Source organism: Megascapheus bottae, chromosome 8 (assembly GCF_031878675.1).
Source record: "Megascapheus bottae isolate mThoBot1 chromosome 8, mThoBot2.hap1, whole genome shotgun sequence".
Classification (NCBI taxonomy): Eukaryota; Metazoa; Chordata; class Mammalia; order Rodentia; family Geomyidae; genus Megascapheus; species Megascapheus bottae.
The window spans coordinates 48,803,252-48,947,430 of record NC_143516.1 but is presented as its reverse complement, the minus strand read 5'-3'; the positions used below and the strand labels follow the sequence as shown (position 1 = coordinate 48,947,430).

The 144,179-nt window shown below is 35.7% G+C and overlaps 1 pseudogene; it reads left to right on the top strand.

Moving 5' to 3' along the window:
* Positions 1–41,517: 41,517 nt before the first annotated feature.
* On the top strand, positions 41,518–135,778 carry LOC150059916 (importin subunit alpha-1-like; annotated as a pseudogene).
* Positions 135,779–144,179: the final 8,401 nt, after the last annotated feature.

Below are 144,179 nucleotides of genomic sequence, written 5' to 3'. Positions count from 1 at the left end.
CATCTTCCAAATTTTGTTGCTGATGTGTCCCTTCCCATGTTCTATCTTTGTGATTGTTTACCTGATTAGTATGGTTTTCTATATTATTTAATTGGATTTTCAGAAAGAGCAATATATAGGCACCATAACATACTTTTTGGTTTTAATTCATTGTTTTGCTGTGGCTAAAAAGAATATAATAAACAATAGCCTCTCAAGGTTTTACCTAGAAAAACTAATGAAGGTTGGATACTTTGTATCTCAATTTACAAATGAGAAATATAAAAACAAGCAAGTTTATTAGCTAACTGATAGTTAACTTTAATAGGTTTGGGATTTAGAAAAAAAGCATCTAATCAGTGATTTTTCAAATCTCAGAATCTCAAAAATTTTTAGGAAGAGTGTAGCAATGATATAAACTACCATATTTTGAACTGAATAATTATATTGTTAAAATTCAAGTTGAGTTAGGACTCTTAAGAGCTAATGCATACCACAACTGCTTCTTGTTTCCTTTCAGGGTTAAAAAACAGAGTAGATTTATATTATAGAGTAGAATTAGAAGATATAGGTACAGTTTACATTTGCAAAAGTGAATAGCATTTGTTTATTGAAATTCTTCTTAAATCCATAAAATTCCTATTCCTGATGCTTAATCTTCATGCTGGTCTTCAGTAAAGTTTCAGTAAATTATATTTTTACTGCAAAATTATCTCTCATAAATAGTTTGATTATACAAAACTCATATAAATAAGATGGTACATGTAATTTCATATGTCAGGATTTTAGACCTGAAATACTATTTTTAATATAGCCAACTCCAGCTAATTTTAGCAAAGAAAATACAATTACTAATGAAAAAAGTATTTAATTTGAATGAACTTCAAAAGTGAAAAAAGTACAAAATTTCTATGTTCTTGACATTATCAGGGTTGTAGAAAGACAGCACACACATACTCACATATGAGAAACAAATGTATATTTCACTATTAAAATGTAAATAATTTAGTAAATTAATATTAGCTTCCTGGAATGCTTGCTATCTTATTGAAGTGCTAAAGTGAAATACTAAATCGAATTTATAACAAAAAGGTATAGTATAATAATTAACAGGAAAAATACATGCAAATATACTGTTATTATGCAAAAATAAAGCTGAAGCTTAGTATTAAAATTTTACAAAGTTGGTGAATACAAATGAAAAATATAATAGTCATTATAGTCTCAGGGTATGCCAGACATTTGTATAATGAAATAATAGGTGTGGCTTGAGACACATTTTCATAAAATCAGTAAGTCTGCTTTGGTAATATGGACTTGTATGCCTTAAGAAACAGAAAAGGACTCTGAAATTTTGTTAAATCCTTAAAGGGATATTAGCATTTAAAAAGCATTATTTTCATTTTAATAGAGGTAGATAATAGCATTAAAGAGTTTTTACAACTTTTAATTGTTTTCTTTACCCACAGGTACCTTTAAAATTACTTATATTGAAATGAGGCATACTCAAAGCCCCCACCATTTCTTGTAGAAATCTGAGGTGTCATCATCGAAATTACTGGAAGCACTGGGGAACTAACTGGAAACTCTGGAGAAATCAACAGCAAAAGTCAAGATTAATGGAAGAAACATTTGAGATGTCTCTCTTGCTGTTCATTAAACAGCTTTCTATTAATAATGTCTAAAACATATTAGTTCCAGAGAAGAATGTATTCATCTTTCCTGGATATTAGACCAAGGTTCTGCTGTCCCATGTAAAATATAACCTACTCCAAGAATGTATTCATAAAATCTTTCGGTTTTCTAGTGGCTAATTGGAGATAAAAGTCTCACAGACTAATAGCCTTGACCGGCTTTGAACCTCAGTCCTCAGATCTCAGGCTCCTAAGTAGCTAGGATTACAGGCATGAGCCACCATGCCCGGCATTTTTATTCTCTTTAATGCTGGTTGGTTGCTACTTCAATGTGTGTGTGTGTGTGTGTGTGTGTGTGTGTGTGTGTGTGTGTGTGTATGTCCTGAAGATTATATCTGTAATCTTTATTTCTGAATTAGGGAAATTTTCCAAGTTGTCACAATCACACATCATAGTAATTGTATTTGGTAGATGCATGATTTTTTTTATTTTGCTATGTGCCAATCATTAGACTTTAGAAGATATATAATATAGATATATGTACAATGGAATGGTACATGAAATATAATTTCATATGATTATTTTAACAAACCTCCTAGTTGTCCTCTCTTACATTTTTAATCCAAGTGAAATTTTCTACATTCCATATAATAGTGAAAAAAAAAGAGACAATAAAACCCCCCCACAAGATTTATTTGCACTGACAGCCTTTACCTTGGATAATAGACAAAAAAAACCCTGCAGAAATGCTATAAACACTGTGGGATCCAAAGCCTTTCATAAGAGGCTAGGTGATGGGCAATCTTCCAAAAGGACCATGGTGTGGGTTCTGATCCCGTTTCAATCTATGATTGAGATTTTCAAAAGCACTCACTCAACCTTTTGCAAGCTCCTGAATTGAAAGTAGAGAATTTGGATTCCTTCTTTCATCACAGGATTAAAAGAAGAAATTTGCACCCAGAAAAGCAGGACTAAATTATACAAGTAAATGTTCCTGTGCACTAAGGCAGCATTAAGCCCACTATGATGACAAATGAATTAGGAAAAGCAGGATGAGAGAGATTAAGTAACTAATTCAAGATCAATGATCCGGTTACTTTTGGAGCCCATATAACATAATGTCAGAGTTTTCATTCATTATAATGTCTTACTGCTTTCTATATGTGTTGCACAGTAGGATAAGAATGAATCAACAAGGTGGTAAACTTTTACTCTAAAGGTTATCTATCATTTTAGAGAGCATTTTTTTCTTGCCTCCAAATGCACTTATTTTCCTTACAGGGATCTCTGGACCAAGAGGAATGCCTGATGGTAAAAAATATCTCAAGAGTTGCCAGGGAGTTACCTTGGACATTAGAATGGCACTATCGCTTACAGGAGTTAACATATTTGATTTGTGGGAAACCTAAAGCAATTTAGATAAATGGTTTTTTAATTAACTAAAACTGAATTCCAACAGAAAGGAGAGTACTTCAACCTTAAAATTGGCTCTTTGATAGATCTAGTTTTTAAAATGTCAGCCCTGCCCACTCACCTGCATCTCTGATAAATGTGGTAAGGTTTCTAGGGAGTTATCTAATAATATAGCCTCCTGGTAGCAACAGCAGAGTTTGCCTAAGAACCAAATAATCTACATTTATGTAAAAAATGAAATTACTTAATGGAAGTAACTGAAATCTTATGTAAACTCCATATTATACTCTTCAGTTGCGAGTTTTATGTCAGCTACACATTTGACAATAGGCCATGTACAGCCAAGACATTGTGTGTTTCCTCCCCCATGGTACATTCTCAAAAATCAGCCTTGAGTTACAGCAGACCTTACACTGCCTAGAGGTAGATGTTCCCTTAGATATGGCAATGGGAACTGGGAAGAAATCTAGGAACCTACAACACCAAGCAATGGGTTAGTCCTTGCAATTACCAGATTTATTGCAAAGATGTAAATGTCAAATATTTTAAAGTTGTGTTCTAGATGAATATATGCGTAATCAGACACATTCCTGGCCCACTGGAAATACACAGAAATATTATTTCAAAGTGAGATTAAAGAGGCAGGATTTCTTTTTCCTTTCTCTTTCTTCCTTCCTCTCTGCTTCTTTCTTTCTTCCTTTCTTTTTTTTTCTCCTTTTGTTAGTACCAGGGTTTGAACTCCAGGCTTTATAATTTCTCAGCCTGCTTCAATCAGCTGGTACTTGGCCATTTCTGCAAAACACCAGTCTAACTTTTTGCTGGTTATTTTGGAAATAGAGTCTTAGAACCACAATCTTCTAGATTTCACCTTCCTAGTAACTAAAATTACAGGTGCTTCCCCCCCTAAGCACATGGCAGAAAGGGTAGGATTTTAAGGGAACACTTTAACTTAGTAAAAACAGAAGTTAAAGTGACTAAAAACAGAAAGTGAGTAAATTAAGCATGAGGTGACAATATTTTGAAAGCAACAAAATTTAAGCACAAAATAAATGTTTTAAGCATAAAATAAATGTTATTAGCGCTGGGCAACAATAGCTTACAGCTATCATTGTAGCTACTTGGGAGACTGAGAGCTAAAAATTACAGTTCAATGCCGGCTTGGACAGAAAAATCCTCAAACTATCAGAACAACTATGTTTAAGCATTATTTACCACAGCTAAGACATTGAACTAACCCAGAGGCCCCGTAGTAGATGAGTGGATCAAACAAATGTGGTATTTATACATAATAGGATTCTATGCTGCCATCAAAAAGAATGGCATCGAGCAAGGAAATGGAAACACTTGGAAAAAATTATATTAGGTGAAGTAAGCCAGACTCAAAGGAACATAGGCTCCATAGTTTACCTCATTTGTAATAATTACTCTATGTCTAGGTTTTTTCTACAAGAGGATCACAGTAGAGGATCACAATAGCTCAATACCTATGTGCATGAGACCATATAGAATCATGCTAATCAAAATGAACACCTGGAATAGAAACAAGAGGTTTATCTCTGTGGTTGTTGGTTTATTGCCTGTTGTTACTGTATCTGATCTTGGTACCTGTGCATTGTGCTTATGTTTACTTGTTTATTTAGATTAGGGAAGGGAAGGGGAACAACAAGATGAGGAAACAAAGAACAAAGGGTGAATCAATGTAACAGTGATATTCACAAGGCAGTATATTGGAAATTAATTTTATAATTTAGGGGTGGGGAAGGGTAAGTGGGAGAAAACCATAAGAGGGGGTAGCAATGTTTTGAGAAGAAATTTCTCACTAACTTATGTATGTTACTGCAAACCCCTCTGTTCATCACCCTTGCCATAAAATTAAAACTTACAAAAAAATGTATCAAGGATTTATCTGTCCAAGAAGTAATTTTTTTGTCAGTTGTAGGATTTGAATTCTGAGCCTGAGTGCTGTCCTTGAGATCTTCAACTCAAGACTAGTGCTCTACAACTTGAACCACAGTGACACTTCTAGTTTTCTGGTTGTTAATTGGAGAAAAGAGTCTCACATAGTTTTGTGCCCAGGCTGGCTTCTAACTTTTATCCTTCCATATCAACCCCCTGAGTAGCTAGGATTACAGGAGTAAGCCACTAATGCCTGGCTCCAAGATGTCAAAATTTTTGAGAAGGAAGTTTGTTTACCTTTTTGCCAGGTTAATCCCTGAGAAAGAAACTGAAAAAAAAACCCTAAATATATTAAAATATTACTGATAGACAGCTATCTCTTAAATACAAATTTAAAGGAAATAGAATTTTAGGGATAAATTATGAGAAGAAAAAGAGTATATGATCTTGAGTTCAGTGATCAATTTTAGATGTAACACCAAACTTTTACAAATAAAATGTGTAAAAGTGTATTTATTAAATTTTCAATGTCTCCAAGAGACATTGGTAAAAGAAAGTAATACAATCCACAGACTGGAAAAATGATTATAAAACACAGATATATTATGTGTATAATATACAACTACATGCTCAAGAAACTCATAAAAATTAAAATAAACTAAATATTAAATTATGAGCAAAAGATATGGACGGAAATATACAAAGAAGAGACAGAAAATAAATGCATGGTTCCATTTTGACCATATACCCACAGCATTTGTTATTATTAGCTTCCTGATTGATGAAAAATGAGATACTAGTACACATATCATAGAATGGCTGGAATCATAATGAATGAGAACTCCAAAAGGTGATAAGGTACAACACAACAAGATTCTCATCCATATCTAGTGGGCATATAAAATCCTATATACACTCTGGAAGACGGCTATGAAATTTGCTATAAATCTGAATATATTAACCACGATAGAGTCAATCATCTTTGTGCTTACCTATGTGGTTATTAAATATATATATGTATATATACACTTATATATCTATATTTATGTATTTTTCTCTATAAAGATACATAGACACCTATACACAAATATCTGTAGCAAATTAACTCATGTTCACAAAAACTGGATAAAAATCTGGTTTCCTTGCACTGTGGTATAACACTATTATGGAAATGAGTAAAGATATGTAACTCTAATTACTGAAGGCCTGGAAGTAGAATAGAAGATACATGGTGGTATCTAAGTATTACTTTTTTTGTTTTATGATGGATGAAAAACCTGGGAAAATCAAAATGCACACAAGGCATATGAAGATACTCCTTATATCAGTATACAACTATTAAAAGAATGAGCTGTCAAATCATATATAGATACATATGAAATTTAAAATCCTATTACTAAGTGATTTTTAAAAATCTGATCATGTTTTGCATGTATACTGCAAATTTTCAATTAAGGATGGTCTATGATAAGAGTTACACTTCTCAATGTTAAAATGGGGAAATGTAAATGGACAAAATATTTCTAGATCTATAATGTAGAAATATTTCTAGGTATTCCTAACCCTATTCGCTGGCACATGCACATATTATTCCTTAGAGAAAACTAAAAAAAACCTAAATGTAGAACAGTGTAGCAAATACTTAAACCAGTATCTCTGAAACTATGGAAGTTATCAAATTCAAGAAAACAAAATGGAGAAACTCTCACAAGGCAAGAGCAGCATAGAAAGACATGATAGTTCAATATTAGTGATGTCCTAAATTCAATCCTAGGGGGAAAAAGGACAACAGAAGAAAACTAGTGATAGTCAAGTAAATTTTCATAAACCTAAAATGTTAACAATGAAAAACAAATTCTCTGGAATGCCTTTCAAATATTTCTTCAGGCCTCTTCCTTTGTGTCATGGAATAACTGGTGAATTTTCATTATACTAGTTCCTTAAATACTCAAAATTGTCTTTAAGGATTTCACATGTGGATATGTTCATGAGGGTTTATTTTATGTGTCAACTAGTAAGAAAAGAAAAAAAAAATCAATGTCAAATAAATAATTTGTATCTAGACTATAAGAGCAACCCTGGGCCCTGGAATGTAATAACATTCTAAACAGTTTATGGACTAAGGTGGATTCTTTTTCACTGATACTGGTTGGTCATCATCACCACATAGGCCAACTGTATCAAAAAGGAGAAAGGATAATTTCTCTGTTAACTGACACATCTTCTCCTGTTTTTGAATATTATTGTTCATCATTGAACATCATTTCTAGCCTTCTGACAGTGGGACTCATTCCAAGACTAACTTTCCACTTATCTTCCTCAAATCTTGGGGCTTCTAACTCAGACTGGGAGCATAACAGTATCCTTGATTCTCAGACCTTGTTGCTTAGAATGAATTACGTAATGCATTTTCCTTGTTCTCTCCCATACAGATGGTGGAGACTGAGACATCTTGGGTTGCTGAATGTTTGCTGTGCACATTTCATAAATCATAGAGATAGTACTTATTGAATTTTGCAGAGAGCCTGCATATATATTGGCTATTTCCTTTAAAGAATTTAAACTTAATGTCTTCTTTCAAGAAATCATTGATGCTTACAATGCACAAAACACTGTATAGGCATCATGTCTAGAGATGAACAGCACACAATCTCCACTTTATAGAATTTTAAAGCTAAGTAGGAGTCATTATAAGAGCAACATAAAATACCTACAGAGTAGATAAGAAAGCAGTAATTGCTTTATGTTGAGATCATTGGAGAAAATGTCATAATCCACATATACACTTAGAAACAGAGGCACAGACAATCACCAGGAGACATATGTTTTATTTCCAGGAATAATCTCAGGAACTGGAGTTAGTAAAACATGGAAGTAAGAGATGTCAACTTGACAGTACAGGCTAGTTGTTCACCATTGGTGGCAGCAGCTTGAGTGTGCCTGGACCTTGTGTGAAGATATAAACCTTGTGGCCCATTACTCCCTCTTTGAAGGACAGAAGAGGTCAGAACTGCATAATAGCCAGATTCCACTGGTCAATAGTTTCCCACCAGGGCCTTGACTTCTTCAGACTTCCAGGTCACGCACGAGTAAGTGGATGAATTGGACCTCACAGGTGTCCTGTGTCCCAGCAGCTTAGGACAAAAGATAAAAAGGTAACTGGTACAGCTAAGGAAGGGACTGTCAGCTAGTATCTCTGTGAAGCTAGTTACCATGGCAATGGCTAAAGAAAAAGGGGACTGAGGACGTGGGAAGAATGGAAGAAATTGTAAAATATTGTTATTATAGGCAACTTTTTCCAAATGGGACCATTTGAACTAAACCTCATATCTATTAAGACTTTTTTAAGTAGAGTGGTAAGACTGGAAAATTATCTAGAAATGGATTTCAGTCAGGGGAAAACCTAATGAACACAGAGGTGGAACTGAGGAAACATAATAAGTCTGACAATCTTTGTATTCAGAAAAGGATTTTGATAGAGGAGTAGCTTCTTCTGGGAAGGGGCTGTCATTTTTAAATACATCCACTCATTCTTGACTGCTTCTCTAAGAGCTTTAGTATATTTTCACATCTGTTTAAATGGGAACTGAATTTAGTGACTTGTTCTGACACATAGAAAATAGAGACGCTAGAGAAGTGATAGCCCTAGCAAATTGAAGTTCTGAGGCTGTAGGTGATATGACACATGCAATTCTCTGCTCTGTGCTCTCTCCTAGTGCTGTGCAATTTCTCCATCATTCTTAGAATTCATATGGAAAATCCAATATCGTGTGAGACTGAAACTTCTGACTAACAGTACACAGACAACTGGGGTTTCTCATCAATACCAGTGTGGAAGATCTTAGAAGCAGATCTTCCACTTTTAGCAAAGCCTTCCAGGTCACATGCAGAATTCATAACTGAGCGGTAACCTCAGTTACCCATAATCCAGAACCATTCAATGAATGCTCCCCAGTTCTGTATAATATACATTGATTTTGTCTGTTTGTTGAAACAGATTTGCCATTAGTAGAAGCTAGCTGTAAACCTGAAATCTTTCCCACCTCAATCTCTTAAATGCTGAGATAACATACACACAACTAATGTGGCTTTAAGTAATATATACTGGAATTGTTTATGCCTAGCTTTTGATCAGGGTTAAAGAAGACATGCGAAACAGCTGAAACAATTGTATGGGACCTGTAGGTTATAAAGGTCAAATAAGGGCAATAAATGATGGGAATAAAGGGAAATTAAGATGTATAAGAGACTAAATGACAAAGAATGACCGAAGAAAGGGAAAACAAGTTGGGAAAATAGACATTAACAGATTCCAACAAAACCATAAGTCCACTAAAATTATGTGTTTATTTCATATGATCAGTACAGATAATTATTATTTATTATATTATTGCTATCATTACTATCAAGGTAACTTAAAAGAAAAGTTATGTAACATAAAGTAGGCTATACTTGGCCTGGGAAATATATGTATAATAGATCAATGATGAAAATATGAATCATGCTTATTTAAGTGTCTTACTTCAAAAGCAGTTAGTGGAAGTCTAGAACAATGAGTAGACATGGGATTCCAAAGTCTTTTACTATGCAAAGAAATAATCCAAATATACTCCATCTGCAGGTTTTCTTGCACATATCAGAGAAGATTGTCCATCTGCACATGATAATTGTATTATACATGTTACTCTCCAAGGTCTTACCGGGCCAAAACACTATTTTCTTTTCTACTTGCTATCCAAAGATTAAGACAATTGTTTTGAGAAACATTCAGACTCAGAATTCACAAATGGGTGAATTCTGTTATAAAGGCAGTGTAAAGCTCTGCTTCCAATGTGGAGGCAGCTTAACTATGCACTCACATTTGAGCTGGTGGTCAGAGGTAGACTGATAGACTTGAAGAAATATTCTTGTCCCTCTACAACGTTACTTGTAGTTACCCTGGATGCTTAATGCAGGGATACAGAATTGGTAAGTTATGATTTCAAGGTGACAATGCCATGACAAAACTACTTCAGATAGGAAAGCTGAGCCCTACAACTAGGACCTGTAGCCACAGTTCCTGGAAACAGTTGACATCAGTTAGGTTTCATTAGTAACATTTAATTAAGGCAGAGTTGACAAATCTAAGTCCTTTGGATAAAATGCTGCCAGACTTAAGGCCATAATTTTTATGCCCAAAACATGACTCTTCTCTGAGAACTGGAGATTGCATAAGCTATTTCCCTCTATCAAAAATGGAGGGATAGGAATCTGAAAAGAAGAGGTAGGGGAAGAAAAAAAAAACCTCTTTTTTAATCCAGAGATGGAATTACTTACAGAGAGGTTTAATAACATTGATCCAACTAAGATGACAAGATTAGAAAAATTTAATTTGCTTTCTTTTAGCTACCCAGTGGAGTGAAAACTTCTATGGGAAAATGGCTTAGATAGCAGGAATAAAAGGTTTATACATCCTTTATTCCTCTGAACAAGCAGGAGGGAATAAGGGACCTTGGTTAGGGTATTTATCTCATTGTGCATGTGAGTTCTCAATCTCTATGTATCCTTAGATAAAACTCACTTGTGTATATGTACTTTGTTGCACGATAGAGAGTATGTAATGGAAGCAGGCAGCTTTTGATCAATCATTATGTAATCATGACCAAAGCATATTCCTTGACTTTCTGCTTGTGTGATTTTATAGAAGTTAGTGGGCCTATGTTATGAAAATATAAATGGCTATTCTTCTGAATGAGTGGTGTCTATGATATTTTCAGACAGTTAAAAGTGTGTCCTTATGCAAGAATAGCATTATTTACCATCTTCTCAGTGCCTATGCGTGGAGGTAATTTATTTTTATGACAACAGCTTCCATGCATTCAGGCTTTTTGTAATTTCAGTTAACTTTGCATTTTCTAGTGCAGAGGATATATCAGCTTTAATCCTTTTTCTAAATCTTTTTTTTAGCTTCTGTAATAGCTATTAAAGTATTCCTTAGAAACAAATTAACTTTCCTTAGGCTGTATATATTCACCCTATTAAATTTTGTGAAAAAAGTTTATGATTAAAGCTATTCAGATAATTCAAATATGAAGCATCATTACAGAATTAAAGTAACCTGTTAGGTCTTGAAAAATTTTATCATGTGATCAGAGAGACTAAGAAAGGCAGATACAAAGTTAAGTAAACAGATTGGTTTTGTAAATGTCACTTGCATAGTATTAGCTCCCTTCCTTCTCATTCTACAACACAAGTTAACAATGTGTCTTCCTTTATCAGAGCCTTAATATCCATGGATTCAGTTATTTTTGTTTTTCTTTCTAATTGTGCTGGTCCCTGGATTTTAACTCAATGATTGGATGTTGGCCCTGAGCATTTTTTTTTGCCCCAAGTTAGAACTCTACTATGAGCTGTAGCTCCACTTCAGGTTTTCTGATGGTTAATTGGAGATAAGAGTCCTACCAACTTTCCAGCCCTTGCTGGCTTTGAACTGTGACCCTCAGATCTCAGAACCTTGGGTACCTTTTTGATGGTTGGTTGGAGATAACCTGAGGACTTTCCTTCCTGGACTAGTGTCAAGCTCAATTCCCAGACTCCTAAGTAGCTAGGATTACAGGTTGTGAGCCACAGGCAATGATTTAATCATATTTTTCTGTTATCTGTTTAGAACTACATCAAACACATTTGCATATGTTTTTTTCAGCTCCCCACTTCATTCCTTTATTGCTATAAGGCCTACTGTACATGTTGCTACTTTTATATAATTTCCTAGCTTCCCAACTACTATTATTACTCTCATTCACTTGTTCTAGCACTGAGCAAGAAAGAGATTAATGCCTTTCATTTTTTGAAATGGTCCTGTAAGCCATTTTACCATGAAATTCATTCCCAATTACCAAATGTTTGCTTAGCTCCTCCTTTCCTACATTTAAAAAAAGTCCTGCTAACAGGGAGATCTCCCAGTCCTTTTCCCTTCCCAAGCCAAGTCCTTCATATCTCCTTTACAAACTTCTATCAGCAATATCTCTTTTATCTTGTGCTACTATGTATCCATATCAAAAGAAAATGCTTGAGTCTTTATACTTCTAAAAAAGTGCTGAAGAAGCCTCTTATTCTCATGTTATGATAGAATATTGAATGTATATTATTTCATTATAGTATGTTTGAAGTACCTCAAAATAATACCCTATGGATGTTCATTTAAAAAATATTCTTTTGGCCAGTCCTGGTGCTTGAACTCAGGGCCTGAGCACTGTCCTTGGACTTTTTCAAGGCTAGAGCTCTACCACTTGAGTCTCAGCACCACATCCAGCTTTTTTCTATGTATGTGGTACCGAGGAATGGAATCCAGGTCTTTGTGCATGCTAAGCAAGCACTCTACGGCTAGGTCAAACTCCTGGCCCCAGTTCATTTTTTTAAGACATCATTCTGAAAGAGTTTTTGAATAGGCTTTATCCTGGTGTAGTCTTGCTATACTCATAAAGAATGATAATTGGAGTTTCAAGGTCTTTCCTCTCCTGGCCAGCCTCAAATCATGATCCTCAGATTTCAGTCTTCTGAGTATCTAGGATTACAGCCATGAGCCATTGGTACTCCAGCCCTCAGATCTATAATTTTATAGCTATTTATCTAGATGCATATTCCGATTGTAGACTCAACAAGTAGAGATTAGGAATGATTAGCTCAAACTAACTGGAACAAATTGAAGAATAAGGCAATAAGGAGAAAGAGCACTGGAGTAGAGGGGAGGGGAGCACCGAGCTAGCCTCAAAGTTGTCCTATGTGATAGGATGATGTAAAGAGTCATCACCAAGACAAGAAGACATTCTGGAGCTGTTCAAAGAATGCTCTCAGGGCTTAAACATAGAAGGAAGATATTTGACTTGAAATCTCTCTTCCAGCTAATATAAAGTCCTGTTTGTGATACAAATCTCATTTTCATACCATGCTGATCAATTCAGGCTTTGAGTTTGCTACATAGTCACAAACAAAACATCAACTTTGTGTTTATCTTCCCTTTCTTTTTTTAAAATTTAACTTTCCAGACAAGGTGATATACAGAAAGGTTACAGTTATATAAATCAGGTAATGGGTACATTTCTTTTCAGATAGTATTAACCATATCTCCCACTCTCCCACCATCAAGTTGTATAGTTCATTTCTTACATTGTGTCTAGTGTGCATCACTGCTGAATTGGTTCATACTTTGTCCCACTCTTTCTGTGATTCCCTTCTCCCTCCCCAATGAAACTTTATTTTTTCAAATTCTTCCATCTACAGAAATGAAGAGAAATAAATAAATCCTCTAGTGTGTGGCCCTAATGAAAGTCACATTTTGAATTAAATATTAATCTTGTAGTCTGAGGGACTATAAACATCTTGTTTATGTCATACATTTATTATCACAAAACACAGGATTGTACAATAAAGGAGCCTATGCCTTAAAATTTTTAAAAAAGGAGGGCCGGGAGTTTGGCCTATTGGTAGAGTGCTTGCCTAGCATGCACGAAGATCCAGGTTCAATTCCTCGGTACCACATACATAGAAAAAAAAAAGCTGGAAGTGGTGCTGAAGCTCAAGTGGTAGAGCTCTGGCCTTGAGAAAGTCCAAGGACAGTGCTCAGGCCCTGAGCTCAAGCCCAAGACTGGCAAAAAAAAATTAAAAAAGGCAAATACTGGATTCTATTGGGAAGACATGAAATAATGCGAAGTTTAGGATTACCCACATAATTTATGTGTGTGACCCTAAATCCTAAATCCTGGCTGATTTACATATCAATGTTATGATCTGTCCTTGGTTTGACTTCCTTGAAAACTACATGAAACCTAGAGTATGAAGTTGAAGGAGAATAAATGTAGCTGCATAGTACAAGGCTACGTTTTGTTGCAGCTATGTATTTTTAGACCACAAGTTAGCATGCCAATTTAGTTGAGCACAACATGGGAAAATGCCAAAGTCACAAGAAAAGAAGCATGTTCAGTAAGGAGAAAGTGATTAAGGATGGCCAATCTTGGTATTTGGTTTGTCTTGTTGTCCAATAGAGAGTTCTCTGTATGATAATAAAAATGTCAAGGTTATAAACCAAAGATATCACCAGGGATACGTTGTGGGAGTTGAAGGGAAATTCATTCAGTATGGTAGGAAAACCTAAGTGGTTACATGTTCAGTAATAATGAAAAGAAAGCAAGAACATAATCCTGAATTTGTAATGGATCTGTTTTATTTTTTTCTTTTTCTTGCCAGTTCTGGGGCTTGAACTCAGCATCTGAGCACTGTTCTTCAGCTTTTTCAAGGCTGGTGTTCTATCACTTGAGTCACAGCCCCACTTCTGACTTTTTCTGTATATGTGGTAACAAGGAATCAAACCCAGGTTTTTGTGCATGTTAGGAAGGCACTCTTTCACTAGGCCAAACTCCCTGCAAGTCTTTTTCTTTTTTTTAAGACCTAAAGGAGTCACACACTATGTAGACATTCTTACTAATTACAGTATTCTATAAACTTACTCCTTTTATCCTTTTCTTCTCCAGAGTCACACTGTTTCCCATGGGTATGTCCCATCACCCTTTAAAAACATTATTACCTGAACTGAGTCTTAGTGCATGGGCTACACATCCCGTCCTGAACCAAAAGAATAGAGACATAAACCTCTCACTACCTCATGGGACAACAAAATAAAAATAAATGCAAGGTGCTGGTCCTATAAATAGTTGAGTAATCCCGGTTTCCAGTCAAGGGAATACTACATCTTTTTCATATACTATTAAAGCCAAATATAGGAAAGAAACAAAACAAAACAATTGGGAATGGAAGGCACTCTCTGTTTCCATGAACTTTAAGAGCATCACAGACTCTGGTGCATGGAGATTTCGATTGCATGCTGCTAACTTTTGTCTCCTGCATTAATTTTAGGTCAATTTGCCTGAACTAATCTGTAGAAAGTAAAAACAATACCAGCTCATAATTTTTTTTTCTGGAACATAAAAGTTATTGTGCACATAATTGTCTAGTAGAGAATGTATGATAAAAAATGACATTCTGATTCAAGTTAAACATATGTTTTGTTGTTTTGTTTTGTTGTGGGTCATGGGGTTTGAACTTGGCCTGGGAGCTGTCCTTGAGCTCCTCAGCTCGATGCTACCACCCTACCCGTGGGCCTGGGTGCTGTCCCAGAGCTCTTCAGCTGAAGGCTGCCACCCTACCCTAGAGGCAAGCCCCACTTCCCGTTTTTCTAGATAATAGTCTCAGCTCCTTTTGTGCCGAGGCTGGCTTTGATTTATGATAGCTCGCTCCTTCCTTCCTTCCTTCCTTCCTTCCTTCCTTCCTTCCTTCCTTCCTTCCTTCCTTCCTTCCTTCCTTCCTTCCTTCCTTCCTTCTTTCCTTCCTTCCTTCCTTCCTTCCGCCAGTCCTGGGCTTGAGCTCAGGGCCTGAGCACTCTCGTTGGACTTTCTCAAGGCTAGAGCTCTACCACTTGAGCCTCAGCACCACTTCCGGCTTTTTTTTTTTCTATGTATGTGGTACCGAGGAATTGAACCAGGGTATTTGTGCATGCTAGGCAAGCATTCTACCACTAGGCCAAACTCCTGGCCCTATGATAGCTTACTTTTAAAAACATAATCCTGGGCCGGGAGTTTGGCCTAGTGGTTAAAGTGCTTGCCTAGCATGCACGAAGACCCGGGTTCGATTCCTTGGTACCACATACATAGACAAAAGCTGGAAATGGTGCTGAGGCTCAAGTGGTAGAGTGCTAGCCTTGAGAAAGTCCAAGGACAGCGCTCAGGCCCTGAGCTCAAGCCCAGGACTGGCAAAAAAAAAAAAAAACATAATCCTGTATCTAATGTAATCGGGGTTAAATATATGTAGTGAAATAAGTGAGCAACATAATATAAAATTTGAAAACAAGGAATCTATTAATTTACTTAATATTTATGAGAAACTATTGTATTCGGTGTGTTGAACACAGTAGTTTACTGAGATATATTTTCAACAGTGTACCTATAAAGGTTAGTGCATAGTGAAATACAAATTACTCAGATTTAAGATTTAACTACAGTCAAAATGATCCAGAAAGCATAGAAGATTTTTGAGGTAAGATAAAAAAGTGAGACATGGCTGTCAAATCCACCCAAAAAACAAGAATTCCCATAGAGATTTTTTAAAAAGATAAACAAGTAAATTTGATAATTTCAAATGCAATTATTTTAGACAAGGAATGATAGAGCACTGTAAAGATTGTTATTGGAGGGTGTGACAAGAGACATCTTTAGAAGTGCAGTCTTTGAGCTGAGACTTGCTTAATGTTGGGAAAAAAAATGAGATTTGTAGAAAAAATTTGCCAGACAAAAGTAGGTAGCAGGTTGAGAAGATGAATAGAAGAAAGACCTTGTAATGTTTTTCAGAAAAAAAACATAGAAAGCTGTGCCCAGAGTAAAATTACTTCGGGAGCTCTTGTATTATTTAAGGTTGCAAGTATAGATAGAGGCTCAAATATTGATTTGGCCTTCAAATCAATGTACGATTCTTACCCCTAATATATACAGGAGATTTTCAAGCTGAAGAATGAATCTCATTTGAATTATTCATTTCAATACTTTTGTATCTACTATTGACCAATCACTGAATAGGCCTTCAGTTAATATTTCCTGAGTAAATAATTGATAATTATGGCAATGTTAGAAACTCATGGTTGAATTATTATGAAAGAATCACTTGTTAGTCCTCCATAAGTCATATCATTATTACATGGAGAAAAAAATGAGTTTTTTAGAATGAAGAACCATCAGTCATGCTGTTTAAAAATAACTCAGTTTTTTCTTTACCACCATAGTTCATATTCTTTTGTAAAATTTACAGTATAAATACTAATATTGGCTATAGTATTGTTCTAAAAGAATGTGTTCTTAACAACACCACACACACACACACACACACACACACACACACACACACACACACACACATCCCTTTAGATTATTAGAGTGGATGAGACCCGGTAAATATCATAGATCATTATTAAATTTTCATTTATCAGGAAATTGAAAGAGCAGAAAGAAAAGTCTGGTTCATCTTCACATAATATGCTCAGCTAATCTTAGAAGAGCACCTCAGACAACAAATGCACTCATAATACTTCAGATCTTATGAAACTATCTAATCCCTGCGTGCAGTGCTGCTCCAAATTGGATTTCTTCAGAATTTTTCCATTGTATTTATGTCAAAACAAGCAATATTTTTGGGTCCACTAAACAAAACCTTACTTTACTTTGATGGATATGAAATAGCTTGCTTTTATCTAGAAAGGGCAGAGCACATAGGCTTGTGATTTGGCTTCAAGTAAATGCATTTTGTTGAATACTGTGGAACCAATATTTAAAGTTTGTGAGATTTTAGCTTGAATATATTGTGTAACTTCTCTCTTGCCTTATACCAACTGAGATTTTTGATTAAATATTAATTACCATAATTACATGCATGAGCAACCCTGAACAATGAGAAATGAAAGAAAGCAAATATAGAAAGAGAAAATGAAAATACTCAGGAGGTCGCAAAAAGAATCTTTGTAATCTTTTTTTCTAAGGATGCGTATGTGTAGGCACCAGTGGCTCATGCTTGTAATTGTAGCTGTTTAACGGGCTGAGATCGGAGGATCATGGATCGAAGCCAGCCTGGAGATAGTAATGCTCACAAGATTATTATTTGGTATCTCATAAAGGATGAGTTTGCTCCTTGGCTGCTGAAAGAGAAGTTAGCTCTAAATACAGCATATGAACTGTTAAACCAAGAAGGGAAATTTCTTGTGTGTCTCTTAGGCTCCTTAGCTAATGATAAACATGCCAAAGGTACTAGTGTTTAGTCTTCCATGCTTATGGTAATTCCCTGGATAATTGTTTGCCTATCTGCCAGCCTGCTCTTCCTTCCTTTCCTTCCTTCCTTCCTTCCTTCCTTCCTTCCTTCCTTCCTTCCTTCCTTCCATCTTTTCTTTTTGTCAAGTCTGAAAAGAGATTATTTTAACAAAGAAGAAGTAAAGGCTGCTCAGGAGAGTGAGCAATGGAACCTGTTATCTGTCCAGTGGACAAGGACTGGCTGTTCTGTATTCTACTGGATAATTTCTGATAATTTGTCAGATTTCTACTTTGGTCTGAAATGATCTTTTCTTTCTTTCCCTCTCTCTCTCTCTGTGTCTCTCTTTTGGTATTATTAGAGATTGCACTTAAGGCTTGCCTTGTAAGGCAGGCACACTTCCATTTGAGCTATGCCTCCATCCTCTCTTTTGTATAGCCTTTTGAATTATGGAGTTTAGGCTCTTCTAGCTGACCCACTAGCAATTTCTTGAACATAATTCTAGGTCAATATCTGCTTTCCTTCATTTAAGTTATTCACAGGCATCTTGTGATCCTACTACTCGCAACGGGAGTAAAACTTGAATTTAAGACTTGGTAATAATTTTGTGTACATTATTTCCCAGACAGGTTGGGCACTGGTGGCTCATGCCTATAATACTATCTACTGAGGTGTGTGAGATCTGAGGAGAGTGGCACAAAGCCAGACTGTGAGATTCTTATTTCCAATAAACCATCAAAACAATACAAAACAAAACAGAAGGGGAGCTGTGGCTCAAAGCAGTAGATTATTAGCTTTGAGCTGAAAAGCTCAGAAACAGCTCTCAAGCCATGGGTTTAAGCACCACAATCAACAAAGACAATCATAATATGTTTCAAACATACTATAACTTCTTACCCTTACATTGCCTATGTTTTTAGTCCCTTTAACAATAAATAGTATGATTTTTTTCAGAGTTACAGACCAAAAAAAGGCAACTTCTAGAATTTAATAGGCTTATACTAACTAATGAAAGAAACAAAATTAGGATTCATCTCATCTTGAGCCCATTAAAGCACTCTCTTTCTCTAGAAAAGTAAGAATTTTCCAGTATTACTTGAGAAAAGCCAAGCATAAAAGAACATATGTGTTTCTTCCTTACAATGGTATCATTATAATTGGTAGAACAAGCAACACGATCCTTGCACTACATCATTTTAGCTTTCTAACAAATTAAATAAATTAAAAATTGTAGAACATAAAGACAACACAGCTTGGGCTATTATGTGAATGATAGGAAGAAATCCATGGTCACTTTAACTTGATCAACAGTTCCATAGTCTTAATAGTTATATTCCAAGAATTAAAGAGATTTTAAAAATGTGGTTTCAGAGACATTGCCAGAAATATTCTAATAGGAAAAGAAAAGTAGAAGTTGCTTAGATGAATAAAAAGAAATTTATGGCTAATGTGGTATTGATCTCTCCTGGAAAATTGTCATGTGGATATGAAGTAGATTTAACTTGTGCTTTAAAAAATTTGAATAAAGATTAAGGGAAAATAGTAAAGAAGCAAATGAGAGGCTAAAAGAAGTCCAAGACCATGAAATGCTAATACTTCTGTATACATACGTATGTATGTATGTATGTATGTATGTATGTATGTATGTATATTCATTTATCTGTCTTTCTTTCTGTTGTCTATGTTTCCACCTAGATATAGTAAAGAAAAAGGGCTTTCTCCACAAATAATTTTATAAAGTCCCAACACTCAAAGTGAATAGAATTGTTTATAATAATTTACAGCTGGCTGTCATCAAGGACTCAGCCAAGCAGGTCTCTTGCTATGATTTTCTGCTATTCCCTCTTATCCCTGTTGATAAGCAGAAAGTGACAAGGCACTGAGGAAATTACAATAGCAATTCTATCATGGAAACCTCAAAATCGATACACTGAATGGAACTCCAATCATATGCAGACAAAAAAAGACAACAGTAGGTGCTTGTTAATTTGAATTTCTTTATTAAATTAGGTGACTCATGTTTAATTTTTCATACATGAATATATAATAAATACATATGTAACACATACATTATATAGACATGTAGGTCTGCACAAATGTAGAAATATCTAAACAAACAGGATAGAAACTTTTTGCATGCGTATATCAGGTTTACAAATGAGTATATTACTATTAGAGTGAGTAGAGACAGCTATGGGCAAAAGCTTATAAAAATCATGTCAAAATAAATAAGCCAGACATGAAGAATATTTATACGTAGGAATCTATTTGTGTAGATGATAAAAACAGAAAACTTGGGATTCTTCCAATACATAATGCATTTCTGTGCAAATAGCCAAAACATACCCTGTCTTGCAACCTAAAGAAGGCTAGACTTGATTTTGAAACAATATGAGTTTAATTCTTTGCCAGTGCTTGTTTCTGGCCATTACTGTGCAAGAAACAACCATCATGAAGGTTCTGGCTCTTCTTACAATTATCTAAATACAAGAAACTATTCTTTTTTTTTTTTTTTGCTTGAGCTCAGGGCTTGAGCTCTGCCCTTGGGCTTTCCTCAAGGCTAGCACTCAACCACTTGAATCACAGCACCACTTCCACTTCTTCTATGTACAAGGTACCCGGGTCTTTGTGCATGCTAGGCAAGCACTCTACCACTAGGCCAAACTCCCAGCTCTTATTTTCTTTTTTCTATAAATATTATTAATATCTAAGATTTTTCTCCTATCATTCTATATATTTTTTCAGATATTGGGATGTGAACTCAGGGACTCATATATCACACTTGATAGGCTCTTTACCTCTTGGACTACACCTCAGGTATGGTCTTTGCTGATTATTTGGAGATGGCATTTTGCATAGTTTTCTGCAGAAAATGTCTTTAAATTGTCATCACTTGATATCAGCTACTTGAGTAGTTAAGGCTACAGATGGGAGCCACTGGCATTTAGACCTATGTAGTCTTTAATGCCAAAGAGATACTTCATATCTACAGGTAAAATGATCATCAACAACCACAATGGCATATTATACCCTGACAACAATCATTCTTAAAATCCAGGTGCCTTGGGGACCCAGGATCTCAAGTCAAAAAGGAATAGAGGACCAGAAAGAGAGGATAGGAAGCAAAAATAATTACAAAAGAAATTAATGCAACACAAAAAAATGTATGACTAAGCTTTTTCTAAAATCAATTACTAATGTACAGAGACAACTCCATAATCATGCTACAAATCACAGCATACAAATGAAATCCCACTCTGTGCAGTGTAAGTTACAGACTATGGATAAATCACATTCTGCATGGCAATAAGGATAGACTGTCTATATGTTTATGAACTTGGGAAGGGAAGGGGGAGCAACAAAATGGTGAGACAAAGGACAAAGTGTGAACCAGTGCAATGGTGATACTTACAAGAGGAGTCAAACAAGTGGGATCTAGAAATAGAAAACACTTTACAATGAATTTAAAGTTACATGATCCACCTTAGGGAGAGCAGGACTTTGAACATAAACATAAAGGATATTGTCGACTAACCGTGAATGCAGAAGAAAGAGCAAAGAAAGGATTGTGACCAAGAAGGTAATAACAGTTGAGGACAGACAATAAACAGAATAGGGACATAGATTTTTCTAGTTCTTCAAGATCACATAGCACTGGTTATTGCTGTCAAACTCGCAGTGTCTACCACAGGCCCTTTCTCTATTTTGGAGTGTAATAATAATACGACTTAGAGGAATATTATGCAAGTAATAGTATTTGACTTCAAATATAATTCTTAAAAGCTATCTCCTATTTTTAAGTTTCTCCCTTGCTTTGTTCTGTGTCTCATATGTGACATACAATTTAAGTAAGTATGTAAATAAATAATAAAGCTGCTTCATGAGCCTGAAATGCAGAACCAGAGAAAATACAATGTTTTTGTTAGTTTGGAACTCACTCTTAACCACAGTAAGGAAAATAAGGAAGTTGGGTGATGACCTTATTCATAGCTAAGTGTTTGTTTGTAAGTCAGGCTACAGAGCATATTCTTTTGTGTATGTATCCAGAAAATTGCAAGTAATCAGACTTTCCAAACATTATCTCTATTCCAAGTGTCATAACAGAGAAACTGTAATGATGGAACAAGGAGGATCTAGTGTGACTCACAGGTAATCTGTGACCAGGAACAGGAGAAGGGGGAGGGGAAGCAGGAGAGAGGAGAGAGATTTTAACTTGTTTTAAATCTTGTTAATCTTGCTGTTCAACAGCATTGAGAGCCTCATTTGCAAAAAGGTTCTTTGTCTATTAGTAGGCAATGCAATCTATAAAATATATACTCCATATTTAGTGTTAAATTTTCAGATTGTGTATGCACATGTATTTATGTAACTTTAGCAGAGCATGGTTGTTCCCAAAAGGATTGGCTTTAAAATTCTGTATGGAAAAATGGACCCTGGACGATAAACTTTGACGTGAATTCAGCTGTTAGAAAATTGTGCATAAGAGTTGAATCAAAAACCCTCTGTTGTTGGGTTCAGTGGCTCATGCCTGTAATCCAAGCTACTCAGGTGGCTGAGTTCTGAGGATCAAGGTTCAAAGCCAGCCTGGGCACAAAAGAACCTGAGACTCTTATCTCCAATTAACCTCCAGAAAATGGTAAGTGGGGCTTGACTCAAGGGTCGGGTGGTAGCCTTGCAGGGAAGAGCTCAGGGACAATGCCCAGGCCAGGGATAAAGTGGTAGCCTTGAGCTGAAGAGCTCAGGGACAGCACCCAGGCCAAATTCAAGCCCCATCACACACACACACACACACACACACACACACAAATCTTCTGTCATCTTAATGAATTAAAGTCCTTGCTCTTGTCCTTTGAAACAATTTTATTACCATCTCAGAACAAATTACTGGAAGTATGACAGATGAGACAAATTAGAAGAGGGAGAACTTAAGAGAGCAAAGATAGGATGGCATAAAAGTGAATAGAGTGACCTTTCTGAGCACTTTTTTAATTACGTTTTTGTTCTTTTATACAAACCAAGCAAAATACCAGTGCAATATTAGGCTATAGACAGAGGGGTTCTGATTACAGTAAGTGAATAAGTAACTTTAAATCTGCATGTCTAATGCAGTGATGAACAGAGACTGGAAGCCAACAATGTGTCTCCAGAGTGAGTACTCACAGTCACCCTCTTATCTTTCTCTAAGCCTTGTGCACAGCACTGTTGATGTAGAAGTCAATGAAACGCAGCATTTTACCTCAAAACCAACAGGAGAACCAGGTGTGTGATAACGGGCAATTCTGCATTTGGGAATGAACTGAAGGGGTGGCATGGAGATTCATTTGTAGTAATGGAACTCAGTTCTCCAGGAAATGATTCATTTTTGAGCCCTTAAGCTCCTCCTGTCTGATATGGTATTCCTTGGAACTTACTTAGAAATACGCAGATACACTCCAGTGTGCAGGAGCTCCAGAAATAAACGTAGTTTGGATGCTTAGGGAATTAGGGAAAGCGTAGTAAATACCTACCACTAGTTATGACTCTGTGTGTGTGTGTGTGTGTGTGTGTGTGTGTGTGTGTGTGTGTGTGTGTGTGTGTGCAAGTTCTGGGTCTTGAACTCAGGGCCTGGCTACTGTCACTGTGATTCCTTCCTTAAAGTTCACTCTATCATAAGAGCCACAGTTCCTCTTGTGTTTAATTGGAAATGAGACTCTCACATATTTCTCTGGCAGCTGGCTTCAAACCATGATCCTCAGTGTTTGCCTCCTGAGTAGGTGTGACTTGCCAGTGCCCAACAAACTGTGTGTGTGTGTGTGTGTGTGTGTGTGTGTGTGTGTGTGTGTGTGTTTGCTCAAGATCAGTACTCTCAAGATTGGCACTCTCTCAAGATTGAGCCACAGTTCCACTTTTGGATTTTGGCTGAAAACAGAAGACAAGTTTCCTAGTCATTCCAATCAAGACTGGCTTCAAACTCACTTTTCAGATCCAGTCTTCTGAATACATAGGATAAAAGGCATAAACCACCAACAGCCAGTAGATATGGATCTTTATATCACCTTTTTTCTCTTTAGATGGCCTTTAAATACTTGATTCCATTTTCTTTTGTGTGGTTGTCCTTGGAAAATGTGGTATGTCGTCCTTTGGGGCTGAGCTAGAATACCTGCTTGATTTGGGACAAGTTAAGATAGTATACAGTATAACCTATTAAATATGTAATCTATTGAGTAGCTGCTTGTCCACATATTAGATGATGATAGTATAAAAAAGATAGGTCAGTAAGCCATCTATATTGCTTTCATTAATGACAACACATGCATATGTATATATATATATATGTATGTGTGTATATTATATGTATCTATGTAATAGTGAAAACATATGCTTAAAATTCTGCAAGTATTATTTACATTCCATGGAATTTAGGCACAAAGTATATAAAACATGCTATTAGCTGAGTTAAATTGCATCTTTTTTTTCACTATTTTTCATATATTTTTATTGTAATTAATAGAAGGGTTACATTATATTCACCAGATAGAAGGTGCATTACTTCACATACATTGATAACCTTTCTCATGTCTTGGTCCCCATTTCCTTCCCCCCCATCCCTGCCCTTCATCTTGTTTCCCCCTCCCTTCCTTATCCTATTTCAAATAACCAAATAACATATATACAATATATCACATAAGGTAAAATACTGTAAAAATATGAGATAACCAAGGGACAACAAAAGAAATGAGAGATAACATAGTACATTAAGGACAACAATCACTGAATAATCACTAATTAAAATTTTCTTTATGGGGCCAGGAGTTTGGCCTACTGGTAGAGTACTTGCCTAGCAAGGACAAAGACCCAGGTTTGATGCCTCGTACTACGTACATAGAAAAAAGCTGGAAGTGGTGTTGAGGCTCAAGTGGTAGAGCTCTAGCCTTGAGAAGTCCAAGGACAGTGCTCAGGCCCTGAGCTCAAGCTCAGGACTGGCAAAAAAAATTCTTTATGACCATCAATGAGGAAGCCTCATTCAGTATTATCACAGGCAGAATCAGGCATGCAGGTTTATGGATTTTGCACTTTTCAGAGCATTTCTTTTTTTTTAATAAATTTTATTGTCGGGATAATGTACAGATGGCTTACAGTTATATTTGTCAGGTAATGGGTGCATTACTTTTTCATATATTTTTTATTTTAATTAATAGAAAGGTTACATTATATTTGCCAGATGGTGCATTAATTCCCATACATTGATACCCTTTCACATGTCTTGGTCCCCATTTCCCTCCCCCCTACCCCCACCCCTCATCTTGTTTTCCCCCATTCCCTATCCAATTTCAAATAACCAAATACAAATATATCCAATATATCAGGTAACAAAGTGAGATACTGTAACAATATGAGATAACTAAGGGACAGCAAAAGAGATGAGAGATAACATAGTACCTCAAGAACAACAATCATTCATTATATGGCTTATGTTTCTATATCCTAGAGATCCTTTCATTTAGCCTTTCATATGGCCTTTTGTATCAAGGTTTTGCTCTATTGCAAATCTCTGCTAGGAGAGCCCACAGTTTCTACTGATTTGGACAAATGAGGGAAACCATTGAGCCTAAGTTCCTTTGAGTCTGGCTTACTTCACTTAATACAATCTTTGCTAAGTCTTTCCATTTCCTAACAAATGGGGCAATGTCATTCTTTCTGACAGCAGCATAGAATTCCATTGTGTATAAATACCACATCTTGTTCATCCACTCATCAACTGAGGGACATCTAGGTTGGTTCCATATCTTTGTTACAGTAAATAGTGCTGCAATGAACATTGTTGTGCTGGTGGATTTAGTATGTCCTTGTTTCTGGATAATTGGGTAAATGGCAAGTATTGGAATTGCTGGGTCATAGGGGAACTCTATGTTTAGTCGTTTGAGGAACTGCCATACAGCTTTCCATAGTGGTTGAACGAGTTTGCACTCCCACCAACAGTGTAGTAGTGATCCCTCCTGGCCACATCCCCTCCAGCATCTGTTGTTATTAGTTTTCTTGATCCTGGCCATTCTAACTGAAGTGAGGTGGGATCTTAGAGTTGTTTTGATTTGCATTTCTTTTATGACCAGAGATGTTGAGCATTTCTTCATGTGTCTATAGGCCATTTTTGTTTCTTCTTCAGAGAAGACTCTCTTATATTACAGTAAGTGGTGTTTCTCAGAGACAGGTTAAATGAACAGTGATTGTTATTTTGCTTTTCTTGTCTTGTAGTTTCAAGACTGTTAGTCCCATTAACAGATCACTGACCATTCAGAATAATATAATATATGCACAACTAAAAGGAGTCAGAATAAATTTTTATTTTTATTTATTTATTTATTTTCCAGTTCTGGGCTTCAGCTCAGGGCCTGAGCACACTCCTTGAACACTTTTTGCTCAGAGTTAGAGCTCTGCCACTTGAGCAATAGCACCACTTCCAGCTTTTTCTATGTATGTGGTACTGAGGAATCAAACTCAGGTATTCATGCATGCTAGGCAAGTACTCTACCACTAGGCCAAACTCTTGGCCCAGAATAAATTTTCAAAAACTAATTCTCATGTAAGCATAATGAATATACATTAGGAATGATATAAAGGAAATAAATTCTTTCTTTGTCCAGAAACAAGGGAATAATAAAGCCTCTAGCACAACGATGTTCATTGCAGCATTATTTACCATAGCAAAGATATGGAAGCAACCCAGATGCCCCTCAGTAGATGATTGGATGAACAAGATGTGGTATTTATACACAATGTAATTCTATGTTGCCATCAGAAAGAATGGCATTTGTAAGGAAATGGAAAGGATTAGAAAAAATCATTTTAAATGAAGTAAGCCAGACTTAAAAGGAACACAGGCTCAGTGGATTCCCTCATTTATAATAGGACAAATCTAGGACTCTCTCAGGAGAATATTGCATTATCTCAAAATCTAGGTATATAAGGTCATGTAAGATGAGACTAAATGATAGGATCTCTGGGATATGGACACAAGTGCTTTATCTTTTGTGACTGTTGTTCTTAATGTACTATGTTATTTCTCTTCTCTTTTGTTGTTCTTTGGTCAATCTCATATTGTTACTGTATCTGATTTTGTTTCCTTATATATAGTTTATATGTTTATTTGAAATAGGAAAGGGAAGGGGAAAACAAGATCATTGTGAGGGGATGAGGGAATGGAAATGGGGACAAAAACAACGAAAAGAGATATTGTGTGAGAAGTGATACACCTACTACCCCATACATTACCCCGTCAATAAAAATTTTTAAAAATGACACCCAATATTTAAAAAATTATTTCACACACACACACACACACACACACACATACATATATATATATAAAAGTGATATCTCATTTTTCTCATCTTTTTTTCTGCCAGTCCTGGGCTTGAGCTCAGGGCCTGAGCATTGTCCTTGGACTTTCTCCAGGCTAGAGCTCTACTACTCGAGCCTCAGCACCACTTCTACATTTTTTCTGTGTATGTGGTACTGAGGAATCGAACCCAGGTCTTTGTGCAAGCTAGGCAACCACTCTACCACTATGCTAAACTCTAGGCCCATAATATTTTACATATTAAAAAAACTTTTGGATTTAGTATGTCCTTGTTTCTGGAAAATTGGGTAAATGCCTAGTAGTGGAATTGCTGGGTCATAGGGGAGCTCTATGTTTAGTCTTTTGAGGAACTGCCATACTGCTTTCCATAGTGGCTGAACAAGTTTGCACTCCCACCAACAGTGTAGTTGTGATCCCTCCTGACCACAGCCCCTCCAGCATTCGGTGTTATTAGTTTTCTTGATCCTGGCCATTCTAACTGGAGTGAGGTGGAATCTTAGAGTTGTTTTGATTTGCATTTCTTTTATGACCAGAGATGTTGAGCATTTCTTCATGTGTCTATAGGCCATTTTTGTTTCTTCTTCAGAGAAGACTCTCTTTAAGTCTTTGGCCCATCTTTTAATGGGATGGTTGTTACTTTGGAGATTAGTTTTGGAGTGATTCAATTTTTTGAGTTGTTGATATATTTTAGATATGAGGCCTTTGTTCGTTGTATGGTTGGTGAAGTTCTTCTCCTATTCTGTACGCTTCCTAATTACTTTACTAGCTATGTCCTTTGCCATACAAAAGCTCCGCAGTTTAATGCAGTCCCACTTATCCAGCCTTTCTCTGATTTGTTGTGATTCTTGGTCCTTATTAAGAAAATTTCGACCTGTGCCAAGGAGGCCTAGTGTATCTCCTATTCCTTCTTGTAAAGTTTTCAGTGTGTCAGCTTTTACCTCCAGGTCTTTGATCCATTTGGAGTTAATTCTAGTGCAGTGTGACAAAGAAGGATCCAACTTTAGTTTTCTGCAGGAGCTTAACCAGTTCTGCCAGCACCACTTGTTGAAGAGGCTGTCTTTCTTCCATTCTATTTTTTTGGCTCCCTTGTCAAAGATTAGGTGGCCATAGGTCTGTGGTTTAATATCTGGGTCCTCAGTTCTATTCCATTGGTCTTCAGGCCTGTTCTTTTGCCAGTACCAAGCTGTTTTGATAATTATAGCTCTGTAATAGAGTCTAAAGTTTGGTATTGAAATTTCTCCTGCACTGTTCTTTCTGCTAAGAAGTGTTTTTGCTATACGGGAGTCTTTTATTATGCCATATGAAATTTTGGATTGCCTCTTCTATTTCTTTAAAAAATGGCATTGGGATATTGATGGGTATTGCATTGAATTTGGCAAGATTTTCATTTTTACAATGTTGATTCTTCCAATCCAGGAGCATGGGAGGTTTTTCCATTTCCTCAGTTCTGCTTTAATTTCCTTTTTCAGGGTTTTAAAGTTTTCATCAAAAAGGTCCTTTACATTCTTAGTTAAGATAATTCCCAGGTACTTTATTTTCTTTGAGGCTATTGCAAAAGGAGTTGCTCTTCCTCTCACTGTTGGCCTAGAGGAAGGCAGTTGATTTTTGAGAATTAATTTTATGCCATGCTACCCTTGCAAAGTTTTGAATCAGCTCAAGAAGCTTGGGAGGGGAGTCAATAGGATTCTTTAAAAACAGAATCATGTCATCTGCAAAGAGGGCAAGTTTTATTTCCTCTTTCCCTATTTGGATCTCCTTTATGCTTGCTTCTTGCCTTATTGCACTGGCTAGGAACTCTAATACTATGTTAAAGAGGAGTGGAGAGAGTGGGCATCCTTGTCTCATTCCTGATTGTAGAGGAAATGGCTTTAGCTTTTCACCATTAAGTATAATACTAGCTGTGGGTTTGTCATACACAGCCTTTATTATACTGAGGAATGTTCCATGGATTCCTAGCTTCTCCAGAACTTTTAACATAAAGGGGTGCTGGATCTTGTCAAATGCCCTTTCTGCATCTATTGAGACAATCATGTGATTTTTGTCCTTGCTCCTGTTGATGTGTTGAATTATATTAATGATTTGCATATGTTGAACCAGTTTTGCCTCCCTGTGATGAATCCTGTTTGATCATAGTGTATAATTTTTTTGATGAGTTGTTGTAGACAGTTGGCCAGTACTTTGTTGAGAAGTTTTGCATTGATGTTCATCAAAGAAATAGGTCCATAGTTCTCTTTCTTTGATGAATCTCTGTCTGGTTTAGGATGATGGTTATACTGGCTTCATAGAATGAATTTGGTAATGATCCTTCATTTTCAATTTTGTTGAAGAGCTTGAGGAGTCTTGGTGTGAGCTCTGCTTTGAAGACCTTATAGAATTCAGCTGTGAATCCATCTGGCCCTGGGCTTTTCTTAGGTGGAAGTTCTCTTATTGCCATTTCTACTTCAGTGCTTGAAATAGGCCTGTTTAGTTATTGCAGCACTATTTACCATAGCAAAGATATGGAACTAACCCAGATGTCCCTTGGTTGATGAGTGGATCAACAAGATGTGGTATTTGTACACAATGGAATTCTATGTGGCTGTCAGAAAGAATGACATCACCCCATTTGTTAGGAAATGGAAAGACTTAGAAAAAATCATATTAAGTGAAATAAGCCAGACTCAAAGGAACATAGGCTCAATGTTTTCCCTCACTTGTCATAATCAGTAGAAACCTTGGGCCTCTCTCTCAGAGATTTGCAATAGAGCAAAACCTAGATACATAAGGCCTTATAGTATGACACTAAATGAAAAGACCTCCACTATATAGAAACAAAAGCCATATAATGAGTGATTGTTGTCCTTAAGGTACTATGTTATCTCTCATCTCTTTTGCTGTCCCTTGGTTATCTCATATTGTTACAGTATCTCACTTTTTATCTGATATATTGGATATATTTGTTTTTGGTTATTTGAAATTGCATAGGGAAGGGGGGAAAACAAGATGAGGGATGGGGTGGGGGGGAGGGAAATGGGGAACAAGATATGAGAAAGGGTATCAATGTATGTGAATTAATGCACCTTCTATTTTTCAAATATAATGTAACCTTTCTATTAATTACAATAAAAATATATGAAAAAACTTTTATTTTTCCATGTGTTGCTGTCCTATAGTGAAGAATTCATTGTATTTCTCAGATGCTTAAAATGCACCACAACCTCTCTACCTCATTTAAAATTCATCAGAGCTTGATGAAGCAGTAACTGCTTTAATCTCTAGTGAGGAACTAAGCCTAAGTAAGTTTTACCAATTTTGCAGTGTAGCACAGTTATAACTAAGACTTCAAATGATTGTGTATAGAATTCCAATAACATTGGTGACTTGCTTATGAGTAAATAGAACTGTGATAAGATTTAATATTATATAGAAGAAGATGGACAATAAACAACTAAATTAGCCAGACAAGTATTTGTGACTATATAAATTCTGTATATATATTCTGGTAGCAGAGCATCATGAAGTAGTTTTCTTAGGTTTGGTTTGTATGCCACTATTTTAGTAAAAGGTGAAAGATTTATAAGATCTGAAGAGAAACCAACATACAATAACACTATTCTATTTGGGCATCAATTGTTTGTGCCTATAATCTTTATTATTCAGAAGACTAAGATCTCAAAGATTGCAGTTTGAAGCCATGAACAAAAGTCTGCAGAACGCCTTCTCCAAAATAATCAGCAAAATGAGAGTCGTATGCACAGTTTGAGTTGTAAAAAATCCATCAAACAAGTGCAAAATGCTGAGTTCAAACCTTGGTACCATTAAAAAAGAGAGAATCATTTTAAGCTAGAACTGGGTCACAAGAAACACCTAGCTAAGTAAATATGAAAGAAATGATGTACAAAGAAGAAAGAAGAATGACACCTGGGCCCTAATATGAAAGTAGACATGCTACATATGAAAGGTCCAGAATAGTTAGAAAGCAAGTACTGGCAGGAGGATTTAGGTTAGATGAGGCAGTGACAGGAACAAAAATGTTAGAAATGATTACAAACAAAGCCATTCTAAAGCTATCCAGCCACATGCTCACTGAAGCATTATTTGCCATAGCTAATATATGGAACCAACCCAAATGCCCCTCAGTAAATGAATGGATCAAGAAAATGTGATATATACATACAATGGGAGTCTATGCTTCCATCAGAAAGAATGATATCACCTCATTCTTAAAGAAATGGAAAAACTTGGAAAAAAATCATCTTAAGTGAAGTAAGCCAAAACCAAAGAAACATAGACTGCATGGTTTCCCTAGTTTGTAATTATTAGTATATGTCTAGGACCGTTCTAGGAGAGGATCACAATAGCTCAGCAGCTGTGTACATATGACCATATAAGATGATCTAAGGGAAATGAAATTCAAGATATAGTAACAGGAGGTTTATCTCTGGTTGTTGCTTTTAGTGTACTATCTGAAGTTATTCTTTTTTCTTTTTCTTTTTTTCCTGTGTTTTATCCCCCATTGTCACTGTATTTGATCTTGTTACATGGTGTATTTTATATATGTTTATCTGAATTAGGGAAGGCAGGGAACAACAAAATGTTGAGACAAAGGACAAAGGGTATACCAATGTAAGAGCAATACTCTCAATGTTAGAAATCAATGTTCCAACTTAGTGTAGGGCTTGGGGGAGTGAAAGTATGAGAAAAACAAGGAACCTACAAGAAATGTACTCACTCCCTTGCATGTGTAAGTATAAACCCTCTATATATCACCTTGACATTAAATTAAATTTAAAAAAAAGAAATGAGCATGTAAGGCTTTTCACATCTCTCAGGTGTAGAATGAAGACCTTTATAGAATTATAAATACATAAACAGCATGTTTATTAGAGAATTTGCTTAAGAGATGATCAAGAACAGAGACAACAATAAATCAAGGATAGCTTGGTTTATTAAGGGAAAGCTATTATATCAACTATGGAAGATTAGAGATTATGATAAAAACAAGAAAAGATGGAATGGATTTTTTTGCTGTCTTTTCCCCATAAATGTTGCAGGGGTTAAAGTGACAAAGTACAGAGTTTAACACGGGAAATGCAGTGATAGTCATGACACAGCTGGAACTTGTATTTACACTATTAAATAATTTCTGCAATTTCTTCTGAAAATTTGTAAGTGTATTTAAAATAAAAGAGGATATAATAGGAATGAAATCTAACATTTCATTAACTTAATCAATAGACTTTTGTATTAATTTTAAGACATTACTGAGGTAGAATGAATATCACCAGTTTATATTATTTACCAATTCATATAACATATGTTCCATATTGCAGAACTATCTAAAATTCTGCTCTGCTTATATCCTTCACAACAGCACTGTGGAAAGAGCTGTACAGAAAAGCATGTAGAACATGTAATGTTACAGAAGAGCATGCCAGTTTATGCAGAGAAAATGCTGTCCCCAGTCCCTATATAAATTGAAAAGTCACACTTTGCTATGGCCTTATTTTTTCTCTTTTGCTCAGTCATGGGGCCTTGAAATCAGAGCCTGGATGCTGACCTTGAGTTCTTTTGCCCTGAGTAGACCTCTGATAATTTGAGCCACAATGCCACTTCAGTTTTCTGGAGATAAGAGTCTCGTGGCCTTTCCTGTGGGCTGGCCTCAAACCATTATCCTTTTATCTCAGGCTCTTGAATAGCTTGGATTACAGGTGTTAGCCACTGGCTCTGTATTTGTTTCTTATATCAAAGTGTGAGAGGATACTTCATGATCCTTAAGTCATACTGAATAAAATATATTTGAAACAATTTAAATTGGAAATATTTTATAGGTAATTGTTTAAACAAAACGTTCTGAAAAATTTACAGTATTTTTCCACATGGCATAAAGATGACTGAAATCATATTATTTTATAATTCTAAAATGTATATCTTTGAAATATATGTTTATTTTTTTAAATCTACTATGGAATATTTTCTTTCACAGTTTGGGCTGATAGGCATGACATGGTTGTATACTCAGGCCCTCTCCATCACCATTCACAGACGAAATATATCTTGACTCCTGAAATATTTGGGTTCCTTTGGGGTGGTGAAGAGATGAAAGGAAAGATAGTGACAAGGATACATTATAATAGAGCATTTAAGTCAGAGATGTCCATTGATGAGCTCGATAGAATAAGCTTCCAGTTTTATAGCTCTCACTCTCCTGGATAATTCAAATGCACTGTAAGTCTGTTTTCATTTGGCCATCTGCTGACTAAGCAGCCTTAGATAACTTCAAGAGCAAAGTCTTGTTTTTCCCTGAGTGGATAGCATAATTCACCCAGTTTTTCTTTAGAGGTTTTCTTAACAATTTTATTACCCTCACATTCAGTCTTCCACTGAAACCGATTTAGTTTGCCTTTCAACTACCTCTTTAATTTATTCTCCTTTACTATAACTATGGTCTTAATTGTTCCATTCCTACTTTTTTTTTCTAATTATTATAGTAGTTTCCTAACTAGTCTCTTCTGGACTATCCTGCCCAAACCTAAGGCCCATATTCTAACCATTATGTTTTAAAACAGTTTTTCCAACTTGCTTGATGCTACAAGGTTCACATTCCTTACGAGGATGAGGATATAGTCCATCTGCTTGTGTGTTGTTTTGTTTTGTTTTGGTGCCAATCCTAGGTCTCGAACTCAGGGCTTCGAAATTCAGGGCCAGAGATCTGTACCTGAGATTTTTTAAAGTAAGATAATAATTTTATTACAATATAGTAACCTCAAAAAATAATAAACTACAATATTAATTGGCAATGCTAAAGGATATAAATTTCTAATTATTCAAGAACCAGTTAACACACAATTTAAAGAATTTCATGCATTCACGTAGATTCAAGGTAAAATTGAAAATTTTAAGTGCAGCAATATCATTAAAAAAACTTGTGAGTAATTGTTAATTAGACTACTACAGAGGGATTAGTGCAGTGACTCTGTAGAGATATTTATTATTTTCAGATAACTTGATCATCGCTAACTATGTACCCAGGTGATATTGTGGTTAATCAATACCTCACTTATCTTTCTCATTAAATTAACCTGTTAGTTTCATCCTGTGAAATACTACAATTATTATGTAAACTGAAATACCATTTAGTTAACCCAAGCAGAAGAATAGAATAAACAAAAATTAAATGTCCCTGAGCTTTTTTACTCAAGGCTAACACTTTACCACTTGAGCCCCAATTCCACTTCTGGCTTTTTTTTTTATGTTGTTGTTCTTTGAGAAGTATTTATTTTTTATTATATTTTTATTGTGATTAATAGAAGGGTTACATGATATTTGCCAGATAGATGGTGCATTAATTCCCATACATTGATACCCTTTCATATGTCTTGGTCCCCATTTCCCTCCCCCCACCTTCACCTCTCATCTTGTTTTCCCCCATTCCCTATCCAATTTCAAATAACCAAATACAAATATATCCACTATATCAGGTAACAAAGTGAGATACTATAACAATATGAGATAACCAAGGGACAGCAAAAGAGATGAGAGATAACATAGTACCTTAAGAAGAACAATCATTCATTATATGGCTTATGTTTCTATATCCTAGAGGTCCTTTCATTTAGCGTCCTACTATATGGCCTTTTGTATCAAGGTTTTGCTCTATTGCAAATCTCTGCTAGGAGAGCCCAAGGTTTCTACTGATTATGACAAATGAGGGAAACCATTGAGCCTAAGTTCCTTTGAGTCTGGCTTACTTCACTTAATATGATTTTTTCTAAGTCTTTCCATTTCCTAACAAATGGGGCAAAAGTAGTTGATTAGAGCAAAGAATGTCATGAGCTTTCTTGCCCTGGCTGGCTTTACACCTTGAATCACTATCCTCGGATCTCAGCCTCCTGAGTAGCTAGGATTACAATTTTTATTCATTAGTGCTCTGCATGGCTTTTATACCTAATGGCCTTATTCTCTCATTTTACTTTTCCATTTTTCTATCAGTCATTTCGCCATTTTACCTCCAGTACATAAGACATTATGTTCCTCTTTTACATACTTGAGCCTTATTTATATTTTGACTCAACGTGCTTACATAAACATTTTCTCCTCTTGCCTAAAATAATTACTACAAAGCTTAACTTTTACTTATTTTCTAAGAGAGATATCCCTCAGTAGATGAATGGATCAAGAAGATGTGGTACATATACACAATGGAATTCTACGCTGCCATCAGAAAGAATGACGTTACCCCATTTGTAGAGAAATGGAAAGACTTGGAAAAAATCTTATTGTGTGAAGTAAGCCAGACTCAAAGGAACATAAGCTCCATAGTTTCCTTCATTTGTAATAATTAGTATACATCTAGGATTTTCCTAGCAGAGGATCACAGTACCTCAAAAGCAATGTACATATGTCCATATAGGATGAGACCAAGTGAAATGAACTCCAGGATATAGAAACGAGAGGTTTATCTTTGTGGTTACTGTTTTTAATGTACTATGTGAAGTCATTTCTTTATTTTCTTTTTTTTGTTTCACAAAACAGAAAACACTCTTTTGTGTTTGTGTCATTGTTTGTCCCCTGTTGTTGCTGTATCTGACTTTACATATACCTTTATTTGTTGATTTGAATTAGGGAAGGGAAAGGAAAAAACAAGATGATGAGACAAAAAACAAAGGGTGAACCAGTGTAACAGTGATATTCACAAGACAATATATTAAAAATGGAACTTTACAATTTGGGAGGGGTTGAGTAGGAGGGAAAATGGGAGAAAAGCGTGGTAAGGGGTATTAATGTTCAAGACTTAATGTACTTACTACCTGACCAATGTAACTAGAACCCCTCTATTTATCACCCTGACAATAAAATAAAATCAAAATTAAAGAAGAAATTCTTAAGGAAGGGATTAGAAGACAAATCCTAGATAGAATCAGCAATGATCAGAACTTTATGAATGTCCCTGTTGCGGGAATTAATCTACTTTCCCATTATGTCTCTGTTCATTAAGAAAGATAAAAAAAAAAAGAGTAAGCTACTACCAGCAACACAAATACTGGTTTCTCTGAGATCTTTTACTCCATGGTTTATTAGGTTCATTCTTTAAAGAATTTCAATAGGCATTAAACCTAAATATTCAGCAAGTCTGGAATATAAACTGAGATCTTTCCTTTTTTCATAATTTCATCATCACCTGGATGAGCCTATGTGTCTCAAATTTTGAATAAGAGGTGTCATTCCCCAAACACTTCTCTTTTATCTCCATTCCCTTTCTTTCTGAAAATTTTTTAGGATCCTAAATATGTCACTGGCTTCTTGCCCCTAGGAACAATTTAAACCAGGAAGTCCTAGGGAAAATGGGTGTTCACACTCCTCAGTATTAGCATACCAGTCAGACTTTATCTTCTGCCTGCTGATGGACTGAGATTACCTATTAATTTTCTTTTGTGCATTTAGGTTCCTAACATGTATAATAAATTTAAAGGATATTGCTACATCTAAATGATAGGACAGATGCAGATAAGATTGTATTCAGTTTCTTGGCCAAAAATACGCTAGATACAAGCTTTTAATTTTTACTGTAATTAACTGTTGTCATTTTATAATTGCTTGTCATCTCAGCATTTTGATGTAATAGGGCTTATTTTTCTTCTTTGTGAACTTGCACTTGTGGTAGAGTAGAGTCCAATCAAATTACCATAAACAAGAATATAAACACATAAATGTATATAGAATGCATTTTGAAAGTATGAAATATTAGATTTTAGTTTCTCTTTTTGTGTATGTGTGAGCATGCATGTGCACTTGCGTGCTCTGGTGCTAGGTTTTAACTCAGGTCCTGGGTGCTAGATGCTGTGCCCTAGCTATTTTTCTATTGTCAGGGTAATGTACAGAGGTTACAGGAGATACAATTACACACATAAGGTAGTGAGTATATGTCTTGTCAAACATTGAACCTCCTCCATGTTTCTCCCACTTTCCCTTCCCCACAACATCCCCCCCAAGTTGTAAAATTCATTTCCAACATATTGTCTTGTGACTATTGCTGATACATTTGTTTAGCCTTTGTCCTTTGTCTCACCATTTTGTTGTTCCCCTTTCCTTTCCTAATTCAAATATGTGTATATAATATGTATGAGGGGATTACAGTTACATACTTAAATAAGCAGATTTCTTGTTGAACATTGTTACCTCTCCCTCATTTTTCTTCCACTGTTTGCACATATAAATTTTGATGGTTAATTGGAGATAAGAGTCTCACAGACCTTCTTGCTCAGGCTGGCTTTGAACCACATATTTAGATCTCAGCTTATTGAACAACCAGAATCAGAGGAGTGAGAAACTAATATACCACTCTATCTTTTATTTTACTTACAGAGAATACAAAATTTGTGAATTAAAATGTCTTACTGAAAGTTACATAGAAGAAAATAGCATCTGAACACTGAGTTTTATGAATGAATCCAGTGATTTTTTTCTGTCATATCAACAGCTTCAACACTTTCCTAAGTCTTAATTAGCTCCCCTCCACACACATATTTCCATAGGAATTTTTCTGATTGTCTCTGAAACTCTTTGGGCATGGATTTTCCTAGTACTATCTATAATTTGGCTCTTACGTGTTTTCCCCAAAACCCAAGTGTTAAAGGATTGATCTCTACCTACTGCTTTTGTGAAGTTTATGGAATCTTTACAAGGTACAGCCTTGTGAAAGATTAAGTCCCTCAGGGAATGATCCTAATCCCTTTATATCTGTCTCCCTGCTTTCTGATCAATGGCTTTGTTCAACATGGATATCCACCATGATACACTGCTTTACTACAGGCCCTGAAGAACGAGTTGAAGGAATTGTTCATGAACCTTCGGACAATGGGCCAGGTAAACTGTTCCTCTGTTGTCTCAGGTTTTCAGTTTTTCACAGCATGAGAATGTTGAACAAATGTGATGTGCAGAGCAGTACATGTGAGCTGACATGAGAGTCATCTAGTACAGTTCTCACCCTATGCATCTCATTTGACTTTGTGATTATTAGTACTTCATGTTTGATATTATTGACATCAGTGTTAAACAAAGAAAGGGATGAGGATGAAGATGCTATTAATGAAATGTGTTGAGATTAAATTCTTTTTAAATTTCTTGTTAAGAATGTCATGCACTCAGATCATGGGACAGGGACTAATAATTTTACTCTAAGATGCTTCAAATTGGATGTTTCTTCTGTACCAACCTGTAGGTTGTACTAGTCTCCTGGATCATGCTATTCATAGTGCTAAGATGGAGTTCTGCTGCAAAACATCCCTTCCAGGTGAGAATTTAGAAAACAAAAACTACGTCTCATATTTTTGCTGTTTTTTTAAAATATGGATTATGTTAATATGGAATCATTAATAAAATATGACTAATATGATATGCTAATATAAAATTACATCATCACATTCTGTCTTACTTTGTAAAAATTTATTTTTAGTGAAAAGTATATCAAGGGCCTTCCTTCCCTGGAAACCAGTGGCTGTTTAGATGACTTAGTTAGGGCCACCTCCCACAGTCTCTGCCCTTTGTGGCCTGAGGTTGAAGTCCAGTCATTACCCCTCAGGTCCAGACCTTAGAGATTGCCATGGTGGCTGACAAGTCTTTAGAGAGCCATTATCACCAGCACATCATTTTCCTCAGCCTGGAGAAGAAAGTAGCAGATCTGGATTGCTAGTTGCCCAAGCCAGAAAGCTCTTCAGGCGGCTGGGTATCAGGCATCTGCATCAGAGTGGGCTCTGTGGTGGAGGCCTTTGGGGGACAAGGCCCCCCTGCCTCTACCTGGGCAGGCTGCACACTGTCTCTGAGTTGGGCATCTGCAAAGATTTTCTGCTCCTCGATCTTTTCAATGGTGGAAGGGCCTGTCAGGTGTGAAGTGGTCTCAGCAGCAGGGGTCTCAGGGTCTGCAGGCCTCTGGCCCTGGCACTCTGTGCTTTCCCCCACAAGCAGCACCAGAAGTTCCTGCAGCTTCTTCTTCTCCTGCACCTTCTCCTGAGTCAGCTGCTTGACACACTCATTTTTTTCCTTATAGAGCTAGTCCAGGACTTCCATTCGTTCTTTGCACAGCACTACGGAGTCGTCGAGGGCGCTGATGTGTTTGGACAGCTAGCGCACCAGTGCCAGAGGTCCCCCACTGGACTCTGGTGCTCTATCTTGTCAGGCAGGGCCTGCAGGAAGCAGATTTCCATCTTCTTCTCAGACACCTGCTTGTTCTGCTTGCTGTCCCCTGATGGACCATGGTTCCTTGAGGAACAAGGCCTGCTGCTCCAGCTTGGTCTGGCATTGGGCTGCCAGGTTGGCCAGGCACTGGCAGCGGGTCTGCTGCTCCTACAGCTGCTGGCTGAGTTTTTTTGACACCTTAGCAATTGATTGTGCTTTCAGGTAAAAGGCCTTCATGACTTGTGGGTTGTCCACAGCCTCTGGGATGGTCATGGTAGCTGGAGTTGCCTCCTCAGCCCTTGCTTCTTCCTTGTCCCCTTCTTTATCTTCTCGGGAAAGCCAGGAAGCTCAGCTGGGCCTGGAGTTGCTCCTTCTCTTGTGTAGTGGCTTCCAGACACTGGAGAGTGTCCTGTAACGTTTGGGTCACTGTCAGGTCCTGCTGCTGCTGCTCCAGCAGCTGGGTGTGCCTAAGCAGGTGCTGCTGCAGCTCCTCCTTCTCTGCAATCAGCTGCTGAGTGGAGGCCATGCTGTCTTCACAGGTGGCTCTGAGCTCCTGCAGCTGGGCCAGGTACTGGGCATTGAGCTCCTGGAGACTCTGGGCTGCTTGCCAACTTCCTTCAGCCACCTCTTTCCACTCTCCTAACTCCATCTGTCGATGCTCCAGCTTCTCCTGGAGATGTTTCTTCTCCTGCTGCTCTGAGGTCAGGAGGCTGGTGAGCTGGTCCTTCTCAGTGCTCAGCCTGTGGAAAACATCCTGTAGCTGCTCCAGCTGCTCTTTCAGCTCTATGGTTTGCAGGTCTGTGCATCTCTGGGTGTCAACGATGTTGGGCTGAGCCTTGTCATGTTGATCCCATTCCTCCACCTCCTTCTCCAGTATCCGCAGCCCTTCCTGTTGCTCCTGGTTCTGAAGACTGAGGCTCTGGTTTTCCTGAACCTGGATTTGAAGTTCTTGAAGTCCTCCTGCATCTGGCAGGCCGGGGCCTGGTGCTGCTGCTCAGCCTGAGATGGTCCTGCTGGGGCTGCACCTCTGTCAGCTTCTTCTCCATTTCTGCCAGCTTGTTCTCTAGATCCACCATTTCCCACAGCTCTTCCTCCACTCCTCTGAGAGTTGGTTTATCTCCCGTGAGAGCTGCCGGACCTTCTCCGTCCACTTGGACCTCTCCATCCTCAGGTCCTCAGCAAATTTGTCCCTGTCCAAATTCAATGTGCTCACCACACTTTTCATATTCTCTACTCTTCTTTTCAGCACTGCCAGCTCCCCTAGTGTTTATTGGAACTTTTCAATTCTCAACTTCATGTTGGACTTCTGGGTCCAGAGAACATCCAGCTTGCCCTGCAATGCCACATTCAGTTCCTCCAGGTTGTCACAGCTTCTGCGGTTTTCCTCTAGCTGCAGCTTCACATCACCCAGGCTTTGGATGAGCGGTCTGTTATTCGGCTCAGTGTCCTTCTGCGTGGTGGTGAGTGCAGACAAGGCCACCTCTAGGCCTAAGCTGCGCTGCTGAGAAGCCTGCAGGCGGCTGGTCAGATCTTCATGCTCCACTTGACTTTGGTTGGCTTCCTTTTCCGTGTGGGCCAGGGCAGAGTGTAAGTGGCCTTTCTCTGAAAGCAACATCTGGATGGCTACCTTGTGGTCTTCTAACTCTACTTTCAGTGTTTCTTGCACCTAGGCCATCTTCTCATGTACTTCCTGCTGTTGTTTCTGCAGGTCCTTCTTTACCTGCTTCAGTTGGTGGATTTCAGTGAAGAGATGTTGTCTTAATTTGCTCCAGTCCAGAGCCAGCAGCAAGCAATGGTAGCGCCTCTCCAGATCCTCCTTGTTCTTGGGTCCTATGACATTCTTGACCCTGGCTGCTCCAACTGTGCCCAAAGGCAGGCGAGGCTCAGGGTCAGTGTGGTCTCTGGCTGCACTCTCAAGTTAATTATAGACTCCAGGGGTGTTGGCCTTGGACTTGCCTGCCCTTTTCTTTTTCTTGTTTTGTTTTGTTTTGTTTTGTTTTTAATTTTTCAGGTCCATGAGGACAGTTCGGGTGGTGTTCCTGCACTTTTTTCTTTCTTGCTCTTGTTATTTCTGACATGCCAACTCTAGGATGGGAAAGATGATTTGGCCACATTCCAAGACTCTATGAAATCTCCTGTACTTTCCCACTCACTAACAGATATGCCTGTATCCTTGTATATCACCAAATCACCTGGATTCTTTGGCTCACCATTCAGCCACCTCTACCTACCTTCATCAGTTGCTGGTAGTGGTGTAAGACTACAGAAACAATACCAGTATTGCTAGGCATGGCATGTGGGCGTGGCCCCCAGTCTCCTATCCCATTGGTCAGGGAGAAAGAGGAACTAACAGTGGCTGTGGCCAGAATCTGGGGATCCAGGCAGAGTAGGTGGAGTCTGCTCTTGCAGTACCTGCCCCATCTAACTCTGTCTGGTCTAGTTTGGGTCAGTGTGGGACTTGCTGTAGGTAGCCAGATGCAGTTTCTTTTTCCTTTATTTTTTCCCATTTATTTTTTATTGTAATTATTAGAGGGGTTAAATTATATTCACCAGATTGAAGGTGTATTACTTCACAAACATTGATACCCTTTCTCATGTCTTGGTCCCCATTTCCCTCCTCCCACCACCGTCCCTCATCTTGATTTCCCTCCTTCCATATGCTATTTCAAATAACCAAACATGCATATCTACAATATATCAGATAACAAGGTGAAATATTGTAAAAATATGAGATAAGGGACAACAATCACTCATTATATGGCTTTTGTTTTTATATCCTGGAGGTCCTTTCATTTGGCATCATTCTATATGGCCTTATATATCTAGGTTTTGCTCTATTGTAAATCTCTGCTAGGAGAATCCCAGGTTTCTAATGATTATGACAAATGAGGGAAACCATTGAGCCTATGTTCCTTTGAGTCTGGCTTACTTCACTTAATATGATTTTTTTTTCAAGTCTTCCTATTTTCTTACAAATGGAGCAATGTCTTTCTTTCTGACAGCAGCATAGAATTCCATTGTGTATAAATACCATATCTTGTTGATTGACTCATCAATTGAGGGGCATCTGGGTTGGATCCATATCTTTGCTATGGTAAATAGTGCTGCAATGAACATCATTGTGCTAGTGGATTTACTACATCTTTGTTTCTGTACAATTGGATAAATTCCAAGTAAATACCAAAATGCTGGGTCATAGGGGAGCACTATGTTTAGTCTTTTGAGGAACCACCATAGTGCTTTCCATAGTGGTTGAACGAGTTTGCACTCTGATCAACAATGTAGTAGTGAACCCTCCTGGCCACATCCCCTCTAGCATCTGTTGTTATTAGATTTCTTGGTCATGGCCATTCTAACTGGAGTGAGGTGGAATCTTAGAATTTTTTTTCTTTTTTCATATATTTTTATTGTAATTATTAGAAGGGTTACATGATATTTGCCAGATAGAAGGTGCATTAATTCACATACATTGATACCCTTTCACATGTCTTGGTTCCCATATACCTCCCCCCACCCCCACCCCTCATCTTGTTTTGCCCCCTTCCCTATCCAATTTCATATTGTTACAGTATCTCACTTTGAGTTGTTTTGATTTGAATTTCTTTTATGGCCAAAGATGTAGAGTATTTCTTTATATTTCTATAGGCCATTCTTATTTCTTCTTCAGAGAGGATACAGCCCATCTTTTAATGGGATGGTTGTTACTTTGGAGATTAGTTTTGGAGTAATTCAATTTTTTGAGCTGTTGATATATTTTAGATATGAGCCTTTGTCTATTGTAGGGTTAGAGAAGCTCTCCTCCCACTCTGTAGGCTTTCTAGTTAATTTGCTAGCTATGTCCTTTGCCATAGAAAAGCTCTGCAGTTTAATGTAGTTCCACTTATCCAGACTTTCTCTGATTTGTTTTTCTTGGTCCTTATTAAGAAAGTTTCGACCTGTGCCAAGGACAACCTATTGTATCTCCTATTCCTTCTTGTTAAGTTTTCAGTGTGTCTACTTTTACCTCGAGGTCTTTGATACATTTGCAGTTAATCCTGGTGCAGGGAGACAAAGAAGGGTCCAACTTTAGTTTTCTGCAGGTGCTTAACCAGTTCTGCCAGCACCACTTGTTGAAGAGGCTGTCTTTCTTTCATTCTATTTTTTTTTGCTCCCTTATCAAAGATTAGGTGGCCTTAGGTCTGTGGGTTAATATCTGGGTCTTCAGGCCTGTTCTTGGGCCAGTATCAAGCTGTTTTGGTCACTATAGCTCTGTAGTAGATTCTAAAGTTTGGTATTGAAATTCCTTCTGCTAAGAATTGTTTTTGCTATAAGGGGTCTTTTATTATTCCATATGAAATACTGGATTGCCTTTTCTATTTCTTTAAAGAATGACATTGGGATATTGATGGGTATTGCCTTGAATTTGTATATAGCCCTTGGCAAGATGGCCATTTTCATGATGTTAGTTCTTAAAATCCAGGAGCACAGGTGATTTATCCATTTCCTCAGTTCTGTTTTAATTTCCTTTTTCAGGGTTTTAAAGTTTTCCTCAAAAAGGTCATTTACCTTCTTAGTTAAGGTAATTCCTAGGTACTTTATTTTCTTTGAAGCTATTGTATAAGAAGTGGCTTTCCTGATTGTTGCCTCGTTCCTCTCATTGTTGGCATATAGGAAGACAGTTGATTTTTGAGGGTTAATTTTATACCTTGCTACCTTGCCAAAGTTTCGATTCAGCTCAAGAGCTTGGGAGTGGAGTCTATAGGGTTCTTTAAATACAGAATCATGTCATCTGCAAAGAGGGAATGTTTCACTTCATTTTTCCCTGTTTGGATCCCCTTTATGCTTGCTTCTTGCCTTGTTGTTCTAGGTTGGAATTCTAATATTATGTTAAAGAAGAGTGGAGAGAGTGGGCATCCTTGTCTTGTTCCTGATTTTAGAGGAAATGGCTTTAGCTTTTTACCATTAAGTATAATGCTAGCTGTGGGTTTGTCATACACAGCATTTATTATACTGAGGAATGTTCCATGGATTCCTAGTTTCTCCAGAGCTTTTAACGTAAAGGGGTGCTGGATCTTGTCAAATGCATTTTCTGCAACTATTGAGACAATCGTGATTCTTATCCTTGCTTCAGTTGATGTGTTCAATTATATTAATTGACGTGGATATGTTAAGCCAGTTTTGCATCCCTGTGATGATTCCTATCTGATCATTGTGTATAATTTTTTAATGAGTTGTTGAAGACTGTTGGCCAGTATTTTGTTGAGAAGTTTTGCATCAATATTCATCAAAGAAATGGGTCTATAGTTCTCTTTCTTTGATGAATCTCTGTCTGGCTTTGGGATGAGGATTGTAGTGGTTTTGTAGAATGAGTTTGGCAAAGAGCCTTCATTTTTAGTTTCGTTGAAGATTTTGAAGAGTATTGGTGTGAGCTCTACTTTGAAGTCCTTATAGAATTCAGGTGTGAATCCATATGGCCCTGGGCTTTTGTTGGATGTGAAAATAAAAATAAACAAACAAAAAAAGAAAATGAAAACCAAGAAAAAATTTGGGGGGGATCCCACATATTTGTATCCCGTCTGTATCCAGTGCTGTCACTACGTTTCTAGGAATGAACAAGGACAGAAGGAAAGTGGGGGGGGGTGGCAAGAATTATAACATTAAAAAAAATCGGAGGTAAAATTGCAAAATAAAAAAAATAAGAACAAATAAAAATGCAACTGGAAAAGGGTAGAAAAAAAAGGAAAAAAGAAACAAGAAGAAAAAAAGGAAAAAAGAAGAAGATAAAAGGAAAAAAGGGTATTCTTCAGTTTGTTTTTTTGGGTTGAGGCGGGACAGGATAGGAAATTTGTGTCTCCACTAAATTTGGGATCCAAACCCTTCAAAAAGTCTTTTTCTGTTGCATTTTGGCTTTACGGTTTTTCGGATCAGTTGCTTGACTGGGAAGAAAAACATAAAAATAAATGGTGGAGTCACAAGAGGCTTTGTTTACCAGGAATGAGGCTCTGCTCAGGAGGAGGAACTTCTGCCTGCACCGGGGGTGGACATCAGGCTAAGCTGCCTCTGGGAAATCCTTTGCCCTTCTGAATGATGGCACTGCCAGCACCACTTCTCTGGCTCACGTTGGTTTGGCCGGGTTTTTGCCAGCAGTCAAGATAGCGCTGCTCTCAACTAGTGTGGGAGGGAATTCTGTCCCAATGCCATTCCACAAGCAGAAGTGGAAACGTCTCCACAGAGGTACTCACAAATTGCTGGGTTTTCTGGTTCCATGAAGCTGGCAGGTCCACGCCATGGCTGGGTGAGGGCTCTGGGCTCGCGCATGCTGTGTGGCTCTGTCTGCATCTGGCAGCTCTGCCCTGATGAGAAGCGCTGTCTGCTCAGGTGCAGGAGGGAAGCTTTGTCTCCTAGGCTCCAAGTGGCTGCTCCATACTATCTTCTTGCTCTGGTTTCCTGCCTTTTTCCTCTCTGAGATCTCTATGGTGCTAAAGCTTACTTAGAATCGATGTTTGAGTATGAAGTTTCCCCTAAGATGCTAGAATTGGTATCTTGGTGAGAGCTTAGAATGACTCACACTGTACACTGCCATCTCCCACCAATCTCTCCTCTGGTTGATTTTTTGTCTATTTGTTGTTTTCCAGTGCTTTTCATAGGCCTTGAAGATGCCAGACTCAAAGGAATATAGGCCCAATAGTCTCCCTCATTTGTCATAATCAGTAGGAACCTTGGGTTCTCCTAGCAGAGATTCACAATTGAACAAAATCTAGATGCATAAGGCCATATAGTATGACACAAAATGTAAGAACCTCCACTATATAGAAACAAAAGCCATATAATGAGTGATTGTTGTCCTTTATGTACTATGTTATCTCTCATCTCTTTTACTGTCCCTTGGTTATCTCATATTGTTACAATATTTCACCTTGTTATCTGATATATTTTATATATGCTTAACTGGTTGTTTGAATTAGGAGAGGGAAGGGGGGAAATCAAGTTGTTAGGGGGCTGGGGAGGGAAATGGGAAACAAGACATGAGCAAGGGTATCAGTATTTGTGAAGTAATGTACCTTCTATCTGATGAATATAATGTAACCCTTCTATTAATTACAATAAAAATATATGAAAAAATAATCTTGCATCTGTCTTGCCCCTAAAGTAAAAATATGACCAGGAAAATAAATTTGAATTTATTTTATCTATTTACTTTACCAAAAGTAAGATTACTTACATAATTTTAGAGATTAAATACATCTTTAATTATCTGTAGATACTTTTTCTACAAACTTAAAGTAATGCTGTGTGATAGAGTGCATGATTTGGTCAAAATAATAAAATTAGCCATATAAAATTATACTCTGAGAATAGAGAAAACCAGGAGACATTGAAACTCAGTGTTTAGCTAGAGTCCTGATATGAAAAATGAAAATTGAACACATCTATCATGATGTGAATTTAAGTGTGGCACAAATTACTGTATATTTAGAAGGTATCTATGTCCACATCTCAACTGTGTAAAACTTTATCTTTGCTTAACTTATATTCAGGAATGTATATTCATAGGCGATAGATTGCTATACCTAATTACTCTCAACAGCTTTCACTATTTAACCACATTTTATTTACAGGAGTAGGTGCCCTATGTTACAATTAGAGGCATTCTCTTTGATGTGCAAGTGATCAGATTCACAAACTGCCAATTGCATGCCATCTATTCCCCCTAGAGAGTGGTAGGATTTGTTACTGACTTCCAGACCAGCTGATATTGCTTTCCATTAGGGCAGTAGGGTGTCTGTAAATGCTCCCTGAATTGTATAGATATGTATCTACTGGAGACATGAATCTCTATCTCATTTATTTTCAATATTTTTCACCTTACTCAGGATGGATGTTTGCCTTAAAACATTAAGATGTAGTTATGAGGTGTAGACAGATATTAGAATCTACTGCTAGGGGCTCAATATCTCTACTAAGTATATTTTCTACAAACAACTTTGGAAGTTACTCCATATAAGCATTTCTTTTTCTATTGTCTCATGTTTTAGGCCTGGCTAGTTCTCTCTAGCATATGAGCACGTTGTTGTAAGTCTTTGGTGTTGTAACACATTGATCTAACATTCTCCTGAAGTCTAAGCTTTCATTCCTAACATTCTCCTGAAACCTAAGCTTTCACCCCAGTTTCTAAGATTTTCTCATTAGATTTAAGCTGTTCATTATCATCCTACCCTTTACTTTTGCAAGGAACAATTAAATTTTATGTTTAACTATTATTTTCTTCTTTTGCTTCTATGTAGCCACATTATTTTTTTCCACTGGGTCTTTAGATAATCCTTAAATATTTATGATCTTAAGCCCCTCTACCAATTTATCCTCTCTAAACTTTCCACTTTGCCTTAAGTGATTTTGTTCACACTTAGTCCTGCAGTTATCTCTAATGAACTACTGCCGTGTTCCTAAAGTCTTTTGGATAAATGCATCATTTCTGCTTGAGTATTTTGCTGGCCTTTCAAGTCCAATATCCACAAATTTGAATTTACTGCATCATTTCTCATCAAGCACATGCGTGTGCATGAACACATATGTGCGAGCGCACACACACACATACACACACACACATACACACACTTTCCATGCCATTTCATTGTTTCAGAGACAGAGACTAGTGTCCACACAATTATCAAACATACATCCCATGTTCTTGCTCAATAACTCCAATTCCCTTTAATTTGGATTCCCAATAATTCTGATTCTGCTTTAAACTAATTATTTCTTGTCCATATCAACTTCTTTATAACTATTGCTTTTGTTTCCACTGCCCATTTTTAGCATCAGGAACTCGGAACAAGCTCTTACCTCAGTAGATGCAAACATCTTCGTTTTAAACATGCACAGCACTTCCTTCACCTATACTATTCTCTGCAAAGAAGTAATCTTAATACTTAAAACACATTGTTATATTTCAGTGGCGTTTACCATTACTATAAAACAAACTATAAATCTTCTGGCCTCTTTGTAGATCTTCTTGATCATTTTTTCATTGCTTTTGGGTTCTCTCAATTACATTAATTTTCACACTTCATTGTATGGATTATATCCTTCCTCTACTTTCTTTTTTTAAATAATTTTATTGTAATTAATAAAAGGGTTACATGATATTTGCCAGATAGAAGTTGTATTAATTCACATACATTGATACCCTTTCACATGTCTTGGTCCCCATTACCCTACCCTCCACCCGCCGTCTTGGTTTTCCCCCCCTTCCCTATCCAATTTCAAATAACAAAATACAAATATATCCAATATATCAGATAACAAAGTGAGATACTGTAACAATATGAGATAACCGAGGGACAGCAAAAGACATGAGAGATAACATAGTACATTAAGGACAGTATTCATTATATGGCTTTTGTTTCAATATCCTAGAGGTCCTTTCAATTAGCTTCATATTATATGGTCTTATGTATCAAGGTTTGCTCTATTGCAAATCTCTGCTACTAGAGCCCAATGTTTCTACTGATTATGACAAATGAGGGAAACCATTGAGCCTAAGTTCCTTTGAGTCTGGCTTACTTCACTTAATATGATCTTTTCTAAGTCTTTCCATTTCCTAACAAATGGGGCAATGTCGTTTTTTCTGATAGCAGCATAGAATTCCATTGTGTACAAATACCACATCTTGTTGATCCATTCATCAATGGAGGGACATCTAGGTTGGTTCCATATCTTTCTATGGTGAATAATAGGTAGGTTCCATATCTTTCTATGGTGAATAATGCTGCAATGAACATTGTTGTGCTAGTGGATTTAGTATGCCCTAGTTTCTGGATAGTTGGGTAAATGCCTAGTAGTGGAATTGTTGGGTCATAGGAGAGCTCTGTTTAGTCTTTTGAGGCACTGCCATACTGCTTTCCATAGTGGTTGAACGAGTTTGCACTCCCACCAACAGTGTAGTAGTGATCCCACCTGGTCGCATCCCCTCCAGCATCTGTTGTTATTAGTTTTCTTGATCCTGGCCATTCTAATTGGAGTGAGGTGGAATCTTAGAGTTGTGTTGATTTGCATTTCTTTTATGACAAGAGATGTTGAGCATTTCTTTACGTGTCTATAGGCTACTTTTCTTTCTTCTTCAGAGAAAAACTCTCCTTAAGTCTTTGGCCCATTTTTTAATGGGACGGTTGTTACTTTGGAGATTAGTTTTGGATTGATTCATTTTTTTGAGCTGTTGATATATTTTAGATATGAGGTCTTTGTCTGTTGTATGGTTGGTGAAGATCTTCTCCCACTCTGTAGGCTTCCTAATTAATTTACTAGTTATGTCCTTTGCCATACAAAAGCTCTGCAGTTTAATGCAGTCCCACTTATCCAGCCTTTCTCTGATTTGTTGTGATTCTTGGTCCTTTTTAAGAAAGTTTTGACCTGTGCCAAGGAGGCCTAGTGTATCTCCTATTCCTTCTTGTTAACTTTTCAGTGTGTCAGCTTTTACCTTGAGGTCTTTGATCCATTTGGAGTTAATTCTAGTGCAGGGTGACAAAGAAGGATCCAACTTTAGTTTTCTGCAGGAGGTGGTTCTTTGAAAGAATTAACAAAATTGACAAACCCTTAGCAAATCTTACCAAAAAAAGAAGAGAGCATACTGAAATAAACAAAATTGCAGACGAAAATGGTAAAATCACAACAGAAATGACCAAGATCCAGAGTATCATGAGGGAATATTCTCAAACCTTACGCCAACAAATTTGAGAATCTAGAAAAAATGGATGAATTCCTAGCCAATATTAACATACCTACACCGAACCAAGAAAAACTAACCCAACTAAACAGGCCTATTTCAAGCACTGAAATAGAAATGGCAATAAGAGACCTTCCACATAAGAAAAGCCCAGGGCCAGATGGATTCACAACTGAATTCTATAAGGTCTTCAAAGCAGAGCTCACACCAAGACTCCTCAAGCTCTTCAACAAAATTGAAAATGAAGGCTCGTTACCAAACTCATTCTATGAAGCCAATATAACCCTCATCCCCAAACCAGACAGAGATTCATCAAAGAAAGAGAACTCTAGACCTATTTCTTTGATGAACATCGATGCAAAACTTCTCAACAAAATACTGGCCAACTGTCTACAACAACTTATCAAAAAAATTATACACTATGATCAAACTGGATTCATCACAGGGAGGCAAAGCTGGTTCAACATACGCAAATCAATTAATATAAATCAACACATCAACAGGAGCAAGGACAAAAATCACATGATTGTCTCAATAGATGCGGAAAAGGCATTTGACAAGATCCAGCACCCCTTTATGTTAAAAGCTCTGGAGAAACTAGGAATCCATGGAACATTCCTCAGTATAATAAAGGCTCTGTATGACAAACCCACAGCTAATATTATACTTAATGACGAAAAGCTAAAGCCATTCCCTCTAAAATCAGGAACGAGACAAGGATGCCCACTCTCTCCACTCCTTCCTCTACTTTCTTGTTATAACTTTTACCTAGAAATTGTTTTTTTTTCTGCCCTGTATATAAATTGTTTATCTTCAGCTCAAAATGTCAAAAAAAAAACACTTTAGAAAACTGTTATTGTCATTCCTTAGCACAGTTTCAGATGCTCTTTTCTCTTTGCAGGACATAGTGTATGCCCACCTAGAACACATGATTGTGACCTTTTCTTTATTTATCCTATTTTTTTTTACTTAGTAAGTTTCTATGATCAGATGAGTACACACTGTCCATTGAGAGAACAGAACAATGCAAATTCAAAGGATGTTTATTGAATAAACATTTATTCACTTTCTGACTATGGTAAGCATTCCTGTGTGCACCCAGTAGATCTGTCAAGGAGTTCAAAGATTCAAAGATGATTGAAGTAGGAAATGCAGAGTGATTTCAGGCCTGAAGCAGCTCACCAATGCTTCAAGTCAACTAAAATAGATAAAAGTTAAGAAAAATATATTTTATAATATTGTATTATAATAAAGCTACTTATTTTTCTTTAACTTCTACCTGTTATCCACATTTTCGAATACTTACTTAACTAGAGTGAGAAATTTAAAAAAGATTAGATGTTTTCAAATTCCAAATGACTTTTTGTGCCTGAAAAAAAGCTTAGAAAAGGGCTGGGAGTTTGGCCTAGTGGTAGAGTGCTTGCCTAGCATGCACGAAAACCCATGTTCGATTTCTTGGTACCACATATTTAGAAAAAGCCGGAAGTGGTGCTGAGGCTCAAGTGGTAGAACTCTAGCCTTGAGAAAAATCAAAGGACAGTGCTCAGGCCCTGAGCTCAAGCCCAGGACTGGCAAAAAAAAATCTTAGAAAACTTCCATTTTTTAATTTTTAGTCAGTCTCAGTAGAACATAGATACACTGGCAAGGTCACTTAGAGTCCTGTAAATATGAAATTATATCTATATTTGGAATGAATAATATAACCTTTATTATAGATCAGAGAATTTCTATTGCTAATTAGGATTAGCTTAGGTGAACAGTAATGAAGGCTGGCATTATGTCTGCACACATGTCTTGAAAGCTTGGGAAATAAAAGTAGGATTAGAAATGTTAACAATTCATCTGTATACAGAATGAGTAGTTTGTGAATTGCCTAGAATTGTTGCTATGTGAATTGAAATGTGTATTCATAGTGTAAGTCCTTTGAGATTTTGAAGTAAAATATATGCATGCCTTACATAATACACACATATACACACACACACACACACACACACACACACACACACACACACACACATAAAACCTACCTTTGTAGCAGTTCTATTCCTTTATCCTTGGTTTTCACAAGGTTTTATTACTAACACTATTTTGTAAAAAAGCATATTCAGGCTGGGAGTTTAGCCTAGTGGTAGAGTGCTTGCCTAGCATGCACAAAGACCCAGGTTCGATTCCTCAGTACCACACAGATAGAAAAGGCTGGAAGTTGTGAAGTGCCAGACTGCTAACCTTGAGAAAGCTCAAGGACAGTGCTCAGGCCCTGAGTTTCAAGCCCGGCGACTAGCAAAAAAAATATTAATTACAGGAATCTCTGAATATGTATCTTTCTAAAAGACATATTTCAAATGAATGCCAATCGTTTATGACTATAATGGCAGCCTCCTAGGAAGTTGAGATCATGAGGACTGAGGTTCAAAGCAATCCTGGACAAGAAAGTCTCTGAGATGCTTATTTCTAACTAACCCCAAAGCCAAAAGTGTCCTAGTGGCTTGAGTAGTCGAATGTGATCCCTGAGCACAAAAACTCAGAGAAAATGCCTATTCCCTAAGTTCAAGCCGTAGGACCAACAACCCCCAAATATGTAGCTCATGATACACTCTAATTTTCCTCTGTTATTTATTTCTAAAGTCTTATATAATGCTCATATAAATACCCAGTTAATTGTTCTTTATTAAATGTGAGAAGTGGATTGGGAGATGATCAAGGAGTCATAGGCTTGTCTACAGGAATGGAGAGATGGCGCTGTACAAGAAATGAGATGATCAGCTGTCTCCTCAGAATCTTTTTTTCATAAGACCCATTGGTTTTGTTTATATTTTCATGTCAAGACTGAAGTGAAGGTACAGGAACTTCTCGTGTACCCTCTACCACCATGGAGCCATCTCTCATGTCACTGTCAGCCACAGACTGGTGCATCTATTTCAACTGATGATGCCACAGTAGCACGTCACCATCACACTAAGTTCACAGTTTACATTCCGAAATTCACATGGTGTTATGCATCATGTGTCCCTAGATGGGCATGAACTGATACAGCATCATACACAGAAGTTTCACCTTTTGTATTACCTACTCATCTTTTTTTCCTTACTAAATCGTGGCAACCACTGAACATTTGGCAGTTTCCATAGTTTTGCTATTTCTGGAAACTTTTATAATTGAAAACAAATAAAATGTAGCTTTTCCCACTCTGGCTTCTTTCCATTAGTATGCATTTAGATTTACTTCAGGTCTTTTCAGGATTTAGTAGTCCATTTATGTTTAGTATGGGATAGTGTGTCATTGTTCTTTGTATCTGGTTACAAATTATCACCCAACTTTTGTCAATGAAATAAATAAAACATAAATAAACTTGTGGATGTAGTTTTCCTGTTATCTTTTGTCAGTGAAATAAATAAAACATAAATAAACTTGTGGATGTAGTTTCTCTTTTATCTTCTAGATTGTTTTCTTTAAATTTATACAACTCCTGGAGTTTGAAATCAGGACCTAAGCACAGTCCCTGAACTTCTTTTGCTCAAGGGTAGGGTGCTACCACTTAAGCCACTTCCAGCTTTCTATTTTTAAGTAGTTTATTGGAGATAAGAATCTCATAGACATTTCTTCCTAGGGTCCTTTTGATATCTCAGTCTCCAGAGTAACTGGATTACAACAGGCATGAGCAAGCAGCTTGGACCTCTTCTAGAAATTTTACATTTTATAGTTTTAAATTTCTTGTTACCTAAAGATGAAGTTGAGAATGTATGCAATCTCTTCTGGCTTCATTTTTGTGACTATAAATGGTCACAAAAGCACATCTTATTGAAATATTTATTAAAAAGTTTTTCAACATTACCACTATCTTTTGCCCATTGTATATCCCTTTATTAAAATTAATTGGCTGTATTTATTTCTGTGAGTTTACTTCTAGGATCTTACACTGGTTACTTTTCTCTACAATATGGCAAAATACACATCAGAAACAATGTAAAGGAAAAAAAAGTTTCTTTTTTCTCAAGGCTTCAGAGGGTTCAGACCACTATGGAAGTAAAGGCCTGCAAAGCCCAACAACTCCGAAGTAGAAAATAAGAACTTACAAGAAGGACAAAGTCAATATAAAATCTATAATAACATGCTCCTGTGATTCACCCTCTACAGCTATGTCTCACCCCATATCCTTTACCATCTCCTAATAATACCATTAAATGAATCTATCAAGAAATTAATCTATTAGATACATTTAAGACTAAAGTTATCTCTGGAAATTCTATCACAAACAGCCCAGTTTACTGATCTAGGTTTTTCTCCATCTTATCAAATTGGTAATTAAGTTAGCCCCTCCCATTATTTTGTTTTATTGACTCATCATTCTTTTTTCATAGATTCTTATTTTAATGAATAGAAAGGTTATATTACATTCACCAGATAGAAGGTGCATTATTTCCTAAAGATTGATACCCTTTCTCATGTTTTGGTCCCCATTTCCCTCCCCCTCCCCCACCCCTCATCTTGTTCCCCCTTTCTTTCATTAACATTAGAATTTTAATTACTGTTCACTCATAGAAAGTTTCAATGTCAGGTCGCTTGAATCCTTCTGCATGTTTTATCAGTTTATATCTGATAGCTTAGAATTAGCACCAGGGGCTCATAATGTTAATTTTAGAAAGTTGAGACCTAGGGGATTATATTTCAAAGCCAATTTAAGTGTAAAATATGAGACATTTGATCTTGAATTAAGTAGTAAAATGCTTGACTGGAAAGGTGGCTCAAGTGGTAGAACATCAGCTGTGAGCAAAATGCTAAGCTACAATGACAGGCCCTTAAATCAAGTCCTAATACTGGCATGAGAAAAAAAAAAGCTTATATTTTTTCTGGTACTTCGAAAATAGACTTAATAAAGATGAACTATTAAAATAATTTGCTCAATTCATTCTGGGCTATATATCAGCTTGGAAATTCTTTGCCTAATAAGATCAAGATGAGCAAAAGTTTTAGTCCATCTTGTCCGGAAAGGCATGGCTGAACAGAGAATCTTACATGAAGGAAGTCAGGAAACAGGGAAAATACTTCTTGAAGGGACTAGGAAAAGGTACAGCTCTGAAGAATAGGCTCCCTAGTAACCTTCTGCTTAAACTATTAGTTGTGTAATTTGGAAATATAATGCATTCTCCCTGATTTCTGTCCTTCTACTTTTTCTATTTCCTCCCTCCCTCCGTTTCTTGTCTGTGTCTGTATCTATGTGTACATGTTTGTTTAAGTGGGTGAGTGCAAGCTTATGTAGAGTTAATGCATATTGACTCACATATGATGTGGACATCTCTCTCAGAACTAAGTTTAAATAGTTTGAATAAGATTTAATAATATGATTTATCTTATGTTGTCACTGCATTTGTACTAAGGCTATCTAGAATTTTGCTCTTATGCTAGTTCCATAAATTAAGCTACAGAAATACAAGCAATTTTCAGATTGAAATCTTACATTATGTTTTGGAAGACTGGGGAAATTTGTTTCCTTACTTTCTGTTTTGTTTTTCCTTTTTACCTTTGCTCAAATCCCTATTTTCCTCTTGAAAGAATAGTTTTTTTTTCTATTTCAGCATTGTAATAACCCACGTTACTTGTCTTTTGGGACCTTAAGACTGTTCTCTCACTAAGGTATGCTCTCAGCTGAAAACAAAACAGAACAAAGCAAAAATCCCTTGTCAAAATCTAAAAGACTTTACCAGACTCCACAATAACACTGCATCTCTTTCAAAAACTAATGATAATTCTAATAGGTTGGAACTTCTTCTCCTTATTAAAAAAATGCATGGTTACACTGAATTAGCACAATGAGATGGAAGAAATAGAGTGGCAATGGTAATTCAATTAGTAAGATAAACACTGAAATATCAGTTTAAAACCAACTGATAGTTTTCCATTTTACAGTAAGGTGAGCTGTACTTTGACATGCAGTAGTATGGGTCTTTAAAAAGAATATAAATTACACAATTAATGAGCTTTTGGATGGATGGTCAAATTTGTGTGTGACGCATATATATCACACTGAAGTTACAATTACTTAAGAAAAATTACATTAAATAATATTTCATTGATGACTTAAGTATCTACTTATGACTAAATATTTAATAACATTTCATTTTTATAATAGTAAAATGAATATTACTTTACCTACTTAGAATAGTAATTCAGAACTAATATTATTTTATTGAGTAAATTCAATAAGCTTCATATAAAACAATTTACTGAATTTATGCCTCAGAACAACTGGAGAAGAAAATGCATTAGATAATAAAAAGAAATTAAGAGCAGAAAACATAACAGAACTAAGCATGTATTAAATATGAATTTATTCAATACTTTGATTTTTGAAATATATTATTTGTATTCAACAGTGACCTTTTCTTTTGAGAATTTCTATTTTTTAAAGTACCATTTCTTCAAGAGCAAAAGAAGAAATTAGGAAGAAAAAACTGGACAAAATCAAACTGTGGAGTCATTTAAGCTGCAATTTGGCAGCATAAAATGTAAGCTATTGACCTTTGAAATAGCACTTCTGTACTGGTCATTGTAAGAACCTTTTACAGGAGACAGCTGATGAATCATCCTTTCAATCAATGACTCTCCTTAGAGATTGTGCTCTTGCCCAGAGAGTTGATAAACCCCACTCCTCTCCCTGCTACAAAAAACCATCCAGTCTCACATGACAATGCTGTATGTTAGGATTTCCAGGAATAAATCAAAGGATGTAAAATGACTGCCATTAAGTTGAACATAAAGGTCAAACTTTTGACTTTACATTGTAGAAAGTAATTTTGGAACACTTAGATTTGATTAAAGTGCCCATAATTGTCCCTATGTATTTTGAGTTCCTAGATGAGTTTAGGATGACAGAGACGAGAGCACCTCACTTGAGAGTCACTTAGAATCGTCAAGGAGTAAGGTAGATGTAGCCAGAACTGTCACACCGGAATTCCTAAATGAGTAAATTAGACTATGCATCACCTCTTAAGCATAATGTCTAGAACTTGGTGACTAGTGTTTAACTGTAAACAATTGTGATGTCACAGTTTTTTCCTTAGGGATTATAAGACTCAAAATATCCAAAGCCATACATCTCCACCACAGAATTTTCTTCTGTTTCCAGAAAAAAAAGCCAAGCGATGAAAGGCTAAATATTGACTTGGTTTTAAAATATAAGAACAAACGAAAACAGAACATTGAAAAATGTATGATCAAAATCACTTTCAGCAGAGATTCTACATAAATGCAAAACCCCTTGCATATATTTTACATTTTGTACATTAAAAATACATCAACGATTGCATTCTTTAGCCATACATTGATTCTTTTACTCATTATTGGTGAATCCAAATTATAAAAATGTATTAGCTTGTTTTATATGTGTATTTTTTAGAACACAAATATACAGATTATTCTGTTATTTTGCTTTTTTATAATAGCAATCAAGAGTAGTCTGTGCCTGAATATGCCTTACAAGGAGAGTCATACTGTAATGAATTAATTATTCACTTCTTCCTATGATACTAAGCTGAAGTGAAACATGCAAATCTTCTATTTCAGTGAAACAGATTGACATTACCAACTCCTCTCCAAGAAGAGGAGAAATTAGAGGTTCCTTCCATTGTGGAGGAGAATGTAACATACCATGGTCTATTTGAAAAACAATTTGGCAGATTACTAAAGGTTTCCATAAAATGAATACCCTAAGGTACCTAACAAAGAGAAATTAAAATCTGTCCATACAAAGATGATTCCTGCTATCATTGTTTATTAGAGCCAGAAACTGGAAAATATCTAAACTGTTGCCAACTACTGGCCAAAAGATTAACAAAATATAGATTAAAATTCATTAGTCAGAAGAAAAAACTTCTTATCTGACAAGAGGGATCAACCTTTAAAACTTTTCACTAACTGAAAGAATTCAGAGAGAAAAGACTGTGCTGTATTTCATTCCATTTAAGACAAAGGTCCAATAAAGTCAAACTACAGCAACAGAAAGAAGATTGATGATTACCCTGATTCAGAAGTAGGTTAATTGAACTTTTCAGCAGATAAAAAGTATTGGAAATCACCTCTAAAGTGTTTTTGAAACTGGACTGTGGTAACTAATGGTTGATGAATTATAATAAATAGGCTCTACTTATGGAGCTATACAGTTAAAATGGTATGCTTTATGCTATGAAAATGGTTCCTTGATAAATTCTTCTGGAAAATAAAACTTCTATTTAAACTTAATTTTTAGAAATGCACAAACATTCCTTTTCTTTTTCTTTTTTTTTTTGGTAGTACTAAGCTTTGAACTTTGATAGAGCTAGAGTTCAACCTTGCTTAGTTTGCTTGCTCGGCTGACTGACATCTGTACAAACTAAGCAGCATTTCTTTCTGTCAGTTATCTTAGAGATGTAGTCTCATGGTCTTTATGGTTTATGTTGGTTTCAAACAGCATTCCTCCAGATCTTGGTCTCCTGAGTACCTGGGAACAGAGGCCTTCATATGCAAAGCTGCATACAGATACTTTTTGAACTATTTGTTGTAGAAACTGTGTGTCAATATTTTGTGTTTACAAAAGATACTGAGTTGAAAACATTACATTAATTCCATGTAACTTCGATTTAAAAAAAAAGAGAGAAAGCTGCCTATCTCTTGTATTTTCCATTGGCTGCTCCATTTTTCTTTCCTAAAGAAATTACCTACTCTCCTTTTAACTTTTATTTAGAAAAATGTCAATTAACTTTCTCATCTAGTTAAAGTCTTTCAATGGGGATAATATTTACATCTTTAACATAATTGCCCATTGACTCCCACCATAAGACCAACATCTAGTAGGAGGGATGGGAGAACAGACTCTGGTCTCAGGCCAGCCTTGGGCACCTAAAACCTGTCATATAAGCCCTGTATCTGTTCTGTGTTTAGGTGTCCCTGGTTTTGATGCTTAAGCATGCATTCTATTAACTTTATTCCATCTCCAGTCCAGACGTAGTTGTACTCCTGCTAGTCCAGTGGAAGCTCATGAACTAAAGTCTACCTAAGGATTTCTTCATAATAGATTTACTGTGGTCTGCGTGTGATCTTCCTCTGTAGTTTCCTTGTTTTATCATCTGATTCTAGAAAGTGCTATAATAAGCAAAACAGAAGTCTCTCCAGAGCAATAAAACTCATCTACTTCCCTCTCCTGGCCAGTCAGTAACACTAAGGTGACTTTGATGTGACCATTAGTAGGTCATGGGTACCTGGCCTTCCAAGTTCCAGAGAAATGCTGACCTAAACTATTGTGTTCCATTTTATGATAAATTCTTCTCAGGAAAAAAAAAAACATTAAGAGAGGCTGAAGCTTGAATGTTCGTTAGCTCACTTCTCGGCATGGAACACTCATCTTATTCCTTCTGTAATTTCCATGGGGTTAGAAAGACCTGCTTCTTTGTTGGACTCTTGGTTCTATTTGCAATTTCTGTGGTTCAGCGCACATAATCTGTCTCTTCGTACGTTAAATAGATAAAAGAATCTGACATTCTTTCCTCAGGACAATAACTTACCTCTCAAGGTCATTGACTGCTTTTAAATCATAGTTTTTAAATGTCAAAAGCTAAATCTTTACCTTTGATTCTTAATGTAACAACCCCTCATCTTCTTTAGACAGAAGGGCAGAGTAGGCAAAGGGCATGTGTTTAAAAAAAGACAGTTTCAAAGCATAAAAATAAAACATGTTAATAACATCAGACTATCAAATTTGTTAGTGACCTTATAAACTGTATGTTTCTAAAAGTAAACCATGAATATAAATATGTAAAATGCAAAAACAAAATACCCTTCCACGATTTGTCCTAGAATAGGACAATATTTATAAAAAAACTGACAGTGTCAATCTTGCAAAACTGCGTATGTTTTTAAGATAGAAAGAATGGTCAAAATGATTAACAAATGTTTTAGAGAAAATTACTCTTCCATATCATTGTAAGAACACATATTAAATAAAAGGAGAGTCATTAGATATGGTAGCAACATGAATTACCCACTCAAACAGTTCTTATGTTGAAACCTCACTTCCAAGCTGGTGGAATAAATTGTTTACAGGTGATGATATCATGAAAGAATTGATCCAGTGATGGAATCAAAATCAGATGGCTATTGGAAAATAGGAGATGATGTCTGGCTAGAGGAAAGAGGCCACTGGGGTTTGGATTTGATCATAGCTAATTTATAAAGTAAGAAAATTGGAATAAATACTCAAGAAATAGAAAGTGCACTTGCTACTAGGATTCAACCATTGGTAAGTATATTTTGTTTCTTGTTTGATTTGCCCTTTTGGTCTACTACACATTTGAAAGCATCTTCTATTTAATCAGCTATTAATTAAACTTTTTCTGGTACTCATAGTTGCTGTATTGAACAAAGAAATCTATGCATGTGTTTTGACTTTGGTATATTTACATTCAAAGCAGCAATTTTCTCAAAAATTATATATTAAAATTCTTTTTTGTCTACATGCATAGTATCATAGAAAAGAATGTATGGAAACATTGTGGCTCCTTTGATTGTTATGGAGTATATGTATTCACTTTTTGGTTTTGAAAGATGTTTATTCTCTGAGGATATATTTAATTTATGGATATAAATGTTTATTTGATAAGTTAATATTTAGTGTGTGTGTGTGTGTGTGTGTGTGTGTGCATGTGTATAGTTTGGGTAATGAATTAAAGGCCTTGTGTTTTAAAGGTGAGCATACTACCACTGAGTTATATCTCCAGTCTCATAGAATTTGGAAGTGGCACTGTGGCTCAGAGTGGCAGAGCACTAGCTTTAAACAAAACAGTTCAGAGTCAGTGCCTAGTGCCTGAGCTCACACCCCAGTATAAAAAAAGTTCAAGTGAACAATACTGAGAATTTTAGTATGATCCCTATTAGTATATTACCTGTACATATAAACCTTCTTTAACATTTTCAACTATTCCATGGTATTATATATGCTGTTTTGTTGTTTGTATTTTTAAAATACTGTGTTATTCAATAGGCACACAATCAGTCATCCTGGCATTCAATATCCTATTCAGAGACTGAGCCTCACTTTTTATGACTTTTGGCATGTGCTCTACTTCGTGTCATATTTATCCTTGAATCTTTTTAAAGCCTGCATGTTATAACTACTTAAATGCCTGTTATAACTACTCTATATACATATTTTAATAAGCCAATCTATATCTCAATATAGTGAAACATACTCATTATTAAACACATGCTTAAATGTTACTCTGTTCACTGAATCATATGCTTTCTTTAATCTTCACAGGATAAAATAGCATCTTACATTTGAATTACTACATATTTTTGATTCATGACTATTAAACCAGGAGTTGCATTAAAGCATATACTAAAGTTCCTTATGAACACCTACTTTTTTATTTGGCTAAATTCCCCAACACATAGGATTACTTTATATTTAATTCTGTATCTAGCATATCCATCACAGTTCTTGTCAAATAATAGACATTCAACAATGTGTGTTTATTTACGAACTAAATAAGTATTTCAACATTGGAGACTCTTAAAGTCCAGCAAAAATTAGACTAGCAGTGAAATCTGAAAATATAAATTAGAAAATTGAAGCCCTAAATAATCTCTTACAATGATAATTAAAATGAACAATTCTTAGAGTAGGTAACCCATTTCACTGTTACATAGATTGACTAGCATTTAACACATTTAACAAATTATTTTTCAATACAGAGAGAGGTTTGAACTCAGGTTTTGTTCTACTTACACTTCACTTCTAGTCATCCTACATTTTACTTGTTAATCTGGAAATAGAGTCTTATGAATTTCTCTACCTGAACTATCTTTTTGAACTGTGATTTCTTAGATGTTTGCCACCAGAAAAGCTAGAATTGTAAGCAGAATAATAAACTAGAATGTTAAGCCGCCAGTGCTCTGCAAATTTAATGAAACCTCGAATTATGTTCATGATGGTTTTGATGCAATAATCTCACTAATTTGCCTCAGTTGACTTCTAACTTCCTGTTCTTCCACAGCCTCTCAAAAAGCTAGAATTCCAGGTGGGCACCAAAGTACTTGGATCAAATTTAATTATTTTCCATTTAAGAAAATATGTATCTGACAAGGGAGTCAAAAAAAATAGAATGGAAGAAAGCCTCTTCAACAAGTTGTGCTGGCAGAACTGGTTAAGCACCTGCAGAAAACTAAAGTTGGATCCTTCTTTGTCACTCTGCACTAGAATTAACTCCAAATGGATCAAAGACCTCGAAGTAAAAGCTGACACACTGAAAACTTTACAAGAAGGAATAGGAGATACACTAGGCCTCCTTGGCACAGGTCGAAACTTTCTTAATAAGGACCAAGAATCACAACAAATCAGAGAAAGGCTGGATAAGTGGGACTGCATTAAACTGCAGAGCTTTTGTATGGCAAAGGACATAGCTAGTAAATTAATTAGGAAGCCTACAGAATGGGAAAAGATCTTCACCAACCATATAACGGACAAAGGCCTCATATCTAAAATATATCAACAGCTCAAAAAATTGAATCAATCCAAAACTAATCTCCAGAGTAACAACCATCCCATTAAAAGATGGGCCAAAGACTTAAAGAGAGTCTTCTCTGAAGAAGAAACAAAAATGGCCTATAAACACATGAAGAAATGCTCAACATCTCTGGTCATAAAAGAAATGCAAATCAAAACAACTCTAAGATTCCACCTCACTCCAGTTAGAATGGCCAGGATCAAGAAAACTACTAACAACAGATGCTGGAGGGGATGTGGCCAGGAGGGATCACTACTACACTGTGGTGGGAGTGCAAACTCATTCACCCACGATGGAAAGCAGTATGGCAGTTCCTCAAAAGGCTAAACATAGAGCTCCCCTATAACCCAGCAATTCCACTACTAGGCATTTACCCAATTGTCCAGAAACAAAGACATACTAAATCCACTAGCACAACAATGTTCATTGCAGCACTATTTACCATAGCAAAGATATGGAATCAACCTAGATGTCCCTCAGTTGATGAGTGGATCAACAAGATGTGGTATTTATACCCAATGGAATTCTATGCTGCTGTCAGAAAGAATGACATTGCCCCATTTGTTAGGAAATGGAAAGACTTAGAAAAGATCATATTAAGTGAAGTAAGCCAGACTCAAAGGAACTTAGGCTCAATGGTTTCCCTCATTTGTCATAATCAGTAGAAACCTTGGGCTCTCCTAGCAGAGATTTGCAATAGAGCAAAACCTTGATACAAAAGGCCATATACTAGGAGGCTAAATGAAAGGATCTCTAGGATATAGAAACATAAGCCATATAATGAATGATTGTTGTTCTTAAGGTACTATGTTGTCTCTCATCTCTTTTGCTGTCCCTTAGTTATCTCATATTGTTACAGTATCTCACTTTGTTACCTGATATATCAGATATATTTGTATTTGGTTATTTGAAATTGGATAGGGAAGGGGGGAAAACCAAGACGGGGGGTAGGGGGTGGGTGGGGGGGAGGGTAATGGGTACCAAGACATGTGAAAGGGTATCAATGTATGTGAATTAATGCACCTTCTATCTGGCAAATATCATGTAACCCTTTTATTAATTACAATAAAAAATATTAGAAAAAGAAAATATGTATCTGAATCAACAAAGTGACTGAGACACTTCGGTCCTACACAGTTCCAGAGATCATGTAGAGTTTGCAGGATAACTTAAAACTTCCATACTCAGCTATTCCATCTGAGGAATTTTTAAAAATGTATTTATTGTTATTGTAAAGATGATATTCAGATATAGAGCGGTGACAGTTACATTCGTCAGATAGAGATAGATTTCATTTGGGGGGGGCAGTTATGGGGCTTGAACTCAGGGCCTGAGCACTATCCTTGGACTTTTCAAGGCTAAAGCCCACCCTACCACTTGAACCACAGAACCACTTCCAGCTTTTTCTATGTATGTAGTATAGAGGAATTGAACCAGTGTCTTTGTCCATGCTTGGCAAACACTCTGTCACTAGGCCAAACTCCCAGCCAATACATTGCTTTCTGAACTATGTCACCCCTTTCCTTGCTCTCTCCCAGTTTTTCCCTCCTATCTTCAATGACAAGTTTTACAGAGCTCATTTTCACCTTGTATCTAGCCAGTATCATGACTGCTTTTGGTGACTATTTATTAAATTTTTATTTTTATTGTAAAGGTGATATACTGAGGGGTTACAGTCATGTAAGTCATGTATTGAATACATTTCTTTTTGAGCAACGTCATTTCCTTCTAATTCTCTACCAAGCTTTTTCCTTCTGAACCCCCCCTCTCCCAAGTTGTATAGTTCATTTTCTATACTGTCTGATGAATATCACTGCTGAATCAGTTAACTCTTTGTCCCACCGTTTCTGGGCTTCCTTCACTGGCTCCATGTTGAATAGTTCATTTCCAATATAATGTCTATGGAGCATTACTGCTGAATTTGTTCATCCTTTGTCCTATTGTTTCTGTGTTTCCCCTTCCTTCCCCAAATCAGATAAACCTATATACAAAAAAGAAAGCAGAAACAGATATAAAAGGACAAAAAATAGAAAAAGAACTGTAAAAAGTAAAATAGAAAACATCATGTTTGTACTTCTTGGAGTTCATGTTAATAAACATCATTCTTTTTGGTCACATGCTCATAGCTTTTGAGCCCTTGTGATCTTCTCCTAATAATATACTCCTTTGATATAACTGTGCATATAACTGTGTAAATGTTTAGAGTCCTGTTTATTTTTTTTTATGTCCAAGTACAACATTTTGTCTTTTAGTTATCCATTGGGTTTACTTTTAGAGATCTATGTCCAACTAACATTGGTAAGGGATCCAAAAATGCAGGCTGGAAGAAAGCCTCTCAAAAAAAAAGAGAGAGAGAGAGAGAGAGAGAGAGAGAGAGAGAGAGAGAGAGAGAGAGAGAGAGAGAGAGAGAGAGAGAGAGAGAAAATGTTGCTGGCAGAATTGGCTATACATGTGCAGAAAACTGAAGCAAAATTCGTATATATTACCCTGTAACAGAACAAATTCAAAATGGATCAAAAACCTCAAGGTAAGGCCACATGCCATGAAAATATTATGGGAAGGGGTAGCAAAAACACTAGGCCTCCTAGGAACTGGTCAAACCCTCCTAAATAAAGATCCAGAATCACAAGAGATCAAAGACAGACTGGATAAAAGGGATCGCATCAAAGTGAAGAGTTTCTGTATGGCAAAAGACATAGGAGATAAATACAAAGTCCACAGAACGGGAGTTTTTTTTATTTATTTTTTTACTAGCTATGCATCAGACAGAGGCCTCATATCTAAAATACACTTAGAGATCAAAAAATTGACACTCTAAAAATTCCTCAAAGAAACATCAACCAAATTAATAAGTGGGCTAAAATTTAGAGAACGGCTTCTCAGAAGTAAGAATGGTCAATAGACACATGAAAAGATGTTCAAAAATCTCTGGTCATAAAAGAAATGCAAAACAAAACAACACTGATATTTTACCTCACGCCAGTTAGAATGACCATTATCAAGAAAACTAGTATTAGTAAACATTGGTGAGGATGTGACCAAAAGGGAATGGTACTACAATGTTGATGGGAATGTAAACTCGTTCAAGTACTTTGGAAAGTAATTTGGAGGTTTCTCAAAAGACTAAAGAGCTTTCCTATGACCCAGAAATTTTACTACTGGGCATTTATCTGATAGACACAAACAAGGCCATACTAAAGGTACTGGCATAATCAGGCTCTTTGCAGCATTGTTTACCACCTAAGGAAATTTACCTTCAAAGATTATTAATTTATTAAGGCAAAGACTTTAATCGAAAATTTAATAATAATCTTTTAGTCTATCTTTGTGTGAGTTATGATCAGTGGTCTTATATCACTGCCATGTAAATTCATTTAAATTTAAATTTTGCTTCACAAATTAGAAAACAATATTTTTCAAGAGACACGTGCTCTTGTTCACAGTTGTAGATGTGGTTTCTAAAATATAAACAACATATATATGAATTTATTTTCATATGTATTATATTTAACAATTGAATGAAAGAGAATTTTAAACCATGATATAAATGTTAGCATCATTGAGGGTTTGAGACAGAAAAGAAAAGAAAACCTCTAGGGATATGATAAAACTAGATCTATTTTGTGCAAACTGTTGATCTGTATTTGAGATCTGAACAGTGTTTGAACTGCACTATTTATGAGATACTATTCTTTCTCTCAGAAATACTTTAAAACCTTGCACCAGAGGCTTGATAACATTATTTAATTGGGCTATTGTAGAGAACTTTTAAAAGGTGAGAGAAAAGCAGTGGTAACTCACTGGAAATCTAAATAGCTTCAACTCTTGTCTGCAATACGATTTCCAATATAGCCACTATTCTCATAACCCTGTTACATAAAAATAATTTCTATGTTTTGCATAGTGACTGCAATGTCATCTAGGGTATTGCAATATGCTATGTTACCAAGAGTAAGTTTTGGAGACAAGACAGTGTCTGAGTAATGCAACATAACCTACCTCTTCATGGACACAATTTAGTGAACAACTGCTCAGTAAGTCAGTGCAGTTGATACAGCAGATTCTGATTCCCTCAACAGCCCAGGAGCTCACCACAGCACAGACAAGATCACTGACTGAAGTAGCAGGGAGACAGCTCTTTTGAAAAGCCACATGTCCACACAAAGACCACACTAGCTACATTTCAGAAACCCATGCAGGACAAAAGATGGAGGTCTGAGGACTACCTGGGCATACTACCATCCACACCTCCATTGAGGAAAATTTGGTGATGTAGACTTTAGTACCATCACAGAGGAGAGTTCTAGCAAAGAGAAAACATACTAATCTCAGACCCCAGACTTGAAGGGCATTGGTATCGAGAAAAACAGTATGTGAGCTTATGAGACCTTGATGAAGAAAGATACCAGAAGATTAACGGAAAGAGTGGGTATTCTCATGTCTTTAGCAAGATCTTTTTGACCTATATCATTTTCTTATTGCCCTCTTCTACCAAGTTCAGCTATTCCCTTTTCTAGTTTGAAAACATCTTGTACCTTGAATTTTTTATTTCTTTTCTTTACCTTACCCATTAAGATCTTCCAAGGTATCATCACCATCTTTGCTTGGTTATTTTTCTAAGATAATCGTGCTAGTGACAGATTATTTTTTTCCCATTCTGGGGCTTGAACTCAGGGCCTGAGCACTGTCCTTGGGCTTTCTCAAGGCTAGAGCCCTACCACTTGAGCCTCAGCACCACTTCTGGCTTTTTTCTATGTATGTGGTACTGAGGAATCAAACTCGGGTCTTTGTGCATGCTAGGCAAGCACTCTACCACTAGGCCAAACTCCCGGCCCATTAAGGACTGCTTTAACCTCCTGTTAGGTACTTTTCAGTTATGATTGCTGCCATAGCTAAGCTCCTGACCCCTGAATACAGTACAACTTCACGGTCTTTGTGTTTGGCAGACTCCAACAGCCTTCAAAAGCACTCTATGTTGTGACTCTATAATTGGCAAGCATCCAAGCCTAGGAGTGCCACCCAGAGAGTGTGGAGAGCAAACACTGAACTAGGTTCTGAGCTGGAGGAGGAGAAACAAGGGGAACAGAAACTCCACGTACTGACTTCAGACTCATCCACTGTTCACTATTCTGAAGAAAGAAGGCTGGGCCAAGGTAGTGATCCTTAGGATATAAGCTCAGAGCTTTGTTTCATCAAGTAGCAAAAGCCACACAGCCAAGAAGCACATTCTCCTGGCCAAGAAAACTGTAAGGCTGGGAGACCTCTGCAAAGTTCCTCAGGCAAAAGAACAGAGCTGTCAACCACTGGGCCCTTCATAGCCCAACCTCTCCCATGATTCATCTCCCTCTCTGTGGACACTTCTCTTGGCTGTGTTCATTGAGACACCATGGCAGGATGTTCCCAGACTCCTTCAGGTACAGCTCTCCCTAGTGTACAGATCTTCGGGGTACTCTCAAACGATAGAGCATTCTAAAGATGAGCAGTGAATGATAAAATGCTATTCTTCTGCAATGCTAGCCTGCCACCTAGAAGGAATTAGGGCCACACCAAATCTTCACACTGAATTTAAGATGTCTGCTAAGTGATGACTTATCTAGTGGCTGGGTCTGTCAGGCTGTGGTCACCAGATAACAGTGAAATTGTGGTTACAACTACTGCTATCCTCTTTGCAAGAGAGAATTGGAGCTGCAGACAGTGTTCTACTTTTCTCTATTGTGTTTTCTGTTTATCCAAGCTTTCCAGCTGGACTGTTATTTAATGCTTTCTTGAGTCATGAGGATCTTCCTCTTTTGTCTCTTTGGACTATGGTATCTGAATCTTTGAATTTGCAAAGGTGTGTGGAAAAATGCTCTAATTTGTTATATTTCCCCACAGATTAGGCATGAGTTTTGTCATTTTACACTAACCCTTTAGATGTGCCTATTCTGATTGGCTTGTGCTTATCCCATGCTCATTGTTAAATACTTTAATAGTTCTTACACCTGAGTGTGAGAGCATGGGATTAAATATGAAGACAAAGGATCTTCATGGTCCATACCTTATGACATCTCTGATTTTTGATGTACACTTGTATTCTATTGTACAAAGAAATCTTCAAGGAAAAGCATTACCCTCAAAATTTAAGGGAAAATTTCTAAAATTTCTAAGTATTGTTTATGTTAAATATACTAAATAGGTAGGGAATGTATATTTTAAAAGTTAAAGTGCAATTTCAACCCTAAGTAGAAAAAATAAGTATACCAAAACACAAAGACAATAAAAACCATAGCAAAGATGTATGTCGCACATTGATCTTTACCAGATAAAGTGCTAGATGTGAAATTATGGCTCATGCCTGGAATCCTAACACTTCACGGGCTGAAATTTGAGGATCATGGTTTAAAGCCAGTCTGTGCATGAAAGCCCATAAAATTTGTATCTACATTATCCATCAAAAAAACGCAGGAGGTAAAGCAATAGCGAAAATAAATAAATAAATAAATAAAGCTCAGGGACAGTACCCAGGCTCTGAGCTCAAAATGGTACAAAAAATAAAGAAAATAAAAACAAATGTAGATTACATTTCATATTTAAAATTTAAAGTTTATTTAATTCAGCTTTTAGACCAATGGTTTATTTCAAGAAGAAGTACTTGTGTGGCTGATTTGTAGAGAAGCAATAAAAATCACAATTTTTTTCTGCCAATATCACCTCAGTTGTAGTTCACAACTCTTTGAGGAAACATGAAATAATAATACATTATTCATAAAGGCTATTAATCACGTGTGTATTACACATCAACAAGAAAGTTTTTTTTTTGTTGTTTTTTTTTTGCCAATCCTGGGCTCGAGCTCAGGGCCTGAGCACTGTCCTTGGACTTTCTCAAGGCTAGAGCTCTTCCACTTGAGCCTCAGCATCAGTTCCGACTTTTTTCTATGCATGTGGTACTGAGGAATTGAACCTGAGTCCTCATGCATGCTAGGCAAGCACTTTAACCACTAGGCCAAACTCATGGCCCAACAAGAAAGTTTTAACATCATTTTTGTGAAAGTTACTGTTGAATAATCAAGTTTCTTAATATTTTACAGAAAGTAAATGCTTGAATTCAATCAGAAACAATTTATTCACTGTAAATTAAAAGAGGATGGCACATAGAAAAATACATGGGATCATATGAAAGATGTTCTCACAGATTACAATGGGTTAATTAATTTTCTGTGCAATCAAAATTATTTTTCAATTAACCCACTTATTAGGGTAGAATAAACTCATTCTTGGCTCTATGTTTGCAGAAATTAAAAGGTATTACATAAGAAATTATGTAGAATATTCTCACTGGGCAAAAAAACATGAAAAATCCACAAATTGTAGACCCTATAAAAAGATAGCTATTAGAAGTTCTAATGATTTAGACCTCATATGAGGCATTAAAGCATCAACTTATAGATTATAAAATGCTAAGATATAAGTAATTTCACCAGAAAATTAGTATCCAGATGCCTACTGTGCACACACACACACACATACACACACACACACACACACACACACACACAGAGAGACAGATGGATGGATAGACAGATAGATAGATAGATAGATAGATAGATAGATAGATAGATAGATAGATAGATAGACTGCCACGTGTGGAGTTTGAACTCAGGGCTTGAACAATGTCCTTTGACTTTTCTCAAGGCTAGAGATGTACCACTTGAGCCACAGCACCACTTCCAGCTTTTTCTTTCTATGTATGTGGTACCGAGGAATCGAACCTGGGACTTTGTGCATGCTAGGTAAGCACTCTACCACTAGGCCAAACTCCCGGCCCCACATAAAAATATATTTTTATTAATGAGGAAAATTATTCAATGTTTCTAAAAAATAGTGATAATATTTGCTAAGGGAGCTCAGATTAACATTTTATATGTATGATTGGCACACACATATGCATCTTTGTGAAAATCATTAACTTAAGTATATTTTTTTCATATATTTTTATTGTAATTAATAGAAGGATTACATGATATTTGCCATACATTGATACCCTTTCACATGTCTTGGTCCCCATTAACCTCCCCCCCACCCTCACCCCTCATATTGTTTTCCCCCCTTCCCTATCCAATTTCAAATAACCAAATACAAATATATCCAATATATCAGGTAACAAAGTGAGATACTGTAACAATATGAGATAACCAAGGGACAGCAAAAGAGACGAGAGATAACATAGTACCTTAAGAAGAACAATCATTCATTATATGGCTTATGTTTCTATATCCTAGAGATCCTTTCATTTAGCCTCCTAGTATATGGCCTTTTGTATCAAGGTTTTGCTCTATTGCAAATCTCTGCTAGGAGAGCCCAAGGTTTCTAATGATTAGGACAAATGAGGGAAACCATTGAGCCTTAGTTCCTTTGAGTCTGGCTTACTTCACTTAATATGATCTTTTCTAAGTCTTTCCATTTCCTAACAAATGGGGCAATGTCATTCTTTCTGACAGCAGCATAGAATTCCATTGGGTATAAATACCACATCTTGTTGATCCACTCATCAACTGAGGGACATCTAGGTTGATTCCATATCTTTGCTATGGTAAATAGTGCTGCAATGAACATTGTTGTGCTAGTGGATTTAGTATGTCTTTGTTTCTGGACAATTGGGTAAATGCCTAGTAGTGGAATTGCTGGGTCATAGGGGAGCTCTATGTTTAGCCTTTTGAGGAACTGCCATACTGCTTTCCATCGTGGGTGAATGAGTTTGCACTCCCACCAACAGTGATCCCTCCTGGCCACATCCCTTCCAGTATCCGTTGTTATTAGTTTTCTTGATCCTGGCCATTCTAACTGGAGTGAGGTTTTGATTTGCATTTCTTTTATGACCAGAGATGTTGAGCATTTCTTCATGTGTTTATAGGCCCTTTTTGTTTCTTCTTCAGAGAAGACTCTCTAAGTCTTTGGCCCATCTTTTAATGGGATGGTTGTTACTTTGGAGATTAGGTTTGGATTGATTCAATTTTTTGAGCTGTTGATATATTTTAGATATGAGGCCTTTGTCCATTGTATGGTTGATGAAGATCTTCTCCCACTATGTCCTTTGCCATACAAAAGCTCTGCAGTTTAATGCAGTCCCACTTATCCAGCCTTTCTCTGATTTGTTGTGATTCTTGGTCCTTATTAAGAAAGTTTCGACCTGTGCCAAGGAGGCCTAGTGTATCTCCTATTCCTTCTTGTAAAGTTTTCAGTGTGTCAGTTTTTCCCTCCAGGTCTTTGATCCATTTGGAGTTAATTCTAGTGCAGAGTGACAAAGAAGGATCCAACTTTAGTTTTCTGCCGGTGCTTAACCAGTTCTGCCAGCACCAGTTTTGAAGAAGCTATCTTTCTTCCATTCTATTTTTTTGGCTCCCTTGTAAAAGATTAGGTGGCCATAGGTCTGTGGTTTAGTATCTAGGTCTTCAGTTCTATTCCATTGGTCTTCAGGCCTGTTCTTGTGCCAGTACCAAGCTGTTTTGATTTAAATGTTTTTATTATCTTTGAGTATTTGTAAAAAGGAGTAGTTATTTTACAAAGCATTATATGATACAATATTTCATTACATATTATATATTTTCATGAATATTATATAAATATAAAAGTATATGTATACATTTTCATCAACATTACCCCATTCAACGTTCACAACCATTCCTTGAAAACTTTCTCCTTTTCTTACTTTTGTACAATACATATGGAATCCAAGGCTACATTTTCTCCCAATTTTCCTCTTTAGCTCCCCCTCCTTCCTTTTTTGGACTGTATGGATGGAAGTTAGCTTGGTTAATTTTAGGGCTGTGAACATAAGACAATGGAAAATCTGGCCACTTCTCTAGAATTAACTATCTTAAGTTTCAGTTTTATGTAGGTTTTTGTGATATGTAGGTATCTTAGAAGGAACTTTGGTGTGGTACACAGAATTGCTTTGATACACGCAATTTGAAAGTACAGAAATATTTTTATAGTAAAATCTAAAGATTTTTAAACTTCATTTAAACAAGAATGTGACAAAATATTACATTTCACAATTGGCACTGAAAAATAAGGATAAACATATCTTGTATTTTTCAATTTATTTGTATAAATATACCAAATATAAGCATGCTATCCAGAGCACTTGGATTCAAATTTAAAATGAAAGATGTCATCTTCACTTCACTTTTTGCAACTTGCTTCTGTAAATAATTTAATTTTAGATTGCATACTGAACATGAAATACGCTTTGAGAGTGGTAATAAAAATCAAATCTGTAACTTTGTACTAATATTCTTAAATAATTAAATAATATGTCATTGAGTTCCTTTAATTGCCAAAAATTAAATGAATAAACAGAAAAATTAAGGCATGATATTGTTGTACATTTTTCTCTAGATAAAAATCATGTGTCTAAAATAGAAATAAACAAGTATTGTTTATATGCATTTCTTGTCATCAAGGCAGCTGGTCACATGGGGCCTGAATACAGTTACTCTCTTTAAAGACTTACCTCATCTAGTTTTGTGATTATATTTGGCTTTAATAAAGGAACTATAATATTGCTCGCTGAAAGCTATTTCTGTACTATCTGATGTCTCAAACTATATCAGCAAGCGTCTGGTCGGAGAAGGGGAGCATATAGTTAGATGTGCTCTGCTATATTCTGTAATCAGCTCCTCAGAAATGAGCAATATTTTGAAAAGCACATGCCGTTTTGAAAGAGAACAATTAAGATGTATTTCGGGTAGTTGGTTTTCTTATTATGTGGCTCCTGATTATGCTGTTGTTCAAATGATTGATTTTATAATTACTGGGTTTTCCTTGGTAATTGAATATTCTTGCAAGCAATGTCCATTATGCAATGAAATTTAATGTGCTAACAATATGTTAAATCCATTTATTTATATTTTCTCTTTCATATTTAATGGGTAATACACACATGCACATTTTGTATGCATGTACACATATATATAAAAGGAAGTAAAATGCTGATAACCAATTTTGTACTGTTTCTCTAATCAAACATTATTTTTAGCTTTTGATTAGCATAAATTAATTATACAAGGATTTCAAATGTGATATTTCTTCCATGCATAAAAGGTACATTAATTAAATTCAAATAGTTTTCTTTACCTTCTTAATGTACTTCCACCCTTCTCCCTTTCTGATGATTTCAGTGGGCCTCACAATTATCGTAACATTTTCATGTGTACATTTTCTAATGTATCCTGACAAAAATAAAAGTTTTCTCTAGATCACACTGAATTCTAAAAGAAATTTCATATATATCATTTTATTTCCAGATGAATTGTTCTTCACATTAACTGCAAAAAGGAAACAGAAGTGTTTCCTAGATTGGAAGCTAATTGAGGCTGAGGTCTTAGGATTGGAGGTGCAAAGAATGAATGAAATTATAATAATAGCAGTGCCAGACTTGCTCTGCAAGGGTAATCTTCTATTTTTTTTACCTCCTACTAGTTTCTGTGAGTTGCTGGCTGCCTTTGGAAGATCTGTGCTTTCTGACCTTCTCCTCTTGTCTGTCTTTTTGCATATGACTGTTACAAAGACCTCTGTTATGGGAGCACATGAGGGAACCCTCCTACTTACCTGATTTCATCTGCAATGACTATTTTCATACAATGTCACAATCCAAAGTAACAGGTAATAGGAGTTAATAACATTTTTTTAAGTTACTATCATTTATTTTATTTTTTGGTAGGGAAGAACTTGAGCCCATAGCTGGGCATAATTCTATCTAGAAGTATGGAAGTACGTCTTGAAATTATATAAGCATGAGATACTGAACATAAGATTAAATTTTAGGTTTCTCTTGATGTCATCTGTTTTTCTTCATGGAACCTTTCCTTCCACAGGATAGTTTTTTCCAACCTCAGATATAATGTATCCACTTCCATTTTAATTATTTAAATCTTACCCAGTTCTTCAAAACTAAAATCAGTGAAATGTTCTCAGACATGTCAATTCTGACTGTGAAAATACTGAACAAGTTATTTGTGAAAGCTCTGAATTAGTCTAGTGTATGAACCGTTGTGCTTACACATTCATCCATGTAATGAGAATTGCACTGATGTGCTGCTTCTGAAATAAGTTAAGTCACACCAAATGGAGAATCCTGAAATGTTTCTTCCGTTATGTTATCCAAAATGCACAGCAAGTCATTGACCCAAAATACAAATGTTCTATAGCAACTTGACTAGTAAATAAATGAGTATCTTGCTATCATGCATAAACAGCCACAGGAATATTTGATGAAAATCTTGAAAAGATTGAGAAGTTACTATGGAGGATGCTATTATTGAAAATGAACTATAATAAAGATAAAATTAAAAGAAAATCAATGAAACTCTAGTAATGTTGTGGATATCTACATTACCAGCAATAGGGAAACTAAAGTAAGTGAATGGTGAGTTCCAGGTAAACCTGGCTATTGATTAAGTTCATTGCTAGCCTAAACCGAGTAATATCTCAGAAAAATAACTAAACCAAGACCAATGAATACTTAAAAGCCAGGCATGGTGGCTCAGGCCTGTAATCCTAGCTACTCAGGAGGCTGAGATCTGAAGATCACAGTACAAAGCCAGCCCGGGCACTAAAGAACTTGCGACTCCAATTAACCTCTAGAAAATGGGAACTGAGGATGTAGCTCAGGGGGTAGGGCTGTAGCCTTGATCTGAAGAGCTCAGGGACAATGCCCAAGGCCCAGGGGTACGGTTGTAGCCTTGAGCTCAAGAGCTCAAGCCTAGCTTGGTTGCTGAGACAGCACCCAGGCCCAGAGTTCAAGCCCCATGATCCACAAAAAAAAGGAAAGAAAGAAAAAAGATTCTAGGACATTATTCTATAAAGTCATATAAAACAATAATTTAAGAAATACATTTGGAAATACTTTCCTATGACTTAAAAACTTCAAACGAAATTTCTAAGACATCAAATATTATTCCAACATGAAAACTTCACTACTAGAGAATTATATAGACTTGCTTAGATCTCAGTATCATCTTGACCATAGTCATTTTACAAACTCCATTTCTTTATTCACAAAGTAGGGCTATTATCACAATCTATTTCCTCAACATAATTTAAGTTAAAGTATATGGTATATATATTTATATATATGCATACTCCATGTATATTGTATATACATATATAGTTTCAGTCAATATTATATAAGTGACTTTATGAAAACCAATATTATATATATGTATATATAATATTATACATAGGGTATATGCAATTATATAGGATCTTGAGCTCCTTTGACTTGCTTGCTAGGCTGGCACTATACCACTTGAGCCATACCTTTCTGTCATGCTTCTTGATGATTATTTGTTTTTAACAGTCTAACAGGCTTTTTTGCAGATGGTCTCAAAATCACAATTCTTTGGAACTCAGACCTCAAAATAGCAAGCATTATAGGCAAGGATTACCATAATCGGGGATTGACAGTGTAAACAAGGCCATATAGTTTTTAATAGAGGAAAAACATTCACATGGAAAATATTTCTCAATTCCAATATAAATTTTAGGAAAAAAACTTCCAAAAGCTTCCAGAATGAGTTATTAGTGAAAAGGATATAAGAACTAGAACAGTACAGATCTAAAGAAGAAGCTTTTGCTCAATCATTGTCAAGCAGATAAAGTATTCAGCCTAAATCCAGTATGTTCTTCTAAAACAAACAACAAAAGAACTTTATTTTTCAGAGCTATGAGAAATACAATTCAAAGTGATATGCTTAGAATGTGTATTTCAGTCTTCGTTGTGCCAGTGGATTTCCTAAGGGACACCTAGAAATTTTGTTCCAGTGGTTTTAAGGTGAAGATTCAGATTCCATATTCTCATGCCTGCTAATTCCTGAGAAAACATCAGAGCTTTCAAATGTACACTCAGTGAGAGATCACCTTAACAGAGATATTTTGTGTCAACCAGAGAAAAATAAAGTTGTGAAAGGAAATGGAGATGTAGATAAGTAAATTGTGGAGAGGGCGATGGAAAAGAAGAAAGCTTAATGAAGATGATGATTCAGTCACATTATATATACAATGAAACTCCCTACTTTTTATAATTTCTATAAACTAATAAGAAGAAAAATATTGTAACACAAAGTGATTGTGAAACCACAACTCATAATGTAACTTCTGAACCTCATTAAGTAGGTTCACTCACTGGCAATAGTTTCAATAGTTTACCCAAATAAAAATCACACAAATATTTTTTTCAACAATCCCATAAACAAAATAAAAATTTCATTAAAGAGATAACAAAATACTATGCATTATTGTGCAATTGGGATGTGATATGATTTAAGGATATTGATAATAATTTAATGGGCAAATCATTTTATTGTTTCCACATAAATTTCTATCTAGAAGACAAACATGAAAAAACATTTAATTTGATTCATTGTTTTGTTTGCCTCAAAACCATATTTTCCCATTAACAATATTGTTTCCTAGGAATAATGTTTAGAATCACTTCCAAAGTCATTGAAAGGCAAACTGCATGTTCTTTAGATTTATAGAGACATCAGAATTTCATTTCATGAATTCTAAATGTTCAATTATAGCTTGGGGAATGTTTATGGGCCTTCTAATTTGCTTCTCTAGATATGAGAAAATTAATACCATATTGTCTCTAAGTAAGATTTTAAGAGTCACTGTCAAAATATGTTTAAAACAATCAATACTACTGGGAAATGAAGACACATTTACCAAATAGATTTTCCATAACCTGTGTGGTTTAAAGCATATTTACCAAAATAAATCTGAGCATATAACATTTCATGTTCCTGAATGCTGTTAGATTCTAAATTAATACCCCAAAAGATTACTAAATTTGTTTACCTGTTTATCAGTTTTCTCAATACCCATTTGATGTAATTTATAAGAAATAAAACATGGCTAAGTTAAAGAACAATATATTACATACATCTTCTTTTGACATACATTGATGCAATATACATGCAAAACAATGAATAATATTAAAAATAGCCAAGGAAATATTTCAATATTTAATAATAACACAGAAGTCAATTTTAGTAACTCTTTTCCTACATATTTATTGACAAAACATATGCAGATATTTATGCCTTATGAAAGTTGACATTTGTGTTTTCTTTATTTAAAATTAGACTTCAGTTGAGAAAAATCTGAACTTTACAAGTTCCCAAGTTCACTCAATATTTGACCTTCTATCAATGGCAAGAATTTTGTTCACATGTGCAAAAGACAGTCTAGCTTTCTTTGTGTCCAAGATTAAGGCTTGAACTCCATATCTGATGCTTTTGTTCATTGGCTAGCACTCTACCACTTGAGCCCCTCCTCCAATTCCAAACACATAATCTTAACCTATAATTTTATCTCTAAAATTACATCGAAAAGCTGATTGTGCTCTCGTGTGCGTGCGTGCGTGTGTGTGTGTGTGTGTGTGTGTGTGTGTGTGTATGTGTGTGTGTGTGTGTGTGGTATGTAACCTTGAATTCAGGGACAATTTTTTTATCACTAAAAATTTCTCTCTCTCTCTCTCTCTCTCTCTCTCTCTCTCTCTCTCTCTCTCTCTCTCTCTCTCTTTTTTCTGTCTTTATTTTTTAGTACTGAGTTTTCTTGCTCAAGGCTAGCAATATATACTTGAATCACAGCTCCCCTTCCTGCTTTTTGTGTCATTAATTGAAGATAAGAATCTCAGGGACTTTCCTGCCAGGACTGGCTTCAAGCTGGAATCCTCAGAACTCAGCCTTCTGAGGTGCTAGATTTTACAGGCCTGAGTTGCCAACATCTGGCTTGATCTATTGACTTTCTAATCTTAGACCTAGGAGGGTTTTATTTATATTTGTGGCATCTTTAGGCTCAATTAAATACAGAATATTATCTTAGAATAAGAATAAATTGACTTAATACTTCCTTTTTCAAATTCTTATTTCTTTCCCTTGACTCGGAGACCTTGTTAGAAGTCTAGCATTACATTGTATAATAATGAGTTGAATAGATATCTTGGTCTTATTCATGACTTTAGAAAAATAAAATTGTATAGCTTTTCCCATTTAACATGATGTTGGTTATTTTTCGATCATAAATAACTTTTATTATGTTATGTTATTATGATTGTCCCTTTAAAGGGTTTCTGTATGCAATGGTTTATAATTATAAAATACTATAATTATAAAATATTCATGATTATTTCAAAGTGGCTGCCTTGGTCACAGTAATTATGAAGAAGCAGTTGTCTCTAGGGAAATCTGCACAACATCGGTCCCAATGTCTGCTAGGATGAATGTTTAATTAAATTTTAACAAAATCAATACAGTTGTAGGTTATTTTTTCTTTATGCTCTTTACAATAGAAGAAATTTTGGAATTAAAGTTATTATAATTACTTTCCTGAACATTATTTCAATTCTTATTCCAAAAAAGTTGTTAGCATTTATATTTCTATTATGTGCAGGAATTCTACTTTTCTAATATCCTTACCATCTTTTAGTTATAACATAAAAAAAAAAATTAGCCCAGACTCATAGCTCATGCACAAAAGGACCTGAGACTCTTATCTCCAATTAACCAGTAGAAAATGGGAATTGGGGCTTGGATCAAAGACAGGGTGGTAACTTTAAGCTGAAGAGCTCAGGGACAGTGCCCAGGCCAAGCTTAAACCCCATGACCTAAAAAAAAAAGAAAAAAAATTGCTTAAATAAGAAAAATCTAGTGAACTTTGATATGTATTTTTTTTCATTAAAATGATTTAAAAACTTCCGCAATCCTAATTTTTTCACCTTTTCTCCACTGAAAGTTAGCAAAGTTGAAAATAAATAAGTTTTGGACAAAATGAACAATATAACATAGTATTAGTGTTTTATCTTTTGCAGAAGTTTATATGGATTCAAAGAAACTTTCAGAGTTTTTCTGGGCACTGGTGGCTCACATCTATTCAATTCTAACTATTCTGGAAGCTGAGACCCTAGTATCATGGGTGGATGCCAGATTGGGCAGGAAAGTTTGTGAGACTCTCCAATTAACTAATCCCCAATTAACCATTAAAAAAAAAAGATGCAGAGCTTTGGCTCAACTCAGGGACAGCATGTAGACCCTGAGTTCAAGTCCCCTGATCCACACACTGGAAAAAAGGTATTATGATACGTTGTTACACAGTGTAGAGATGTAATGATGTTAAGTTTAATAAAGAGATGCTCAGTCATGCTACTGCTTGAGAGCACCGAAAGTCTTGGATTTAACAATGAGCAGAGCCTCACACAGAAAAAAAGAGCTGTATACAAACATATTCCTATTCAAATTATATCTGAAGCTACATTGCATCAGATCCCTCTGTTTATGAAGGCAAGAATAAGATAGGTACAAATAATATCCTGGAAGAGTTTACCATTAACCAAACTAGTCAGTTTTACAAAATTAAATGGCAATTCAATTATTTAAGTTATCTTTGAATTCTGAGACAGATGTAATGTTGTCCTAGTTCCACTTTACATTTATTTGGACGTATGACACCTAGTTTATAACAGTCTGCTACCCATTCAGTTTCATGAGCAGTTTGCCTTTAACCAAACTGCTCATGAATCGATTCTGACTCTGACAACCAAAGTGCACCAAAATAATTTATTCCCCAAATGTAAAATCAATATGAATTTACAAATTACTTTTGTGGTGATGGCAGCATACTTGTGGCATTGTGACTATAGTATCCTTTTGGAAAAAAAATCATAAAATAATAATATTTGTCTTTATACTAGATAATCTTCAGGTAGCAATAGTTCAAGTGTCTAATATTGTCCAATAATATACTATCAATAACTCTCAGAAACTGTATACCCACCAGTATAGTCACTTATTGAGAATGGCACTGAACCATTAACTTTTGCCAGATTCTAGATGCAAATAAAGCAAAATAGTTTTCACAGAGATTTCTGGACAATAGCAACATCCACATTGTCTTCTGTTTAATGAATTGCAAAAGTCTGTGACAATGGTAAAGAAGAAATGCAGTGTCATAAATAATATGGACAAATGTTAAGATGTCTGTTTTAGCCTAGAATCCCAGAAGGACTCTCTGAAATTATAGAAATGTCAATAAATGTGTAAAGATTAGCTACAAGAGAGAAGAAATCTTGGGAGACATTCAGGTCCATTTATTTATCTTAGTACGAAAAGTTCACACTGTATCATTGAACATTTATCTGATTTTTAAGAAGAGCAAGCAACAGAGTAAAAATTAGTAAACCATCCAGTAGAGTTAAGGCTTTTACTTTCATTAATATTTAATATAAATTGTTCAATTACAAAAATAAAGATTTCAGATTTAGGGAGATTTTTGAATGAGGAGCAGAAACTTCAAATAAATGAACTCTAAGTTCAGTTAAGAATTAATTAATGGATTAACCTAGAAAATGAAATTAATGAAGTCTGAATTTAATCTTGACTGCCTGTCCTAACTTTCCTGTTATGCACAATGAATGAAATATTGAAGGTGAAACTTTACCAACAATTAATGTATGCTACATAGCAACATAAAATATCAAATCAATTTTTTATCTTATAGAATGTAATGGATAACATGTTAAAATTGATGTTATTATTCCTGAGCCTTTCATCAAGGAAGCACTGATTTCAGACTTACGATATAAAAAGTAATAGAAAATAAGCAATTTTTTCCCCACGGACTTTTGGAAAGAAATTTCTGCTCATTGGAACTCTCATTTCTGAGGATAAAAGGGGAGAGTTTCATTGTGCCTCAATTTGCATAAAGATGCTTACAGAAGTTTTCGACCATATTCTTTGCAGCTTATAAATACTGGTTTTGCTAATCTCCAAAGTAACAACCATCCCATTAAAAGATGGGCCAAAGACTTAAAGAGAGTCTTCTCTGAAGAAGAAACAAAAATGGCCTATAGACACATGAAGAAATGCTCAACATCTCTGGTCATAAAAGAAATGCAAATCAAAACAACCCTAAAATTCCACCTCACTCCAGTTAGAATGGCCAGGATCAGAAAAATGAATAATAGCAGATGCTGGAGGGGATGTGGCCAGGAGGGATCACTACTACACTGTTGATGGAAGTGCAAACTCATTCAACCACTATGGAAAGCAGTATGGCAGTGCCTCAAAAGGCTAAACATAGAACTCTCCTATGATCCAACAATCCCACTACTTGGCATTTACCCAACCATCCAGAATCTAGGGCATACTAAATCCACTAGCACAACAATGTTCATTGCAGCACTATTCACCATAGCAAAGATATGGAACCAACCTAGATGTCCCTCAGTTGATGAGTGGATCAACAAGTTGTGGTATTTGTACACAATGGAATTCTATGCTGCTATCAGAAAAAACGACATCGACCCATTTGTTAGGAAATGGAAAGACTTAGAAAAGATCATATTAAGTGAAGTAAGCCAGACTCAAAGGAACTTAGGCTCAATGGTTTCCCTCATTTGTCATAATCAGTAGAAACCTTGGGCTCTACTAGCAGAGATCTGCAATAGAGCAAAATCTTGATACATAAGGCCATATAGTATGAAGCTAATTGAAAAGACCTCCAGGATATTGAAACAAAAGCCATATAATGAATGATTGTTGTCCTTAATGTACTATGTTATCTCTCATCTCCTTTGCTGTCCCTTGGGTATCTCATATTGTTACAGTATCTCACTTTGTTATCTGATACATTGAATTTATTTGTATTTGGTTATTTGAAATTTGATAGGGAAGGGGGGAAAACCAAGATGGGGGTGGAGGGGGATGGGGGGTGGGGGGAAAGTAATGGGTACCAAGACATATGAAAGGGTATCAATGTAAGTGAATTAATGCACCTTCTATCTGGCAAATATCATGTAACCCTTTTATTAATTACAATAAAAATATATTAAAAAAATATTGGTTTTGGAGCTGCAGAGGTCAAATGAGGAACTGCTTAGTCAGTGGAATAACGCGTATCTTCAACTGCTTCTAGAAGAAAATGCGAAACTTCCTTTTATGAATTGATCAAAATATTCATGAACATTTATCATGGGAAAAGTACTGGAAGGCGTGATTGCCTGGTGTAATGAGACAATGAAGGAATAGGCTACCAGAGAAAAGCAGGCATTAAAGAACAACCCTTCAGCTGTGACAGTAGTACGATCCCTAGGATGATTCTGAGAAGAATATGGAGGGGGAGCTGTCTAGAGTTTCTCTCCCAATCTTGGATACATCTATACTGTCAGAATCTCTCTTACTCAACTATTTTAAAACTCTAGGGTCTACTCAAGCTTTGTGACTTCCAAAAGAAAGAATGAAGTGTAAACTGGTTAATCTGATTAACTTTTAGCATTTAGCAGTGCAACAACCCATTTTTAAGAGGTGGCATTTAAATTTCTGAAATAGCATGCATGTGATTTGCAATGGTTAATGTAGGCCAAAAAGGGGGGTGGGAGGATTAGTTTCACCAACTGGGACCTGTTCTGTGCTCAGTGGTTGCTATTTCAGATGAGCGCAGACATGATGAAGAAGCAGAGCCAATGTTGTTGTACTTTCTTTGCATTTAGGTAAGAGTGCATTCTGAGAGATTTAGAGGGTGGCATGTGCTTAACTTTTCTCATTAGCTCTCCATTCCCAATTTGAGGAGTGGATTTTAAAGACTAAGATATTAAAAATTGCATAGATGTTTGTACATGTCTAAAGGAAGTTTCAGGCTTAAAAAATGGATAGCATATCCCTATGATCACACATAAGATTTATTCTGGGTAGAGAGACAGCCTACAGACAAATAGAAAGAACAAACTCAGCAGAAGACTCCATGAGAGGAGACGACTATGATTTCCAGAGTTACTAATTTAGTAAAATCAAATATCTATGTTTTTAACAAATCAATTCCTCAAGCCATAAAAGAAATATGAACACTATTAATTGAAATAAAATTACTTATTAAAGTTAAATTCATATCTCTGAAATAGATAAAACAGGCAATTAAAAAATAAACAATTTTTAGGGGGCTAAGAGTTTAGCCTAGTGGTAGAATGCTTGCCTAGACCTGAGTTCGATTCCTTGGTACCACATACATAGGAAAAAAGCAATTTTTAATGATATTCAAACAACCAAAGACTGATGTCAAAAAGTATAGGAAAGTGATACATGAATAAAACTTAAAAAAATTAATAGAAGCTTTAAAAAACTTAACATGAATTAGTAGCTAGAGGTACTATAGCTGTAATAAAATCAATGTAAATAGATATAAAATGATGAACTGAGCACTATGGCAATACTGTAATCCCAAAACTCAGGAGGTAAAGGCAGGATCACAATTTTGAGGCCACCCTAGATTTGTAAGATCATGTCCCACAGAATAAAAAAGAAACTGAATACAGAGAACAGATGAAGAAATAACTGACAATATTTAGCAGAGGTTTACAATAGGGCAATAGATACACAAGGCCATATAGGATGAGGTTAAATGAAAGGACCTCCAGCATATAGAAACAAGAGCCACATTATGTGAGATGTTCTTAATATACTATGTTATTTCTGATCTCTTTTGTTGTCCCTTGGTTAACTCATATTGTTACAGTATTTTACCTTGTTATCTTGTATATGTTTATTTGTTTATTTGAAATAGGATAGGGAAGGGGGAAACAAAATGAGGGGCGAGAGTTGGGGGAGGGAAATGGGGACAAAAACATGAGAAGGGGTAGCATTACTTAACATGTTTGTTACGTAATGCACGTTCTATCTGGCAACCCTTCTTTTAATTACAATAAAAATATATAAAAAAGAAAGATATGAACGAAACATCCAAGAACATCTTTGAACTAAAAGAGACCAACACTAAACTCTATTTGAGTCAAACTTCCAAACATTTAAAGCAAAGAAAGATCATTAGAAGCAAGAAAAGAGAAATAGAAAAATGATTAATAACAATGTACCTTACATTCAAGGAGTCATCAGTAAGATTATCTACAGATTTCTTACTTGAAATTTCCAGTTCCATAAAGGAGTGAATCAATATACTAAAAGTGCTATAACATAAACCTGCCAAACATGAATCTTTTATTTGGAAAAGGTATCCTTAAAAATAAAAGAAGAAATTAGACATTTCAACATGAGCAAAAGAAAGAATATATCACAAGAACTGCCCTTTAAGAAATGCCCAGGGGAGTGCAGAAGGGTGAAAGGAAAGGACAATGAGATGCAGAAATCTAAAACAATGAAGAAAAAAAAAAGAACAGGTGTTTTTTTGTGTTTTTTTTTTTTGACAAGATCTCCTTATGTATCCCACACCTTAGCATTTACCCAAACGTCCAGAAACAAGGACATACTAAGGCTACTAGCACAGCGATGTTCATTGCAGCATTATTTACCATAGTAAAAACATGGAACCAACCCAGATGCCCCCCCAGTAGATAAATGGATCAAGAAGATGTAATACTTATACACAATGGAATTCTATGCTGCCATCACAAAGAATGCTATCGCTTCATGCATAAGAAAATGGAAAGACTTGGAAAAAATCATAGCAAGAGAGGTAAACCAGACCCAAAGGAGCATAAGTTTCATGGTTTCCCTTGTTTGTAATAATTAGTACATACCTAGGATTCTCCTAGCGGGGGATCACAATATCTCAGAAGCTATGTACATGAGGTTATATGGTATGAGACTAAATGAAATAAACTCTAGGATATGGAAACAAGAGGTTTACCTTGTGTAATTTTCATTCTTAATGTACTTTGTTATTTCTCTTCTCTTTTTTTGCCCTTATGGTTAATCTCATGTTGCTACTGTATCTGACTTTGTTACCTGGTGTGTGTGTGTGTGTGTGTGTGTGTGTGTGTGTGTGTGTGTGTGTGTGTGTGTATATATATACATATATATACATATATACATATATATAATTTATTTGAAATAGGGAAGAGAAGGGGGGAAACAATGATTGGGAGGGGCTGGGGGGAGGGAAATAGGGAGAAAACATGAGAAGGGGTATCATTGTATGAGAAGTAATGCCCCTACTATCTGGTGAATGTAACTGTAACCCCTCCATACATTATCCTGACAGAATAAAAAAAATTTTAAAGCTATGTACATATGGTCATAGAGGATGAGACTAAACAAAATAAACTCTAGGATACGGAAACAAGAGATTTATCTTTGTGATTGTTGTTTTTAATGTACTATGTGAATTTATTTCTTTTCTTTTTTCCTGTATGGTTACTGTACCTGACTGTTACCTGGTATATTGTATATATGTTTATTTGAAATATGGAAGGGAAGAGGGAAACAAGCTGACTGGGAGTGGGTGGGAGGAGGGAAAGGGGGACGAAAAAATGAGAATGGGTATCAAGATTCAAGAAGTAATGTACCCATTACTCGTTGAATGTGACTGTAAACCCTCTATACATTATCCTAATGCTAAAATCCAAGTAAAACATAAATCCAGGGCTGGGAGTTTGGCCTAGTGGTAGAGTGCTTGCCTAGCATGCACAAAGACCAAGGTTCAATTTCTCAGTACCATATACATAGAAAAAGTCTAGAAGTAGTGCAGTGGTTCAAGTGGTAGTGTTCCAACCTTGAGAAAACCCAAGGAGAGTGCTCAGGCCCAGGACTGGCAAAAAAAATTAATGATACAATTCAGGATATAATCAAGGGTGCCTCAAATTTACAGTTTTCCTGTGTCACCTTCCTTAGTGCTGAGATTACATGCATTTGCTACTATGTCTGGGTTAAAGTTAGTATTTAGGGGATTTTTCAGATTAATGCTCATAGTGTCATTATTCACAAGAACTAAAACCAAGAAGAATCCTAATTGTTCCATGATAAATTAGCAAAACATGGAACACTCATATGTTGTAATAAACTTTCAAAAGGAAGGAAATGACACATATTAGAATATTGATGAAACTTGAATGCACTGTGCCAAATAAAACACATCAGAGATCAAAGCAAAAATATATATGATTGCATTTATACATACCTGTCTAAACAACAGAGGCAGAAGGTTGATTAAATTGTTGCTTCCAGCATTGTGAAAGGGAAAATAAAGAATTCTTCTTTAGTAAGTATATTTAGTTTTTAAGACAAAAAGCATGAGGATAGTTTTAATACTTGTAAGCCATTGTAGCTAATTGATTATAATTTAATATAATTGGTGCCATCTAACTAGGTGATAAAAGTGATAAATATGGTAAATATTATATGTGGATTTCACTACAATGAAGGAAATGAATAAATAAGAATAACATCCTATCCAATTCATACAGTGAGACTAACGAAGGATATTCTTAGAGAGGAACACAAAAGCTCAATAGATATATGCATATGATCATTTAAATTGATTTTTATTGAAATAAATTTCAAGAAATGGAAACAATAGGTATTTTTTGGTGTTGTTTTACTTTTTGATTCCATTTTTGTTTTGTTTCCTTTCCCTTTGTTGCTGTTTTTAAAAAATATTTTATTTTATTGAGGTAATGTATAGAAGGGTTGCAGTTACATTTGTCAAGTAATGAGTAGATTACTTCTCACACATTGATTCCCCTTCTTATGTATTTGTCCCCATTTCCCTCCCCCACCCCACAATCATCTTGTTTTCCCCTCTTCCCTATTTCAAATGGACAATAAACCATAAAGGCAAAAAAAGAGAAAAGTAATAACTTCATATAGTACATTAAGAACAACAATCACAAAGATAAACCTCTTGTTTCCATATCCTAGAGTTCATTTTGTTTAGTCTCATCCTATATGACCATATTTACATAGCTTTTGAGCTATTGTGTTCCTCTGCTAGGACAGTCCTAAATGTATACATATTATTACAAATGAGGGATATTATTGTTGCTGTTTTTAATTTCTGCACTTTTTTCTTGTTTTATGTTTATCTGATTTGGGGAGGGTAAGAGGGAATACACAAGTGGTGGGACAAAAGGTGAACAAATTCAGTACTGATAGTCTCTAGACACTACATTGAAAACAAAATACATAACTTGTAGGGGAGGGGGAAAATGGGAGATAATGAGGAAAGATGTGACACTTTTAAACAGAAATGTGTGATTTATGCAACTGGATCCCTTTTGTATATCACCTTTACAATAAAATACATAAATAAAATGAATCACACATTTGAAAGTTTCAAATAGAAAAACTAATCAGGAGACTCTTCAGCACCAAGGACAGAGCCCACCATGCGTGTGTGTGTGTGTGTGTGTGTGTGTGTGTGTGTGTGTGTGTGTGTGTGTGTGTGTGTGTGCAGAGAGAGGGGGGAAGAGAGGAGAGAGAAAGAGAGAGATAAAACAATATTCAAGAAGTAATATACCCACTATCTGATGGATGTAACTATAACCCCTCTGTACATCACCCCAACAATAAAAATTAAACGAATAAAAATAAAAAACAACAAAATATCATTAAATACAATTCTAACAAGTGTTTGAAAGGATAGTTAGCAACTGTCTAAATATATTGTAATATTTGAACAATAATGTGCTACTTAAGAGAAGTTTGGTCTCTATCATGTTGTAATGATTATTAAAATATGTCTAGGGAAACTTTTATTTCTGTGTTTTCTCAGAGGAAATGGTGGGAAAATATGGTCAGAAAGGAAAGAGAAGACAACTGGAGTATAGTTAAGTATGCTCATCAAAACAATATGGCTCTGTGTTTTAAGGTATGGGAAGTTTTATGGGGGAAAATCTGATTTAAATAGGAAAACAAAAGAAGAGAGGCTGGAGGCTGGTAGTTCATGCTTGTAATCCTATCTACTCAAGAAGGTGAGATCCAAGGACTGTGATTCAAAGACAACTCATACAGGATACTTCAAGAAATTCTTATCTCCAGTAAACTAATCAGAACAAGCCTGTAGTGGTGCTGTGGCTAAAGTGGTAGAGTGCCAACCTTGAGCACAAAGAGGCTCAGAGATAGAGCCTAGACCCTGTGTTCTAGCTCCAGGACTGGATAAATAAATAAAAAGGTGTGAGGACAAAAGAACAAATGCAAAGTGTGTGTGTGTGTGTGTGTGTGTGTGTGTGTGTGTGAGAGAGAGAGAGAGAGAGAGAGAGAGAGAGTGACAGAGACAGAGACAGAGATAGAGACAGAGACACAGAGAGAGACAGAGATATATAGAGAGAAATCTGGCCTTGAACTCAGGTCTTTGTACTTACTGTCGCTTGGATTTTTCAATCAAAAAATCTCTCAACCACTTAAGCCTAAGTTGTTTCACAAAGTTGGTCATTCTTTTCTTTTTTTCTTGTTTTTAAATGCCAGCATTTCTTTGAGGATTAGCCTGAATAACTTTGTTTAGGATAATTGTATAATCATGTGTAAGTTTTTTCTGCTTCAATGATTAAAGAATGGGCTGAACTACACTGTATACTAGTAGATGCATACTTTTTAAGTTTCATTGATGAACAAAAATGAAACTTACGCTGACTAATGGGTTAACAACAATAAAGTTTATTGCTCATGATAGTTCTAGTAATCCTCTCTTTCAAATCAACAGTACAAAATTTGAAAGCATATATGTGTTTGAAATAGACCATGTGAATAATTATATGAACAGTTCCTCCTTGGGAATGACTTTCTTCTATGTGCCAAGGCTATAATACCATTTATTTAGAAACTTAGCTATTGTCAGCAAGTTTATCAGTGGAAAACCATTTTAAAATCACAAATTTTTCACTTTATGTAAGGGATTGTCATAGAGATAAGAAAGCTTGAATTCCTAACAATTTCTCACAAGCTATCTTTGAGTTAAGATTGCTACATTTCTGGGGGGTATTTAGGATTGTAGCTAATTTTCAGAAAATAGTTACTATGCAAATTACCAATCTGCAAGAAAGGTATATTATAGATAAGGTAAAAGCGATTGGAGGTCAGAATGAGGTCTACCTTTAAGCCATATATGTTTTGTGTACTCTTAAATTTTCACATTTGTATCATCCTATGAATTGTGCTCAGAATAAGTGGCCCTACCTAACCACATTTTTCTTAAAATTATGTTTATCCAATGTGGTAGGAAAAAAATATCTTATTTCTGGACATTAACAGATGGCAGAAATGTGAAGAAGCCACTTAATCAGAAAAAAATTTATACGGGATAGAGTGTACCTCAAGTTTAGAATATGTGCTTAGCATCAATGAGGTCCTGATTCCATTAGTAGAATCATGAATGCAAACAAAACCTGAGTTGGTATAGCATCAGTGGTTCACACTGTAATCCTAAATTATTTTGGAAGTGGAGATCTGAAAGATTCTACTCTGAGGCACACCACTGAAGAGAAAACTCACAAGACCCTAGCTAAGAAAAGGAAATCAAAACAAAAAGATCTGGTCACACATTGTCAGACCTACCTAGCAAGGAACCTGCCTTGCAACTTCATACATGTTACCCATAAAAAAAAAACCCTGAAATGATAGGGGTTCTCAATTTTCTTTCTTTCTTTCTCTCTCTCTGTCTTTCTTTCTCTTTCTTTTTTTAGATTTATATGGGAAATGGATTTGGGAAGATCTTGGTTTGAGATCCTCGTGGGTAAAACTTAGCAAGGTCTTATCTCAAAAGTAAGCTGGGTATGGTGTTTTATGGTTTTACTCCAAGCTACTCAGGAGTTAGAAACAAGAGGTTTATTGTTTTTTTTTTTAAAGTCCTTATCTGAAAAACAAGCAAAAGTAAGCCTTATGTAGTCGCAGTGAAATATGACTACCATTCTAGCTTCTTAGGAGACAAAGATAGGTGAATCACAATTCTCAGACATCCTAGGTAAGAAAAAAAACTAGCAAGACACTTTTCAAAATCCAACAAATCATGGTGACACACTCTTGGTAATCCTAATTACTGACTGGGAAGCTGGAGGTAAGAAGATCTTAGTTCAAGGCCATCATAGACAAGCAGTTAATTCTAACCTGAAGTTCAAACTAAGGAGAAAAGGTGAGCTTCTGGTGTAAGCTCTCCAGCAGTTCTAACTCTGGGATAGTCATTTACTTGGCAGCTGGTCATTAGATCAGATCCAGAGGGTGAAAAGTTTCCCAGGGAGACACAGGTACTTTAGAACAATTTCACTTCTAATTATATTTCCTGTATGATTTTATTTGTGTCTTAATTGAAATAGGATGTGATCCCTTAGAGGGAGAAAGATTAACATCACCTGATTATCTTGTAAGCTATGGTCCAGACTGGGCTCAGATGGATTTGATGAAAATTATTATTTAAAAGGAAACTTCTACTGGATAGGTAATGTGAACAGGTGAATCAATTGGTGTATGTTGGTGGAATATTAATATAGTGCTAGTAAGTAATAGATATAAATATAATATTTATTTCTTAGAGTGTTATTTGTCTAAAGAACATGCTGATAATTGTTCATTCTTGGCTCACGACCTTCATAAATTCTTCATGACAAATAAATACAAATATTGAAACATAGACTAGACTGTTACATTATGATTCTTAAATATGGTTATATTATTCATTTCATTCTCAGTATTAAAATATTGGTAAGTTGAAAATTTAAAAAATATTTGTAACATACAAGAAAAACTTTCATTTATTTACGCTTTTAATTTAGGATTTCATTTATTTATGATTATTGTTCTTGATAGCTAGCCTTAGTCATTATGAACTGAAAAATACATACATATATTTTTTCTGACCACTTTTTTATCCAATAATTACTGGTTTATATGGTAAGGCTTTTGGACAAACAATTAGCTATATACCTTTATGGTATTTAGTTATATGCAGCTTTTCCTTGTGTTGTTTTAACATGTACTCATTGAAAAAACTTTACTTCTAACCTTAATGAAAACTTCAGTCTTTCTCTCAACTCACAGCACTTAAGACTCATTTTAGAAAATAAAGTGTCTTCTAGACATTTTGAAATTTTAGCAGAATCTCAGTTAAGAAATTAACTTATTCATCTTTCACACTTATAAAATATTTGCATCAGAGTTATTTATTAGTAAACCAAAGTGTTCTTTAAATTGCTTGATCTCAAGTCTGTGTTGTAGCTCTAGTTCTCTTGAATTTTCTTGATCTCAGTTGCTCTAAAAAGACCCCAGGCATCAATCCAGTTAAGATCTTTTTCACCTGTCTTCTTTATTCTTTAGCCAGACATTAATCAGGGTGCTTTCCTGTGAATGGAAATAACATAAACTGCAATACGTTAAAGCAGATCCTGGAAGTTCAACTTAAAGCACTCATACTCAACATTCCTTGACCAAGAAGATGTGGTGGCCAAGCTTAATATTTAAGCAAATAGGTAATTTTAGTCCTTCACAGTGGTAAGGGATAAGGTACGACTATAATGGGAAATGAAAACAAAAATTGAAAAGAGTGCCTTCTCCAGCCTAGGTCTATAGAAAACTGGTAGTTTGCCATAGAGATTCAATGTATGCTTTTTTTCTTCTTATCTCCTTTCACATCAATGAGAGAGTAACTTACTAGCAGGGCAATTCAAAAAAGATGCAAGATCTCTCTCTCCCTCTCCCTCTCCCTCTCCCTCTCCCTCTCCCTCTCCCTCTCTCTCCCTCCCTCCCTCACTCTCTCTCTCTTTGTGGGCATGAGGCTTGAACTCAGCCCGGGCACTCTCCCTGAGCTCTTCAGCTCAAGGCTACCACCCTACCCTTGAGCCAAGCCCCACTTCCTGTTTTCTAGAGGTTAATTGGAGATAAGAGTCTCAGGTCCTTTTGTGCCCGGGGCTGGCTTTGAACCTTGATGTTCAGATCTCAGCCTCCTGAGCAGCTAGGATTACAGGCATGAGCAAGGGCACTGGGCAAACATTGTTATTTTTTCCTATATTTTTCTCCCTCCCCCATCCTTCATCTTGTTTTCCCTTAACTTCCCATTTTCAAATAAACAAATAAACATATATACAATATACCAAGTACCAACGTCAGATACAGTAACGACATTAAATAAACCTTAAGGAGAAAAGAAGAAAATTAAATAGCTTCACACAGTACCTTAAGAATAACAGTAACACAAGATAAACTCTTGTTTCCATATCCTGGAGTTCATTTCGCTTAGCCTTATCCTATATGGCCATATATACATAATTTTTGAGCTATTGTGATCCTCTGTTAGGAGAATCCTAAACATATACTAATAGTTACAAATGAGGAAAACCATTGAGCCTATGATCCTTTGGGTCTGGCTTATTTCACTTAATATGAATTTTTTCCAAGTCTTTCCATTTCCTTACAAATGGGTGATATCATTCTTTCTGATGGCAGCATAGAATTCCATTGTGTATAAGTACCACATCTTCTTGATCCAGTCATCTATTGAGGGGCATCTGGGTTGGTTCCATATGCAAGCTATGGAGTGATGAATATTTCATTGTTTACAGAATGGAACTGTTGGATGTATAGGAACAGGTGTCAAAGTAGAAAATAGCTACAATAAAAGGAAAAGAAATGCTCCCTAACCTTTATAAATTATGGTTACAGTAGAAAATGCCACAATTTCTAAGTAAATGTATCTCAAATTTATGAGAGCAACTTACAGTCCCCTACTCTACCATGTCCTTCACTTATTTCTTACCCCACTAATTTTTTCTAATTCCTGTAAACTAGTAAAAAAAAAGACCTGTAAATATGCAGGACTATTTAAACTCATTTAGAATGATGCTATATTAAATAATATATAAGAATTTCGATATTACTGTATATTTCATATAAGTTGGTTTTTGTAAAATTTATGTGTTTCTGTCCATCTTCATTTTTGTGAACTTTCCCTAAGCCGGATCTCATCAGAATGTAATTAAATATCTACTTTCTAGCATTCATTATTTACAAAACAGATTGAAAGCTCTGAATTTTCAGTGAATTAGCTTCCAAATGAATGAGTAAAGTTCAGAGAGACATCTCAATTTTCAAAGCCATAGACTGTTTTTATTGAAAATAATGAATCTATCAATCTAATATATTATTGTGTCAATCTAGGCACATTTCCCAAGAATCTTAATCATGGTAGATCCAAAAAATGAAGTAACTAGTTATGACACTTTCTCAAGGTCAGACACAATTTAAGTTCTTCATCCTTGGGGGAACAAACGTATAATAATACTATATACATCTTCACTCATCAACTTGCCAGAATTCCTGAGTATAACACTTTTTTTCCCTTATTACTTCACTGTCTTCTATTTATTCTAACCTGCTAAAGATCGCAGTCAGCAAACCCTGCAGTAGGAGAGATTCATAAGTTCCATGGTTTACTGTTTAGAAGTAGACTTGTAATTATATGGGGCAAGGTGGTTCCTTATTATTACTGACACTATTTATTATTATTATCTGACAATATTTAGTCATTGCATTCTCTTTGTTTGATTCATCAACAATTTTTAAAATAAGAGATTAAGCCAGTGCTATACTTTAAAAAATATTTTTATTGTAAAAATGGTATAAAGATGGGTTACAGCTATATAAGTCAGGTAATGAGTACATTAATTTTTGGAAAATATTACCCCTTCCCTCCATCTCTCAGTACTATATTTTTAAAATTAAAGTTTCCAGATTTTACCCAGGCAAAGGGTCAAAAATTGACATTTTTCCTTATATTTCACCATAATGTCATTTAACTTTAAGAAAGATACATCCTGCACATAGGAAAGTGTTATGTGATACAGGTTTTTCTTTTAAAAACATAAAAGATTTGACATTCTTTGAGAAACTTTTAGAAATAATGAAAAAGAAATGTAATATTAGGTCCACTTGTATTTCTAGCATTGACCTGAGGATCACTGATTGGAAAAGTTCATATCTGGCCAGAAAGATAAAGAGAAACTAGAAATAGACTTCAAGAAAAGCAGTCTCTTGAGCCATCAAGCTCAAGACTGCTATTTCCTTTAATGATATATTCTCCTTCCTTCTGTTAAACTCTTTACTTTGACACCTAACAAAAAAGAAAAAAAGCAATGTTAAAAAATATTTCCTGTATTTATCTCAAAACTGTATGCAGAATAGATGAACTTTATATGTGTGTAAACAAGATTGTGTTTAGAGACATTTCTTTCTAGATAAATCTATATGTGAGAGCAAGCAGATGGCAGGGAGTTGCAGCAACTAGCTTAAACAGAATTCCATTCTTGTAAGAATTGTATTCAAGATGGACTAATCAGGGCTAGTGGTATAGCTCACTCCGTATTGGTCCAGTGTTTGTCTTGTATATACAAAGCCTTGAGTTTCATTCCAGAATCACAAAAGTTAAAAGTCAGCATTCAGATTATTCTCATTCTATCTTAAATTGCATGTAATAGGAAAATAAACCTCGATCTAGTGATATTACTATGGCACACTTTACCTAGACCATCCCTGAAAATGATTGGAGCTTTTAGACTGGCTTCAAGGGACAGGTCGTGCATTCTTAAGAGTTTATTGAAAGTAACAAATTTGTTTTCAGATAATATTAGAAACTGCCATGGTCAGTCATGAAACTGAAAAAGTCTTCCACCTATTAACAGGAAAAGTCTTCCACCTATTAATAGGAAAAATAGGAATTTTAATGTGCCACTAATAAAACATAGCTCACAGAAAATGGTGTTTTTGAAATGAATATTGACTGCTCAATCTTTGTCTAAAATTAAGATGATGGAATCAATCAATCCTTAAAATGATGCAATAATGAATAATATTAAATGTAGAGAATGGATTTAAAATGTGTGACCACTCTATGACCACCTATTCTTCTACGGGCATTATAGACCATGAGCAAACAGAGCAAATTTCTTGCTGATTTCAAATCTTTCCTCATCCAATTCAGTTGCAGTTAGATAAAATGTACTGAGTCTATACTATCTTAATATATCTTACTTCATTTGCAATTTTACAAGTTTGAAGTAAGCTATCAAGTGGTTTAATCTAAAGAGAGAGAATCTAGTAAGATCATATTTTATATATTTATCCATCCCATCCGTCAGCTACTGGTTCATTTGAGTTTGGAATGTATGCAAAAGAAAGACTGCTTTATGTTTTCAGACAATTTGGGTCTCATCCCTGTTTGGACCTCAACATTGGCTTGTATAACTTTAGAGATATTTTGATACCTAATTGATAACTATTAACTAATTTTAAATGATATGTCAATACAGATGTTATCCAGATCTTAAACCATATGTCCTTATTTCAAATCTCTTTCTAACCTGATGCATGGTTTGTGTTTGTCTCAATGGTAACAAAAATTAAGACTTGGACAAGAAAGAAAGTGGTCTTCTAAGATCTTTAGGTGAAAGAGCTCCAAGATGAGGCAAAGCAGTTGCTTTTCATGTTAGATTTGTCAATGGATGAGATTTATCTTTAAAATGCTATAATCCAAGTCACAAGCAGAAGAACTTTACTTTAAAAGATCTTGGTCTATGGGAAGTGAAGGGCAGAGAAGGTAAGAGAATACCCTGCAGGATTCTATTTGCAAGCTGTGCATGTGCCTGAGGGATGACAGATACTGAATGGTTTCCTTCAACCCCTATTAGACGCTCTAGTGACCCAAAGACTTTCCATTTGGAAATCGGAGCAATTTCAAAGATAAGGAGTGTCTCCCACTCTGTCTAAATGTATTGCTATATTTCATGATGGAATTTCAGCTTCTAAAGGAGAAATAACAATACACATCTTCACAACCATTCTAGACCCTATTCCTTTAGTTCGTTGTAAATTTATGTGCTATTTCTATAAGGTCTTTTGCAATTAACCATTCCATATAAATGCCATTTTATTTTGCTTTAATAGCCTAAGTATTATGCAGTTTAATCTCTTATCAAGCATTTGTCTTTTGTTTGATATTATTGTGTAATATTACGAATAATGATATTTATCCCACTTTCACCAAGATTCAAAATAAATGAAATTTTATTTGTAATGTTAATATAGGAGATATACATATGCACACATAACACACATATATATTAATTTTACTTCCCCTTTTAAACATTTATCTAATCACATCTTATTTCTAATACTTTTAGAAAAAATACTTTCAAATACAGGTTAAGAAAGTAGGAGAATAAGTATTGATATGTTCACCTCTGCCTTGCAAGAAATAAACTTTAGGACTATCATATAAGTAATAAATATTCATATTCTATAAAGTCTTGACACTGCAAAGGTAATTTGCCATATTCAACCACTGTCACAGATTTTGCAAACACAAAATGGGCCCTGATGCTTCTGCAGTGAATCTAATCTTTGTGTGAGTCAGAAGGGATTAATATACTTTGAATCACTTTAATCCTTTAGGCTCAAAGTAGTTGTTACACCAACTATATAGAAAACTCCACAGGGAATAGAATTTCTTAGCTATTATGCATTTGTATAAGACTCATGTAGTGTTCAAAGAGTAATGTAAAACCAAATTGAAATCACTAATACTGATTACTTTTCAAGTTCAATGATTTCACCAATCCCTGCAATACATTCACCTCCATGGCATAGCTTCCTACCTTCTACTAGTTGCATTGGTAACTACTTTGCATTCTGAAAATGCTAAAAGAAGCAGAAGCCAATGGCAAAGAGATGATCTTTCTCTGTTACATATACTTTGGGGCCCTTATTTTGCATATGTGAGTTAGTTCTAATTCAATGCTAATAGATAATATAATGAAAAGATACCTACCTATTCCTTCTTATTGGATCAGGATTTTATAAAAAAAAATATTAATCTGTATTACTCTTTTTGTTTTCTGCAAATTCCATCCCATTCTTCTAGGAAAATAATAATCAGTGTATACATTCTACTTTTCCTTTAAGGATTATCTGCATTATATACATGTGAACATATACATTATATATCATACATTTATATACATACATGTGTGCATGCATGTATTTAATGTAGATAATATATACACTCATATGTACATGTGTGCATATATATTTACACACATATATATGCTACTTATTTGATGGACAAGAAAAATTATATCAATCTAATTTTTCTTGGTATTATTAGACTATTGTCATGTATCTATTACCAATCATATCCATTTTCTAAGGCCATAGTCTCCTTTTTCTTCTTTCTTTTGTAGTTATTAGTTGTTATTTAATGCAAGATTGTTTAGCAGTTTTTTTCTACTTATACTACTGCAACATCACATTCTTTCTTTTTCTTTTTCTTTTTTTTTTTGCCAGTTCTGGGGCTTGAGCTCAGGGCCTGGCACTGTTCTTGGACACTTTTTGTTTAAGGCTAGTACTCAGCACCACTTCTGGCATATTCTGTTTGTGTGATGCCGAGGAATCGAACCCAGGGCTTCATGCATGCTAGGTGAGCACTCCACCACTAGGCTGTGTTCCTGGCCCCTTTGTTATTTTTGTATTTCTATTCATATGTGTCATAGAGTAAATAAATCACTTTGCTATGGCCAAATTAACATAAAACTCATAGGAATAAATCTGATATACTTGAAATATCAAAGAAACCTATGCATATCATTCAGCAAACAGCAAAACATATACTCAAATAATTGCACATATTGTATTCTTTTTTGTGTATACAAGAGGAATAGAGACACATTTTATGTATATCAGAGACACACAAACATTTAAGCACAGGCAAATATTTGTGTGAAAATTTTCCATAGATTTCTTTAGAATCTCATAGTAATTTGTGTGTGTTCGCACACTGGCCAGCTGAGGCTAGCACTCTACCACGTGACCCAAAACTCTGTTTTGAGATTGGGGATAGTCAATTGGAGATAAGAGTCATATGGACTTTCTTGCCCAAGCTGGTTCTAAGGCCAATTCTCAGATCTCAGCATCCTAAGTAGGATGTGCCATCAGCATCCAGAGAGACTTTATGTTCTTTGTACCAAATCAACATAAAGCTACAGATGATTTAAGCATTTATAGAAGCAAATCATGGGGTCAGGAGTTTGGCCTCTTGGTAGAGTGCTTGCCTAGCATGCACAAAGCCCTAGGTTCCATTCTTTGATACCACATATACAGAAAAAAGCTGGAAGTGGTGCTGTGGCTCAAGTGGTAGAATGCCAGCCTTGAGAAAGCCCAAGAATAGTGCTCAGGCCCTGAGTTCAAGCCACAGAACTGGCAAAAAAATAAAGAAAGCAAAATCACTTTCATTAACAAGTGTTCAAAACTATAGATGATTTGGCTTATGAACACAGACACACATGCACACACACACACACACACACACACACACACACACACACACACACACACACGTACACGTAGTGAAACCCCACTTGCCCCCACCTCAGGTTCATACCTGAATTGCTAAATATGAGTACTTGTTGTTTGAGCTGGAATAACTGGAAGAACAGGTATGGACCATCACATCCAACTTCCTTCTTCAAAAGAATCTTGTAATCTTCTTAATTTCAACTTCTCAAGTAGCTAGCTATACTGGCAGCCATGAGCCATTAAAGCCTGGATTGAACTCTGACTCTTTAAACTCAGAGATTCTACTTAATACTTATAAGCACTTTTCTGTTGGCAAAACCTTTTATTAGTAAATAGAACAGGAAAAAATATTGGGCTGGGTGTGGTGGCTCATGCCTGTAATCCTATATCCTTAGGAGGCTGAGATCTTAAGATGGAGGTTCAAAGCCAGCTGGGTCACTAACGAAGGTGAGACTCATCTCCAATTAACCACTAGAAAATGAGAAATGGGGCTGTGGCCCAAGGGGTAGGGCAGTAGCCTTGAGCTGAAGAGCTCAGGGACAGTGCCCAGGCCCAGAGTTCAAGCCCCTTGACCCAGAAAAAAGGGGGGGATTTCTGTAATTACTTGGAGAATTAAAATTAACAGGATATTTAAGGAAAATAATTCAGGATTGAATAATTCAGGATTTCCAATACCATTAATGATTCATTAGATCATTAAGCCTTTACCTTAAGACAAGCAGTAAATCTGAAGGAAGTCAAGTTAATGTGGTAGTAATTTCTCCCATACAATTAGGGAGAGGAGAGAAGTCATGTACGTTTCCTGCACAAGATTATGGAAAGGGTTGCTGAGGTCCAGGGAATAGATTGTAGGAGCAGGGCTGGACTTCAGGTGGACTTTCCTGTGGCTACTTCTCAGGTTACTATCCCAAACAAGAGAATGTCACAATCTAGTGAGGAATTCCAGTGCTAGCCCATAGAAGGTGAAGGAAATTTATTTCACAAGAAGAAGCAGCTCATTTTCATGTCTTAAGACTCGATTAGAGTGAGATAAGTAGAGCAATAATCTCTGGTATAAAGTTGAAGGAGTGGAAAAAGAGTATAAATCCTATAACCAGCAATAAAATGTTACATTATGGACAGTGCCTCTCACCCCACTAATTTATACGCAAAAGTCCTCATTCAAATGGATTGATGGAAGCCAGACACCTAGAAAGTTGTTGTTTAAGGTGGATCATTTGCTCTTTGTGCAGGGACAGGAGGAAGAGATGGCTGTCTGTAAGCCAGAAAGGGAATTTTCATAGGACCCTGAATTTTCCAAGGCCTAACACTTCCTTGCTTTAACACCTGTGAGAAATAGACATTTGATATTGATATCACTTTGATTATGGTATTTTTTTCCAGTCTTGGGCTTGAGCTCAGTGTCTGAGCACTGTCCTTGGGCTTTCTCAAGGCTAGAGTTCTACCACAGCACCACTTCTGGCTTTTTTCTATGTATGTGGTACGGAGGAATCCCACAAGGGTACTCGTGCATGCTAGGCAACCACTCTACCACTAGGCCAAACTCCCGGCCCTGATTATGTATTTTTGTAGTAGTAGTTCAAGCAAAACAACATAGTTCATATGGAATCAAGATACTTTAATGCAACACTTTTTAAATTTCAGAATTAATTTTACAATGTGCAAAATAGCAGCCTTACACTGTACAAAATAGCCTTATAAAAGGCAAGTTTTGATGCAGATGAGATGGAGAGAGAAGTGAGGTGGTATATGTATGTATAAAATCTCATTTGTCTTTATTCAGAAGGCTAACATCTTATCTATATACCATTTATATACTGGGAAGAAATGAGGGATTTCTATTATTGTGATTGAGCCATAAGGATACTGGAAGATTATGGGACTATTATATACCAGTCTCTCTTATATTAACAAACTCATATGGAGGCCTTAAATGTGATGGGTGCTTGACTAGTTTAATGAAAATGAGCAAGAAAAATAAAAAAAGAAGAATATTTTATGAGATAAATATGGACCACATGGCACAGTCCAGGCAGTGTTTTAGACAGTGCAGGTACACAAGTAAACAAAAACAAGTAAAAACTCAAACCCAGGGAAAGAAATAAGAACAACTCATTATTGAAGGTAGAGAATACAATGGATAAGGTTTATTTGAAATAGGGATGAAAAGTGGGGGAAAATAAGATGCTTGGAAATGGGTGGAGGGATTGAAACAGGGACAAAAACATAAGATGTAAAGACAGAAGAAAAGTACATATCGTTGTAATTGTCAAATGACATTGAAGAAATAAGACAATAATACAGAGGCCGGGAGTTTGGCCTAGTGGTAGAGTGCTTGCTTAGCATGCACGAAGACCCGGGTTCGATTCCTTGGTACCACATACTTAGAAAAAACCAGAAATGGTGCTGAGGCTCAAGTGGTAGAGCTCTAGCCTTGAGAAAAATCCAAGGACAGTGCTCAGGCCCTGAGCTTAAGCCCAGGACTGGCAAAAAAAAAAAGACAATAATACAGCATGACTTTCAGTCCATACTATATTCACCTTACTAAATTCCCCAATTATATTCATGTTTCTGTCACAGACGTTCATTATTTTTTAAACTTTGATTACTAAACTGTTGTCCATAAAGTCCACATGTCAAATTATGAGCACAATGCATCGTGAGCAATGTCACTTCTTCTGTCATTCCTCCTAATTCCCCACTTCCATCCCTACCCTCAAGTTACATAGTCCAATCTTTGCAAACAGTACATTGAATATAATGGCTGTTTTCTGCACTAAGAACAGTCTCTGAAATCACACTATTTGCTTCACATTTATGTTCTATCACTTAGCAGCTGGGTGATTTTGTGCCTTAATAGTTCATGGACATATGAGCAAAGGTATGTAACTTGTTCAGTATATTTTTAGCAAATGCTAAAATCTCACTAAATATTGGCTTTTATTATAAATTATATTATATGCAATTCTATATGTAATATAATTTATTTATAATAATGATTTCAGAAATATGATCTGGCTAGAATTGTTCCATATTTTCGTGAAACTTCTCTGCAAATAAATAATATGGAGGGATTCTGAATTGTACTGATTACGGGTAGTATGGAGTGATACTTACAAGAGTCACAACGGATGAGAAAAAGCATTGGGCATACCTCCTTGGTTTAAGTGCATCAGCAACTGTAGGCAAAAAATGGGAAGCATGGCTCAGGTGGTACAACTCCAGTCTAGCAAGTACAGACGGATTTTGAACCCCAGTGTGGCCAGATAAGCTATGGCAACTCCAGGTTTCCACAGAAAACATCTACCTTTTAGTTTTGATAGGACACAGAATGGAATTAGGAAAAGGTGCATTGAAACACATAGGTGCATAGTATCTATAGCTCCTTCATTTGTGTCTGTTTCAGAAATAGTTCCAAAACTTATTAGCACTTTACAACATGACTGGAAGTAATTCTTTTTTGCCTGTGCTAGCTTCAAATCATGATCCTCAGATCTCAGCTTTCTGGGATAGACATGAGCCAGTGGAGCCTGATAAAAGCAATTTCTTAAGGAGAAAAATCTTCTGGCTAAGTGATTATTATTTAATGACCAGAATAAGTGTGTTGAACATTATAAAACACTAATAGTTCTTAAAAGTGTTTAAGAATAATAAAATTCAACATCTCATAAAGTTTTATTAGGTTGTTGATGAGAAGGATAATAAAAAATACAGCAGCAACAATTTTTCAATGTGACTTTCATTTATTGATCTGAATATTTGTAACTTAATAATACTTTTGAATTTGTACTTACATAGAACCAAATTGTCACAAATAAGCTAGGAAATGAGCTACCAAACAGTTAAAAATAAGAGAGAAAATCTTGAGTCCTATTTGCTCAGGGTGTGCAAAATATGCAAAGCCTTGGATAAATTATAATAATTTGTAATACAATTATACTGCAATAACTTTACATCTAAACAGACTTACCTGTGTTAGGTCACTGTTTAGTCTTTAGGGGTAACTACACACAATTTAAATTTAAAGTCCTTCCAGCACTATTTTAGACTATTTATTAAAGTGTGGTCCAAAAACCTTGCCAGAAAAGTAAGACTTAAATCTAAATTTGTCCTTCTGTGTGTAATAAGATTTTAAAACTTTCAAATGAATGTTTGTCTCCTAAAAACAAAAATTTCTTTCCTATTCATAGATGCTTCAAGGGTTGTCAAGACATTCAATTAGTCCTAAGGGAAAGAGTGAACTAGAGAGACTTGGAAGAAGACTGGGAAAAAGAAAATGAATTTTCCCACTGACTGGTGCCCAACTACTCATGTATTTATCCTCCAATTGAGTAATTCTGTTCAGTTAGCATTGGTTTGAGAGCCTACTCTGTAATATGCATTATTTCTATGCCTTACTAAAGGGAATAGGTAGCCACGTCTGCCTGGACAACCTAAAGAAATCTTATTTGTTTGACTTTAATTATGAGTAGTCATCATTTCTTCAACATGTTATTCATAAGAGTATAGAATTAAGATGAGATGGGAGTGGGAGTGTTGTCTAGTGGTAGAGTACTGGCCTTGCATGCGCAAAGCCCTTGGTTACCTTTCTTGGTACCACATATACAGAAAAAGCTGAAAGTGGTGCTGTGGCTCAAATGGCAGGGTGCTAGCCTTGAAAAGGCTCAAGGACAGTGTCCAAGACCTGAGCTCAAACCTCAGGACTGGCAAAAGAAAGAAAGAGAGAAAGAAAGAAAGAAAGAGAAGAAGAGAAAGAGAAGAAGAGAAAGAAAGATGAGAGGATATAGGCCAAAACTCTTAAAAATATTTAAAACCAGAAAAGAATAGCCTTTATTGAAAGGTAAGGGATTTAGATTGTTTCTACCCCAACTTCAAGCCATTGTGTCACTCACTTTCACTGAATAAGGTCCAGAAGATGGTTCCTAATATAACACCCTTACAGTGTAGTGACTGAGCGAAGGACCGCCTGAACAAGAATCATTTCCAGAACTACTAATTGAATGATCAAATATTTTCTGTTACTGAAACCAGACTTTTATCAACTATGAAGATCACTTTTAATGAGAGGTTCATGTCTTTCTACAAGAAGCTTCTCTTAATTTGCCTCTTATGACTCAAGTTTTAGTCTTTTTTTCATATATTTTTTATTGTAATTAATGGAAGGGTTACATGATATTTGCCAGACAGATGGTGCATTAATTCCCATACATTGATATCCTTTAACATGTCTTGGTCCCCGTTTCGCTCCCCCCCCACCCCCATCCCTCATCTTGTTTTCCCCCGTTCCCTATCCAATTTCAAGTTTTAGTCTTAATTCACATTTCCTTATCCATGTACATGTCTTCTCTATGCCTCATACATTGATTTTCCTCTGAGAGAGAATGCAGTTTGATCTTTAATGCTTAACAATATTTGCCATAATTTTAATGTTGAAATCAGCTTGATTAACTTTATTAAATTTCAATATATTCAGACTCTACTGATTTTCTCCAAAATACTTCAGTGCCAGTGGCCAGTGTGTGTGTGTGTGTGTGTGTGTGTGTGTGTGTGTGTGTGTGTGTGTGGTCTTAAAAGCATTGTTTTGATCTGATTGTCTTCACAAGTTTCTCAGACACTTGTGTTTCCTGTCTGCTATGGTTCTTTGCAAGTTGAATTTTTTGACATTTAAAAATTAATTTATTTTTACTATAGTCTATTAGTACAAAAGGGTTTCAAATCAACCTACTATTTTGTGAGACTAAATCAATCTTTATCAAAATTATGTTTTTCTCGACTCTTGTAACTTCTATTCTGTGATTCCTATTGGATTCTGAGCCTCTTATGTGCTCTTATGTGTATCCTGTAATTTATTTGTCTCTTACAGAAATGCACTTCCTTTGCTTTAATTTCTTTTCTAAGTTGAAATTCCATTTCCTACCTGCTGGCACTTAAGTATTTTTCATTGGAATTTAATTTCTACCTTCAGTGCTGTTTAATCTGCAGAAACATTTAAAATTTTTCTCCATTCAATAGAATTTATTTAAAAGGTTTTTAATAAAGTTATTTATAAACATTAGTAATAAATGTTCTATTCAACAGCTGCTTTTTATCGCTTAGGTTTTTCCTGAAATTTTATGTGCTGAAATTTTATAGTTTTTTTTTTCTCTTTAGATTTTACGAAGTATATGACAAGGAGTACATGAAAGGGTTTGCATCTTATACCATGTGTCTTGGTACTAGTTATCTTTTTTTGTTGTCAGAGTGGAGTAGTTTCTTTAATAAATTAATAATTTTAATCTGGTGTTCACTGGTATTTATTAACTTTTTTCTTTTTTCCTTTTGTGTTGTCATTGTAAAAGTAATATAAAGAGAAATTATAGTTACCTAAGTCAGGTAATGAGTACACTTCCTTTTCTTTTTTATTTGCCAGTCCTGGGGCTTGAACTCAGGTCCTGTGCATTGTCCTTGAGCCTTCTCAAGGCTAGCACTCTTCCAGTTGAACCATATCGCCACTTCCGGCTTTTTCTGTGTGTGTAGTACCGAGGAATGGAGCCTAGAGCTTCATGCATGCTAGGCGAGCATTCTACCACTAGGCTACACTCCCAGCCCTATGAATACATTTCTTTTTGAACAGTGTCACTTCTTCCTGCGTTTTCTCTCAGTTTCCCCCACCCCACACACAAGCTGTATACTTCATTTTCTACATAGTGTCTAGTGAGTGTCAGTGCTGCATTTGTTCACCATGGTCCCACATTTCCCTTAACGTTGCTTTCTTCCATTTTCCTGTATAACTTAACCAACGACCTTCTTAGTGTTATGAGTTATTGCTCCTTTTCCCATCTCACACTTCTCTCTCTCCTTCCCTCCCTTTTCTTTGTTGCCCTAGCCCTCTCCCTCTCTCTCCTCTTGCTCTCCCTCTTCCTCCCTCCCTTCTCCCACCCTCTAGCCTCTCCTTCACCCTCTCCCTGTCCCCCCTCCCCCTCCCCCGTCACCTGTCCTGGGGCTGGAACTCAGGGGTTGTCCACTGTCCATTGGGCTTTCTCAAATGGTAGAGTACCACTTGAGCAATAGCACCACTTCCAAAATTTTCTGTACCAAGGAACTGAACCCAGGGCTTTGTGCATACCAGGCAAGCACTCTCACACTAGGTCAGGCCCGGGACTCTCAAGTGCATCTCTTGACAAACAATTAGGAGAATACTAAATCGCTAGCAGATACCAAACTTGATCCCATACTCCCACTCTCAATAGTTCTTTGCATGTGGATTTATTACAGAAAATATTATTTTTATTCTACTAGTAATGGAGATGAGTCTGTAATCCACTTTTTCCCCTGCCCATACAATTTCAATTAGACTCTTTTTTTGTGTGTTGTTAACTCTGCAAACTACTGCAATCGTCTCATGTGCTTCTTTTTACTCACATGTGAATTTTGTTTTGCAGAATTCACTCAGTTTCAATTATAATGTCAGCAGTGTCTATAGTTAATATTGATGTTTCTACTTTTTAGTATATAGTTTTCTCATCTATAAGCTAGGAAAACTGTATGTCTCTCCTTATCTAAGGATACTAGGACATGTTATTAGTAAGAATGAAAATCTACTATAAACATTTTAAATCTTCCAGCCAAGAACTTTGATTAACTTGAAAGGCAGTAGCTAAACATAGGGGAAAAATTCCTAATGTTCAACACAGCTTAAAATTCTTTGTTGAAATGGAAGCTTTGCTTCTATTTCATGAGCTAATTTGAAAGTTCCAATATTGCCTTAAAAACATCACTTATAGGGCGGGAGTTTGGCCTAGTGGTAAAGTGCTTGCCTAGCATGCACGAAGACCCGGGTTTGATTCCTTGGTACCACATACATAGAAAAAAAAGCTGGAAGTGGTGCTGTGGCTCAAGTGGTAGAGCTTTAGCCTTGAGAAATGTCCAAGGACAGTGCTCAGGCCCTGAGTTCAAGCCCCACAACTGGCCAAAAAAAAACTTTTGAAAAAACATCACTTTTACATAAAACTCCATGTAAGTAAGCACAAGTGAACCTGTAGCTTCAGAATTTAACTGAATTTGATAGGCTGTATTCTGACTTTCTAATATTGTCAGCTATTCACAATAAGCCAAAAACATTTTTTCATTTCTTTTAGTTTTGAGATATGTAAAACATACACACACACACACACACACACACACATATTTCTGAGAGGAGATTGTTTTCTTCATCTCCTGCTTTCCCAATCTCTGTTATGTTTACTGACATTGACATTCATAGTCACAATAAAAAAGAAAAAAATATAATTTAACATTCAGACAATAGCAGAACTCTGATTAGTAATCAAAAAGTTAATTTTCCATAAGTGGTGCTGTTGCTCAAGGGGTAGGGCAGTAGCCTTGAGCTGAATAGCTCAGGGACAATACCCAGGCCCAGAATTCAAGCTCCATGAACAACCCCCTTCCCCCTCAAAAGTTAGTTTTCTACAGGCAACAATTTTGTGTATCATGAAGTTCTAATACTTTTTACAAAGTCACTGACTATGAAATTCTTCCCAGTTTTAGCAGCATAAAACAAAACATCAGTCAGTGGAGCAGTAAGCAAAAGACCTCTCCCTTTATGCAGCCAGATTTTCATACATGCCTCACACTTATTATTCAACTTTAGACAAGCCAGAAATTGAATGACAGTTAATTCTACAAAGCAAACATAAAAGTGGTAACTGTGTAAGAAACATGTTCATATTGCATTGTATCATTCAATACAATTGAGCACAGAATTATTTCTTTGTACATGAAAATAATAGAAAGGCATATTAACTTCAGAGTGAATCCTCGCTTTGTACAATATATATATATTAAAGAATTAACTCAAGAATAATATATGATTTTTTTCTCATGATTCGGCAACATATGTAGGATGTATTTCTCTGGAATCATCATTTTACTCGTGCTTCTGAAAAAATCAAATATAATGATGTCAAATAAGCAATGCATCCATGCACTACCTAATTAAATGAAATACTAGAATAAAATGGCACTGGTATTTTTCAAAGGTATGATTCAATTCAAATAACAATTGATTATGGAATCAAGATTGATATATGCCTTCACATTTCAGTCATTGTTCTGCATTTTCTATGAGACTGAAGAAGTAGCCTCCTTCCTCTTGGGTAATATGACCATTTTAAGGAGAAAACCATCATGTATCAATAGCATGTATATAAAGGCGAAAGATGAGTATACATTGTCACATTGTTACTTAGTAGCTTTCAAAAGATTGAAAGCTAATGGACTAAGTAGGATGAATGGATTTAGATGGTACAATAGAAAAAAAATGCCCCGATTTCATGTTATTTAGACATTAATGGCTCCAGTTTTCTTTCTATGTCTTAATCATTCATTACCTCAAGATTACCTTCCCCTACTAATGTGAAGTGAGTGATGCCAAGAAACATACTGTGATCAGACAGACCAAGATTCTCTTTCAGTACCTCCTTTGAGCAATCGCAAATGAAAACTAATATATACCCATGCTAGTCAGGATATGACTGATACAAGACAACAAGAATGGATACATACTGATTATTTTTTTAATTGTCTCCATGTTGATTACAGGTTTATGAAATCCGATAAACACATCCTAAATTATTTGTTCAAGTTCCATTTGTTCCTTTGGCAAGTATGTTCCTTAAGTTATTTAGTATCTATTTCTCATGATACAAAACCAAATAAGTTGGTTTAAATCTTAGTTATCTGTTGAAATGAATTTCTCCTTGTTTATCTTATGCTGGAAAGACAGTACTAATTTCATTGAAGTATTTCCCATGAGTCAGATCTTGATATGTTCCTATTTTCTCACTTTGATAATATAGCCCCAGAGAAAGCCTAAATGACAGAATTTTAAAAATATATAAACATTTTGAGAATTAATATTATTTTTTAAATCTAATACTTCTAAAAATCCTTTGGTTTGATTTCTTTAGATAATGATATTATATCAAATGTGTGGGTATAAAAACTCATGAAGTAGAAAGATTTCAAATAAGAAACCAGAAGCTGTATTAGTTAACTACAGTAGGAAATCAGTGGCCAGAAATGACATTTAAATTTTGGATTGCTTTCACAGTTATTTCCAAATAATTTCAGTTTGTTGCTAGGCTGAAAATAGGTTAAACACATGTTACAAACTCATAATTACAAACATGGTGATCTCTAGGAACTAATCTCAATTACTTTGGATAAAAGTCACCTGGAGAATTTTTTTTTTTACTCCTGCAAATCAATTCTGAAAACACACTAGGTAGAGAATTCAAGACTAGAAAATCAAAAACTAAGACTAATTTTCTGAATTAAATGTAAATTTTTCTTGGATTTATAATATTGGGAAAACAATAATTCATGTAGTTAAAGATCCTGTTTCCAAATACAGTAATATGAGGTTCTTATATAAGCAGTTACTTACTTAGAAAGTGTTAATTCGCTTTCCTATTTCAAATAAACAAACATATATACAATATACCAGGTAGCAAAGTCAGATACAGTAATAATATGAGATTAACCAAAGGACAAAAAAAGAGAAGAGACATTGGCAAACCAAATAAGGCCTAAATATATATGCAGAAGGAATTTCCTCAAGTGTTTTGTGATCATAGCAGTCTGTGTCTAAGTCACAGAAAAGCAGAGATCAAAACAAATCAGATTTTGTTTCTGTAAGTCACAGAACATATGTGGTTAGTGGAATTTTTCTACAATAATTGAGAAGACTTATTTGAATAAAATTTGGTAAAAATAAAAAAGAGTAGAGAAATAACATAGTACATTAAGAAAAACAATTACACAGGATAATGCTCTTGTTTCCATATCCTAGAGATCTTTTCATTTAGTCTCATGGGGGGAAAACAAGATCATTGGAGGGGGTGGGGGTTGGGGACAAAAATATGAGGAGTATCAATGTGTGAGAAGTAATACACCTACTACCTGGCAAATGTAACAGTAAGCCCTCTATACATTACCCTGACCATAAAAAATAAATAAAAAGAAAAGAAAAGAAAGGAAGCGGTAATTTAGCAAAATAAAACACCTACCTTAAACCTTTAAATACTTTCTATTGAACAACTTTAATAAAACATTTAAATTTGCAATCACAATGAATGAATATTCCACGATATTTCTGATTCCTTAAGTGGATTCAGACAAATTTATACTGAATAAAGATATGGATTAGATTCATGCCCAAGGAGCATTTTCATTGGCATGACAGTTTTCTTCCTCCAAGTAAACAAATCCTCAAACCTATAGGAAATGTCTAGATAAAACTCTGTATAGTGGTGATTTGAATAGCAAGTCTCACTAAGGTGGTTTTCCTCTACCACTGGGTTTATATATGTGAAGCCTGCTGCCATGAAATTTATCGATTTCTGTCAGGTTACTACAGATGGTTTCATCATTCAAGGATGCTACATTACTCAAGTCATCTATCTACATTGGATGATAGGAATCATGGGGAAAATCTCTATTTCTTGGACAGTTAAAATGGATTAAAACTGTATGTGATCCAGGTGCAGGCATTTTTGGGGTAATTACACATGCAGGTAAGTTTGAGTATGCTAACGTAGGTATAATACAGAGTACCCTGAACATAGGCTAAATTAGGCTTTGATGCTTTTAGCCTTGTTTCTTACATCTACTTGTTTACAGAAAAACAAACACAATCGATCTACCACAAACAGGTCTCCTAATAATAAATAATGAGAATTAATTCTCTGAAACTTTGAAAATAAGAGGTCAAGCCTAAAGCTTCCTTTCCAAGAATTTATTTATATAGGCAACATACTTTATATAGGAAACAATTACTATAGAATTTTCTAATAAATTGTATGTGGAAAACAATCTTTTCCTATCAATAACTCTAGTCTGTGTATTATTTACCAAAAATATTATGCTTGTGTGCATTGACTATCTCTTTCCAAAACTGGAATAGAGGCCTCCATTGCTCTAGTAAGAGTTCATTCTCTCTGAAATGATTATATATCTGCCACAGCTGTATATCCAGACCACTTTGCATTCTGAGTATGAACTGAATTTTGATCCACAATAATAGTGTAAAAAGCCTGAGTTCAACGTTGTAACAAGTTGTCAAACTACTTTCCAAATCAATGACTAATGAGAGTTTTTCCACCTCGCCAAAGTTATTTTGTATTGTCAGTCTTTGGTTTTTAGCAGTTCTGACAGTGCATAGTGATTACCCGTTATTATTCTATTTCCTTAGTAATTACTAGATTTAAAATTTTAAAGTACTTCACAGATAATAGTATATGCTTTTTTCTATTAAAATTTGATTGCCTCTGGTTACTAATTATGAATATTCATTTAAATTCCCTAATAAAAGTCCTCTGACTATTTGCATATGTATGTATTTATGTGAATGTGTGTATGTGTGGAGAGAGCAAGATAAGAGATTTGCACAATATGGATTGACTTCTCATTTTCTTAATGATTCTTGGAGGGCCAAAAGTTTTCTTGTGACATTTAAACTATGATATGTAAGAATTGCCTCAACTTTATGAACACTTTGTCCTAGAAGTTTTATAGCTTAAATTTTCATGTTTATATCTGTAATCTATTTCTGTTAACATATGTAATACTAGGTAGTGATCAGAATATTTTCTACATGGATCTGATTTCAAGTTGTTTCTATAACTTTTTTCCTTTAAATGAAATATTTTTTCTACCAAATTACCTTCATACTTTTGTTGAAAATCAATTCACCATCCAATTTGTTTCTATTTTTGAGCTTCTGTTTATTTCCATTGGCATATGGGTTTGTATTCAAGGCTATACACTAAAACCCTGATTATTGTAGCTTTCAAATATGTCTGTAAATTGGAAGGTATAAGTTCTCCAAGCATGTTCTTTTTCACAATTGTTTTTATTACATTAGATATTTTTATTGCATATAATTTAAATCCCTAGATCCATTTCAATAGAAGTGAGCCTGCATGTATTTGATTGGGATTTAGTTTTGCTCCATAAATCACTTAGGGGCAAATAAGTCTCTTAAAATTGTCAAGTACTCTTTAATTATTAAATCATTTTTAGCATGGACTGTATCCCTCTCTGTCTTAAGGTTTTATAGTGTTTCTGTGTCCATACTTACCCGTATTTATTGAGTACATATCTCATGGTTTTGTCCTGCTGGTGCTACTTATTTCAGTAGTATAAGAAAGCAAGGGGTGCTGGGAGTTTAGACTAGTGGTAGAGTGCTTGTCTAGCATGTACAACAACCCGGGGTTTGATTCCTCAGCACCACATACATAGAAAAAAGCTGGAAGTGGTGCTGAGGCTTAAGTGGTAGAGCTCTAGCCTTGAGAAAGACCAAGGGTAGTGCTCAGTCCCTGAGCTCAAGCCCAGGACTGGCACACACACAAAAAAGGAATGGATAGAAAGGTGTCAATGGACACAAATGAGAGATTTAATAGCAATGGAGGTACTGGATTTTTATACTTCTGAAATTCCTTGTGAAATCACATAGATGTTATTGCTGCAATTTTCCCAAAACTGATGAGGCACAAGTTCCTTGCATCCATCCCTTCATTCCTGTGGTTCTTCATCATCCTGTGATCTTTCTATGTAGTTCTAATACTTTGTCATGAGGATCACCAGACCAAAACTCACAGATATTCATTAAACTTCAGCAGTGTTGACAGGAATCAAGTAATGCATTTTAGTCCACAGAAGGTCTCTGTGCTGCCATTAAGCTTGGATCTTGCTCTGATTATTAACAGACATTTTCTGATCTCCATTGATTCATTGGATTTGTTCTTTAGGTTATCTTTATTATGTTCACATGATTTTATCTTGCTCTTTCTGTCAGGATACTTGGAATTTGTCTTTGAACTCCTCCTTTATCCATTTCATAACTTTGTTTGAATGATTTTTTTCTTTGAATCCTGTAATGGTCTCTGATTTTTAAAATTATCCATTTTTATTCTTATTATGTAGATATGACTATTGTCTCTACTTGAAGTTATGTGCTGGAAAATAAAGAAAAAACCCACCATTTCCCATCTATGAGAAAAGCTATTTTAAGATAAAAATTTGCTATTATACACATTTAGGCTGTAAAAGAACCTGAAGTTCAGTCCCCAGAGACTCATGATATTTATAGATAGTGTGAAAGGTTTCCTAAATTTCTTTTTGCTTTGGTGGAGAAACAGAAAAGGTTTTTGGGGTGGTAACTAGAAAGAAGAGTTTCTTTGCTAGGTACAAAGTGACTTTGGAGCTTCTTGCCACAGGGCAAATCAGAAAGTTTTTTTCATGATGTTCCTGACCAAAAATTCAATATGATCATGTAGAAATATCAGACAACTAAAACTGACAAACATTCTGTGAAATAAATGCTCTGTACTTTCCAATATCAGTGTCAGAAAAGATAAAGGGCTCCAGATTGATTTCACAGAAAGGACACAAAGGATTTCATTAGCAAATGTGATACAATGTAACTCAGAAGCAGATTCTTTCTGTTGTCAGGAAATATATGAAAAAGCTCTTGAAGTTTTAATAAAGTTATTAATAATTCCATAAAGTGTCACAATTAACTGATTTTGATGATTTTGTTGTGTTGGAGAATATCATTGCTTTCAAGAATTACATATTTATGTATCTTGTGTAATAGAGGATGATTATGAATTAGTTCAGAAAAGATATCAAATCTCTCTTCCCACACACAAAAGAAAATTACAAAACAAATATGTTAAAATGTTAACATTTTGACAATCTGAATGTAAATATCTGAAACTTATATGTGATTTTTTTGGTTTGCTCTAAGTCTAAAATCATGTTATAACAAAAAGTCAAAAGAGAATCTTCTCAAGGAGTGGTGTCAGGAAAATTTATGACTGTGAGAAACGAATCTGTAAAGAAGTCCCCTGAATTTAAGGAGCCAAGCAAGAGGAGCACAAACATTCACCAGTCAGTTCCGCAGAAAGGACAGGGGAGATGAGCAAGTAGAGATAACCACCAACTCACAATTAAAGGAAGATTAGGAGAATTCAGATTTTCCCTTCAACCTCAGCTAAAAAGTGGAAACTGCAAAATTCATCTACTGATATTTTGGAGATAAGAAAAGTGAAAAGGTGGAAGGGACTCCACTCAAACTTTTGAAGTACTAATATTTAACTAAAAAGAAGGTATTGACACAATAATCCAGAGTCTCATTAGGAAGAATGTTTTCCCCTTGCTCAGCTAGTAGGAAATATCTAAGGAATATTTATCTCAAATATAGAAAATGAAAAAAATGTAAGTTCTCTGCATATGATGAAACAGATTAAAATATAGTACTGTTATGCAAATTAGATCTCTGAAAACATAATCTCCTGTTCTCAGAATCACATTTTCTCTTCCTATGATCAATGTGTGTATTGACTTACTTTGACCTTCTATTTCACACTACTCTCATTCTTCAGATATTTTTTTATTACTGCTCATGTTTAAAAACAAATTTGTGCTTTAGATCAAAAAGTACCAACATGGGAGTGGCACTGTGGCTCAAGGGGTAGGGTGGCAGCCTTGAGCAGAAGAGCTCAGGGACAAAGCCCAGGCCCAGAGTTCAAGTCCCACAACCGACCAAAAAAAAAAAACATGCATAGAAAAAGCCAGGAGTGGTGCTGTGGCTCAAGTGGTAGAGCTCTAGCTTGAGAAAACCCAAGGATGGTGCTTAGGCCCTGAGTTCTAGCCTCAGGACTGACACAGAAAAAGTACCAACATGTACTTATATGAAGCAATTAAGTCTAGAAATCTTAAAATGTAAAAGGAAGACATTTAGTATTATATTGCTTAATTTTCCAAAAAGTAGATTTTAGGTACTCTTACTACACATACATAACACACACACACACACACACACACACACACACACACACACACACACACACATATGCCCACATGTAACTATATGAAATAAGGTATAAATTAATTTATTTCACTATCTACACATCATATTGATTAACCTAAGTTCCTATGAGAAAATATAATAAAACATTTCATAGATATTTTCTTTAGATCATCAATGTGGTTGTATTTTGATACTGTGTGTTACAAGCTTTATAAATAGGAACTGGAGCATGTTGAAATACAGGATTTATTTTTCTTCTTCTTCAACACAGAATTAAACATCCTCAGCCATCTCCATATGAAGAAGACCAATTCTTAAAGAGTTCAGCTTTCCCTACTTCCATTGTTTGTTGCTGATTTTTATCCAGGGAGAAAAAAATCATGGTTCCTTTTTTTTTTTTGAAATTCTGGTGTAAGGAAGAGATTAACAATATAATTGAATACATAGAGCCATCCCTCTTTCCATCCCCATATTTTTGGCCCATTCTTCTTGTAGCATGGAAATGCAGAGCTGAGATTGCATCACTCTTCTGCACAGAATGCTCTGAACTGAGGCTTTAATCATTGTCCTTTTCTGTGAGCACTTTGTCCTTGCCATGTTTGTTCCAGAAGTCCATTATCAAAAGTGTTCTTATATTCATAGTCTATTTCTTTCTTCTCTTTCTCTAATACTACCATTATTAGCAATCTAAAATCTCAAAGCAGAAATGGAAAACTATCGTATATGTACACATTAATGTAAAATTATTTCAAGAACTAGGCTATGTGTAAGTATTCAAAAACACAAGGTTAAAGTAACAACCATGATATGTTAGTATATATTTCAAAGAAATACTGCATGGCATGTTAAATCTTTTTATGCTTTTTTGTAATTAATTAACTAGATCAAAGTTCAGTATTTCCTTGGAGAATATCAAGGCTAATAAACAAAGTCATTTTAAAGATAGAGTCTACTTGTTGATTTTGGAGAACTTGCAAGACAAATAATCCTGGTGTATATCTAGAGTTAAATTACATTTTGAGGATATTATACTTAACTTATTTGTGAGTCCTTTCATCCTTATTTCATTTGCTTCAAAGATAATTTGCAACAAAAGCATGGATATATTAGATCTTGGTCTAACATTTATGTAGAGTTAAGATCTATACCTTTAAAACTAATCATACTACTTTACTTTAGGCTCTAGTTTGACCTGAAATCAAATTTATTTTCTTCATTTGTATGTTTGAATCAACTTTTTTCAGTTAGAAAAATACTTGGTATTCTGACATTGTACTGTTTGGTATATACCTATAATAACTAATAAAAGATAGTATACCCAGCTATTTAGTATGCCTAGATAGATATATTTAATATATTTATATAACCTTACATTTTTTTCAATGCAGATTCTGTTCTAAAATTTAATGCCTGAAAACAAGATGATTGGGAGGTGGTATGGGAAGGGAAAGGGGGACATGAGAAGGGGTATCAAGGTTCCAGAGGTTATATATCCATTACCTAATGAATATAACTGTAACCCCTCTATACATTATCCTGACAATAAAATACAATTAAAAATAAATAAAATAAAATTTAATACCTGAAGACAATCAAATATCTGCAAATTAAAAAAAAGAATGAACAATTATATGTTAAGTTGCTTTTCTAGTGCTCACCTACAGTTATGACCAGATACTGCTCAGTCTCACAGTAAAGAATACCATTATACATAAACCCAATTTGCCAGCAAAAGCCCAAGTTTATACCAGTTGTTTCATCTTAATTGGAAATTGTGCTTCTTTTCATATCAAGAAAAGCTTCCAATTAGAATGACAAATTATATGATCTCTTCACTTGAGGGAATTTGCTGTACTTTTCCCCAGTCCCAAGTTTCATCACAAATTATATAAGTCCTGTTGATGCCAGGCATAGGAAATGTCCTTTTATTTCCTAGTAGTTCTTTTGCTTTCATAGTCCCTGTAGACCAGATAAATGTGTAATGGCTTCTATTGTGTTTCAGGAAGCATTTTAGGTATTTAGAATGTAGAGATTTACAGAACACTGTCTCCAGATTTTGAAAAAAGAATATAAACAAGTATACTCAAAACTACATCCTCATAAATACAATGAGAAACTGTGCATTATATTATAAAGGAATACCTGTTGTCTTATGGAATAAAAAGGCAGAGAGATCAGGTGGTTGAACAATGGGTGACTGAGATGGGATCACAGGACACAGAGTGTTTAAACAGATGGGAAGGCACAGAGAAGATACAAGCATTGAAGGCAGCATCCTCTAGTGGTACAGCAATCATGACTGTAGTATTGGTGAAAGGACAAGCAATAGAATAATGGTGGGATCATATGAATAATATGAATTGAATATTGACAATGGAATAAAGGCAAAAGAAGAAAACAAAGACAATCTTTATCAACAACCAGTGCTAACAAAACTGGAAATCCATGAGCAACAAAATGAATCTAGGTACAGAGGAGATATTTTACCTCCTACAAAATTTAACTCAAAATTAATCACAGACATAAACATAATAAGAAAAACAAAAGTCCTAGATGATAATATAGCAGAAAATCTAGGCAATTAGAATCTAGATAAAATTCACGAAGGACATAATTTACAAACTGGACTTAAGTAAAATAAAATAATCTACTCTATGAAACAGTGTCTAGAAAAAGAACAGACACATACTAGGATAAAATATTGTCCAAAACAATGTCTCACAAATAATTGTTAATCTAAAATATGATAACCAACAATATATTTTTGCTTTGCAAGTCCTTTGGCTTGAAGGTAGGGCCTGGGCACTGTCCTTGAACATTCTCAAGCTTTGCCACTTGAGCCACAGTACCACTTCCAACTTTTTTGTGTGTGTATGTGATATGATGGAATCAAACCCAGGGCTTCGTGCAGGCTAGGCAAGCACTCTACAACTAGGCCACACTTCTGCTACCCCTCTCCCCAATTTTTAACATGTTAAAACATATATACATGTTGAAGCAAAATATACTACTGAAAAGAGACAGAAATAACAAATAGACATATGGGAAGATGAAAAGGTAATGGAATTCCACTGCACATCCAGTGGAATGATCACAAATGCAAAACATCAGCAACCATAAACACTGTAGGAAAATGAAGCAGCAGCAACATATATTGATGCTGGGAATTGCTCTCTATCCTCAGAGACAGAAACACGGAATGTTTTTCCAAAGTGACCCAGAAAACATGCTTCTGAGCTTTTACCTAAATGAGATGAAAATAAGTGTTCTCAAAAATACCTGGGCATGAAGGATCAGAGGTTTGATTCATAATTGGCAAGACTTGAAAGCAACCAAGATGTCTACTTTGGTCTCAATACATGTGTATTTTTTCAAATCTGTACATTGAAACTAATCAAAAATGTGAAGTATCTTATGAATGGATTCCTCATGAATGACACTGGCACCTCAAAAAGGAAGGCCTTGAAAACTTACCTTGTTAGCTTTTGCCAAGGCACACAGAAAATGCTGCCATTAACACAGGAAGTTTCCTGATTTGCACATTCCTTCATCATAGCCTTTTCATCCTTTGAAACTGTAAGAAATGAATTTATACTGTTTATATGCCACTCAATTCATGCTGTTTTTTACCATAGAATCCAACATAGATGAAGACAATAATGTACAATAAGTAAGTTGATATACTGCTATATCCATTTGATATATTATTTACTTGTGAATAAAATGAGCCATCAAATTAGAAAAAGATGTAGATGAACAATAAGCATCATTAAGTGAAAGAAATGAAGGGAATCTGAATAGACTATACACAGTATGACTCTAATGGTACAACAGCTTATAAAAGAAAAATCCATGTTTTACTAAAGGTTGACCAGTAGGCAAATATGAACAGGTAAGACAGATAAGTTTTAGGGAAGAAAATACTCTGCAGCACAAAATAATATGAATACATATCATATATATATGTGTGTGTGTGTGTGTGTGTGTGTGTGTGTGTGTGTGTGTGTGTGTCAAAACTCTTGTTGCAAACATTTAAAAGAAAGAGAGAAATTTTTCCAGGAAATAATGACTCATGTCTTTAATCTTAACTACTCAGGAGCCTGAGCCCTGGGGATAGAGGTTCAAAAGTAGCCAGGGCAGACAAATCTTGGTGAGTTTTATCTTCAACAAACTAGCACAAAAGCTAGAAGTGGAAATATGAGTGACTCACATGGAAGAACATCAACCTTGAACAAAAAAAATCAAAGCAAGAGTAAAAGGTCCTGATTTCAAATTCAAGTTTCAGTATAAAGAAACAAGAAATGAGTGGCCTAGTGGTAGAGTGCTTGCCTAGCATGAACGAACACCTGGGTTCAATTCCTCTGTACCACATACATAGAAAAAAACAGAAATGGTGCTCTGGCTCAAATTGTAGAGCTCTAGCCTTGAGAAAGCTCAAGTGCAGTGCTCAGGCTCTGAGTTCAAGCCTCAGGGCAAAAAAGAAAAGAAATGAGTGAACTTTAAACTGTAGACTTGGAATATTGCATATATGTCTATTTGTTCATTTGAATTAGGGAAGGGAAGAGAAACAACAAGATGATGAGACAAAAAAGAACGTAGGCTGAACCAATGTAAGAGTGTAATGATGATACAAGTCAATTCATTGGAAATGAAATTTGCAACTTGTGATTAGAGAATCATAATTTGAGGATAGTTCAAGCAGAAAAGTCTGTGATGTTCTTATTAGCAAGAAAGTACAAAAAAAAAGGGGGGGTGGAAGTGGAGCTGTGGCTCAAGTTGTAGACTGCTAGCCTTGAGAAAAAAAAACAAAAAACAAAAATAAAAACAGGAACCCCAAGCTCTGAGTTCTGTGAATTCAAGCCCTGGGACCAACACACCCACACCCACACCCACACCCACACACACACACACACACACACACACACACACACACACACACATTTTTTTTTTTGCCATTCCTGAGCTTGAGCTCAAGGCCTGAACACTATCCTTGGACTTTCTTAAGGCTAGAGCTCTACCACTTGAGCCTCAGCACCACTTCCGGCTTTTTTCTATGTATGTGGTACCGAGGAATCAAACCCGGGTCTTCATGCATGCTAGGCTCAAGCACTTGAACCACCGGGCCAAACTCCCGGCCCCAACACACACATTTTTTAAAAAAAAAAAACAACAACAACAACAAATAACTTGATCTTATGTGGCATATATTACACAAAAAGGAGTCAAAGATAGTCCCTAAAATTTTGAGTTGAGCAGAGTAAATAAGCCAATATTCGCTCAATTGGGAAAAATCAAGAAAGAATTAAATGGCTCTTGAAGGTGGCTACATGCCAGAAACATGGTATATTCTTATACTCATATATGTTCATATGTGCATACCAAGCAATCATCCTCTCAGGGAGTTATGTTATTAATCCCTTTATATGATAGACTAGAGTTACCCACATGACAGCCAAGTGAGGATGTAAAATAGCTTACAATGTGAATCTGAGATATGGAGGAAAATTTGAGTCACCAGCATTTAGATGGTACATAAGCATATGCTTAGATGAGCTCACCAAAAGAAATAAAAATAGCAATGAGATGAATGCCAGGGATAAGTGCTGCAGAACTCCAGAGCTTTAAAGCTGAGAAAATGTGGAATAAATAGCAAAAGAGACTCAGCTAGAGCAGTCTAAAATCCAACAGAAAAACTAGGTGGCTGACACTGGTTTATTTCAATTTCTAATACTCAGGGTTCTTTGGAGAATCAGAATCAGAACAAATTTGTGTGTGTGTGTGTGTGTGTGTGTGTGTGTGTGTGTGTGTGTGTGTGTGTGTGTGTGTGTGTGACAGAGAGAGAGGGGCCAGAGAAGGGGGAAGGATAGAGGGAGAGTGAGAGGGAGGGAGAAAGAGAGCAAAGCAGGGAGAGAATGATGTCCAGAGACAGAAATAGATTTGAGGAAATTGGAGGAAATGAAATCTTCAGGATAGACCTAAGTGGAAATCTGTTGCAGGCATTCAAGTCTGATTGTAGTTTGGCAGCAGAACTTCTGCCAGACTTTGAGGATATATGTTTTGTCTTTCAACTGATTGGATAAGGCCTACTTATAAAGGGTACTATGCTTTGCTCAATGTGCACTGATTCACGTGCTAATCTTGTCTAAAAAAAAAGTGTCTTCATAGAGACCCACGGGTGTTTCATAACCAAATATCTTAATATTGTGCCACAGCCACATGAACACACAAAAATCTCACCAGCAACAAAGCTAGTAATTTAGAATTTTTAAAATGTGTTTGTGAGTGAAAGAGACAGACAGACCAACAGAGACATAGTCACAAGAGTGAAAGAAACAATAATGGGTAAACAACGAGACGATATGAGGACGTGTGTGTGTGTGTGTGTGTGTGTGTGACAATCAAGGGGCTTGGACTCAGCCCGGGTTTTATCCTTGAGCTATTTTGTCCAAGGGTAATCCTTTGCCACTTGAACCACAGCTCTACTGTCTTTGTGGTGGTTAATTAAAAATTCTAGCAGATTTCCCTGGGCTGTCTTTGAACTGTAATGTTTATATTTCATCCTTACTGGTAGCTAGGATTACAGGCATGAGCCACTAATGCCTGACCATGGAGAAATAATCATAAGATGCAAACTGACTTATCAAAATAATACCAGTAAGGATCACAAATCACAGGGAGGATGTATTTAACTAGAGAGAATTCAAAGAATAGCAGAACTATTTGATACAATAAATTCTTCCATGAGAATGATTTTCTTCCTAAAATGAAATGAATGGTACAGGAGCTTAAATAAATGGCAAGGTCAAGAGACATTTTATATTTTAATAAGGGACAAGTAACAACACCTTTGCTAATAAGAATGTCCTACAGAAGGAGAAATTAAGATCTGAATAATTAGAAGGAAAGAACTTCAGCATACATGTGAAAATGAGCAGAAAGTTGAAGGTAAGGGCATGCAAGCACATCAATGTGAGATCAAGGGGTAGAAGGCTGGACGTTATGTTCTGATTCTATCAGGAGGGATTATTTCTATCAGGGAGTCAGGTTAAAGAGGAAACCTACTGTCTCATTGTCTTTCAGTCTTTTCTTTCTCATTAAGATGAAGGCAAAAGGAGTATTCTGTCTTAGAAGTGAAAAATAGTTACTTTATTGTAGCAGATATGTCCTCAAGAGCTTCAAAGTATGAATATGTAATGTTATTATTATTGATGGCACACAGGAATTAATGTTTCTTGAATTTGTAATTAAAACTGGGGTCCGGGAGTTTGTCCTAGTGGTAGAGTGCTTGCCTAGCATGCAAAAAGACCTGGGTTCGATTCCTCCATACCACATATATAGAAAAAAAGCCGTAAGTGGTGCTGAGGCCCAAGTGGTAGAGCTCTAGGCTTGAGAAATCCCAAGGACAGTGCTCAGGTCCTGAGTTCAATCCCAGATCTGGCAAAACACACACATACACACACACACACACAAAAAAAAAAAAAACTGGTATTCTATGAAAGAAAACTGGTAGACGTGTTAATAATGTACACTTTCACTTTTTCTTTGCTCAGCACAGTATTAAATAACAATTAAAAATAATATGATAATTGCTAGGCATGGTGGCTCACACCACTTTAGCTACTCAGTATGCTGAGATCTAAGGATTGAGGTTCAAAGCCAGCCAGGCACTAAAATGTCCATGAGACTCTTACTTCCAATGAAACACCAGAAAACCAGAAGTGGTGCTGTTGCTCAAGGGGTAGGGCTGTAGCTTTGAGCTGAAAGCTCAGGGACAGTGCTCAGGCCCAGAGTTCAAGTCCCATAACTGACAAAAGAAAAATTAAAAATAAGTAACTAAATAACATGATATATTGTAAAAGATTACAGAAGTAAATAGCTTTATGTTTTAATAACATTGATGGTATTTTTTCCACATCTTTAAACATGAGGCTCAATATTTTCTTTTTGAACCAGGTTTTGCCAGCCATCCAACCAGCCTTCAAAGTGTAACCAAGTCCTGCGCTGAGAGTGATGATGAGGGCTGCAGATTTGAAAATTTAAGAGAAAGGGAACTGAGAAGGTGTCTGAAGACAACCAGTGGAGGAATGGGTAAGGATGGCAAAATAATGTGATTACTGGGCACCACCAGAGGACAATTTGTGGCTAATGAGCATATTTATGAAGAGTGGTTAGTCAGCACAATTATGTACTTTTTCCTAAATATATTTATTCATGTAGCTGCAAACAAAGGGCAAAAGACTGGGTATTTATAAAAGAGAATACATTGATTCTAATAACTGATCATGGGATTTGTTTTGCAGGGAGAAGAAGCCTGCATTTACAAGGTCCTAGGAATATGGAGATGTCACTGAATAAATTATGCCCTGAGTTTTGGAGGATTGTTGGAGTTGAGGTACTACAGATATTTAGGAAGAAAATTTGGAGCGATAATGTTGAAATTATGGAGGGTGACGATAGCAGTAGTTGGTTACAGCTCCAGAATACAATCATGGGAATACATGGTTGTGGTCGAGTTCAAGAGATCATGATGTGGAGAGAGTTAAATATTAGAAGAATCTTCATGAAGAGCAAATTATTAAAGTAATATTAGAAATGATGTTAAAAATGATCATTGGTGCAGTGCTGAGACACAGAAGAGTGACTACAGGAAGTAAAAGAAGTCTGTGACAGGCAGAGATGATAATAAGTGTGTGACCTGAAAATAGGAAGTTGAAATTGAGGAAATCCATGGAAGTAACCAGGATCAAAGGAGAAATAGACTTATCTGGAAAGGATGTGATCAGAGGCACTCTACCACTAGGCCAAACTCCCGGCCCCATAAGAAATCATTTTTATATACTATAAATTCAGTTTTCAAATATGTTATTTGTATCTATGTCTGTCAGAGTTATTAGTTTCTGAGTTTATTGTGGTATCCTTCACTATTTCTGGTTATCAGTGTAATGTTGACCTTTGTAAAGTAAATTTGAAAATAATCATTAAAATGTTGTTAGCTTGAGTTTATCCAAAACACTTAGTATAATATATAATTTTTATAGATACTTGATATAATATTACTAATCATGCTATTTGATTTTTGGTTTTTTTGATTGGAGTTGTATATCATTGATTCAGATTGGAGTTGTATATTATTGATTCAATTGACATTATCAGATTTTCTATATTGTCCTGATTCAGAAACTTTGTTTCTAGAAGTGCATCTATTTCTTCTCAGTTAGCCAATGCATTGATGATGGTATATGTTAGTTTCTGTTAGTTTCTAAGTTCAAGTAATAAGGTCCAATACAGAAGTAGATATTTCAAAAAGAAAGAATTTCACACTGATTTTAGATTTGAGTCATTGGTTTTCAGGTATGTGAAGAATGTAATCTGAAGGTGGGTTTTTGAAGTGGTTGTTGAATTAATGCAAAAGTTTAATAGGAATGAACTACCACAGCTAATGAGGATAAGATAATGAGCTAGCTATCTGTCCTTCATACAGAGGCTACGTGTTACAAGAGAAAACTAGTCAGTCAGTGGTATAACTCAGAATTTGAACTCTAGAGTTCTACATTTGGCTTTTTGCTGTCAGCTGTCATGTAGGTCCTGGTGCGTTTGTGTGTGTGTGTGTGTGTGTGTGTGTGTGTGTGTGTGTGTGTGTGTGTGTGTGTGTGTGTTTGTGTGTCTATGAGAGAGACATACACACACAGAGAAAGAGACAGAGACAGACAGACAAACAGACAAAGGACAGAGTGACAAAGAGAAACAGAAGGAAAGCCCTGAATTTTCTAGGATCTCTATGAAGTCCAGAAAGATTTAGGACTGGGGCTTCAGGTATTCTTTCAAGCCTCTACTCCAAATCCTCCCTGGACACATGCTTCCATCCTTCTTAGTATATTTCTCCCAGATGATACCTCAGTGATCGTCAATGAGATACTATAAAAGAACACACTTTTCTAGTTGGTTTTTAGTGCTGGTTCTGAACTTGCTTTATTATATTTGTGAGATGAATGTACACAATATTTAGGCCTTCTACAATGACATATTATATATAAAGAGTGTATATGTGGACCTCAAGTACACATACACTTGTTTAATAACCCTCAAAGCAGCCAAAGCTATCATTCTGAGACAATCTCAAAATATTCTTTCTTATACTATATTAATTTTTGAGCACTGGTCTTATCTTGTCCATTTAATTTATCAGAACAAATCTTAGCCTCTTTTGTCTAAGTGAGAGCCCAACAAAGACAATGGCTGGGAGACCAAGCCAGATTGCCAGACATCAAGAAGTGCTGACATAAGGAAGATTCCAGGGATTTGATGTATGTGGAAGTGTGGTAATCCAATCTCAGATTAAGTCAAGTGCATTCAAAAGCTTTTCCAACTGTGAAAGTTTCCCTAACTAATTCTCTCAACAGGCTCACCTCAGGAAATTAACACATCCCCAGGACCAATTGAAGTTCTCATCAATTAAGCTAATTGACACAGCAGGTTTAAACTATTTCCCAATTGTGAATGTAAAGCACTTGTTCCACAAACAAAGTCTACTTAAATCTTATGAATGCCTTCTCTATTCAATGAGTTGAAGACTGAAACTGACATTTATGCATAAACTTTAATAGTACCAAACTCATCCTCCACTTAAGCTGCTCCTGTGCTGTGGGAAGGGCATTCGTATTCACTGAAGTTTATAATTTTATGTTTGAAAGTTTAAAATAGGGAGGTTTGTGTGCTTTCTTTAAGTAAATTAGTGTTCTGGTGAAGTTGTTTTCAGGCTTTTGAATTTTGCTTATTTTATTAAGTGAGAAATGGAAAGTAATTATTCCCTAATATGGTACTCAGGTAATGTCATGTTCTTTTTTATTCATCAAACTTAAAGTTCTTTTGATCAAATTTAAGAAAAATGAACCAGCAGAGAGGGTTTAACAGCTTTTCTGAAATCACTTTTAAAGTAAAGATGTTTAGTATAAACCATATGGAAGCTTTCAAGTGTCACTTATTGACAAGTCTAGATGTGTATCTCCTTGTAAGATATCTTTTTCTTATTTTCTAATGCAATTCTGTATGCTATGCCTGACATTGGGAAATTTATTTAACTTCCCTGAGTCTGATTTCTTGTTAGTAAGATGTGCTTAGTAATATCACCTCTTTGAGAGGATTCTTGTGAAAATTAAATAAAAGGAAAATCTATAACAGTTTTACTGTCTTTTCTTGTCTCCATGAGCACTGAATATATTTGAACGACTCCTGTAGGACAAAAAAAAAAACATGGGAAAAATAAGAGAGAGGAAATGTTATTCAAGGAATAGGAAATATTATAATCCAAAAATAGAAAAATAGAACTTTTACAAGTATGGTGAATGACACGAAGATGTTGAACCAGAACAAATACAATTTTTAGAAAATAGATGCCTCTGAGATGTCTAAAGACATAGTTACTATCTGAAGTTTGAGTTTTGTTTCATGATAGCTTCCATTTGCTTTCACGTTTAATTTCTAGATTTTTTATATTAGAAATTTAAATTTATTTTCAACTGAGACATAAAAATATAAAAGCAGGACTAGACTTGTAAGGTTCCATGTGACATTGTAAAATGCTTAAATCTAGTTAAACATGTTTATGTCCTAAATATTTATCATTTCTTTGGTAAAATAATTCAAATTCCTCTGAATAACTTTATTAAGGTTCTTTGGGAGTGATTTGCTACTGACTTTTAAAAAATTCATTATATATTCTGGGTGTGAAATCTGGTAATGTTAAGTAATATTACAAGAGAAAATTCAGATTTACCTGAAGAAAAAAAGTGTGCATTGTAATTTTTTGAAATTAGATAATGGTGTCTGTTGAGCTAGACACTCTCAGTTCATCTACGGCCATATAAAGAGACTCGAGTTATAAAAAAAACTCACAATACAGAGTCCTGTGCTTTCACATGGGAGTATTTGAAGGTGTCAGAGGAAATTATTTTACAAATTCACTAAATTAATTACAAGTAGTGGCTCCAATTCCAGCACCTTGATAATATACATTCTGAATGATATTGGCTTTGTGTAATGTCATTACACTGTAAGGTCTTCTGTTGATATTTATTAATAAATCAAGAAAATGGAAGATAATGGTCTATATCTTTGATATGAACTCTACCTTGCCAGTGCTGGAATTACAAGCATGTTCTACCATGACAGGCTTGACAAGTTGTAATAGTTTCTATCGTGGGAAACAAAGAAAACAGGACAAAAATGCTAATTTCTTGGTTTTGATATTTCCCTGTGAAATCTTTGAAGAATGCCATACCAACATATCAAAAACCATTGTTCCTGTGGTTTATTTCTTTGCTAATGCATATCTTTGCTCTGGCAGAATTTACTGAGAAGACGTCTTTCTTGAGTTGAGGTCAGTTGTATTATTCTTTGTTAAAAGCAGTTGACTCTACTTATGTGCATTTATTTCTGAGTTATCTATTTTGTTCCACTGATTTATATCTTCTTAAATGCATCAATACAATACAGTTCTTATTTTAAGTGTAAATTAGTTGTTTGAAGTTAGTTCTATTTTCTTTCCATATATTCATGTAATATACTTTGATTTTATTTACCCTTTCTATTATTAATGTCTCTGTCTCTGCCATTTTCCTTTCTCTTCTGTCTCTTAAGTTGTTCCCTTTTATATTATGACTTAGGGGATTTTTTCCCTTGCTTCCACAGATGAGAGAAAATATGTCAAACATTTTGTTGCGCTATTTTTAAAATGTGTACATCATTTTCTTCTGATTTTTAGTTCTGGCCTCCTTAGGTGTTGTATTTTTAATTTTCAAACTAGAGGTATACATCTGGAGTGATGCTTCCAAGGTAATGGTTTATACTTTTCATCCATGCAGCACTTCTACTATATGTACCCTGCTCACCTTTTCCATTAGAAATCCCTTCTAGCTCCCACAAAAGTCATTATTTTTGTTGTTGTTTGTTTTTTCTTCATGCTGGCACTGCAGCTTAAACTTAGGGCCTGAGCTTCATTTGCTCAAGTATAGTGCTCTACCACTGGAACCTCAATTCTACTTCTGTCTTTCTGGTAGTTTAATGGAGTGTCTCATGGACTTTCTTCCCAAGCCTCTGATCCTCAGATCAGGGCGCCTCCTGGTTTGGATTTCAAATGCAAGCCACCGCCATGCCTGGCTGTCATTAATTTTTTGATCCTAGATTCATAATATGAAATTGAAAATGAGAGATTTGAATGTTTCCATCTGGTTTATATTGCTAACTCTATTGATCTACTCATTTTTCGGCAAATGCAATAATTTTCTTACTATTTCTGGCTGAATAACATAGTATATGCTTGAAACATTACTTTCCTAAGCTGTATGCTGGGTTTTTTGTTTGTTTGTTTGTTTGTTTGCCAGTCCTGGGCTTGAACTCAGGGCCTGAGCACTGTCCTTGAGCTTTCTCAAGGCTAGAGCTCTACCACTAGAGCCACAGCACTACTTCCAGCTTTTTTCAATGTATGTGGTACCGAGGAATTGAACCCGGGTCTTCGTGCACGCTAGGCAAGCACTTTATCACTAGGCTAAACTCCCGACTCCTTTATGCCGGTTTGTTTCTTTTTTTAGTTATTGAATACTGATTATTAATCACTTTACAGATTGTATATGTGTGTGACAATTGAGAAATGGTCACAACTGAGAAATTGTCCCTTGTGTGAACTTTATTTTATTAATTCAAATCTCTGAATCACACTCTTGTAAACTTTGATGTTGGTCTTTTTTTTTTTTTCCTGTGTTGGCAGGAAATACTTGAAAGCTTCAGTTTCTCAGCTCTTCCCAGAGGCCACAGATATGCAAATCTCAGACAGCAGGAATGACTTTCTACCTCTACCTCCTGTCCATGGTCTGGGGTTGCCATGGAACTCCCTCCCTGTTGTTTTTTTTGTTTTGTTTTGTTTTTTTTTTCCAGTCCTAGGGCTTGAACTCAGGGCCTGAACACTGTCGTCCCTGGGCTTTCTTCAAAGCTATCACTCTACCACTTGAGCCACAGCACCATCTCTGGCTTTTTTCTATGGACGTGGTACCGAGGTATCGAACCCAGGTCTTCGTGCGTGCTAGACAAGCCACTCTACCACTAGGCCAAACTCTCGGCAGAACTCCCTTCTTTTTATTAGTGAGCAGAGTTAGCATATGTCTCACCCTCACTCTTCACCTTCCTGGAAGGTAGAAGTCACTCTCCAGTGGAAGTGCACATCCAATCAAACTTCACCCTACTGACAGACAAAGCCTCATACAGAATTTTGACATTACTGTTGGCTTTCTTAGGGAATCTATCCAAAATGACTTCTTTCCCTATTTAGCTTTTCCTACCTTTTAAATTCTCTTATGAATAATTTGTTCATCCTCTATAAAATATTAGTGATATGTTTGCCCTTATTTAATAATGTTAACTTACCACTACTAAGGATATTATATATTTCCTATGTGAATAAATAAATACTATAAAATACTTACCATAATGACTGGCAAGGTGCTGACTAAAGGTCAAAAATGCATGCAATCATTATAATAAGCAGTTTAAAATGATATTTAATAGAGTGTGTTATATTAGTTATAGAAATAACTATTGACTTTCTTTAGTAAATAAAAAATAAAGCTGTATTTTAAGAATACAGAGGTTAAACGACAGGGGCAAAAAGAAGGATTTAACCCTAAGACCCCACAAGAAATCATTTTGTCAACAATATTTTAAATAGAGTTTTTGTTATATCTAAATGCTTTTTATAATTATACTTTTTCTCATTTATAAATATTTATGCGAGATTGTCAAATATGTAGGCATAAGCACTAAGGCAATTAGACATTTTAAAACCTAATTCCTTCTTTGGCTCTTCTCTTTCTTAAAAATAGAGCCAGCTGTAGGTCAGTTTCCAGATTAGGGGTGGGGGGGGTAGAGTTCATCCAACAGGTGATGGCATTCCCGCGACTGAGTGACCCTGAAGGCATGGGATCCAAACTCTATTCACTTTGCAGGAGGAAACATAGAGAAAATGTGACACTGCCCACAGAGGACAAGTCACTGAAAGTGAAAACAAAAAACCTTTATAAAAGAAACTGTTTAACTGAAACAAGGCTGGAACTTTGGATTTAAGATAGATTTTCTAAATATTGATTTGTCCCTAATTTTTACTTAATTAGAAATAACATGAACATAGAAGAACTTCTTATTATAAGGAGCAATATCGTTCTCAAATAGTTTAGACCACAGGTACACAAGAAAAGAAATATTGTAACCTCACAGTATTATCAAGAAATAGATTTTTTCTGTGAAAACAATGAAATTTAAAAGATTCATATTCGATAAACATTGCCTTCAATAAAGGAGGATGGTTAGATGAAATTTAGAGTATCCTATGGTTGACCTCATTTTCCCTATTTCAGTTTTATCTTTTGCAATCCACTCTTCATAGGCCTACAATTTTTCATCTCCATTCTTCTACATATAAAACCTTACCATATAAAATCATAAAAAGATTTGCAATGAATCTGTGGAACTGGGTATATCAGAATCATATACTTTTACTGGTCCTTAAATGCTATATGTTAACTAGAGTTCTAGAGAGTTTTGAATAGACATCTACAGTTCAGATTATATTTGAAAGCATTTCTATATAAGCAAGGACTTATTTTTACCTATCACATAAGATTTTTAATATTTATATTTTGATATATATACATGTACATATATATACATGTATATGCATATATATGTATTTACATATATACATATAATTGAGTGTGTGTGCACACGCACTCACATACATGCGTGTACTGGGCTGAAACTCAAGATCTCAACCTCTCACTTTTTTTCTTAGAGCAAGGTCAGCACTTCCACCTTCACTTCCAGGCTATAATTGGTTAATTAGAGATAAGAGTATTTCAGATTGATCTGCCCTGGCTAGTTTGGAACTGTGATCTTACACTCAGCTTATTGAATAACTGTGATTACAGGCATGAGCCACTGGCACATAGCTTATATAAAGTAAGCATATCTAGTTCTTCAAACATTTTACTGATTTTTGGTAACTTTTAAAACATTATTTAGATTTTTCTTTGAAATCCGTATGTAATGGAGTTTCCTCCTTATCATTATTATTACTTGTAATCACTCCATTTTTCCCGAGATAAGAACAGAACACATTTCTTTTCTGTAACTGTGACTAGTATCTATTGACCACAGTTTCTCCATTTCTGTTTTTGTGGAAAGAGATCTCATAAGGAAGGGTTTGGACTCTTCAACTTGCTTACAATTTGGAGTGATTTATCTCCCATCCCAAATAGAGGCTTGCTTTTCAACCTGATTTTAGCTCTCAAATGTTTATTATTTTGCCTTCTGGATAGCAGAACATGCTATTGTACATGTATTGTAAGCCCATAAAGTCACCCATATGGAAATTCAATCTAACCTAGAAATCTAACCTAATTTGAAGATTAGTCAGAAGATTATCCACAAATTGGTAGCATGCATCATGACACCAATGAGTACTTAAGAAATTTTTGTCATAGGGGACACAAATTAAAAGAATGTGGATTACACCACTGAAGGATGCATCAAGATTTAGACTCCTTCAGTTTAAATTTGCCATTTATCACTTTGCAGTAAGAGGTATGCATAACTATTTCCCATATTTTTTTTAATTTTCACTGTGGGCCATAAATTACAAAATACAATGACCAATATTCTCAACTAGACAAAACATGTTCAGAGATATCTTTGAGCCAACAATCACCAACTTCAACAAGGATCCCTTTTTTTCAATAGAATATATCCCCTTAGTTATTTTTTTATTCAAAAGCTTGACCAGAGACCACCTTTTCCAAAACATCCTGAGGAAGATAGGGTTATCACCCTATCATTTCCCCCGTTTATGTTCTATCAAAATTAGTGCTATGTAATTCATATAGATTGATTAATTCCAAATTGATGACCATTTCATCTTCCTATCTGCTTGTGAGCCCCAAAGTTGCAAATACATTTCCACTATCTATATTGAAATAAAAGCATGAAATAAATAAATTGAAAATTACCAAGTATTGGTAGATGCTATAGAGAAAATCAAATTAAGCAATGGTGGCTCCAGTATTTAATCCTGGATACTCAGGAGGCTGAACTCTGAGGGCTGTGGTTTGAAGGCAGCCCAAACAGACAAATCTAAGTCACTCTTATTTCCAACTAATCAGCAAACATTGTGAACTGACAACCTGACTCAAGTGATAGCATGTGAGCTGGGAGTGAAAAATATTAAACAACAGATGGAGCAAAGGCCCTAAATTCAAGGCTCAGAATAAAGAAAAAAATACTTAAGAACAAAGGAAGAAAATCAAGAAAGAGAAAAAAAGAAAGAAAAAATTAGGCTATTTGATCTTCAACAAGAATTGGCATGTGATAATGTTATAGTCCTATAGCACTAAATGAAAAGAAAATTCAAAAGTGGGGATTAGAGCAGTCCAGGACTTAATATAATAATCTTTCAACACGTTTGCCTTCCTTAAAATTGATTTTAATTTGCTCTTTGTATTTCAGTAAAGGCAATCTTACTAGAATTTAAATCTAAAATTATTGTTATTTTACAATAAGCCTTGGTAGTTATCATTGATAAAACTGAATGTGGGGCTGGGAGTTTGGCCTAGTGGTTAAAGTGCTTACCTAGCATGCATGAAGACCCGGGTTCGATTCCTCGGTACCACATACATAGAAAAAAGCCGGAAGTGGTGCTGAGGCTCAAGTGGTAGAGCTCTAGCCTTGAGAAAGTCCAAGGACAGTGCTCAGGCCCTGTGCTCAAGCCCAGGACTGGCAAAAAAAAAAAAACTGAATGTGCTTTATAGACGCATGTATGGTGCATATTTTATTCTCAATTTTGCCACTTCTATCTTCTGGTTATTCTAGTAACTATATTGAGTACTTATGATTGTCCACAAATGGTTGAAATTTTTTATGCAGAGTGCTTTACATTTTATTTTTATTATTTATTTATTTACTCATTATCATTAAGTATTGTACAAAGAAACTTCAAATCAACATTTCAATATATGAATACATTGCATCTTGATCTATATCAAACCATTCCAACATCCTTCTATTTATTTCAAGAACTGCTAACCCCTCAAGTCATCTGGTTCCATTTCAACATGTGAATGTTATTACTATTTTCCCATAGTTAAATCAACCCAGATGTCCGTAAGCAGATGAATGGATCAAGAAAATGGGGGGCCGGGAGTTTGGCCTACTAGTAGAGTGCTTGCCTAGCATGCAAGAAGATCTGGGTTCGATTCTTCGGTACCACATACATAGAAAAAAGCTGGAAATGGTGCTGAGGCTCAAGTGGTAGACCTCTAACCTTGAGAAAGTCCGAGGACAGTGCTCAGGCCCTGAACTCAAGCCCAGGACTGGCAAAAAAAAAGAAGAAAATGGAAAATGGGATATATATATATATATAATGGAATTGTATGCTTCTATCAGAAAGGAGGTCTATGTTTAGTTTTTTGAGGAATGGCCATTCTGCTTTCCTGAATGGTTGAACAAGTTTACACTCCCACCAACAGTGTAGTAATGTTTCCTTTTGGCCACATCCCCATCTGCAGCTGTTACTGTTAGTTTGTTTGATAACGGCCACTCTAACCGGAGTGAGATAGTGAGGTAGAATCTCAAAGTTTTTTGATTTGTATTTCTTTTATGGCCAGAGATGTTGAACATCTCTTCGTATGTCTACAGAGCATTCTTTTTTTTTTTCTTTTTGGTTGTGCGGCTTGAACTCTGGTCCTGGGCACTGTACCTGAGTTCTTCAGTGCTACAATTCTACCTGTTGAGCCACAGCCCCACTTCCCTTTTTATAGTGGTTAATTGGAGATAAGAGTGTCACGGTCTTTTGTGTCCAGACTGGTTTTGAACCACAATTCAGATCTCAGCCTCCTCAGTAGCTAGGATTACAGGCTTTTGAGTCACCCCACCCAGCTCATTCTTATTTCTTCGATTTTGTAGGTAAGTTTACCTGATTTGGGGAGAGAAGAGGAATCACTGGATAGGTTGGATGGGGGCTGAGTCAATTCAGCAGTGATACTCACTAGACACCATGCAGTAAATGAACTTACAACTTTATAGAAAGGACAGGGAGGGGGAAAAAACTGGGAACAAATGAGGGATGGCTGACATTGTTCAAAGAGAAATGTACTCTTTACCTGACTTATATGTCTACAACCCTCTGTATATCACCTTTACAATAAAATATAAAATTTAAACAAATTAAATGTTACCTAAACCATGATACAGGTTATCCTCATTAATTCCTATGTGAGATGATCATTTTAAATGTAATTCTGTGATAAAGTTTAAATACTCTTCCATAATATATATTTATGGAAATTAATGTTTTCTGCTGATGAAGAACTTGAAAAGTTTTTCTCCAGTTTTGTGGATTGTCTCTTGATTCTGGAAATGTTTTCTGCTTTTTGTGTTTATCCCAAATACTTAATTTTTTATAAGGCTGTTCTGAGTGGAATAGATTTCTTTGCTTTGTTTTCTGCCTGTTTTTAGTAGACAGAAAACCTGCTGATTTGGTAAGTTGACTTTATGGCCCAGTATACCACATCTGGGCCTGTAGCCAAAGGAATGTAAGTCAATGTAGAAAATAGATACTTAGACATCTATGCTTATAGTAGCACTATTTTAAATGGCCAAGGTAATGGGAAAAGGCTAGACCCCCAAAAACTGATGCTTGGATAAGAATATATGGTACACAAATACCATGGAATAATATTCCACCATAAAAAGTGCAATTATGTCATTTGCAAAAAAATAAAAGTAATTTGAGATCATCATGTGACGTAAGTCAATCTCTGAAAAAAATGTAACATTTTCACAATAGACAATATCCATATTAAATCAAAAGACTGTAGAAGAGTGAATGCTTGGGGTAGGAAGAAACCACTGTATTGGATGAGAGAGAAAAGAATAGATTATAGAAGTGATTGAAATATACACATACACATATGTGTGTATATATTATATACGTTATATACTTACATATGTCATCTATATGACAAGAGCAAATTGAAATGAAATCTACAAAAAATGTATTCTTTCAAAAGGGGAAGGAAGGCCCACCATCCCCTGGCTGAACCGCACTAGACGTTTCAAGGACAGTCGTGAACCCCACACCACCTCTTGAGGAAGCCTCAGCCCCATCTTCTGCTTCTAGCTCTCTCCCTTTGACTCAACCACGTCCACCAATGAGAAGCTAATTCACCAGGTTCCCGTCTGAACAGATTCAAGGACGAGGGCAAAGACAGCACCGACATGAGCCGGCACCAGAGAGAAGTTCAAGGGGAATTGAGGAAAGATGACAAGATGATGAAAAGGAGAAAAGTAAGCTTCTTTCCTGATGCTGTCACCTCTCCACTGCAGGAGAACCGCATAGTCAGGGTTCTGTGCATTGGGCTGAAGATATTGTCAAAGGCATAAATAGCAACAATGTGGAAAGCCAGCTCCATGCCACTCAGACCGCTCCAAAACTGTTTTTTTTGTTGTTCCATCTAGAGGTTTTAGGTTTTTTTTTATTGTAATGTATAGAGGGTTTACAGTTATTTTCGCCAGATGGTAGATGCATTACTTCTCACATATTCTCATGTTTTTGTCCCCATTTCCCTTCCCCATACCCTCCCAATCATCTTGTTTTCCCCCCTTCCCTTTCCTATTTCAAATAAACAAACGTAGATACAATATACCAGGTAACAAGTTAGATACAGTAACAATATAAGATTATCCAAAGGGCAACAAAAGAGAAAAGAAATAACATCGTACATTAAAAACAACAATCACACAAGATAAAACTTTTGTTTCCATATCCTAGAGATCCTTTCATTTAGCCTCATCCTGTCTGGCCTTATGTACCTACGTTTTAAGCTATTGTAATCCTCTGCCAGGAGAGTCCTAGGTGTGTGCTAATTATTCTTTCTAGAGAAAAATAGCCCCCCGTAGATAGCATCATCCGTACTGGTTTGATCCCCAAATTTGTGTCTTTTTTGGACAGCACTGATTATGGGCCCATTCCATTTGAATCTGCTTGGGCTCTCATTAACATTGCTTCTGGAACGTCGGAACAGACCAAAGCTGTGGTGGATGGAGGTGCCATCCCAGCGTTCATTGTTCTGTTGGCATCGCCCCATGCTCACATCAGTGAGCAGGCTGTGTGGGCCCTAGAAACATTGCAGGTGATGGTTCAGATTTCCGAGATTTGGTTACCAAGTATGCTGTGATCTACCCACTGTTAGCTCTCCTTGCAGTTCCGGATATGTCGGCCTTAACTCGTGGTTCCTGGACACTGTCTCTGAATTTTAATTATTTTTAGTGATTGAAGTGAAAATCAGAGTAGAAATTTAAAGCAAGGTTGAAAAGATACATAAATTTAGCAGAATATTATGGGCTTAAACAATTCTACTTTCTACATAAGGAATTCATTGTAGCATTTATTTACAGTAATGAAGGCAATGTAAACACTTTTATTGTCTCAAGACTCTTATTGCAATGATTTTTCTAAGATTTGAATTCCTTCATAATTTTATGTTTTACACATTCAGAAAATCTCATCAACGTTTATTTTCTGCTCACAAAGCATAATGTGGACACAGAGGATGTAAAATGAACCACCATAAAATGTATTCCAAAATTGGGAATTACAAAATATAGATGATTTTTGAAATGCTAGCTATAAATTTTCACTCAGAGAAAATTTATGATTTTTTCTTATACTATCCAATTGATCTATTACATTTATGGAAATTGGAAATCATGTAGTTGTTTAATAGTTAAATTTCCTAAATTTTTCTTTGTTTCTTAGGTTATAATTAATCTAAAATATATTAATTTGATTTTCTATTTTATTGACTGTATCAACCAGACATGATTGATCTAAAACTTGTGTGTCTGTGTGTGTGTGTCTGTGCATGTGTATATGTGTGTGTGTGCCAATAGTGGGATTTGACTGAATTACCTAGGCATTATTTCTTAGCTTTTTCACTCAAGGCTATTACGTTACCATTTGAGTCATATATGTTCTCTTCCAGCTTTATGGTGGTTAGTTGAAGATGAGAACTTCACAGGCTTTCCTTTCTAGTCTGGCTTTGAGCCATGGTCCTCAGAAGTTAGGTTCCTGTGTACTTTGTCTACCAGATGTGAACTACTGACACCAAATTTGATTTAAAGCTTTTGATATAAGACATAGTCATAGAATCCATTTGGTAATTACATTAGTAGTTAAATGTATACTAAGTCAGAAAACCTGGGTTTAACTATTTCCTCAAAACATGAGCTGGTGGTCTCCCAAACATGGTATAATTACACTCTAAAGACAATCTATTAGAAACTTTTCTTTTATTAAGAGAAGGGAATGTTTTTTCTTCTATTCAGACCTTTCTTCATCCAACTGAATGATGAATACCTATTTTGAGAGCAATTATCTTTATTATATCAATGATAACCTAATCTCATTCAAAACATCCTCAAAGAAACACCCAGGATAATATTTTCCAAGATACCTACACAAGTACAGACCTAGTGAAACTGACATATGCAGTTAAGCTTTGTAGGCTCCTTGGTAGTTGCAATTTTTGTCTTATCTGTGGTGAACAGATGCTGAGTGATTTCATAAAATATGCGAAGCAAGCAAGCAAGTTAAGGAAATGGCTAAAAGATATGCTTGTTTGGATTATATTTAAAGCAATCGAAAGAGTTTGTGTTTGATGCTACTGACTGACTGTGAGGAAATGATTCAAGCCTGCCATGAAGTAAACTAAACAAGCTGATTAACAAGGGTCCATCTTCAGCCGGTTTACATTTTAACTTAAAAGCATCACTCGTGTTTTCCAGTTGTAGACAATTTTCACACTGGCAATGTAAGTGTTACAGAAGCATGTACTGAGAATTGAGTTTTTCGATGTATATTTCCCAACTCCCACAAGACCCATTTAGTAGTGACTAAATATTGGATCAATGTGCTACATAATCTGCTTAAAATAATTACGTTTACCTCTTTCCAAAATGGGAAACTTACTGGGCACAGGTGGCTATAAGTATGTCTACTCAGGAAGCTGAGATATGTGATTATTGTTTGAAGGCAGTACAGAGAGAAAAGTCCATGCATCTCTTATTTCCAGTTAACCAGCAACTTGCCAGAAGTGGATCTGTGACTGAAGTGGTTCATTGCTAGCCTTCAGTGGAAAAGTCAAGTAAAAGTAAGAGACCCTGAGTTCAAACTCTTGTACCAACAGAAAATATAAATTAAAATATGTTTAAAATAAAATGGCAAATTCTTTGGGCGGTTTTCTCACTACTTTGTTGCTACTTTGTTTAAAGATATGGAGGAGAAATATTTTGAAATGTGAAGATTCTGTCTGTTGGCATGAAGTTTCTCTCAATTAATATCAACCTGAGGCTAGGCTTTTACATACTCTTCAAAAATAATCCTAGAGGCTTAGAGATGAATTCTGCTTTAATCACCTGCAGCAGAATGTGTGATGGCTATGGTCCTCAGTCTTAAGGATAATGATCTCTTTGCTGAGTTGGTTGCTTGTTGAATTCCCCATGGCGGCCCATGCTGGCAAGAAGTATTTCACCTTGTTATCTGATATATTGTATATATGCTTGATGGGTTATTTGAAATTGGATAGGGAAGGGGGGAAAACAACATGAGCGGCCGGGGAGGGGGGGGCGGAATGGGGACCATGACATGAGAAAGGGTATCAATGTATGTGAAGAAATGCACCTTCTATCTGGTAAATATAATGTAATACTTCTATTAATTACAATAAAAATATATGAAAAACGAAGAAAATCACAAGTATCTACGTTTTTATACTACTTCCTTTATCACTCTACCACCTATCTCTTTTTGTCAAATGATTTAAGAAGAAAGAAAACGTTTGAAAAAAATAGGTGAGCTTACAGTTTCTGACACAGGACCAGCATTCTGTGGAAATAGACATATGTGGAAATAGACCTGTGAAGGGTAGGGCAGAATCGGAACTCAGCTTTCAGATGTGTTTGTTGTATCTACTCTTACAAAGGAAAGGTCTAGTATGACGCTCCAAAACCACTGGAAGCATGTTAAACTTAAGTGATTTAGAATCAACTACTTCCTATCAGACAGTTTTGAACAAAATTTATTTGACATCCTTTTTCACCTTATTGAACAGTCTTTCATAACAAGGGAATGCTCTGGTTTCTGTACATCTCTTGTAAAGGACCTAGATTGCTTCTTCACCTTCCACCCTCTATTCTAGAACTGTTCAACAAGCATGCCAAGGTACAGTGACATGAATACCCTCTGCTGGTCACTCTGAAACAAGGCCTACACAAAATTACTTGTACTAAACTAGGAACCCTGCAGCTTACCAACAAAATTACTTGTACTAAACTAGGAACCCTGCAGCTTACCAACAAATGAGAAACCATATATAGGAGTCCTACAAACAATGCAGCAAATTTGAATAGCCTGTGTGAGACAGAAATCAGAGTTATTCGTTTACTTGTTTATTTGAAAATGGGAAGGGAAAGGGAAAATCAAGATGATTAGGAAGGGTTGGAGAGGAGACTGGGAGAAAAACATGGGAAGGGGTTATCAAGGTTCAAGAAGTAATATGCCCACTACTTGATGAATATAATTGTAATCTCTCTATACATACCCTGACAATAAAATACAATTAAAAAAAGAAAGAAAGAAATCAGAGCCACTGACAACTATGTGTGAAACTCAGAAACCAAGAATTTGCAAGCAACTGTGGAGCTGTTGGGATCTCTGGAAATTTCCTGTTTTCCATGTATCTTGTGAGCAAGATAACTGATTACCTTTCCTTCCAGACTACTCTTTTGCAGATGTTTATACAGCTAGGAGTGCCAGAAGTCATTTTGCCTTCAAAGTAACAGGCAGGTTTACTTACAATCCTGAAAAGGGGAGATATTATTTCCCTTTGGAGACCAGATACCACATCCTTGTTCTCACCCTGAGAAAAAGTAAAGAAAGTAAAGAACTCTTCAAAGTTTTCAAAAAGTAAGAACTCTTTTCCCTGTAAAGGAACCCTCTGGGTGTGTAGATTTCATGTTTTTGTTTCTTTTTGTGGATACTAAGGCTAGAGAGATCAATACAAGTAAGGCTGATGCTGTGATGGCTTTTACTGCCATAAGTAGAAACTCTTTTGTGAATCCGGAGACTTATGTTCTTTTACTATGAAACCCTGGCAGGTAGTCTCTTGAAATTCCAACTAGGCCATTGTGAGCCCCCCCTCAGAGATTTTGGAGCTCCTTTTCCATTTCCTCAATAAAACCTTCTGTATTTTATGTATCCCTGAACACATCTTTTAATCAAATATCCTCACATAACAGTGCAAATGTTGCCTTCGTAGTTGGGCTGATTAAATAATTTACAAAATTTTAGAAATATGAAATATGTTTGAGGTAAAAGTTTGTTGGCTTTTTCTCACCTTTAAATTTCACCATATTCTGTAGCAGTTATTTAGATATATTTTGTAGTTATGGTTGCTTCGCTTCAAGAAGAGAAACTTTGCTCCCTTTTTAACTTGAGTGTTTGATTCATGGAAACACAGAACTAAAAGTGTCCTTACATAGCAATCCTAATCAAAAGTAGCCTGTTTCAGTAGGAGCATTCATTAGTTTTAATTATCTTAATTGAATTATATTTGAGTAATTTAATTGAATAGTTTTGAAGTCCCATTTTGTTGGCATTGCCTACCAATGAATATCTTTTTTTTTTCAATTTCTTTGATGACAAATAATTTTCAAGTTTTATTTCCTTTTCTGTTTGCTTAAGCACAAAGTTAAACCATAAATGGATACAATCAAGCCATTTCATCTCATTTACACACCCTCGTCGGATCCTCCTCCAGTCTGAAAATAACTGACCAGACTAGCGGGATTGCAGGGAAAAAGATCTTTTAAATAATATTTTTTATTTATTTTTAAATCATATTAACCCTAGGAAAATCGCCCTGTATAAAGGTGGAGTAAGATAATATTATATATAGTTTTTTGCTTTTTTCACATGTTCTAGAGAAATAATTTTAAAATTATACTAAGTAATAAGTAACAAAAAGAAAATCAACAATTGTCTGTGGACTTAGAATGTTCACTGTTAAAAATATATGAAAAGTGAAATTTCTTCAACTGTCTGGTTGAAGACATTCATTGACTACTACATAATTCATAGTCTGCTCTTGTCTCCAGGAATAATGTTGAAAGAATTCTATAGGACATTTGGAGAGAATATTGTCCATGTATTAGATTCCATTGATCTAATTTGCCCCTGATCTTCATATTTGTGTCAGCTTGTGCATTTTTATAAAATTCTGAAACTTTTGTATAATTGCTTAAAAATAATAAAGAGTCAAACAATGGAAAATTATTCTGTGACCAAAACATAAAAATAACAATGAACTAGAAATCCTTTGCATCGTAAAGATATGAGTGACACTAATATTATATCTTATTACAAGCATGTGTCATCCAAATAGCCATTTTAGATTTAATAAGTTTAATAATTTTAAAGGAAAAATGCAGGTGCTAATAATGTGGCAAAATTTGGAGACAGAAAATCATTACGTAGTTTCATAAGGTCAACTGTATTAGCAATATAAACAAAAGTACTATTAATTTTGTGCCAATACACTAGGTTTCTGTCAACACACAATGTGAATCTATTCATACCTTGTCAGATGATTAACAAATGTGTAAGAAAACTCATTTATAAAGGAATTTGCAAAAACAAAACAAGATAAAACAAAAGCATATCAAGTGCTCAGTTTTATGCTCATTGCTTTTGTTCTAATGGAAACACACACAGCTTTTGCCAAGAAATATTGAGAGAAGCTCTTGTTAGAAACTAAATTTGAAATTAAATGAATATTGAAAATTCAAACTGAGCTGGAAAATTTACTGTACCTAAAAATAAATCTGTAGCTGTTGGCAAATAATTTGTCTCTGTAGACTAAAATATAAATTCCTATTCCGTACAACTATTACTATGACTATTATTATTATTATTATTCCAGTCTTGGGCTTGAGCTCAGGGACTGAGCACTGTCCTTGGGATTTCTCAAGGTTAGAGCTCTACCATTTGAGCCTCAGTACCACTTCTGGCTTTTTTCTATGTATATAGTACCAAGGAATCAAACCTGGGTTTTTGTGCATGCTAGGCAAGCACTCTGCCACTAGGCCAAACTCCTGGTCCAACAATTATTATTTTTTTGAAAAATCAAGCATGTTCAAAATGCACAGGAATAAAGCTTCTATTTCAGAATACAATAGCAGTAGAATGTGGTCTGGACTAATGGGACTTTGAGAACAGCGAGTGAATGGACACAAGGGAAAAGTGCCTTCATGTTACCCATAGGCCAGTTGCCAGGCACTGCTGAGCATGCTCCAACTTTACTTCCAGAACTCACTTTTTCCCAACATACCCAGTTTTTCTTCTTTCATGTACTTATCCTGCATTACTTCTCTATTAATCCATTTTAAAAGTCCATTTTGCCTAGACTTGTACATTTTTCAAGAAGTGTTTCTGAATGACATCTTTCACCAGATACCACAGACACGGGCTTCAAGATATGAAAGGCAGGACAATATGAAATAGCAAGTTTTCACGTCCTTGCATTCACCTCTCTGAAATGTAGTGTTAACAAGTAGTATTGTCAGTTTCCAAACAAAATTTCAAATATAGAAGTAAGCACCTGATTTCTGAGGTTCTAGCACATGGGTTCTCATTGATAGTAGTAAAGTAAATTGACTTTTTTTCCATAAATGATGGTATGGTATCAGTACAGACTGACAAGCCTTCGTGACCGCCTCTAGAAAGAGGATCTCTTCCTCTCTCTTGACCTTTCTTCTCTCTCACTTGTATACATTTATTTTGATCTGCTTTATTTTCCTTTCTTATTTTTGCCAGTACTGACCTGCAGTTTGAATTCAACACCTGATACTTTGGGATGGATTATAAGATAGCATATCTTATCAAAGAACAATAGAAACAATGATGTAGATAAAAATCAGACAAGAATTTCAGATAATAATTTTTCACACCATTTCGGAAATCTAAAAGTGAACTACAAGTCTTATTTTATGAAAGTTATAAGAGAAGGTGAATGACTTAGCAACAAGCACCATCTTTCAGAAAAAATCTAAAAGAATGAACAAGTTCAGCCCAGTGGTGGAAAGCTTGCCTAGCATGCACGAAGGCCCGGATTTGATTCCCTGGTAGCACATACATAGAAAAAAAAAGTTGGAAGTGGTGCTGTGGCTCCAGTGGTAGAGCTCTAGCCTTGGAAAGCTCAAGGATAGTGCTCAGGCACTGAGCTCAAGCCCAGGACTGGCAAAAAAAAAAAAAAAAAAGAACAAGTTCACCAAATAAACTAGCAAAGTAATGACTATTTAGTTTTCTGCTATATGTGCCTTTTTTGCTAAAATTTGCTATCCTATATTAATTCTACATTTGAGGAAAGTAGAATGACAACTACCACAATAAAGGAAATTTCACATATCAACTGTCACCAAATGGGAAATTTTCAGCCACTCTGACCAAAATATATGAGTCATTCTACAGAAAAGGCGAATTCTTCATGTCTCATTAGCTGTAAGAAAACAAGAAAACGATCAGGTAGCTACTCAGGGAACTGAGATCTGGTATTGCAATTTAAAGCCAGACCAGGCAGGAAAAGGCAAGAAAGATTGAAATTCTTTTCTACAAGTATCCATCAAAAAGTTAAAAGTGTATGTGTGGCTCAAATGGTAGAACACTAGCCATAAGTACAAAAGCTCAGGGACCACAAAAGTCTAGCACAATTCAAATGCATAATTATTTTATTTTAAAATGCCTGTAGTAGTCTAAAAAGAATGTATATACCATAAAAATATTTTAAATGCTATCAAGAAAGAAGTCATATTAGAGATTATTTTTCCTTACTAAGCACTATTTTTTGTTATAAAAGTTATTAGATTCAACCAGGTCAGTATCGTCTGAGCTGAATTTTGCTCTCAGATCTAGATTGCTCATTTCCAACAGACATGAGAAAAAGGACTATCCAATGAGGCCATGGGGTTGCCTAAGTGATTGATAAGGTGTGAGTCTGACATACCTGAAACATCTGTGCAGAAATACTCCAATCTGTGCTAGCAAGCAAGCTAATGCTGAGCAGGCACTTGCTCTTCCAGTGGCATCGCGTCAGATGCACTGGGTACCCCATAGCTGCCAGCTATATTCATATTGTTTGTAATTTAAAACAGGTTGAATGAATTGTCCATGAGGCTATGTCCAGCAGGCTAAGGCACAGAGCACATTTCAATACCTGCCTTCTCAATATTCTTTCATTGTAACCATGCCCAAACCCTCATTTGCCTCTTAAGGAAATACTGCACAGAACTTGGCTATTTCAACTCTGAAAGCAATCAAGTGCTATGATAAAAGACAAAAAAAATAAAGGCTTTCATTCTGGGACTATGTTTGTTTTCTCTCATCTCAGTTTCTTTGTTGCCATGGTCACGTCTAAGCACAGCAGGACTCCACTGTAACAACCATTTGATATTGCATCTCTCCTTTCTGCTCATTTCCTTTCCTAGTCCTTATGCAGCTCTTACATTTCCTAACCAGAACCACCTCTTTACTTCTGCAGGAGCATGAAGGAAGACTGTGAAGATGCTAATATGGATGCTTGTAAAGGGCAGACCTGACCTGACACTAGGACCTCTTT